The following is a 121896-nucleotide window of genomic DNA, read 5'->3' as shown; positions in this document are numbered from 1 at the left end:
TGCCCTGCCCTGCCCCCCCCGCCCCCAACGAGCGAGCCGCCGGAGGCGTGCCGGCCCCCGCCTTTCCGCGGGCGAGGGCGTCCCCCTCAGCCGTTACCGTATTTTCCGGCTACGAGGGGCGGTTCTCCCCGCCCGCCGGCTTTCCCGGCAGAGGTGACCGGGTTGAGGCCGCGGCGGCCCCGCCCCCGCATTCCATTCCCTATATGGTGGCAGAGAGGGGCGCCGCCGGCCACGCCCCCTTTTCCCACCACGCGCGCGAGGCGCGCCCGGGCTTGCGCGCGTGACATCAGCGGGAGGGGAGGGGGGAGGGGGCAGGAGCGCGCACCACCCCCCGCCCACCCCCCGCCAGCGCGCGGAACGAGCCTTCCTCGGGCCGTTCTATTTACGTTTGTGGCGCCGATTTGCATAAGGCACCGCCCCGCCCCGTTGGCGAGGCGTCCGGCACCGCCCCCGCCGCCATATAAAGGCAGAGGGGGTGTGTCCCGAGGGGGGTGGGGGGGCTCGCGGCGGCTCGCTGCCTTCCTGGAGCCGTTTATAGGGTACAGCCACTTCCGCTGTCTGCTTAGAAGCGGCGCGATCATGGCGGAGCGCGGTCAGCTCCCACCCCCCGCCAAGCGCCTCTGCTGCAGACCCGGCTATGGCTCGGGGTGCAGGCCGGGCCAGCGGGCGGGCGGCGCCGGACCCGGCAGCGGGGCGCTCTGCGCCGGACCCTCCTCCGCAGCTGCCGCCGCCGCCGCCCTGGGGCTGCTGCCGCTCGGCAAGACCCAGAGCCCCGAGTCCCTGCTGGACATCGCGGCTCGCAAGGTGGCGGAGAAGTGGCCCTTCCAGCGGGTGGAGGAGCGGTTCGAGCGGATTCCGGAGCCGGTGCAGCGCAGGATCGTCTACTGGTCCTTCCCCCGCAGCGAGAGGGAGATCTGCATGTACTCCTCCTTCAACACCGGCGCCGAGGACCCCGCCGCCGCCCCCGGGGGGGCCGCCACCGCGCCCGGCGGGGCCGCGGACGCCGCAGCTGCCGCCGACGAGAACCGCCTGCCCTTCCGCAGGGGCATCGCTCTGCTCGACGGCGGCTGCGTCGATAACGTCCTGCAAGTCGGTGAGTCACCGGCCGGGGCCGCGCTCCGGAGCCGGGCCGCCGCCAGCCGGGCAGGGCGCCGCCGGCCTCCCCCGCCGCGGGTCTCCCCGCTGCGTGTCACCCGCCTGCCGTCCGGGGAGCCGCCTCCCGCCTGCCCTCCCTCCGCGGCCCCGGCGGCCGGAGCCTCCCCGGCGGCCCCTGGCCGGGGCGGGGGGGGGCTGTCCGGCAGCGCGGGCGGGGAGTTGCCCCCTGCCCCCCGCGGCCCGGCCCGTACGAGCCCTTCGCTCCTCGGCTGTAATGCGGGCCGGGCAACTTCCTCCGCCGGTCTCCTCCCCCTCGCACCCAGGACACGGAGTAACTCCCTCGCTCCATGACACAGCCCCGGCCCCCGCCGCCGGGCGGGCCGCCCCCCGCCTGTCCCTTTAACTCCCCCTCCGCCCCCCTCCGCACCGCGCCGTGCCCGCTCCCGGTAATCCAGCCCGTGTAATCCCGCTTGGCTCTGCTCCCTCCCAGCGCCCACCCCCGGTAATCCGGGTCATCGCCTTACCCCGAGCCACAATAGCGAGGAGATGCCGCCCCCCCCCCCATCCCGGGGGGACCGCCGGTGGAAATGAATCAGCAGAAGGGCGGCCGGCGGGGAAGGGGCGGGGGGGCGGGATGCGCCGCCGTCCAAAATAAAGACATAAAAGCCGTGCGAGACCCGGCAGCGGGTGTGCGGGGGGGGGGATCCACGAACAAAGGCATTTCTAGGGCAGCGGCGGCGGCGGCGAGCCGGAGGGAGGGGGCGCGATCCGCCCCGCCTGGGGGGGTATGGGGAGGGGTTGCTTTGGGATGAGCCGCTTCGTGACAAGGAGAGGGGAAGCGCTGCTCTTCCTCCTCCTGGAACAATACCCCCCTCCTCTCCCCCCCCCCCCAAGCCCCGCCGCCTGCCGCTGCTCTTCACCCGCTGCGGGCGCCCCTGGTTAACTCCTCCCTGCCTGTGTTTCAAGGGCTGCAGAGGTGGGTACCCCCCGCTTTTGGGGGGCTGTCTGCCGGGGGCGGCTCCCCCCCCTATTCGGGGGGGGAGCCGCCCCCGGCAGACAACCCCCCACCGCCGGTGCATGATGCTCTTTGTGCGGCCCGGCCACTTTGTTCTCATTTTCATGTTTATTTGTGTCTCTTCCCCACCCCCCCACCCCCCCCAGTTTTCTGTCGCTTCCCCTCCTCCTCCCCCGAAAAGGGGAAGCCAGACAAAAGAGGCTGCTGCTCGCCTTTTGTTGGCGGCGGCGGCTGAGGGTGTGTGTGGGGGGGACGCTGGGATCCCCCCCTCCACCCTGCCCCAAAACCTGGGTCCTGCCCGCTGCGGGTTTGACTTGGCCGGCAGCTTGCAAACATGCCATCAATTTTTTTCCCGAAGGGAAGCCGTGTCCCTGCTCCTAGGCTCAGTGCCCTTCCCTTCTGCCTAGGGGGACTTCAATCTTTTTTTTTTTTTTTTAATCTAATTAACTTTCTTATAGGTTTCATCTTTTGGCTTTCTCTTTCCAAAGGTCTGAGGTGCATCTGTGGTTCCCCAGGACTGGCAAAACCAGAAGTAGGGCTTTTTTAGTTTGGTTGGCAGTGCTGAGATTTTTTTTTTTCCCTTTTGCTTGCACTTGACTCTGTTTGCAAGCAATGAGGAATGACAGGAGTGCACATAGGGAGGGTTTCTTGGCTGATTACATTTAAACCAGGAATTCACTGTGAAAATAAAGCCAAGGGGCGATAAATAAAAGATGCAATCTTCTGTAGGAGACAGACACCCAGCGTGGGCTTTGCTTCGCTTGCTTTCAGCAGTGGAATAGGCCTCAGTGAGTAGTTGTGAAAGAAAAACAAGTAACTTTTTGTATGGCTTCAAAAGGGGGGGCATTGAGTAATGTTGGCAAGGGTCAATGTGAAGAAAGAAAATATGCATAAATACAACTGAAGTGTTGACTGCTGCTTCTGGAGCCCTTAAATACATTCCAAACAAATGCTATACCTACTGCTGAAAATACATTTGCTTTGGGTTGTTTTTTTTTTTTTCCCGACCTTATGTGAGCCTCCTTTAGAAGGCTGCGCAAAAATAGTAGTGGAAACTGGTGATATGAAGCATGTCAGTTGTTTTGACAGAGGCCTTTGGCTTGTTTGGCGAGGGAGTCGTGGAGCACTTGGGTAGGCTGGGTCCTGCTGTAGGAAAGTTCTTGTGTAATTTGGGTAGGTAGCTCTGTCATTAGGGCTGGCTCTTGCCGGCAAGATATTCCTTGTGAAGCAGAAAGGTGCTACTGTTAAAGCCGATTCAACTGGAGTGACATGTTGGGCAGAGAATGGAATTGGTTCCATATAATACGGCTGAATATGTAGCATTGAGGAAAACTTAACGTTGAGTTCATGTAAGTGCATGTTTAGTGACCATATAAATGTGAACTTATGTTCTTTGCAGTATGAGTAATGGAAACTCTGTAAACGTTTGCTATTGTGCTGTAGAAAAGTGCAGTTGTTGGACAAAGTACATTTTATTACATATCAATTCTAACCGCCTTACTTGTAACCCTAAGTATTACTATAAACAGGGAATGCAGGATTTGATTTCTGAGGGAGATGCATAAATTTCAGTTCAGTGGTAGTTAAATGGAACCATTTGCTTTTGAATTTTACTTTTTTTTTTTTCAGTCTAGCCCTGAGTAAACATTCAGACAATTTTATCATGGCAACTCATTTCAAGTGGGACAATTTCAAAAACCTTGTGTCTATGCTCTGCTAAAAATCTTCATATGATCCTGCTTCGTGGCCCCCCCCTTCATCTCATGTGTGTGATGAAAAGAAAATCCTAAACAAAAGGAAGATGACACATTAGTGATACGCACAGATAATAATCTTCTTAATAATCAAGCAGTAAAGTTGTCTGCTAGCCTATTTTGAAGTTGAATGATAATGTCCTAGCATAATAATTAGCTTCACTTAATTTTGAAAGATTTTTCTCCAAAGAAGTTGGCTTCAAAATTCCATTTGCATCTAATTTATTGATGTTTTTATAGCTTTTTGATATGTTTCAATTAGACATGAAGGATTTTCTTCTTTAGTTTATTTAAAAGAAAATACAGAATGCGGGCTCCTAAGGCAAACCTTTTCAACTGCATAAAACAGAGCTTTTCTACCATACATGTTTTTCATTTATTTCAAACCAAGTATTTTTAGTAAAAATGACAGTCTAAACATGAAAGCTCTATGTGAGTAAATACAACAATCTGGAAGGAAAATTAGAAATTGACTGTGTTTCATTTGACCAAATTTGTGAAGATGCCAGGAGTGAGCAGACAGTTTTAGATGGTGAAGTGTATATTTGGTTTCTGAGGTTAGTCCTGAATTAGTATACAGTACTGTATTGTCGTCACAGCTGTGGCTGTCAAGGTTAGGAAGAGGTGTGATCCCTCAATAGCACAACCGACCTGGCGAGAGCCCTTAATGCAGCTATTCTAGGAGAAGAAAAAAACCCCTGTGCCTCTGCTAGTGTGACTCTTCTTGGTTGCGAAGAGACAGAGGCTGCCTTCGCTGTAGTGCTGTAAAGCTCGGCTTTACTGCTGTAGCTGCATCCACATTAGAAGTACTTGAAGTGGTTTTTTGATATGTCATATAAGGACTCTTAGAGTATCCTTGTCTGTCTGTAATTTGAGGTCGGTTTGTCTTTGTTGCATAGACCCTGCTTGCTCATACAGGTCTTCCTTTAAGGCGTTACAGTGCTTTCCACAGCAGCATGAGGCTTTGTAATCGCGGTAGTCATGCCTCTTAGGTATGAATGGCAAGGGAGTGAGTTGGAGGGAAGAGACTCCTAGGGAAGGAGAATCATGTAAAGAATTAATTGACTGGCACTTACCACAGCTCTAGAATTTAACGTTAATATTGTGAGCTAGAAAACTGCCTTGTCTGTGGAAGAGGGTTCAGCCGAACAGCATCATCAGCATGGAGCTGCAGACTCATTTTTCTGAAGCCCCTCGGTGATATGTGATCAGTGGGATGTAACCAAAATACTTTTTAGAGAAAAACAAAGTAAAATTTCTCAAGTGTAAAATAATGGTTGGAGCTCACTGGATATTTCTTTCGTTGATTCTTAAATGAGGCTAAAGACTTGTGATTTTTTTTCCAATTTTCTTTTAATGAGAAGTATTTATCTTCTGACTCAGAGGTTCTTTTATGATCTATTGTTACAGCTGATTATTTCTCCCCTTTTCCTTTTTTTCCTTTTTTCTTTTTGAGTAAGAGCTAAAAGTTGGTGACTGCTTTCAAAACCAGGAGAAGCCATTTTTTTTCACCAGGAAGAAGAGAAATCTTTACAAGACCATGTTAGTAACTGCTACATGTAATTCTGGTGGAATGTGTATTGTAGTTGGCAAATTTCAAATCCTTTTAATGGATGATGATTCTAGTGAATAATTTTTTGTTCTTTTTAGCCATCTTTACTCAAAATAATGTGAAATTGTGGAGCAAGTAAAACAAATGTAAGTTCTCTTCTTTCAGGGTTTAGTCGTTTGAGTGCCAACAGTATAATGTGAAACACCTTTCTGTTGATAAAAACACATCAGGTATTTTATTAGCAAGGCTGGTGCAAACATTTTTGTGCTGTGAGTTGAAATGCTCCTTTTAGCAGACATGATGATCTTCACTGATGCATGCAATATATATCTAATTGTTGATGAAACTTGCAGAACACATAGATTTAGTAAAAAATTTTTATTTAATGCAAGTAGTACTACATTCCGTGACGAAACGAAGGCTGTCGTTTGTGGAGATGCAAGCACTATGTTTTGCGTTAACTTCTCAGTGTCCTGTGATACCAAATCGTCCTGGCATATGTAGTGACCTTTTTCCAAGGGGAAAAGGTGTTAAACTCTGCCTGTTTGAGGAGGAGAAGTTTATCTGCTGACATGCCGAAGGAACAAGCATGGTTTCTTCTGCAGTCAGCCTGATGTTGGGGTTTGGTTAGGCATGTATGACTAAAACAAGTAATCCATAATTTGTTAATACAATATTGTGGTAGGGGACTAAACAAATGATGTCTGACTTTTTGCTGGACTTTTTTTGACTTAGTTCCAAGGCTACTAGAGTCTTGCGAAAAGGTCTTCATTAATTCCAGTTTCAGTTTGCTTTAAGAAATAACTACCAATATTTCCAAGTTCTAGAACAGAAACAAGTAATTTTAAAGTATTTCTTCCTGAAAGGGAGACATCTGAATGCATTCCAGTTTCCTTGTTAGATTTGGAATGCAATGCATTAATTAGGGAATGCACAAGCTATTTTCAGTGTGTGTGCTCTGATGTACTATCCTTGACCTTCAATAATTTCTTTGGAAACCCTAAAAAAAAGGGAGGGAAAAGAAGGAAAAAAGCTTTCTTTCAAGACCAGATCACTAAATGTGGAAAACTTTGTAAATCAGCTCCTACCTTTTTTCAGTCTTTCTAAAAATATCTAATCTGGATTTCAAGAGAAAGTAAGCATTTTAGAGTGATTTCAAGATACGAAAATAAAACTTTATACTATCCTTCTATGTAATTATGAATAGTAGGATAAATGTAATAGGACAGTGTCAGTACTGCTCTAGAATTTATTTAGTTTTTAAGGAGAAAATGAATTGTAAATCACTTTCCATCACAGTTTTTAAAACAAGGAATCTTCTTTTGTAGAAAATTTTTATATTGGGTTGACCTAACAAAATTTTTCATTGTTAGTTTTAGGTCAGTTTTCATGTTTCTCATGTTTCATTTTTCCTCTAAGTTCAAGGCTTTCCTCACTTCCAAGAAAACAATTTTCATTTTCAAAGCTTGCTTTCCGTTTTAGAAAGTGATTCCATCTCTGTATATGATCAGATATTTTGGTATGTAGAATTCTTGAATTTGAGCCAGTTGTCATGCCAGCAACTGATGCCTGCACATGCTCTCTCTCTCACTGTACTCTAACTTTCAGAGATGAACAATTAATTAAAAGCAAAATCTGTGTGTGAGGGTAGGCTGGAACTACTTAAAAGTCGGCATTGGACGAACTGGTTTACTTAAAAATCAGTAGCTAGTTGCTGTGTTTTGCCATATCATTTGCTTTTTTTAATGAACCTGTTAAAATTGAACCCTTGCATAAGACTCTGGTAAAGTTCTAATTTAAAAAAATATAACCTACTTCGAGTGAAAAGTGTATTGTAACATACAGCAGTTTTTACTGGTGAAGGATAAAGTATATTAGATGGCACGCTGTAAGATATGTCTGCATGGATTCAATTTTAATTTTACCTGCTGTCTAGGTAATCTAGTTATGTCAAGACAAATCGTGAAGTTTTGTAGTAGTGTAACAAAATATGAGCGCAAAGTTACAGTAGTATAAGAATGCCGCTGACATCCCTTAACTTGCTTTCTCTGGTTTTCTTTGGGGATTAGGTGGGAGAATTTACTGCATCTTTAAAAAAAAAAAACCCAAACAAAAAAACCCCCAACAACAAAAAAAGAAAAGGGGGAAAAAAAAAAAGGACCACACTATTTTAACTGACAAAAGCTATCCTAATTTATGAATATGCTGTCTGTGACAGGAACTAATTTGAAATTTTAAAAAGCTTTCATGTGCAACAAGGGTACAGATTTAATGCGAATTCTGATTGCCTGGAATGCAGTCAGCCTGACAGCATGTGAATACTTGAGTACTGTCCAACAACTGCACTTGTTGTTCTGGGCGATCTGTCTCCTTGAACTTCCAGTTTTTCCTCTCGGTTTACTATCTAAGACTACCTATGTAAAATGCTTCTCTCAGCTGGATATGTATGCAGCTCTTGACACGGCTTCATAACCTTCTGTGACCTGGATCACTAGAGATGTCGGCCAGTACTGTACACTGGTTTGCATTCTCCTTCTAGCTACATGCCAATTACCATGATTTATGTGCTGCCCTTGTGGTGCTTTACCCTGCCGTCCTCTGAGGAAGCAGCAATACGCATCCAGTCTTTGTTGCCTTGGCCTCACTATTGAAGACCAGGATGTCTAGAAAACTTGTGATGTAAGTCACTATCTTAAAATAGTTTTTTCTGACTTAATTCTGTAAATGTGCAAACAGACCAGAGGAGTGTAGCCTTCTAATAGTAACTACAGTGTAGAGAATTCCTTTGTGGTTAAGTCAGAACTGATAAAAGGCCTGCTGTAGGAGCTGAGCGGTTGTACAAAAGACTTTTTCTGGTTTGACACAATTCAGTATAGACGGAAGTGTCTCCTAATGTGGGCTTTTTACCAACACTTCATTAAACCCTCCTGAAAAATGAAAAATTGTGAAAGAGGGGAATCTTTAATAGCATTTAAAGTATATTTTAAGGTAATTGTGATGTGCACCATCATGCACTTTAAAAAGGAGAACGTAATCTTTTTTTATTATTTTTTACTCTAACCCTCTACTCCTTGTTGCAAGTGAGTGCGTTTGACAGTCTTGAAATACCTGGAAATTTTTGCTTTGGAAATGCATGGGCAATGGCTGAGAAGGTCTGACGTTAATTGGAAGGATGCAGTAAAACCTGTCAGTAAGTTTAAATTCACACTAGTAGAGCTAGCTGATCAGATAAATCAGAAGCTCATTTACTGAATTAATGTGCTAAAAATTCAGGTGACTTACCTTTTCTCCTGCTTTATTTAACAATCTGCCTGTTTACATAAGTCATCTTTCATTGTTAATTGGTGTCAGGCCTTTAATGTGGTTATGGGATCGTTGGAAAAATAAGTGGGGGAAGTAGGCATTAATATATATCTTTATTGTATCTTTTTTTTTTTTGGACAAAAGTTAATTGCATTCAAATGATTGTTTTAAAGGCAGGGAAAATCAAATGTTGCATAGCTGTATGACTTCTAAGAAATGAGACACTGTTGTATGCATGCCAAGTTTAACTGCTAACTGGTTACTGACAGCCGGTAGTAATGCAAATACAGTGCAGGAACTGTGCAGGAATTGTGCAGCTGACTACAATGTTTAATTTATACTGACTGATGAAAAAAAGAACATTCGACCACTGAGGCACTTAAAATTGGATAAACTGTTTTATAAAGTGTGAGACAAATTTACAATCTGTAATAGAGGATCAAGTTTGCATGTATTCTAATTATTTTCATATTTTTAAGCTTGTGTTAAAGGCAAGGTTTTGGATTAAAGCCTTTTACCAGCACTGCCTCTCTTGGATTTGTTTCCTTATGCTTAAAGTTTGACTCTTTCTTATTTTATACTAATGGCCTGCCTTCTCTCTGCATAGCAGTGTTCAGCTATGTGTGCAAGGCATAGTGGCAGCACAAACTCTTTTCAGCAAATCAGCTTCTAGCTTACCCTTGTCAAGAGCAGCTGGTGAGCTTTATTATTAGTATTTAATTTCTACATTCAGCTTTGATATTTTGACTGACCTAAAGTTCATAGAGCACCAGTCATATTCAGTGATTAACGATGGGATTGATAGTATGTTTATGGAAAGTATAAATAAATGCAGGTGGTGTGGTCTTCAGGGTTTCATATGCTTGGTGGTTGGTCATTTTTGCCACTTAGCTGCAGCTTTGGCTATGAAAGGATGGCAGATAAAATGTCTATGTTAAGAATTCATTAACACATACATCTACAGATAATCTTCCTGGAATCTTCTGGAAAACGTGAGTGAATCAGCGAAGTTAAGCAGAGAACCTTACAGTAAGCTATTGATTACTTGCACAGCAGTTGCCTCAATGAAGCACTTATTTTGCTTCTCCTGTTTGTGGAATACAATGCACTGCTTTGGGAGGATGAAAAGTAGTCTTAGTAAAAGACTCGTTTGCATATTTACAAAGCTGGCCTTGGTGACCACATTAAGCATGGCTTGTGCTTCTTCAAGATAATTCTGCTGAGTCTGCTGATTTTTAAAAGTTCAAGAACAGGGAAAAATCGATAGTCTAAATGAATTGTTTAATATATTAGCTAAAGAAAGGAAACCTGGAACACTTTCATTATGAAATACTGTGTAATGACCAATGACAACTGGCTGTGCTGCTGCTGTTGTACATGCAAAATGAGTCTCAGTTCCTCCATTGATTTAAGTTGTAAACTGAAACCTTGCAAACTGACTACAATTAGTGTCTTGGGGATAAAATATCAAGTCCATTATATTCTGTGTCTGGATTTAGTGTGGCTGTATTACACAGAAGCATGAAACTTCAATTTTGCTTCTTCTAGAGCAGGGGGATGAGGATGACATAAAATGTGTAGCTGTTTTTAGCTTTTTGTTATTGCAAGCCATGATACGTGACAGAGCCATCATGGAACTTTCCTGGTCAAATCTAAATGCATGAATTAATAGAGGTGACTTCAGCTAAATGTGCTACTAATGAATGGTCGGCAGTGATTAGGAATGGGACTTGATGTAACAGATGCTGTGGCAGTCTGATGGGATAAGGAAGCTGAGAATAACTTGATTAGTGCTACTTAAAAATTTTAGAAGCAGCATACCACTTAGTTTTACTGAGTTTTCAGTGATCAAACTTTACTTTGTCGTGTGTCCTGGCAGTAATTTACAGGCTTGATTTCTAGGTAGTTATGTAGATGATAAATGTAAATAACTGTTTGGTGGCAGGAGTGAAGAAGTGTTTAGGAGTAAACAAGAGTTTGGCTCATTGAATAAGATGTACTTGAAGAGAAGAGAGGTAGTAAAATGCTGAGTTGACCTTTACAGATGAGAGGCTAGGAAGAGAAGTGGGGAAATGGTGATGCCTGAGATAAGGCAGAGGTCAAAGATCTCAGTAGATCCCTGAAGAGGTGTATTTAAGAGGGATATAGTCTGAATGACGGCTCCCTCTATATGGTCTGCTTTCAACAGTGTCCTGGTTTTGGCTGGGATAGAGTTAATTTTCTTCTTAGTAGCTGGTACAGTGTGTTTTGGATTTAGTGTGAGAATGATGTTGATAACACGCTGATGTTTTAGTTGTTGCTAAGTAGCGCTTACCCTAAGTTAAGGGTTTTTCAGTTTCCCATGCTCTGCCAGCAAGCAGGTGTGCAAGAAGCTGGGAGGGAGCACAGCCAGGACAGCTGACCCGAGCTAACCAAAGGGGTATTCCATACCATGGAACATCATGCCCAGTATATAAACAGGGGGGAGTTGGCTGGGATGGGCAGATCACTGCTCAGGCATCGGTCAGCGGGCGGTGAGCAATTGCGTTGTGCATCACTTGTATTTTCTTGGGTGTTATTTCTCTCTCTGTTATGTTCCTTTTCATTACTATTATTATTATTACATTTTTATTGTTATTAGTTAGTATTATATTTTATTTTACTTTAGTTATTAAGCTGCTTATCTCAACCCATGAGTTTTACTTTTTTTTTCTGATTCGCCTCCCCATCCCATTGGGAGGGGTGAGCAGCTGTGTGGTGCTTGGTTCCTGGCTGGGGTTAAACTACAACAAATGGGTATTAGCGAAGGCATGGAAGCTGATAGATTCTTTCCTACAAAATGAAACAAAGCTTTCAGAATGGAAAGCAGGTTGGCAAACTAACTTAGCTGTCCTGTAGCTTTTGAAATTGTAAAATATGTTTAAAGGTATGAAGTGGGTGTTCTCTCACTCTCTCTTTTCAAGCTTACGTCCCAATTTCAATTTAATAAAGGAAACACGCTTTTTCAGAAAGCACTGACTTTCTATTTATTTGAAGGGTATTGGCCGGAATGTACTTTATCAGAAGTGGAAGCTGTTTCTGTTGAGTCATGGTGGAGGCTCCACCATTACAGTGGTAAAACAAAACCATTGACTTCATTTTGTAGAACTGTTTGAAACAGATTTAGTCAGAGTTAAATGTGCGTTAATAAGATCACAGACTATAACTGAGTTTCCTTTACTGTAAGCCATAGTCAAATTATGGTTTAATTCTCCTCAACAGGCAATAAATGCTTAATTCTAAAGCATTGTATATTGCAAAAAGAGGAGATGTGTTTTCTTATCTTTTTTCCCACTGTAGTGGATATTTATGCTATCCAGACTTGTGAACAACAGAGATTTGCCCCCTCTCCCCCCCCAGGCTATGTATTGTTCTGACCTGTGAATACGGGTGGGGGATGCAGTGAGGAAAGACAGGAATCTGGTGAGAAGTGATGCACAGCTTTATTAGGCACTTCTTTAGATAAAGGTAGGAAGTAGGAAGGGGAGAGAGGAAGAGAACTGTCTGAGTTGCTACAGTGGTGGTCAGAAGGACCGGAGAAGTCTTTCCTGTGATTAAGAAGCCATGTGGAAGACAAACCTGACGTTGGTAGGGGTAGAAGATAGATGGTAAAGATTGGAAACGTAGAACAAATGCGAGCGTTGTAATCTCGGTGGCTAAGAGATCCAAAGTTTTATTGGGTTTAAAAGGAAGGACTTGTATATGCACGGGGGGACAAGGAAGAGTGCTGATGTGGTCAGAAAACTGAATACTCCCAGCGTGTAGAGTAAGCTTGAAAGGAGCAAGATGGCAGTAAGATCAAAGCTGCTACTTCCTGATTACTCAAAGTGTGAAATGATAGCTAGTGAAATGTTAGACTGGATGAATGGAAAGAGATGTGAATCATGGGCATGCACTTTAGTGAATCCTGCCTGTTACGAGAGGTCCATCTTCCCCTCCCTCCTTGAATAACAAAAGGAAGTTAAGAAGTAGAGATAAAGTGTTGAGAAATGTCTCCTGAAAGGAGGAAGCAGAGGAGGATGACTGTGCAATGAGACAGTAAGCTGTGATTTTAGGAAGTAAAAGGAGAACCACAAAAGCCAGTAAAGGTCTAAAGTTCTGGGAGAGGAATCATCAACTTATAGAAGTGCTGAAAGGTAAAGGAATCTGAATCCTGAAATACATCCAGAAAAGGTCTCCACTGAGGACCTTGGTGAGAGCCATCCCAGTGTGATGCACTGCACTGGAACCAGCAACGGCCCAATGGCAGAACCACATTCCAGGCAAGGGCCTTGGCATACTCAATGACTTGGCTGTGGGAGCAAGAAGATGGTGATGTGGGACAGGTGGTGTTGTGGTAGAATACAAGCACCTCAGTTAATGCGTGAATGAGGTGGGACAGTCAGCAGCATAAGAGTGCAAAAAGAAGTCTGTGTATTAGCCTAGCACACACGTAGCTTGATTGGTAGGCACGGGAGGTTATCTGTAGCTGTGTTTTGGACCAGGCAGCCTGTGAGGGGTAGCATTGCATTCAACCTTAGTGAGGAAATGAATGTCCTGAGCCTGGGGATGGGGGAGTGTGGTGTGAGCAAATAAGACAGAAGGTCAGAGCAGATCCACCTGTAATGCAGCTGATGCTGGTTTGAAGTGCCAGAAGTAGAGTGGGAAGGGTATGTTTGCAGGGTGCGCTGGAGGTGGGACTACTGCAGAGGTAGCCTGCAATTTGATCTTCCTTCAGTAGCTGGGTACAAGTAGTGGGAGTTGCCAGCAGCACATTCAGCACAGGCTGGAGGGACCTTTGATGGGCTCGTCCCCTGCAGAGCTCAGTGCCCTTGCACCCTGCTCTCGGCACCAAGCAGCTTCTCTTCCACAGGCAAAAGCACTGCTGGGCCTTTGGTCAGTTTGCTTTCCTGCAGGCATGAATGTATTTGTCAGCAGGGGGCTGTTGTGAGGTTTGTTAGCAATATGTGCTGTAGGTGTCCAATAGCAGTGTCCAGTGTGGTGGTTACAGCTCGTTAGCCCTGACATGGGCATGCTGGTGCAGTGATACAGGGCCTCCATTAGCTTGAGCTGTGCGTTTCAGCTGTTCAGAGGCTGTTGCACTGGCCTACAAAACCTGGGCTGTGTCGTAAAGGTGGTGTGCTGACCAAAGGCTGAGACCAGTAGTCTACAGTCTTTGTAAATATGGGTTTAAAGCTAAAATACAAGCCTGATGTCTATCTTCTTTCTAAGGCTTGTAACCTTAGGTTGCCTGACAAAGATTATAAATGACGAAGGCCATAAACCTTTACTCTGAGAGAAGTTGAAACTGTATTTCCACTTACAATTTAGCAGTGTTATCACTCTTGCCCCTCCCTTTTTCGAGGGAGTGGGCACATTCCTGGTTGACCAAGCCTGCTGCCATGAGGAGAGCTGCTGATACAGCAGCACAGTGTGGTTGTGAGTGCGGGAGTCCTTCTCCAGGAGCCCGTTCCAGCAGACTTGCTCCCTCTTGTCACTCAGTGAACTCCTCCAAGGACGGACTATGAAACAGGGTTATCAAAATAAATGTTTTCCATTGTGAAATACTCTAGTCATGAATATGGTAAATGAAATAACTGACTCATTTGCTGTGCCGTGACTCATTTACTGCTCTGTGCCTCGTTGTGTAACTCTTAGAACAGAAAATGTGCATTGCTGTGCTTATAAACTTGTATTTTGGAAAGGTTTTTTTGTGATTGTCATTTGCAAACGTCACCCACTGTGAAGAGCACTGTGTGTTATTCACCCTGAAGTTACGTGGTTGCTTTAGGCTGGCTTAAATGCAGGCTGCTGTCAAAGGGACACTGCAGTTCTCAAGCTTGCAGCTTGTGCCAGGGCTTGTGGAGCTGCATGATGAGCCAGGGAGCTGGGCTGCTTATGAATTCAGGTCTTGCTGGGTGAGTTTTACCTGGTTTATTAGCCAAGAAAATGCTACTGTTCATTCAAGGGAGAGGAGATTGCAAGAGGGGGGCACTGAGGAGGGCAGGGCTTTCTGTGTCAGTCACAGTCTGGCTTAAAGTGATCATGAACACCTGGCTGGGGAAAGGAGACGACTGCTGTGCTTCGGAATTCACCTGTGGCAAAAGGCGGCCTATTTGTTCCAGAGACAGCAGCGTGGGGCCTTTCCTGAACCCAGGTTGTGTGTTGGGCCTGTATGAGTAAGCCATCTTCTACATCTTTTCATCCACAGTGGTTTTTTGTGTTACAAAACCTTGGCCAGGTGATGAGTACCCCTCCCGCACTCCACCAGTGGTTAAAAGAAAGCCAGACAAATGTTTACTTTAAGAGTACAGGAGAGGGGAAGAAAATACCTATTTACTCCAATTGTACATGTTCACATGTCTGTCTGCATAGCTGTTGCAAAAGGTGCTTTTTGCCTTCAAAGTTCATATCTTTCCTCTTCTTTTGAGATGGTGCTGAGCTTCAGCATACTTATAACACAGACTTTTGAGGCAATTTTTCTGCTTATTATGCAGTTGTTTGGTGACCAAATAATGTGTTCTGTGTTTATTTTCATTCATAGCTGTTGACTTTAGTTGCTAAAGTAAGTGTTCAGTTTTTTGTCTGGTTAGGCCTGCTGAACCAAGATAGCTAAGAATAATCTGGAGTCTCATCTTTGCTTCTTGGATTTTGATCTGTTGCCACTCAGCAGCCTCACTGGAGGCTGCAGGATCATGGTGGTATAGCAGGGACTTCAGTTGTTTTGCATGGTCTTTATTACTGGTAGTAATGCCTGAGAAGGAAATGATGGAGCATGACTTGGAGATCTCAATCTGAGTTTGTAGGGCTGGCACGTAGGGGGAAAAAACCCTTTTTGCTTGTAAACTGAGTACTTTTGATACAGACCTCACTGAGAGTCTGAAATAGCTTTGTGGGGTTCCAGTATCATTACTGCTTCCCCAAGTAGAACAGCAATTGAGCAGAATGGTGGTGCTTTTGTATAACTTGCTTAGCGTGGAAGCTAAATGACAGCTGCTCCAGTAAGTGAGGTGTATTTACTGAAATGATCTGCTATCAGGACTCACATAAAGCTGATGTGTGATCTGTTCCAGATGGGCCTAACTAATGCAGAACTAAGCTTGCCCATAACTGGTGGAGGAAAGAAGTGCATTGGTGTGGTGGGTTGACCCTGGCTGGATGCCAGGTGCCCACCAAAGCCACTTTATCACTCCCCCTCCTCAACTGGAAAGGGGAGAGAAAATAAAATGACAGGCTTGTGGGTTGAGATAAGGACAGGGAGATCACTCACCAGTTACCGTCACAGGCAAAACAGACTCGACTTGGGCGAAAAATTAATTTAATTTATTACTAGTCAAATCAGAACAGGACAATGAGAAATAAAACCAAATCTTAAAAAACACCTTCTCCTCACCCCTCCTTTCTTCCCAGGCTTAACTTTACTCTCGAATTCTCTGCCTTCTCCCCCCGAGCGGCGCAGGGGGATGGGGGTTTGGGTCAGTTCATCACACATTGTTTCTGCCGCTCCTTCCTCCTCAGGGGGAGGACTCCTCAACACGCTTCCCATGCTCCAGCGTGGGGTCCCTTCCACGGGAGACAGTCCTCCATGAACTTCTCCAACATGAGTCCTTCCCACAGGCTACAGTTCTTCACAAACTGCTCCAGCATGGGTCCCGTCCACGGGGTGCAGTCGTTCAGGAACAGACTGCTCCAGTGTGGGTCCCCCACGGGGTCACAGGTCCTGCCAGCAAACCTGCTTCAGCATGGGCTCCTCTCTCCACAGGTCCTGCCAAGACCCTGCTCCAGCGCAGGCTTCCCACCGGGTCACAGCATCCTTTGGGCATCCCCCTGCTCTGGCGTGGGGTCCTCCATGGGCTGCAGGTGGATATCTGCTCCAGCATGGACCTCCATGGGCTGCAGGGGCACAGCCTGCCTCACCATGGTCTTCACCATGGGCTGCAGGGGAATCTCTTCTCTGGCACCTGGAGCACCTCCTGCCGTTCCTTCTTCACTGACCTTGGTGTCTGTGGAGTTGTTCCTCTCACATATTCTCACTCCGCTCTCTCTGGCTGCAACTGCAACTCCCCTGTAACTTCTTTTCCCCTTCTTAAATACATTATCCCAGAGGCGCTACCACCGTTGCTGATGGGCTCGGCCTTGGCCAGCGGCGGGTCTGTCTTGGAACCCGCTGGCATTGTCTCTATCGGACACAGGGGAAGCTTCTAGCAGCTTCTCACAGAAGCCACCCCTGTCGCCACCCCGCTACCAAAACCTTGCCAGGCAAACCCAATACAATTGGAAACCCTGTTGTACACTTTGCAGTGCTGATGAGTCCGTTTTCAGGGCAGAAATGGCTTCCCTTTACCGTAAAGAGAGATTTCATGGGGCTTTATGTGGGCCTGTCTGGGAGAGGATGCTTTGGCTTTCTCAGCTGCTTGCACTGGGGGAGATTAAAGCTTATTACTGGCTCGCTTTCAACAGTAGCCTGCTTCGATGCAGAAGAATTGATCTAGGTTGCTCACTTCTAGAGCCCTCCTGCAGCTGTGCGTAGATATCTTTAAGGCATGCATGAGTGAGAGACCGGGTCCTTAAGTTTTGCAGAGTTTAAGCAGGGTACTTTACCTCTCTTGGTTGTCTCCTGCTGGAAGGGAGCCTGCATGACCTCCAACCCTAATTGAAGTGTCTAGTTCCTTCCTAACCTCTGCAGGTGGTGTTTATTGTACATGTTTATCCAGGCTCCTAAACTATTTCTTATTTGAGGAAGACGAAGTTACTTGGTCTGATATCTTTCCTGCTTTGTTGCTGCACTACTAATCAACAGAAAATTAGATGGTTCCTTTCTGGCAAATTGTGTTTTAGGCTGATCACAGGTGTTTAATGTGATACTTTTGTAAGCTGACCATGATTTCTGCAAGCCAGATTTGTTAAAGAAGTACCAGCTTGAACTCTTGTCCACTTAGGAGAATGAGGAGCAGTCAGGTATGCAAGTCCTTCAATTTTTGTACCAATTAGTGTGGTTTCACGGCTGTCTTCCTTTTAACCCCTCCACCTCTACCCCTACTTCCTCTTTGCTATTTTGAAGACAAATACAATCGGGGGAAACTGGCTGTTCAGAACAGGGTATTGAGCTATACACAGTGCTGTTGCTCACATGAAGCTAACAAATAGGAAAAAAACCAATCCCCATGGGTAATGCAAGAGGTTTAAACACAGTCAAATAAAACAAAAGTGTTCAATTTTGAAGCTTGGGTAAGTTATATTCTGCTTAAGAAGTACTATCGCAGGAAGGATGAAGGCTTATGGGACCTGCGTGGGGGAAGAGGAGAGGAGCAGTGCTTGTAAGCTTTCTTTATCTTCATGAAATTCTTAAGTTATTTCATTTGCTATGGGTGAATGTGTGTACTTTAGTTACTATACTTGCACAAATCAAAGATTGTGACAAAGATTCAGGTTAGTCTAGAAAAAGTATTTTAAGTCACATTTCATTCATAACTGAGCATCTTGTCTTTAATCAGGGGAAAACTTTTTTTGCCTCAGTGAAAAAGCATTATTTTATTGGAAAGGCACTTAAAAGATGCTTAAAAACCTGGGATTTTTGTGCACTACAGTTGAGTGAGCCTCCTCAAACCTGCCAGACTTAAAACTTATTGGGATTGATGTTTCTTAATGGAACAGACAGCTCAGAGTGGATGTTCTCAACACAGCTCTGGGGTTGAGTGAAAAACAGTCTACCACCAAAACCCAAAAGAACGTGCCTATTTCTTTGCATACACGTTTGCTCACAAGTTCAGAATTTTGCAGAACTGGTTCAGGAATCCTGACTTGCACTTGCCATCCTTGCCAAAGCCCTCCAGAAGCTTTACGTAAATACCTTCACACCAGCTGGAGGTGAGAATGCTGCCTGTGGGTGCATGGCCAGAAGCCGCTGCGTGTCAGCTGCTCGCTGTAATTTCCTCTCTTCAGACCTTTATCTTGCACCTTCCTGAAAGACAGCTGAACGCTTTCCACCAAGGGCTAAAGTCCTGTGGATTACTTTCCATTCACTGTTGGTAGACTGTCCACAGGGCAATTTCTGTGGAGCAGTGAATATGCCACCAGCTGTGCCTTTGCGTAGTTTTTGTTGCTGCAGTAGATGTGAAGTTATACGAGGTTGTTTGACCTAGTAGAGAAGTCTAAGACAACTCTTGGATTTTAAATTTTGAAGATATGAGGAAGAGGTCATACTAGGTTCAGATTACTACTACTACTAAAATTGTCCGTGTAGTTTTATCCACTTTGGTGCTATTTGAATTCAGGCCAGAGTTCCTGTCAGTTATGCTGTGCAGATGGCAGGTTTAGTTCATCTAGTAGTGTCTTTAAATGTATCCATCTTTAAAGATAAAATTGTGTGCAAACTAGGAGCTGGTACTTATGAAATTACTTTTACCTCAAATTTCTGCTAAATGCATCCTGGAAGAACTTAGAGTGTGCACAGTGATGTGATAGGCTTCCACCAAGTTGAATCTGTTACAGATTCAGGGTGCAAGTACTGGATCTGTTTTACCTCATGATACTTGGGCAGAACAACAGGCACAAAATTGGCTAGTCTGAGTCTTTAAGAGGTGCTCTTTAATGGTGTCTTCCCAAGAATGGCGCTGCACCTGGTAATGAAGCAAATAGAACATGTTTTGTACACAATGATTGAAACCTTGGCTATTGGGAGGCCTCAGAACATTGTTCACTCGAATCATGTGTATGAAACTTGCTTTTAGATAGGAGTGGCTATTCTTGACTTCGACCACTGTGAACACTTAGTAAATCGAGACATTAAAAACAGTGTGTCAGTTTTGGAAATACTGGCATCCTTAAAAGAAGGAAAAGTCTATACTGAATGATGAATTACGGTGACTATACAGGTCCACGCTGTGCTTCTCATTGAGCTTCATGATGGTTTCAGTTCATTTCTCTTCCCTCCCCCTCCCCTGTAGTAGTGACGGGAAGGAAGGACAAAGGCAAACCTGAACCCCGTGCTCTGTATTATGAATAGACAGTTGAGATTTAAACCACCTATTTGTAAGCAGAATGTGACATTGACCTCATTAGATGCAATGGTTGTGAACCTTTTGAAATCCTTCAACTCTTAATTGCTAAAAACTTGAAGTACATTCCTGATGATTGCAAACTTTTTAATATCTTTTTGCATTCTGGTTATTCTGAATACAATTTGGCACATCTTGATTAAGCCTGCTTTAATTTGATGCATACGGAGAGAGTGAACAGAACACAAAGGAGAAACTTCAGCTGAAAGTTGGAATAGCTTCACTCAGCCTGGTCACTTAGGAAAAAAAGTATTTCATCAGAAGATGGGATAAAGTATGCCTGTGCAGTATCTTGGTCATCATTTGAAGTTTATACCTGAAATAAAATATCAAACCGGGAACTGTACCATAATTGGTGGGTTATTTTAGAGAGAAAAACATAGCAGGTGAAGGGAATCTGTGACTTTTAACCAGTTCACTGAAAATTATGAAATTCTTGAGCATGCCTGCCAAGGTAGAATACCTTTTTTCTTCTGTTGACCGTGTTCAGTGTTGATATAATCTACCCTGTTAGATTTATATTGGCCCACCTAGCATTTCACTTAAAGCAGGAACAGGACCTGTAGGAAAATGTTCATTAACCCTATGTGCCAGTGATGACACTGCTGCTCCTCTTGCTAATGCTCTTGTCTTTCACATTAGCAGTTAGCAGGGGGATAGCCTATTTTTGGCACTCTGAGGTTAATTATGTTTATCATGGTGTTTACACAGACTAGTTTTGAAGGCCCATACAAAATAGGTGTGAGAGGGAGGGGGAAAAAAATCTCTCAGAATATATTGAAATGCTTATGTGTTTTGGAGACTTTCTTTCATTGTAAACACAGAAACTACTTGCCAGCTTTCATTTTCTGCCAGGGGTAATAGGTTTTCCATACATCCACAGCTGTTTATTGTGTGAACAGCTGACAAAAGCTCAGGCTTTCAGGGGTAAGGTGAGCTGGCCTCTGGGTAGAAGAAAGACCTTTCGTAGGGGAGGAAAGGCTTTCTTCTCCAGAAGCACAAGTGTAAAGGCAGCTGGCAGCATGAGTGCAAATCGGAAACTTATCTGGAAACTTAATTCCCCCAATTCTGGTGTTACTGAAGGGCAAGTATTTATTTTATTGTCTTTAAGGATGTTAATATTTAGCAAACGAAACTGTATGCTTTTGTATGCTGCTTTTTGGATTGTAAAAAATGCTGTAATGCCCAGAGAATAATTCTGTTAAAATAGAGGGGAGGAAGTGCTTGCACAAGTGGTGTGATTTGTCTTGTGGTGAGGAATGGGAGGGTCGCTGGGGTTAAACTAGATTAAGTAAACCCTGTAGGTCTTGGAGTTCTTGGGTTTTCCTGAATTCAGCATTATGTGGGAGTATTATGGAAATACTCATTCAAAATAAGCAACCCCTGATGTTTGTAAACCAGTATCTTGATGTGCTTGCTTTTGTAATGCTCCTTCCACATCCATAGTACCTCTTATTTTGCATATGTGTTATTACTTAGACAACCTTAAAGGAATGCTACTCATCTCCCCCTCAGTTTTTCTTTGTATCTAAACCATTACCACAAAGCCTTGATCTAGCTCTGTGACTGCTTTAACTCTTGAGTTGTTTATTCTGCCGTTTAACCCTGTAACTCGGGAGCAATGCTTGGAGAGAACTTTCTTAAGGAGAAATGCATGTTCTGCTTTGAAGGGTAGCCGCTGCTAACATGTGTCACTGGGTCGGAGGGCTGTGCTAGCAGAAATGAAATCAGGTGCTCCAGGCACAAAGAAGAGGAACTTGAGTGCAACAGCATGATAACAAGAAAGCAGCCCAACTGCACTGTACAGGCTAAATGACATAAAGAAAGTAAGCTCTTGCACAAATGGAGCAAGGCAGCGTTGCACAATTCAACTTGTTCATTTGCTGAGAGTAAATTGCTTTGCCTTGAAGAGCAAAACAAAAAAAGGTTTTATTACAGCCTTCATAATTGGCAAACAGATGTTTTTGTACTTTGGTTTATAAACTGTTATGAATCTACCAGTCTAAAACCAACAACAGAAACTACTTTCTTTAATTTGAAGAGCATTTCTAACATGACATGCTGCCTCTTTTAAAATGTGTGCTATTGAACACCTTGGGAAGCTTGGAGAAAAGAGGTTTAAACCTAGCTGAGTTATGTGATCTCAAACAAAATAAGATTTCTGTGTTTAACATTTCATTGTGAGCTTTAACTCATACTGAACATTGAAAATGAAAATATTTAAATTCACTAATTAGAATAAGTTACTATACTATATGAGTTGAAGTACATTTTTATCTTTAGTTCTGTGCCAGTCATAAAATCTTAAAAATACTGTAGTTCTAAGTTTCATGTCTTGCATGTAGTAGGCATTGAGCTTAGTTACAGCAGACTTGAGTGCTTAGGCTGCTTTTAGAGGATAAGAGGCGATGTGTTCATTGAACAATAGAAAACAATTTAAAATTGGTTACAGCCACCTTTTTTTCTGAGCTCTTTACATTGTTTTTAAAGCACTCTGCTTTGCAATTATTCAACTATATTGTCTGTAAAGAGCAAGAGATTGTCATATTTTAGGATTCTTTTCTTAAAGGGCATAGTGCATATTTGAAAACTGTTTAGAACAGTTCACTGACTTATGTATAGGGTTGTCAGAACACAGTGTGCTCAACACTAAATGATACAGTGAATTATACTATTCAAAATATTCTTCTGTATTAGAGATAAAGCTGAGCTGACTCTGACATAGAAAGATCATGGATGGCAATCACTCTGTTGGCCCCACCAAGCCAAAATGACCTATCTGTATTGTAGACTTGGCACTCTTTTTTTATCTTTTTTTTTTAATCTTGCTTGTGGCAAGGTCTTTGTCAGCTATTGAAGGCACCTTTTGGATTATGTAGAGCAGCATTATTGGAGCTCAAGAAGTCATTTTGTGTTCCCTTTGGCTAGATACTGGTATCGACATGTTCCCTTTCCTGTTCTTCTGGCCCCCCTCTCCAAATTTTTGTTTTGTACTGCGTTCATCTGTTGCAAATGAGTAGTGGGATGAAGTCTCTTGTCCATGACCCTCATTGCCATTGTTTTTTCTTATCTCATGTCATTTGAAAGCTTGGTTGGGTTCTTTTGTAGTTTGATACTTAGATCAGTTCTTTTACTGTATTTATTATGGCTTGTGTTTTTGAAACTTTGTATAAAAAGTCTTAAACCTTTTCCAAGGGGCATGTGCAGTTCTTGAAACATGGTTCATCCTAAAAAGAGCTGTATGCAATAAGGGTAATTAAAAGTTATAGTTTACTTTTCCTTTGCTGTTTTAGAACTTGATTGCCTCTGTAGAAAGATGGGGCTGGGTTATACTATGACATGTGCCTGCACAGTATGTCGTTGGACATTCCTGGTGCTAACGTAGCTTTGGCTACATCTGCAGTTGAAGAACATGTACTCTTGCAGTGTTGGTTGGCCTTAAATTGAGTTCACATGACTTACATGTGCTGTGAGGCATATACTGCTAATGTGGAACCTGCTGAAAGCTGATTAAGTGATTGCAGAACTTAAAGCTAGTTTTCACTGAAAACAGAAATGGTTGGAGTCAGATTTGTAGAGTACTTTATACCTAAGTCTGTGGACAAGTGTATAGCTCAACAGCAGTTATGCAGCTAATCACTTGGTGCATGTTTGTATTCGATGGCGCTAAAATGTCTTTAAAAAAAAAACCACAACAGAAACAGGTCCTCACTGGTTTCTTTCAAGAAATAACTGCTCCATGAAGAATGAGCTTTAACAAGAGATTCTTAAACAAAAACAACACTACCCCTTTTCTTTTGAGCTTTTCAAATCTTTCGGCAGGCATTAACCACTTTTGAATGTGTGTTTGCTGGCAGCTGAATTTAAGCTTTAGAATTTTTGGACAGTTATCAATATAGCTTAGGCCTATTGTTTCCTTGGGTTGTGTGGTGGTATGTGTGGGTTTTTTTTTTAGTGAGTGGCTGAGAATTGAAACTCTTTAGTCTGGATTTTTGGCAGAGTTAATCTAGGGAGAAAACTAGTTCTGTTTCTGGGATTTTGACCTCTCAGTCAAGATTGACAAATATTGATAGGCATGGTTATCTGATAGGGCAATAAATGCAAGCTCTTTAGGAATCAACTGTTTTATCTGACTTCTTCCCAAGATTTCTGTCTAGTTTAAAGCCATGGCCTGGAAGACTGGTAAGGAAGTCACTCTCAGAGTAAAAAAAGTGTTTCCTTATGTTTACGAGGAACCTCCTGTGTTTTGCTTTGTCCTGTCACAGGGCACCACTGGCAAGAGCCTGGCTCAATCTTTTTTACACTCTCCCTTCAGATATTTGTACAAATAGATGAGATCCCCCTGAGCCTTCTCTTCTCCAGGCTGAACTGTCCCAGCTCCCTCAGCCTTTTCTCCTATGTGAGGTGCTCCAGTCCCTGCATCACCTTTGTAGCCCTTTGCTGGACTCTCTCCAGTATGTCCATGCCTGTCTTGTACTGGGGAGCCCAGCACTGGGCACAGCACTCCAGGTGTGGCCTCCCCAGTGCTGAGCAGAGAGGAAGGATCACCTCCCTCGACCTGCTGGCAACACTCCTCCTGCATTCCAGGATGCCACTAGCTGCCTTTGCAGCAAAGCCTCCTGTTGAACTTGGTGTCCATGAAGACCCCCCAGGTTCTTTTCTGCAAAGCTGCTTTCCAGTTGGTTGGCCCACAACACAATACATAGCACAATACAAATACCTGGCTGCATAAACAAAATTTCTTTTATAGGCTGTTGATGGAAGAGAATGTTACATTTTCTGTGCGGCAGTGCAGATACAGCTTGCATTACTGCAGAGCTGAATGTCAGTGACCAGAGGCTTGCATAGCAGGTAATGCATCAGAACTTGATTTATTCTTGGGCATGAGAGGCTTCATGCAAAGAAGTTCTGACTAGGACAGTGGATTGTGGATCTGAGCCTGTGGTAGCTGTCTTTCTGCTGCCCATGGGATGCACTGGCATGTTAGGGTTTGGGTCTCGTTCAGTAAGCTCAGTGATAACTGTGCAGGTGCAGTTTAGCTTATAGCAAACGATGACTGGGGCTGAGAAATCTTGTGCTCCCTCCCAACGTACCTTTAAGAAACATTTTGGGTCTTTATTTCAAGCACAGTATGCATCACTTTGGGGAGGGGGGTGTTTAAAAAAAAAAAAACAAACCTCTTCAATCCCCTTAGTCCTCAAATTTACTCAACTTTTCCTTGGGAAGAGGGTAACTGTTGGAGCAGGAAGAAAAGCTATGTAAAATGGCTAGGCATGTTCTTAATCCAGGGTGCAGATACCATGGCGATAGCTGTAAACAGTGGTCATGTGTTGAAGGTTTAAAAAAATTTCTGCTCTATTTAGAAGGGCAAGTCCCACTCACTTTCTTCAAACTGTAGTTCTTGGTGGTGTAGGACTCAGTGGAAATAATTTGCTTTTTTCAGTCTGGAAGTTCAGAGTAGTTAATGGTGATTCTGGCTGAAAGTGGAATACAAATTACTTGCTTATGAGTATCCTTCCAAGCTTGTTAATGAATGAGTGCTTGCACTTGTTTGTGAGGTTGGGATTTTCTTTGTTGTTGTTGTATTGATATTTTTTCCTAATGTAAGTGAAGAGTTTAAGCGTTTTGAAGCTTCTAATTATTTTTCAACTAACAATCAAAAGAGAGCAATTTAACTTTTTCTCATTTCAGACTACCCTTAACCCCAAACAGCAGTGAAATAAAAACACTTGCTTAAAAAGCAATCACAACTCCTCATTTTCCCTGACTGTGTAATTGGAACAATTTCATTTTTAACTCTAAGAGGGAATAGTTTTCAGGCTTGAATTTGTAACACCAGCATTAACACCAATCTATTAGTGGATGGGCATTGGAATTGGTGCTGCTTTTATTTGGGAGGAGCTGCAGAATTACTTCGTGAATTGTGTATTTTCTTCTCTGTTAGAATATTATTTGCTAACCAGTGTTAGTTTGTCATAGTTGTTTCTAAGATTTGCTTGGATTTCTGCTTAGTAGAACTTGGTTGCAGGTGACCCACTGCTGCTGCTTCTCACAGATGGGTCTCTTAGGGCATGAGAGTACTAATGTAAGGTTTACCTGGATTGCCCCTCTTCCCCCCTTTTCCAGTTCCCCCAGATTATCTTGAATAGAGCAAAGCACAGGTAAAGAGGAATTGAAGATGTCTCTTGGAGAAATTTTGGTTATTGTATCTTCATACAGTAGAAAACTGCTGCAGTTTTTAATAAGTGCTTTTAATAGGAGGTCATCAGAGAGCTCTATGGTAGTTTAACCTTCTGGCTTTATTACTAGCCTCAGCTGAAATGGAAACAGTGGTGCATGTGGAGAAGGCTATCTGTCAGGATCTGTTCCTTGCCCTTTTTCCTCTCTCGATATCCCTTCCACCAACAAATGTCAAGATAGCTCTTTTTGACTCTTCCAGAAAGTAAATAAATCTTATGATGAATCTCCTACAACTAAATGATAAAAACAAAAATTATAGTTGCAAAATACATCTGAATGGCTAATTTCTGGTCAAATGGCAAAGAATGTTTTCATGTAGAGCAGAGAATGCTGTGAAAGTGAAGTAGTCTTCAAGACAATGATTATTTGTCCTTAATAAACTAAATCTATAAAAATATAATCCTTATCACAGTTATAGAAAGCAACAGGCAAGAAAAATACCTGCAAAATTACATTTGGAAAGTGAAATTATTTAATGTTCTTTTAATAGCAGATCTTTTCCTGAAAGTGGTCTAAGAGGCTCTCAGTTTCCAGTCTATGTGACTTTTCAGTGTACAGTCAGACTTATAAAATAAGCATTTTCATGCAGGTGAAGGGGTAACTAAATAGCAAGTGTGTACTGATGACTTTTTTCCCTTCCCTAAAGAAAAGTTGGGTTTTCTGTTTGCAGTTCAACTCAGGAGCTAGTTTTCAAATGGAGTGTTAGACAGTTGATCCATGCTCCCCTCTGCTCTCCCATCCATGCTGTTTGAGAAGTCATTTGTATTTGCAGAAGATGAGAAGTGTGGGAGGGATTTAAAAAGGAAAGAAGGGATTACCACATTTTTAACCAGGTTTATTTCCTAAAGCTTACATATAGGGGCTGCTGTTGTTTTTGTTGTCATTATAATGAACAACTTTAAATTCTCTTTGTTTTTTGATTACACTTGAGAAATACAGGTAGGCTGTAATTTAGATAGAAGGCTTGCGTATGGATGGAAGACTGGAAAGTAGGTGATAAAACAGAAGTAGATATAGATACCACCTTGCAGTCAAAGTTGTAGCCCTCACTCTCAGGAAAATTTGAAGTGCAGTAATGATACAGCTTTATAGATGTTTGCAGGTAATTCCTCCCAAATAAAACAAAAAGAAGGAAGTAAGAAAATCTTCTGGAAACAAGTAAGCAATGTGTCTTTGACTTTTAGCTCCAGTTTATGTGCTTGACTCGTCTCAGTAGAATTCTAATATATTGTTTCCTTTGCAAATTCTCGTGTTCTAAAACGGTCTTCCTTTGGGGTAATTTAGGCAAAATTTCCTACTCCTTCCCTTCCGCCCCCAATGGTGAAGATCTGCTTATGTCTTTGAACACTTGGTGAAAAACCTCAAGCATTTTTAGTCATTACCTCTGGATGCGTAAGAATGAAGTCATAGCCACAACCTAATTGTCACATACTCGCTTCTTGTTGGGTGTATTTATTTAAGTGGACCTAAGCTGATTTGGAATCTGTGAAGCTGTAGCCTTCCTACATACTCTTGAGGACATCTTGCAGCAGGTGGAGATAAACATGCAGGAAAAGGTCATGGTAGAGATTATATGGCTGACTCAGTGTTTTGTTTAGAATACATTGCAGAAATACTACTGTTGCTTTTAAGAGGATGTTAAAAAAATTTTAAATTCTAGAAAAAGACATGGAGTTGACCTTGAATGTAATACAGAACACTTTGTGGTAATTAAAGATAAGTTCATATATTGTGTAATGGACCACTGAAGATGTGTGACTAGGTAAAAATTTAAAATGTTTAGGATCATGCCAGGCACAGGAAAGTATCTCAAGTACAGCCAGAGGACTCATAATTACTACATTAGTGACAAGTGAGCTTTGCTTATTCACGTTCCCTCCATGCCATGAACATGTTTAGCGAAGTATTCATTTCACCAATCCCATCCCCTCTAAAATTTTGCCTTGCAATTTGTTTAAAATTATTTTAATCCAGTCATTGAAATTGGTGAGAAAATAAATGTCTGAGTACAAGGGAGTTAGAGTAAATTAGATTCTTCCAAGTAAGTCTTACTTAGGGAGAATTCAGAGTTTTACAAGTCCACAGTGAAGTGACATAGTAATGGAATTTAGGGACTGAAGAGCATGTTAATGGTTTGAATTTAAGTACCTAACCAAATGAGGCAAATGGATGCTTTCAGTCCAAAAGGCAAAGTTATTTGGGTCTAAGCAGCTTGGTTTGACAGGGCTGTTGGCACAAATACGTAGGTAGGGTTTTTGTTTTGTTTTGGGTTTTTTTGTTTTTTCCTGACAGGGAAATTGCCAACTAATAAAACTCATCTTGGCTCCTTCTGTTCGGGTCCTCTGCCTCTACAGTTCACTATCACTGTCACTGGAGAGCAGTATGACCGAGACAACATTGGCGTGTTTGGGATCTTCTTTAGAAGTTCTGCACACTTTATTCAGTTTTCTGATCTGTTTTGTCAAGATGACAGTGACAGAAGAGTTCTCAGCAGCAGAGGATGTAAGCAGGCAAACTACAGTTGGCTCTGGCTGTTTGTGCTTCAGATCCTTTTCTCAGCAATTAAGAGCGGTGGGTTGGGCTAACCTCTCTTTCCTAAAATTTTTGGAACACAAAACAGAGCTCTGTGAGGTTCAGGCTGTGGTGAGCAGATGTGCTTCTGTTTTGCCAGAGCAGAGACCCTGTCTTTTCTTGTGTCTTCAGGTTAAGACATTATTGTTTTGTCCAGAGATTAAACCATGTCTCATGAGGCAGCTATGATGAAGCCATATTTCCTTCCCAGTTCTCTCGTTCTGTGCAGGGCCAGTGAAACAACAGGCGAAACTGGCTTGCAAGTACGTCAGTAGATTCTACCTAGACCATTTCATTTGACAGAAAGGGAAGTGACATTCTTGTTCTGGCCAGCACCATCCTGGAAGGAGAAGATAATGTAACTTAGAAGTATTTTCTAGCTCAGAAGTAGTTGTTGCTGCAGCCAAATCTGTGACAGCAGTTAGTTAAATACTTTGGTTTCACCTGGAAACCATTCATGTCTTCACCTTCTACAGTAACTACTAAGGTTGTCCCTTCCATCAAAAGCCAGCTTTCTTGGAACGTGAGACATGGAGTGAATTCTCGGTAGGAGTTTTGGCATAGCTTTGGCTTACATGTTATAATTTATGCCCTTGCATGGTGACTAAGTATGGTATTGGGTCTTCAGATAAAATCTGAGGTCACTACCACCTAATTAAAAGACTTGAAAGGCTGTTCTTTGTAAAGATAATTTTTAAAAGTTGCGTTCCCTGAAGTAACAGCAATGAAATAAAAGGGTTTGAAGTAGAGAATTTTTATTATGACTTAGTCCTTGAGAAATACGGTAGTTTAGGAGCAACGAGAAGGAAATTCTGCGTAAATGTTGTTTGTATTTCATTGTTGCTATATTCTTTGTATTAAAACTTCGGAGACTTTTCTCCAACAAAGTTGGCCATTCTGAGGAAACAGGTACTCCCTGGGGACCATTTTCTTCCCTGAAGGTCTTTGGAGAAGATGACTTGCACAGGGTTGGGTTGGTTTCTACATCTCAACTTTGCAAAGCCAGTTTCTGTTGTTCTGCCTGTTGGGAAGTTTCCAGGAGGCTCCTAAGAGGTTAGGTGGCTGCTAATCTGCTTTGACCTTCACCCTCATCTTCTCAGAGACTGCCCTTTTACAAAGGCAGTCTGGATCAAACTCCCTGGGACCTCAGTACTGTTGTCATTAGCTAGGACAGTTCTTCCTGTTTTTTACATCCTATCCTTAACTTGTGGACAAAATCTTTTAATGCATCAGGATACAAATGAGCCCCGCCCTCCCCTGCCTCCCCCCCCCCCCCCCCCCTTGTTCTCTAAATAGAATTAGAGCCTGGAGGCTTTGTTACTAACTGAACATTACCGCTGTAGGCGGTGTTGTTGCTATGATGTTTAAACATCCTGCAAGCCTAGCATTTTACCAGTGTCTCAATTTTTTTTCTGTAATGGTAGCTTTTCTTGGAAAGTAAATATGATATTATCCACTTTTTTGGCATTTGTTGGGGTAGCTTTGAGTCACTAATGCCTCTTAATTTTGCCCTATAGCAGTTACACTGCAGTGTTTCAATGCACTTGGCAATCCTGTTTGTTCATTTTATGTTTTGTTTCGGCAGTACCACAGTTTTAACAACTGGCTTTTCTGTGTTGGTGCAAGGCAGGAATGTTTCCAATTTGTTTTGGTCCATTAAAATGTCAATAAGAAGAGGTGATTCCTCAGAAGAGTCTCTTTTGAACAGATAATTGGCAAGCAGCTTATGAGCTATGTTTATTTTAAGTATCTAAAGTTCCTTCTTTGTACGACGATTTCTGTTGTCCGATACATAATTGTAAGGACTGTACTGCTGGAGCATCCTAATATACTGCCATTGTATTTTTACATTCTGTTTTAACCCTATGATGATGACGACGCTCCTCCAGTTGCTAGACTTGCGGTTCTAATTAGCTGATGATGCTTCCTTGCAGATTATTGCATTTTATTGTGAACGCTATATTGTAGGTAGAAAATACAAGAAGGTTTGTAGTTTGAACTAGAACAGCTCTCTAAGGGCTGGCAGATACCATAGTATCAGCTCCAGCATGTTGTGTAAGCAGGGTTTGTGCCACTTCTTGTAGGGGCTGGACATTTCAAGAAAACAGATTTAACCCTTGCTAGAGGTTTGCAAAACTGTTCTGAAAGAGAGTAACTAGCAATATATACCCTGAACCATGTCATAATGAAACACAGGTTGGAACTTAGTCTCTTTTACTTGAAATTGCATGGGGTACAGTTTTGTGTATTCAGGGTGCTTGTGAAAGTTTCATACTGCTTTGTGAGTGTTTACGCTCTGGTGGCTTGTTAGCTAAAGTAGTGGTGAGAATAAAGAAAGTTCAGGGGCTGATGTTTTCGTGTCAGTTCAGCAACTTAACTGACATGTAGGTTCTGGGATTTTTTTACAATTTGAAAGTGCAATGGAGAGAGAACAAATGGTGCTGGTGTGTGTTTACCTACTGTCTTTGTGTGGAAGCCGTTGCATTTTTGGTTTAGTCAGTTTTACTTTGAAATTTACTTTTTAAACTAGTAAAAACCTCTTAAAATGGTTCCTAAGATGGGTTAAATGTTTGCAAGTACATTCTACCATGTGCTGTGGCCAGTGGGCGAACTCAATGCATACTTAAGTATGATTTAGGCTGTGGTTTCACATAATTTCTTGCAATGTCAGTATGAGCTGGAGTCGCTCTCAGCTGCTTCTTTCTGTTCTTGCCCTATTCCTTTACCTGTGCCAGCAGAAGTGGGGTTTTTGTTTTGTGTGTGGCCTGGTGTAGTGATGTGGGTCAGGGAACTTACCCAGTGAAAGATGGTTTATTTTCTTCTCCTAGCTGGGTCCATTCCTTGATTCAGTTCAGGACGTAAGACCACAGAGAGGAGTTTTGGTGAAACTTGAGGGGACAGAGTAGGGGGCAAAAATGAGTGTTAGTGGCTGGTGCTGTCTTCTGCGGCTTCTGCTGCTTCCCTAATGCTAAAAGTAACACAGATGACGTCATGCCTGTAGGTATGTTAGCCTGAGGTGCTATGGATTTCCCAATCCTAATCATAAACCATTAATGGAATACTTTATTACCTTCTTTGTTCTAATCTGTGCTTATGCTAAGGCAGCTAATCTTTGTCCAAGGAGGAGTGGGGAGTCCCCTTTGTATCTGGTTTATCTAGTTTCTCCTAGCCAGCTCTTAAATTACATTAGGCCTGGCTGCTGAAGAAGTTTTTCCAAAAAACAAGATGGAAGGAGGAAACAGTAACCATCCCCTGCCACCCAAAACTAAGAGGAGGAAAAAAAATACCTGACAGCAAAGTGTCCCTTTCCCCCAGGTGACTCTTTCAGGGATTTGTTTTATCTGATGTAGTTCTGCATGTAAAAAAGACCATGCAACAGCCTCAGTGGGCAAGCTTCTTCCTACTCCTGTCTTTTGCTGGTTGAAAACAAGGAATGTATGCTGCCCTGCTTCCTGAAATAGATCCAGATTGGCTGAGAAAATGGAAGGAGAGTTGTTCCCTCTGCAGCATCTGTCATTCCTTAGGTCTTTGCTGTAGAGTTCACGAAATAGCCTGATGCTCAAAGCTTCATTGATACACTGCAATGCAAGGTAGTAACAGCTGCTTGAAATCGCTTGGTATCTGTGCGCTTAACTATCCATTGCAGTACAAACTGTAAAGGTAGGTAAGGTACAAGTTAAGGTCATTTGAATCTCCCTTTTTTAGGCCTCTTACAAATGAAATATGGGTTTGTAGAGATGACCACGAACAAGATCTTTTGAAAGTGCAGAGCTCACAGGAGAAAACCATGTCTTAGTCTGCATAAATGAAATGTAAGAGTTCAGTTTGTTCTTAAATAGAGCTTGTGAAGAGTTGCCAACTTTGAAAAGGGTGCAGTTTAGCACTGGAGTTTGTCTTTAAAAATAGTTGCAAGGCTACTAATTTATATTTAACTGCAATAAAAATAAAGATGCTTATTGGTTATAAGAGCCACCTTAGCTTTTCTCTTGAAATGGAAATTTTAACTGTATGATCTTTATGCTGAATTGTCCTTTTGCTTCCCTTCACTTCCTTGTTCATGTGTTAGAGAAGTTTTTCCTCTCTGGATTTTCTTTTGTACTATTAACGTTTAGAAGCTTTTTATAATCATACTTATGCACCTTACAAAGAATGAATGATTTGTTTAGAGTTTATAAAGTCATCATCTTCTGCTGATTTGGTAGAGGAGATGTCTGTAGATGACTGAAGGATTTCTTCAGAGCTTGTGTACACTGCCACCCCAGTACTTCCCCATCACCTCTGCCCTTACCCACCTGAACTCTACTGCACAGTGTTTATTATTTTGTCTTGTTTGTGCTAGATGATCTGTAAACTCATGTTACCAGTCAGTCCTGGCTCTGAAAAGTTTATTCTTAAATTATGATGCAAAAGGGTGTAGCAAAAAAAATGGGAAGGGGAAGAGTGAATGAGAACAAAGATGTGAACGTGTGGTTTCACAGGCTAAATAGGTACATAATTACAGTGTTGCGTAGTTGTCAACTGAAGTGTTCAAAAATCATGATTAACTTCTGAAATCAAAAGGCTTAAAAAATAATAATAAACCCTAGGAGATAATTTTGAAATTCCATAGTTATTTGCCTCTTATAATGCTTTAGGAGTGTGCAGTTTTCAAAGTGTCAGCTAAAGCAGCTAAAAAGAGAAGCTTAAAAACAATCCGAAGGCCAAAAAGCAGACACAAATAAAACTTTACTGTTTTAAATGAGAGAAGCCCAATGGCAAGTAGAAAACCCTGAGAAATTTAAGAATGGGATTATTCTAGGAAAACTTTTGAAGATAGCAGGAGCTGCCTGTGCTAGTATCGAGATGTTCAGCTTTTTCAAATGGTAAGCTAGTAGTGAAAAACAAACATGGTGACACTAAATGGTGCTAGGATCATAACAGCATGTAGACAATCAGTCATTTTCCTGCTTTCAAATCCCCGAGAGGAGCCAGAAACAGCAAACGATGTGGTTGGCTTCTGTGCTGCTGACCTTTTTTCTTTTGAGGACTACTGAGATAATTGTGATGGTGATACAATAAAAACCACCCAAAGGACATCGTTCTCAATGAGGGCGCTACCTGGAATCGCCCTGAGGAAGTGTTAGAAACATGGCATAAAGTTAAATCTAAATTTAAAATGTCTGTCCACTTAACTACATCTGAAGGTAATGGTTAATTTCAATTTTGTAACACTCAGTAGTATCTAAAAAGGAGATATAATAAATGTTTCTCAACTTGTGTTTTCTCAACAAAGGTGATTTAGGGCCATTACTGGAACAGAAGAAACAGGGGAGGCTCATGGGGAGCTATTTTTAATAGTTCATGCAAGTACCACAAATGAAAACCTTAAACTAGGAAGGTGGAAGCTCAATAACTGAAATCCCTTTTAATGCTGCTTTCAGCTACCCAGTGGAACATTTTAGTCCGTTTGTGGAATTGGCATTGTTAGGAGTATTTCAGGAAGATTAATGTCTTTATAACTCTGTGAATCGTACACTGCAATGATAGAATAGATCAGATATAGCAACAGATCCTTTCCAACTCAATTACCTATTAAATGTAAAAGAAACAGAGCTTGCATGTTTAAAGCAGAGACCAAATTTGTAAGTGTCAAGACAACTAAAAGTTATGGCCCCCACAGCAAGTATTAAGTCATCTCCTAGTGTGCTTGAGTTTTTTGTGTTGCTGTATATGGTGATAAAATCTTGCCTTAAAATATGTATATTGTGGCGGTTATAGTAGCTATGGGGAACTTTTATTCAAATAAGCGCCCTCATGCTTTGAAGGCATTGAACTGATTCATTCCGTGCATTTAGGTACTGGTGTCAGTTACGCATTCAGATAAAATGCTTTTACTTGTAGTTAACGCTTCAATGTGTCTAGCTTGCCACCACATGCAATCTGTGCAAGATTTGTAAAACTTAATGTGAAAGGAGTTGTAGAAATGTTAGGTATTTGTTAGTATTTGAAATCCCTTATCCTAACAGTTAAAATTGTATGTGCCACGTGTTGCAGTCTTACAACATTGTAAAGCTTAAGCTCTGCAGAGTCTTGACGACTGGAGCTTCTACACTTCCTAATGTAGTGGTTACAGAAGACTGGAAAAGGGACTTTTCTTGAAACTGTACTTTAGACTGGATAGGTGGCATGGAGGGAGTGTGAGGGAAGAGACATCCTTTCTTTTCTCGCATCCTACCTGCTCATTCAATTTAGGAGCACAGGTTGATACTATGATCTCTCTTTCAAATTAAAATGTAGTGTGAAAAAATTATGGTTCAGAAGTCAAAGCTTTTGTTTTACTTTAACCTTCCCTGAGCAATGTCCTGTTCTGAGGAATGCTACATGAGATGGCTGTCTTCCTGGTTTGTTTTCTTTTTTAAGTGGGAAACTTTAAAAATCACAACTTGTTTTCTGATTAAAAACATGAACATCCATTTTAGGAAATCTAGTTTGTCATTTAAAAAAAGGTAACTGTAAACTTATGAGTCCTTGCCAACAATGTACTTGCTCCTCTTCAGGAAGTACGTAGATTTTCTTTTCTTTGGACTTGGGTCATCTGACATGGTTACAGGAATATGATTACTTGTGTTGTAAATGGTAGTGGGGATCTGGAAACAGCTGATCAAAACTAAGTCTGTAAAATGCTTTCCTGCTTTTTCTAAAGAATTTTTTGTGACGGAGTTGCACATTACCAGCAATCTACTTGCTAGCTGAATTAAAAATTATCTCTAATTTTACTATGACATTTCTCAGATTGATTCAGGTTTGCAATATCTGTAATGCTATGGTACTGAGGTGATGCTGACAGTCAAAATAAAAGAATTTTATACAAATATTTCTTAGGGTGATCCCTATTTTAAAATGAGTGCCCCTTGCTGGGTGAGGCAGTGTGTACTGGGTTAGATGTTCACCTAAAAGAGCAAAAACTCTGTATGTTCTGGAAAAGTATTTTTGTATGGCACGTGCTCAGAAAACCAAAGTTAAACTCGATAGTGTAGAATAGGGATCTGCGATGAGAGAACGTTACCAAATGGCAGACTGTGAGTATGCTTTCTCTGGGAATTTGTTGCATGGTGTTCTTGGCACTGGTACTTGACGGTGTTAAACTAGTTTGATCTATTGTGTTTAACTTCACTCTTAAAAACTTCTTTTGAAAAAGAGGTTCAGGGATGGTGAAGCTTTCTTTGATGCTTGTCGTTATCGGTATTAGTTGCAAAACTGGTGTGCGTTTGGAGGGGGACAGTTTGAGCAGCGGTAGTCCGGTAGCTGTAATGGAGCTACAGTCTGGGTGCAGAAGTCTAAAAACGGGTCATTGTCTTCAGAGAGTCCCAAAACAGCGTGGGTGGGGTGGTGGGAAGGAGTTTACTATGCTGCGCTGTCTTCACAGCTTTACAATAGGAACTGTGTGGTCTCACAAGTAGTAGGGCTCTGTGAATGAAATGTGGAAACTAAGGTTACGTGACCGTCAGAAAGCTTCCTTCATTTTCTTCAGATTTGTAGAGATTATTGGAAATCATTTGCATAGCAGATGTAGCAGGCTGTTACCACAGCTATACTTAGCCTCCTCCCCACCTCTGGTTTTCCATCTGCTTGTTTTGAGTGCTTTCTTAACTCAGACAGCCAGCTCAGCGTGACAAGGGCCACATCTTCCTGTGTTCACCCTGGGCCCTGAACCCAGCTGTAGTGCAGTACCAATGGCAGTCTGCCTGTTTAGCTGCTTGTATGGATCAATATGCGTGACCAGTGGCACTTTCAGGATTCGGATGTGAGTATCATATACAAAAACCTGATTAAAATCAGAGCTGCTGTAAATACGTCTCTATGTCTGACTGTCAACACACGGGTAGTTGGGTAGAACCAGAGGAAATTAAGGTGATCTGGCTGTGAATATTACTGCACAGTTTGCATCCGCTTTGTGGTACTTGGGGTGAGTTCCTCTCTTTCCGACGCACAGGTCTGAGGAAACGTGACAGCAGCTCCCTGGTCGCTGCAGCCTCTCCGTTTGTTTCCCGGTGTTTCTGTCCGAGGGTCGCCGGCCGGCGAGAAGGCGCCGCAGCCCTAAACACCATTTCGGGGTGCTGGGGGGGGGGGCTGCGGGTGAATAAGGGGTTAAAGGTGGAAGGGGCCGAGGCATTATGCAAGCTGTTAAGTAAAAAGGAAGTGCATTACAAAATGCTGAGCTCAGTAGTCTGGCTCCCGGCCAAGCCTTTGCTTGCTTCGCTACAGCTGAGGGCTTTGTAAGCTTCCCACCAGTGGGTTTGTCGGCACTGTTGAGGAATGCTGCTGCCGCCGCCGCCAGCTGACGTCAGGGCGGGCGGTTCAGCTGAGGGCCAGGCGGGCTGGCGGCGGCGGCGGGGGGGGGGACGCGGGCCTCCTCTGCCCGCCGCGCCTCCGAACGCCCTCATCTCCCCAAAATGCCCGCTTCTCCCCGTGCCCCTTGCCCCGTCGGGGACCTGCGGCCTCCCCGCCGCTTCCGTCCCCTTCTTTGTCTCGCTCTGTCAGACCGGAGCCCACGGTATAAAGGCGAAGTTGCTGTTTAACTGAAAAAATAAGCGTCCCCCCCGCGCAACAGCGCAAGTTCTGGTTTTGTATTTCGTTTTCAGTGCGGCAGATGAGCCTGTGAAGAGGGCGCAAAAAATCGGCTTTAGCTTTCAAGGTTTTTCAGGGTTGGAGGATTTTGGGAGGCTGTGTGTGTCTTCCATCAGAGCTCCCTCCCCTGCCCATCCCGTGGGGTAACAGAAGCACCGTAGCAATAAGGACACCACGGTGCCATCACAGCCCCTTTTTTCTTAAGTTAGGGGAAAACTTCTGTAGAAAAGTATTTTGAGGGTGGCAAGGTGTTAAGCTTTCAGTTAAAAATGAATAAAATTAGCCTGTCTTTTTTTTTTTTTTATTTGATTGCCTTCTGGGTGATGTTCTCTTCAGCTCTATAATCAGATTCAGTGTGGATCTATGGTTCTGGATTATTGTGAAACAAATACAAAAAATGATCGTGTTTGGAAAATATGCAGTCTGCGGAAGAGTGACAGAAAGTGTGTTTCACTATCAGCCTTACTGGCAATATAGGTAAATGGAGCATTACTTAAATGTTTCTTTTTTTTTAAAGGATTTTGGGAGAACTGTTGATTGCAGAGGCTTCTGGGCTGCCCGGATACTTGCTAAGCAGGTCCAGGCAGCTGCTTTGAAGTTGTTCCCTTGGCTTTTTTAATTCAGTTTTTTTGGGGCTGCCTTTCCTCCTATAACCAGTCTTCTTGCTTCTAGTCTTCACTAGTAAATCTGCAGAATTTCTGGGACAGTGTTTCTCATCACAGGTCTCTAGTCAGTGTGCACTCGTCACTAAGTATTGTATAAAACAGTCTAATCCTGTTGTAAATTAGAGATGCAGGTTGCAGGACTCCATTTGGAGTTGAAATATAAAAACATGATGGAACCAATTTACTGATATTCCTACGAAGGAGAGAGGAAGTGGGAAAAAACCTCAAGAGAAGCCCATTTCTCTTTGCCCTCCCACTTCCTGTCCTGTGAATGATACTGCAGATGTAGGAGGCATCAGTGTAGTTACCTGTTCCTAATAATAAAGAAGACAAAATGAGAGAACAGTCAGCATACTGAAGATAAATTCTGAAACTGTTAAAAAGAAAAACTTGTTTGTGCAAGGCAGGTCTAGTTCATGAAATTCATTGTCAGATGGTATTGGGGCCAAGTCTTAAGTGGAGCCAAAAAAGACCAGATGTACTAGTATGGAAAACACCTTTAAAATTTGTTTGAGACATAACCTAGTCAGTGGTTGGGGCTTTAGGAGTCAGAAGAAGTAAATTTGTTCTGTACTACTGAGGTGCTGCATGACTCTGGGTGAGTCACTCAGCTTGTGTGTGTTGCTTTCTCCACTGTCCTTTTCCTGTCTTGTCTGTTGGAGATTATTATTAAATTTCATGACTGCTGCTGGACAGTGCATACCAGAGCAGTGCCTCAAGTTCTGTCTGGAGCATCCGGACAGTAGTGTGACTACGAGGAAGCCTCTGGGTTGCCTCTGTGAATCAGACTAGTTTTACACCTCTCATTCCAGCGAGCACAATCTGGGATTTCCTCTTGAGCTATAAAATGACTAAGTCTAGTTAAATGCAGCATAGACCATATAAAACAGGAGTTTGGAGCTTCCAAGCTTCCTAAATATTGCTGTGTATTGAATAGAAATTGCGTATACTGGGTTTGAGCCATGAGAGACGAAGTTCTGCATTTCTGCAAAGAACTTTGCACCACATAAAGCTTAACATATTGCTTGCTTCTGAAATTCACTGTCAGAGGTTTAATTTGATGTGTGGAGATGGATTAAACTTCAAGGTTGTGGATTTTACTAAAATGTCTATGTAAGCGTGCATTTTTTTTTTTTGTTTAAATCTGTGAATTAACATGGCAGAAGCAATCTTGGTTGTGTAGTTGGTTTTCATTGGTGTTATGGTAGATAGTGTTCCTCGTATTTGCTGTTTCACTTCTCTTTTTTGGAGCCTGGTTTTTCAAGGTGCAGTGCTCCTTGCTTTTGTACCTCGAAGTCCTTCATCATCCTGACTCATAATGAAAGAAACCTAGAAGCAGTGCGGGGGGAGAGACAGAGAGGCTCTTCCCCTGTAAACTGAAGGGAAACGTACCCAGTAATGTATCCACTAAGAAATCCTGTGCAGCATAGCATTTACTGTAATTTTGAAAAGAACCGAAGTATAGAGCAGTGCTGCAGTACTGGTACCCAAATGGCACGTTTTTTTCCCTTTGTACTTTACCGGCTGATGGTCCTGGCTTGTACAGGTCTTGTCCATCTGTACTGATTCAGTATTAGCAATTCAGTACAATGTCAGTGTAAGCGTGCAGGAACAAAACACAAAAATGCTTCTAAAAAAGCTAAAACAGTGTAGTAGCAACCCCTTTGCAATTACAGGTGTTGTGTCCCTCTGTTAGTGGGCAGAGTAATAGTCAAAGAGATCAAACTCCTAATAAATGCCATGTGTGTACTCGCCGCTTTCCCTGGTGATCCTCCTTTCCCTGACAGAGTATTAAGTGCCATGTTGGTTTTTTTCCTGTATCAGTTATTTGGGCAGAAGGGTACTTGGGCTAAATTTGCGTCCTTGTCTTGTTTTAATAACTAAAGAAATTTGAAACACAACATGTCCTTGCCTCACTTCTTTTCTAGAGGCATTAACTAAAAGGCAACTTCACATACTGCTTCTACAGAAACTAGTTTAGCAAGGGCTGTGATTAAGACACCACTTTTTCTTCCCTTCCTTTCCCCCACTAGGTCTATCTTTGGGGACTGCCCATCTGGTGAACTCCTGCAGCCAGAGAGCTGAGAACAGAGCACTCTCGCAGCTGGTGGATAAATTAGGAATAATAAATTAGGCAGCTATTTGATTAGGTAAAAAAATAACACTCAACAGAACTAGTTTCCTGAGTGTTATGAATAGCCAAAAATAATTTGTTTTTAAGTGCAGCAAAAGGCATTTCTAGTGATTCTGAGTAGCACTCTTTGCAGAAGATGAAAGTGAAAGTTTACCAGGTGTCTCCCCCCCCCCCCCCCTTTTTAATGTGCCATGACACAAAAATAGCTTTGTTTTGCAGCTGTTTCTTAATTTTCGTGGACTGGGGATGGAAATGCCCCAAATGCCCCTCTAGCTTTAAAAAGGCTGAGGTTTTTTGTTGTTTGTTTTTCTTTCTCTCTCTCCTCTCTGGTTTGGTGAATCAGGAGAATGAAAATCTCTCTTGCTTGATGCTTGCCTTGATGGGATTTGGACATGGTAGGGGTAACAAATAAACAACCTTTCTGTCCCATCCCATTTGCTGCATATCACTTCCTTTTCCATCTCTACTTCCCCAGACACTTGGCAGCTTTCACTTCAAGTCTGTCTGCCCAGCATCCCATATTGTCCCTACAGCAGGGTGTGAGCCATAGTGACAGTGTAATTGGTGCCCTTTGCCAGGAGGTCCTGGGGGGCTGCAGGAGTCTCAGCTGAGCAGCAGTGAGGAGGAACCGAATGTTAATGTCTTGGGAACCCACACCAAATGCAGTGTGCGGCTCAGAGAGCTCTTCTGCAAAGCGTAGACTTGACTGTGGGTGGCTGGCTTGACCGTCATAACAGTTATTTAAATTTTTCTCTTAATGCTTGTAATAACTGTATCCACAGGGGACTGTAGCTAAATGAGCGAATGGAGCCTTTTCTTAAACTTTGTTAAAATGTCTTTTCAGTCCCCATAGGAAGCATTTTGTTAACGTTGAACTTTTGTGTCTTTTTGATTTGAACCTTGATTTGAATCTTGTGTCTTTTTAATTTAAATTCTGATTTGACAGTATTCCACTCTTTTACCTTATTCTGCATTTTATTAACCTTAGTATGTAAATGGCACAGCTCATTGTGCTGAGTATATCTTTCGTCTGCATACCGAAAGCAAGACACCAGTTGGCGTGGTTTGGATGTGGCTGCCCTGTGCTAGTAGGAGGCGCAGAGTTAGGAAAAGCTGGATCCTGCTCAGTTAGAATTTGGTTAAAGAGATTTTGCATCCTCTTTGTTGTTAACTGCTTCTGATGGCTCAAGTATGGATGATGATTTTCCATGAAACATGGTATAACGTTGTTCTAGCCTCGAAATGTATTACAGAGCTCTTCTGTACTAGCTGAGAAATTCTTGTTACATAGTGTGGTATTTATGTCACAGATACTGTAATAGTATGTTGAGATCCAGTGTCATCTGCATTTCTCAGCGTTTTGCGATTCGTATCTGTAGGAGCAGACTGGAAGAGTACAGGCTTGGTTTCGGCTGACTTAATGAAATGTTGGAAACTTTTTCTCTTAAAGAGCATACTTTGAAATAGCTTCGAAGTGACAGTTGCTGCACAGATCCTTATAATCGACATGTTGTTGTAAAGCTAACTGAAATTAAGAAATAATAAGGACAAGGATTCGCAAGTTTTGACATACTTGCTCCTGCCTGTCAGAAATTACATGGTGGTTTTAATAAGTTTAAAAACTTATTAGCTGCAAATTTGATAATGTAAAAGTACAGTATCTGGCTTTTCGTGCTGATAATGGCACACTCTAAAAGAATAATTCCTTTGTGTTCGGAACTAACTTCTGTGGGTAACTCTGCACTAATACTCTTTCTTTTCCATGCATTGATGTTTCAACAAATAACAATTACAGGAAAGTGACAAAACAACATTTTTATAAGCAGATTTATGCAGGTTGGGTTTTTTCTTTGCTCACTGCTCTTGTCCTTTTTTGGCATAAAGCAGTGAGATACTTTTCACATCGACAGGTGGAAACATGAAGAAAATTTTGACTTCGCTTGCCTGTGTAAGGATCTGCTGTCTGAAATTTTTTGCTGCCTTCAAAACAACAGCTGTTTTTGTACTAGCAATTTACAATTGTATTTCCTATGAACTAGTGCCTAGCAACATCTAGGCAGTGCTTTTGCTGCTACAGACTACTCTGTCACGGAGTGTATACTATGTAGCTGATTTTTAGGTGAGCAGCATCTGTTTAAGATACCGTGAAGAGTTTCTGTGAGTCTTGCTCTGGCTGGAGGTGAATTATTACATTTGGTAATAGATACTTGAGCTGTTGGGGATGGTGAGTCTGAAATGGTTCTGACTGTGAAAGAGCAGAGAGGAGGTTCTTCTTTTTGGCGGAAAGGTTTGGATGGTTCTTAAGTTTTTACAGTGAATGTGGCTTGTTCTCCATAAATACAAACTTCCTATTGAATGGAGCATTAAAAACCAATCCCAGGTGAATTCTGGGTGATTCTTTTTGGCAAGCAGGGATGTTTCCCAGGGAGGTTGCCAATATAAACATCTTGTGTGCGCGCTACCTTGGGCTCCTCCTGCTGCCCCACCTCTCTGAAACAACTTAGTTGGCACTGGCTTTGCCAGCTGCTGTTGTGCAGGCTACTGGACTTGAGCTGGTGGTGCTATTGTTTGGGAATTACTACCTAAAATTAGAGTCTCCTTAGCCAGCAAGACCTCCATGTGGCAGGGCACATTATCAGCAGTTTGTCTTCCTGCTTCCATCTACTGGGAGGAGGAAATGAATGCAACACAGCTGAACAGATTTTGGAGAGCTGGAGAAAGCAAATGACCAGGTATGAGCTTTTGCTCAAACTGTACCTGTTTGGAATAATTTGAGTTCAGCTTGATTGTTTCTGAAGAATATTTGCAGGTTTGCGAATGTTTTGGAAGCTTGTAAGGTTTTCACAGAAAAGCAGTTCTTAGTTTAGCTGATGCTACTTGTGAAGAGTTGATGAAAACCACAGGTGCTCTCAGAGGTGGGGAGTGGAAGGCCTAGTGTTAGAGAACCTGGTCCCAAATACTTACAGTTACCTAGTTTAAAAGCAAATAGGCTTTGTTTATTTCTTTTAAAAACCCCAACACTTATAAATAATTGTATTTGTGTTAGGAGTAGAGACGTGGTTTATTAAAATCAGGACTAGCAAGATGAGCAGTATTGTGTTAATGATTGCAAGTCAGTGCAAAGCATGCTTGGAAGCTGTTACTGTTTTCACACTGTGAGTATTGGAGCTTGTCTATGTGGAGGGGAGGGAGAAAGCTGTATATGATATTTCTTCAGTAATTAAACAGTATTTTTGTTTGACACCATTTCAACTACGTGCTTAATTTGTGAGGTTTAATTAAGATATAGTCAGCTTGCGCTGACGTGGACATAAAATCAATGCCTAGTTTGCCTGAGGAAAAGGCTCTTTTTCCTTTTGGGTCTGGCTATGTCTTTCTCTTCTTTTTTTTTTTTAAGGAAAAATCATTAGCAATTCAGAGAGCAGAAGCAAATAGCCATTTTTAAAATTCATGTCCTCAAATGTTAATTTGATGCTTTGAGGCATAAATGACCTTTCTAACCAGCCCAAACTTGTCAAACAAAGGAACGATAGAAACAAGCTGCTTTGTTCTAATACAACAGGCTGCTTTTCAGGGAGAATTTCAAAACAATTCTGCCTCCCTCTTCTCAACAACATTAAATTAAACTTTGGCCTGTGCTACATTTGAATTTAGATGTGTATACATCATTGGAGAGATGGTGATGGAATCTAGACAACCTGTGCAAATTGAACCATAGACTTCAGCTCCTGAAGCCCAGGGCAAATGAACAATGCTTTCATCCATAGCTGCCCCAGCTGGTATTACTTAGCACTGGAAAAGCAGTTACGTGTGGGTCAGAAGCTGAGGGGAGGATTAAAAGGGGATTTCTTCTTGTCACAAAACTGAAGAGTGGGGGGGAAAGGGAGAAGGAGAGAAATAAAACCATCACCACTTCTTGAAACATTTATTTAAGTGTTTAGATTGCTGTAGACACCTTGGAGGTCAGATTTGAAAACTAAATATAAATCTTTTTCTAGCTCCTAGGGATTTCAGTGAGACTGGAACTGTGTGTAAGTATATACTGTACAAACAGGAAAAACAGTGTATTAGTGCCAACTCTTTGTCATTATCACATGAACCAGATAAAAGAAACACATAAAAGGTTAGGGTGGAAGATATAAGGCAATATCAAAAAAGAATGCATTACCTTTTATAAAGACATATTCTTTTTTCCTACCTCTTTCCAAAAAGAAGTTAAACTAAATTTGATGCTTGAATACCATTCTTTGCTGCCAGCTGTGCTTGTAGCATCTGAAATAAATCTCTTGAAACAGTGACATGTTTCTGAAGCAAGCACCACAGTAGTAAACTTTTTCTCTAGGCTATAAGTAGAGTTAGAGTAGTAATCTGATGTTGCCGTTCTTGTACCTTGTCTAGTTTTGTCTTATCTATATTTTTTGTCTTTGCTCACTCATTGATCTGCATCCAAAAAAAGGAATATCTAACTCTTGAATTTGTTCAAACTTTAGAAATTGAAAGACATCCTTTAATTGTTCACTATTTTTTTCCATTACTTACTTGTTCAGAGATTTGCCTGGTATGTTCTGCTGTATAACCTGTATTGGCTTTCTCTAAAGCACAACCCTGCCGTAAGTTTCCTAGCTGGATGGGAGGAGGCAGCACTGGTCGCTTTCAAATACTCAGCAGCTGAACAGTATCATAAAATCTCAGGATCATGTTATTACTGTTCATTAATATTTGGTTACTTGAATCTTTTGTGTTAGGGTTTATTTTATCTTAGGAATGAAGAACGCAGTATGTTATGAAAATATTTGAGGAAAGCTAGTGTGGTTCCTTCAGCTTTTCTTTTTAGATGATCTTCTCAAAGCTGTTTCGTATAAAATGGGAAGAAGAGAAAACACTTACCTTCTTGGTTTCTCTCTGTGGCCTAGTAGATGGTTCATATATAACCCTTAATGGTAACTTCTCTGACACTTCAGGATCCATTCATGAACGTATTTTACTTTGATGGACTCCCTGATTTCCATGTGTATTGCATGATTTTCTAACGTAATTGTGTGGGGTTGGGTTTTTTGATTGCTTATGGATCAAATGTGTATACATTTTGTTTTTAAAATTTTCTTTTTGTTTTGATCCCTAGCAAAAGGAAGCTGCTCTTATAGCCTGAAATCTTGTGTAAAGCACTGAAGTCAGCTCAGGCTAAAACTTGGCCAGGTGCTGTACCTGTGTCAGTCATGGTGGACTAGAACATAGTGCTTCTTACAGGGACTGGGGTTATCTGACTCCAGAGAGAGGAGAAACAAAATTAAAAGCCAAATTATTGCTTCTAAAAATACTGCATTCTTTCTAAAACATTCTTTCTAAAACACATGAACAAACTGTAGGACACAAAATTCTGCTCTCTGGATGAGAACAGAGACCCTTCTTTTCTACTGTAGTGTCTGCAAAATCAACCTGTTCTGGACTGTAAAGCGCTTTATCAGTCTGCACTCTTCACTCAGATCTAGGAGCAAGCTGTGACTGCCACAAGGAATGCATATGCATGTACCAAACTCATACAGAGTGGCTGGTGGAAAACTTGGGCCAACAGCACATAGCTCGACATATTGACATAAGTACGAACAACGCTTGTTAATTATCCCATAGCTTATTAAGTTTGCAGTTGATTCTGGTAGTTGATCCAAATTGCTGTCAGACTGTATTTTCTTGCACACAAACACATGTGCTTTTGCTTTAAATTGGTACAACTATTTCATTTCTAGTTGTACATATTTTAAGCAACTATTAATTCTTTTATATTTGGTTATTTGAGTACTGAAATGAATAAGTATCTGGATGGAGCTGTAGGCAAGGTTTTAAGCACAGCAGAACTTTAAAAAAATCCTCTGCTATAATTACACTATCACTGGCTTTTATCTAGTCAAAGTTGATCTGCTCTTTGAGGCCGCAGCCTCTTTTTAAAGATTGGAATTCCTGTGTATGTTGTACATCTATAAGATATCCACACAGTAAGCTGCTGAAAATGCTTCTTCATCTGTTTGGCCTTGAGTGTGTTTTGTGCTGCCATGACAACTCGGTCACAAAGAGCCTTGGGTTTGTGGTTTCCAGGCTTGATTAATACAACGTACTGTAATTAGGAATAGGAAAAACCCCCACAGGCTCTTTTCCAATTTAAATATTCCCGCTGCTCCTAAGACTTCCCCAGCTTTCATTGTGCATTGTTTCAGATTAGTCATAATTGAAATATTTATTTTGTTTAGTGTGGCCCAGACACTGGGAAGAGTCCCTGGAATTTATCAGAGCTTTCAGCCTCTGAACAGCTTGGTTTTGGGGTCTCTGAGAGGGTTGTATGATTTGATATGCACCCTAAGAATGACCTGGGATGCTAGTATAACAGCATTTCTGTGTCGTACTTTTATAGCACCAGTGCTTATCCAGAAGAGAATCGCAGATGATACAAGCAAGACTACTTATTTTGCTCTTGACACATTCTTCAGTCACTGTTACTTCTTTCCTGTGCCAGTGTAGATAGGAAATGAGTTGAAGAACATCAAAACACTAAAATGGGAAAGAAAGCAAAACACAAAGCTACATATATTTAATTTTTCTAGGTACAGTGGTAACTAGCTTGACAAAATAGTTTTAGAGTTTTCCATTTTTTTAATGTGAATTGTAACTTAACCAAATGGCATTACTTAAATTTTTTTACTACAGCTGCTGTAGAAATGTGTGCACAGCTACTGTTTTCGTAAACAAAGCCTAGTAGCCAGATGGCAGTAATATTTAAAAAGTTGAGCGATATGGTTTGGGAAGCATCCAACTGGAATATGCTGTGCTTTGCCTAGGTACCTTAGATTTAGTACACAGTGGAAGACTTTAAATGTGTTATCACTGCAGTGGCTTGAAAGAACAAAAAGACTATTATGTAGAATACAAATAATGCTTATTAAACTTACAGTTGATTTTTTTTTTCTGATAGATGATCCAGATTGCTGTCAGACTGTATTTACTTACACATAAACAGATGTGCTCCTGCTCTAAATCAGGATAACTATTCCAAACCTAGTTATGCATATTAAACAACTGTTAAATACTAGGTTTCAAATAATTTCTGGTTTCATGAAGGCTTGATTTCTCTAATAGGTCCTTTCCTCACCCCTACTGCATTCCATCCTCCTACTTGAAAGGTTCAAACTTGGTACATTTGGCAAGCTGCTGTATGACTGGAGAACTGCTGTTCAGGGAGGAAGGAAAATAGTTTTCTTGCAGGGTATGGATGCCCAGAGTACTCTGCTCTTTTTTATATTTTTAATCTGTTGGGTAGTTGTTTACCATGGTGCATTAAAATAGTCAGCTTAGTGGTTTTGCCTAGTTTCTAAAAGTAGCCTATAGACTAGGCTGGAAGATTCTTAGCATCAACTTAGCCACCGTCAAATATATTAGGAGATAACAAATCGGATCCAGCTCTTGGTGACACAGCTATGGGAAAATATGATCCTCGAGCTATTAAGTGGCAAAATAACCTTTTCTAAGACATGAAGTAAGTATCATCAATAAATGGTGGCAGACTTCTTTCTCTATTAAAAAATGGGGTAGGCCTTCCTGTAAGGCTGCCTGCCTCTTCCCCTCTCTCCCCCTCCTTTTGATGTGGGGAAAAGTGCATTGTGAAACAGTTGAAGCAAACAAGCCGGACACCCCCCACCTCCTCCCCCATCCTGTCTAGACTGCCTGTTTCTCATGCACTGCTCTTCCTTGGAGCAGACATTACTCACAGGTTGTGCTGCTTGCTCCTCCGTGAGCAGCAGCGTGGGCTCTTTTCCTCTCTTTGTCTGGAGTTCACCTGCTGTTGTTAGACATCCTCCTCACCTGAGGGGGTCAGTTTACCCTGCAAGCTTTTTACATACAAACTTCTGCTTTTCAGAGTGCTACAGAGTGCTTTTCACCAGTGCTGCTGGCAACTGCAGCCTGACTCCCCTCTGGGGCTGGGAGAGGCCGGGTGTCGCACGGGCTTTCCTCCAGGATAGCAGTCAGCCTTGCCGTGGCTTAGCCCACTTCCATCGCGCCGTGCCTTCACTGCCTTTCCTCAACACGACCCTGTGCAATCTATAATAAAGGGAGAAATAGACTCCCCCCCACACCCAGTGCAGATGATTTTGTGGATTATGAATATAAATAATACTCTAGTGCTGCAAACATTGGCAAACTGCCTCTGGTGTGTTGGAAGCCTTTTCTCTGCCCTTTGAAGTGGTGATGGAGTGGGTCAGTGGTGTGCAGCATCCAAGTGTTGGACTGAGTGGCTTCCTTACAGCAGAGCCTTTGGAGTCGTGGGGAAAACAAAGCAAAACAAACTTAGGTCGATGGAGGCACAGATACTTAGTGAGATTAGTCATTTTCTGTCTCTTCAGTACCCTTAAAGAATAGTAAGGAGGGAAGTTTCCTCTGCTTTCAAGAAGAGGGTTTTCTTACTGGAGAACTCCAGGCCAGGAGCTCTGAATCCAAACAAAAGTTGTTCTCTTTTTTTATTACGGCTTTCTTCCTTGCTTTACAGGTAATTAAGCAAGAAAAAAAAAATGGTTACGTAGTTTGTTTTCACTAAGTTTTACTCCTGATTTCAATATTAACTCTGAAAGAATAACTACAAGTAGTATTTGTTTTGGGCTGGTCAGATTGTAGAACATCTTTGAAGTAATTATTCCTTCTCTTACTAAACCACCATTTCATTACAGCAATAGATACTACAAATGTCCTCAGAAACACTTGTTTGACTATAAAAATGAGTTCATAGAAAAATTCCCTGTCCAAATGTGGTAAACAATAAGGTTGCAGGGACAGCTAGATTAAAAACAAAATCCCTGAAACTCATCTGAAATAGAAATAATGCTTGTGGCTTTTCCACAAAGTGTTAATTTATTTGGAAGACAGACTGAAGAGAAAATACAAAGGTTACTTCTCTTAATATCCTGGACAACTGGACGATTTATTTTTTCTGTTTCGCTCTTTCCAGAAATGAAGTATTAGCCTGCTTTAAAAGATGGTTTCTTCAGCTGTCTTTTGTTTTTCATGGTCTAGAAGATTTGGAATTTGCATTGCCCTCTCATGCAAAAAGCAAACATCACCTTTCAAAACAAAATGTGTGAACTGTGACATACTCTTAAAAAGAAAATAAGTTTTTTTTTTTTCTGACCAGTTTTATCTCTGGCAGGAATATTTTAAAAGCATATTAAATTTGCAAAACCAGAATATAACAGTTCCATTTTCTACTTCATGAATTTTATGTAGATGAATAAAAAAATAAAAATATAGTAGCCTTTTTTAGAAGAGTCTTAGTTCTGCTTCATGATTTTGGTATTCAGATTGTTTATTTTCATGTGGACTACAAGGGGGTTGTCTTTGTGAAATATGCCTGTGGTGGAAGAAATAGATTTTGTTTGTTTGTTCTGAATCTGGCATAATTAATTTGAGAAAAGACTCTGCTCGCCCTCATATGCTTCATGATTTCAGTAGTTGTGATGGTCCTTCCTCACTGACAGGGTCACCATTGCCTCATCTTGAGAGGTATTGATGTGTTGTTTGAATAGCTTACTGCTTTAAAAAGAGAAACTTTGTATATTCCCATAACAGCACAAAAAAAAAGATTAAAATATTCTTCTTGTTGCTTTATAGAATGTCTTAAGCAGATCCAAAACAGAGAAGACGAACTGACAATTTTCCTGTTGTTCTGATTGCATGCAAACTGTGTGCGAGTGCATATGTGTGTAAGGGGTGGGATGTTGGTCTCTCCTTCTGCAGTTCCTCCCTAGTACAGTCTTCTCATCATCTGCAGTCCATACCCTGATCAGCGATGCATAGCAGGCAGCAACCTACTTCAGCCTGCTGATTTCTCTAAGCTGTCAGGCAATGTGTGTGATGCTCTGCTTTACAAAATTCTCAGGGCAGTGTGTGGGTTGCACATCAGAGCAGCCTACATGTGCGTGTTGGGTGAGCAGAAAGGCCCAGTCCACTGGACTCCTTTGGTCCTCAGGAACAAGGCTTGTGTACTGTGTAAAGAAAGGAGGGATAGGAAAGCCTTGGGCATCCTTTCATATCAAAACAATGGGCTATTTGACTATCACATGCTCATAGCAGATAAGACTAGATTGAGGCTCTGTCTGGCCAACAAGGGCTGTCTCTGCCACTTCTTTCTCATTTGTAGATCTGTTTGTAGCTTGGAACAAGGAGAATGGAGCAGTTGGGATTTTGTTCTTGACATCCTAAAGCAGCCTGTGGGGGTACTTCAATGTTGTCATAGCCCCCAAATCTTCCTAACATCAAAATGACCGGAAAACTAATTCTAGAGCAAATGTCTGCCTGCATAATCCTGAGCGTCTAGTTGAGATAAAGCTTGTTTTAGCTAAGTATATTGGAAACTCCTTTGCCTTGCATTACATTCGCCCTCCAACAGAGAGCAGATTCTCACTTGCTCCAAAGCAGGTTTAAAGTAGTATTTCCCAGGGGGCATCACTTCAGTAATGCAGAGTAGATTCATTACCTTTACTTGGGCTGCTTTGGAAGTACGTAATTCAAGTCAAAATCTGAGCTGGGAATCATACATGCTAGTGCTCACTGCCTTCTAGACTAAATGGCCAATCATTTTCCTGCCTGGAATAACCATGTTCATAATCAGTTTTCCCTGAGTTAAGTGTAGGGAGGATTGGTGACACTGTCTTAAGACATTTGGCATAGGAGCATATTGAAGTCTTTCCTGAAGGACATGAAACATCTTACATGTGCTGGTTCAACACTAGACTCCCAAACCCTTGATTTCTTTCCTCTGAGGTAGTTTGCTATTGTGAACAAAATGATTAATAACTGTATGTAATAGAATTTAATATTACTGATTTGAGTGTCCTCTAGTAGAATAAAATCTGTTGCAAAGGCCACTGCTCTAATACAAGTATTCACATTTCCAGTGGCAAGAGTAGCCTGGAGTAGGTTTCCCACCAGTTGTTGAGATACAATTCCCTTTCCACTTCCCTTCATGTCAAAACACTGTAGAACTATAGACTGGGGGGTGAGACCCAGGAAATAAACTAAATAATATTAGCAGTTGCAGGCCAGAAGCTTGTCATGTTTGGTTATCTCACCCTGAGTCCTGGGGTTTTTTGGTCTATAATAGTCTATCAGCTGCTCATTTGGGGCTGTGTTACAAAGAACACCAGGGAGAAAGCCTAATAAGAAGTACAATATTTTTCAAAGGGAATAATGCTACTTAAGAATACATAATATCTGAACAAACAGGCAATGAACAGCATATAATTCTGCACATTATGCAGCGGCATTGAATATACATATTAGTAAGGTAGCAGATGCTGTAGTTGTGAAATTGCCATGTAAAGTATCAGTCTTTAGCAGCAGGGTGCTGCTCCATGTGAGACTCCTTCACATGTAATGAATAGCTAATTTCAGCTCTATAGTCCATGAGAGACCGGAGGGGATCGGGGAGGGATAGAGCGTTCCAGCAACCAAAACCAGCAGGATGTGCTGAGATGTGCTTTTAATGGAGCAACATTTCTGAGCTCTTGGGGGTAAATTCATAAAGAGGGATGCTCATCTGTTACTTTGTATTCAAACTGAGGAATTATTGCTGCAAACTGACAAGCAGGCATGTGAAGTGCTCCTTGTAGGTATGAGATGGTGATAGGCTTTGGTGCCTGTTCTCAGGTGGTGGATGTCTTGTTTTTTACTTTTTTTTGTGCAACCAACGGATGAAATAAAAACAAGCAAAAGCATACATGAGAATTAGCACTGGAAAGGTGAGCAATGTTTTCCCTCATCCGCCTTTCAGAGCATGTGAGGACGCTTGTTGAGCCAATTAATGTATGTCACAGATTGGAAGATTCAGCTAGCAACTGAATCTGGCACTCACGCATCTCATGGGCATTGTCTTGCGAGAGCTGAGAACTAGGAGTTTTCTTGCTGAGAAACAGGGTTTTCTTGCTGAATAAGTGGGAGCCAACAAGCTTTGGGTATTCCAGGTTCATTTCTGATATTATTCTGTGTTTTTAAAGTATTTTGAAAATAGTTGGTCTGATGTTCAAATATTTATGTAGGAAAGTGACCCCATTTAACCTTAAAACATCATCATTGCTTGTTAGGACCAAGCTGGATCTGTGAATCTGAACTTCTAAGACTTACTTGGAGAATTTAAGAAGGGCAGGAGGTATATGGAGATCTGTCACACTCTCATCCAGAGATTCAGACTACAGAGAGGAAAGGCAGATTTCTAAGGAAATGGCTGATAATGTTTGCAGCTCCTGATAAACTGTCTCACTCCTTATCAGAGGAGGAAGCCTCCTGTTTGACTAAACAGGAAAAAACAGATGTAGGCAATAGTAGTCCTTGCTACATAGTCTAATCTACCATGGTATAGTGAATGATCTATTTAAACCATTTCTCAAGAGATAAAAATAACCTAAATCACAGTCAACCTTCTGGAAGCATGATGCTAGTTAAACAGTTCTTTTCTTTCCCATGTGACTGAAGAGGGTATGGATGGATTTTTTTGGGATGTCATTTTAGTTTTAAAAAGTGGACAACTCTGGCGTAGTAACCAGCTGCTTGCTTCAAATTACTCTGCTGAGGGAGAGCAGGGGAGAATTGCTGAAAGGGATGGGGATGTTGTTACAGGGGACAAGACTGAGAGCATTCTTTGTAGATACTTTAAATTGCTTCTGAACTGTTTAAAGTGTAAAGAAAATAAATCAATAGCCTTCTATGTAAGGGGCCTGACTTTGAAGTATTTTAGTTTATTTTGATGAGACCTGGGATATTGACAGTGTCAAAAGTTAAAGGCCTAGTTTTCAGTTTACGATTCTGCATTGTCGTAACAGAAACTAGATACAGCATTTAACTCTGTTCTGTTTCTGCCTTTCTTATTGTGATATAGAGAACTACTTCAAATACTAGCAGGTCTCTCAATCTGAGTATCTTGGGCAACACTGAAAACTAATTCATGTGTAATCTTGTCTGTCTTGCTGTTTAAGTGCACTGTGACAACACAACCTTAGGTAGGTGACAATAGTATGATGTAATAGTCCAGTATGTCACTGAATTTAATCTTAATTTAATCTAAGGCAGAAAACAAGCTTTAATCATTAGTAACAGTATCAACAACTGATGTTAGAGGCATGATTCCTGTTCAGCTTTCTGCCAGCAAAGGGCACCTTCTGTCTTTACCTGCATCTGTTTCAGAGGTCACATAAACATCTGTTTTTTCCTCAGGAACTTGGAATGGTCTTCCTTTTTTTTTTTTTTCCCCTCCCAGTTATGTTTATGTAGGTTGTGATAAAAGTTAAGAGCACAGACAGAGAACCTTTTCATATCGCAAAAGGTAGACCTGTGGGCATGAGACCTGCATCAAAAAGGAGATCTAGTACCAGTACAAGACCAACATCTGGTTTGAGATAAGTAAAATTGACAAACAAACTTGAGTTACAAAATTAGTTAGCAATGTACTTAGTCTTGTGGGTTGGGTTTCATGTTCATCAGCAAGTCTAACCCTTGACTATTTTGGTAGGCAACCAAAGCTAACAAAACGAGGCATTAATCACACTTCCACAAGCACACCACCTACCAGCTTATCACAAGTGCTAATAGTTGTAGTATAGATAGGTTATCAGAAGCTGAAGCCCAAAAATAAATGACAAGAGAATGCAGGGATCTGGAAGGGAGAGAGTTAATTCATCATTGCATGAAAGCAGCTTGTTGCTTGGCTCACTGGTAGGTAGAGAGACTTGCCATCCTTGAGGTTTTTGTCTTCTGTCTCCTTGTTTTTGTGTCTCCCGGCAGTGTACTGTAAAAGTGAAATAAATGACGGTGGCTTTGTAATTGTTTCCTTTTCCTCTGTCAAAAGGTTGTCATAAGGTGTTCCTCGGCTTGTCAGTGAAAGTTAGAAATGTTGTATGTTACTAGATGTGCTTTTTGCTGGGGTCCTCAATCTAATAGCTTATGTACTATAAAACCTGGTCTGGAGGCCAAACCACAGCATGCTGAATTCCGGTAACTTGCTTAATAAATCTAAATGACAAATTAGATTGTCTTTAGCAGTATAATTTGTCCTCCTTCCTTAGATTGTTTGTTTTCTTTAATTTATCCTGGAAGTTTTGCTTCCTTGATTGTGCAGTTCTGTTTTTTCCTTCTTTCCCCCTGCCTTTCCAAACTTTTCACTATCTCTGTCTGTACTGTTGTCTGTAAAGTTTTGATTTTGTGGGTGTGAGGCATGAATTTAAAAAAAAAAAATCTCATGTTGCATTTTATTGTTCAACCCTATGCATGTTAATAGAGGCTTGGATAACATGTTATGTACTAACTTAGTATCTAGAACCTGGTTAACAGTCAGAATAACTGTAGCTTGTTAAACATCTGGGTGCCGCAGGTTAGAGGTAGATATTCCTAAGAATTTCTTGGCTCTGGCAAGGTATAATGGTATGCCTTGCTCATTCAAGGAGAATTAGTGTGTGGCTTTGGAGGAAGGGGTGGGCTCCTAAATTACCTCTTTAAGAAAATTTCGTATTAATCTTACCTGCATTGTTTGAGGACCAGCCGTGTGCTCTGAATATGCTAGCACTGGCTTAGTCGGTGCATCAGGCTCCCCCACCTGCACACACCTACCCTTACTTATTCCAAGTGCTTGCTGTGCACGCAGTTCCCAGAAATCAGAGATGCCAAGAAATAAGGGCCTGGGAACATACATAATTTTTTTTGTTTGAATTAACAGATACTTGTATTTTATAAACATAAAAAGATATGTGAGCAACTTGCACTCAAAATTGCCTGTGCCTTTGGAAATCCATTTTTCTTACATGAACCCTATTCATTCTGCATCCCATGTCTGGAAAGAGGTGGTGCATGTCTATATGGAGGAGTACAAGTATGGCAAGTCTTACCAGCCAGTTTTGACGATGGGGTGCACTAGCCATGACTACTGTATATTGATTTGATTTCATCGAGTCATAATTGGAACAGTAAGAAGTGAATTAGGACCTAGCAACAGTATGGAAAAACTGTGCACCACAAGAACCTGATTTCATACAATGAGTCCACTTGTTGTGTGGGTTTAGGCTGTGTGCCAGTGTTATCAAGGATATTCTGATGTATACTATAAGTGACCTTTGCATGACCTTTTTTTAAACACTTTTATTGTTATTACAATAGTTCCTTGGTATTCCAGTCTGCATTCGGGGCTCCACTGTGGTTGGCCCTGGACAGCTAGAAAAAAAGATGCTTCCCCCGATGCTGGCTTCAGCCATGCGGGGGTGACTCACTTGTGATGGTGGTTTTTAGACTTTCATCCTGGAACTCTTTCAACAGTATGGTTTTAGTGGCTTTTTCTCTGCTGCTTTGTCAGGAAATACTATGTCGTACTTCATTATTTTTGCTGGAATCCCTTGTAATGCTCTGGTGACCAGAGGAAGTTGCTGAAAACATTTATCTTGTAAAATTTACTGTCCAAAATGAACTGAGCCCCTCCTTAAGTCCTATGTAGTGACTGTTGTTTCTACACTTAAAAACCTCTTTTTACTTCCACTTTGATTATGAATAAAACAGGAGTTCAGTGAACATCCTGACTCTTGCAGTAATACACAAACATTTGTTAAAAAATTAAAGCAATAAAAACATTTTGTAAATGCTAAGAATTAAGTCTTTGTGAAGATTTAGTATACAAGTGGAAGAATAGAATCATGGCCATAAAGAAAGGGTCTCCCCTACTTTCTGGGAGTTTTAATGCCATTTTTCGTTTGGCACAAGTGCAGCATTGATCACCTCTACCCCCCCCCCCCTTCCCCTTTTTAAACAAAAGAAAATTATTTGTTCCACAACTACTAATGGAAATGGGAGTGGCAGTTTCCTCTTTTAGGCCAAGTATAACATTTCCTGATGGAAGGCCAGTATAGTTTCAAAATTATATTGGCTTGCACTTTTGCATAGTTTAATCTTGAACTGTTTGATTGCAATCTTGAATTACTCAATCAGTTAAATGTTTTGTGTTGTTGGAATGGCCTAAATACCTTTTACTGCAGGATGCCTGTGTTTCAGACATCCTGTGCTGGATTTTCCCAAACTGTAAGTATGGCTGTGGAAATCCAGACACACTCTTTTCAGGAAATAGTCGTTTTCTAATCTTTTTAAAATCTCTTCCCAAGTTTATATCAGTGATTGCTGTTGTCTTCCTTTTTAGGATTTTATCCACTTACCATTAAAAAATACAGTGGGAGTTTCATCAAGCCCTTATCAAGAGGATGAGAAAGCAGTTTTTCCTGATGATAAAGCAGTGTTATGAGTCAAGCAGGATGTCATTTTTAAAGGTTTTTCCTTCTTGCTTTTACCCATCTTCTGATGAAGCTCTGTGCTGTTCTGGCCTGTGTTAGCTGAATTCAGTTTGTCTTTGAAAAGTCATGTAGACAACTGCTGCTAATCATACTTTATTTGTAAAAGCTGAGCAATGTTGGAGCCTTACGGAGGCACTGTACAAATTAAGTCAAAGATGAACCCTAATTTACAGTGAAGTTGATACAGCCTGTGTGACATAAGCAAAGGACATGTGGTAGCAGCAATGAAGAGTGTGAAAAGAGCAGAGATGTGGTTGGAATGGCAGAGGGAAATTTTGAAACAAAAAAATTTGGTTAGACTGGGTTCTTCCTCTCCCTCCCCTAAAAAAGCAGGTCTTGCTGGAGGTTTTCTTCAGTCTCAGATGGTTTAACTTCTGTTAACTTCCTTTTGGTGGAGATGGATGATTCTTAGTTGAAGGTGAGCCTTTAACTGTAGACATGTAATACAGAAAATTTCTCCTTTTAGCAATAAGAATCTAAATAGTAACTTTAAAAAATGACCATATTATATCTGACAGGCAAGGCATCTTCTAAGTTGCTTAAAACAACTGATAGTCTCTAAATATTTACTTTCATGAATGTAAGAGCAGCCTATTTCTTGTTGTAGTGCTTTAAGGATATTTTAATGAAAGCAGGAGGTTTAATCTGAGTTTGTTTGGTTTTGTTGCTCTTCCTCATTTGTGGTCACTTTCCTATTTGTGATATTTGTACTTGTGCTGTAGCAAGTAAGCATAATTTCTCCCCGCAAATGTGATACGAAAACTAAGTAGCAGTAAAAGCTGAAATGGCATCACCTTGGGAGATAGATACGCTGGGCTATGGGATGAATCTCTGCTGCCTGCTTCCTGCAGGAGGGATGCTAGCTTCTGCTCACCATATTAGAGCAAATTCCTCCTCGAAAGCCAGCAACAAGTGTCTTTGCACTGATCCTCTGAAGACTGGTAATCATGACTCCTTGTTCTTGGGCACCCTCAGCATGTTCCCAGGATGCAGATCCTTGCAGACTGTTTGCACATCCTGCTGTCTCAGTCTGTTCCCTTTGCAAAAAAAACAAGGGCCTGTGAAGTTCACGAGCAGAGTGAAGGTTTGTTTGTCAAAATTTAAATATAGATTAGTAATCTGTCTTAACCTCTTGTTTCCAGCCTTTGTTATGGCTGAATGTAAACTTGAGCCCGATACTGGCCTACATTTATATTCTATTACAATTAACCTATAAACATTTTAGTGTACATTAGCTGGATGGTCTGGGCAGCATCGTTAGTTGAAAGCTCAATTACTTTGGAGTAGCTCCACTTCTAGCAACTTTCTTGAGTATTAATTACCCTTTTTTTCCTTACCCTTTGTTTTGAATTTACTTCCAGTTTCTCTTCGGCACCAGTGTAGTTTTGATGACTCCCACTTCACACTTTTGCTGCAGTGAGCTGCTGTATGATGGATCCAGCCAGTTTCCCTCAGCTAAGATAGCCTATTAAGTCTCCCTCAAAAGTTTGAGGCTTACTATATTCCATGCGTCATAAATCGTAAGATGTTAATTTGCCCACATTCTGCAAAGCTTATGATGTCTTTGGCATTCTTGATTTTTTTTAATAGCTGTCACATGATCTCTGTGGGGTATATTATTAGAAAAATTGTCATATAAATAAATCTCCTGTGTGCTGGTGTCTCACAGTAGGCTGTACTTTTCTACCCATCAGCTTCAGGGTTTCCAGGCTTACAGTGAGATTTCTTTTTTATTTTGTTTACTGGTTCTCTTAGGATTTGTTGTACCGAGAGGAGCTGTTAAAACTCTTAGCATAGAGGAACAAAGTTTGTTTTAAACTGCATGCCCTTTAAAAAAAAAAAACAAAAACCCCAAAAAAACCAACAAAACCAACAAAAAGTCTTGGATTGTATACCTGATAGAGGGTGGCCTGCAGCCATGGATTGCTAGCCTTCTTGACCTAGCAGGAGTCAGTCAGCATTCACACTTGTAGTGAATGCTTGGCACTATGTTAAGCCTTTAATTGAAGAGACTTTGCTGCTGCTCTGCTTCTGCTTTGTAAGCCGTAAGCGTTGTTTGCCATAGCATCCTAGATCACAATTTGAGCATCACTGTGCTGGAGGTAGAGTTCTATGTTACTGCTGTCCAGAAGACATTTTTTTAACATCTCTCTTATTTACACCAAGATTTTGCTGCTTTTGCTTTGCCCACAAAGCTAATGCTATGAACACCTAAAATGGGGTTGATTATATCCATATTAAATAAGTTGGAGTGCAGACGACTTTCAGGTTTTGGAGACACGTGATCTGAGGCTGTGGGCAGTGCTGGTGAGAACGTCATTCTGTAGTTTGTATGGGATTCCTGTGGGGTGGGTTGCAAGTTGTTTAACCACAGGGATAGCAGTGAAACTTTGAGGGACCCTTGAGGCCATGTTCATGGGGTGCATGTTTTGTTCGATGCCCCCACCTCCAGACAACATGAGCTGCTGTAGTCTGCATCTGTCTTAAAACAGTTCAGATCTTGGCTGTTGGGCAGCGGAAGGCATTTTACTGTGTTGTTTGCTGTTTGAACAGCCTTTCCTTCTCTTTAGGGAAGAGTAGTCTGGATGGATGTATCCCATCCACAGTCATCCATGACCACTGCTTGGACCATAATGATAAGCGGCTGCTTTTGAGCAGCAGAGATGTGATCAAGCTTGGCTTGAGGGGTTGGTGGATGCCTTTGTCTAATGAATGTAATTAGTTGAACAGTTCTCAGACTTGAAGGTTTGGGCTGCTGAAGGAAGTTCTGGAAGCTTGTGTGGTTTTTTTTTTTTTTAAATGCAGCTGTTGAATTCAGTGTTGGGACAAATAAATCTTGCTGTTCAAGTCACTAGTGCTGTCACTGTTACAGCATGCATGTTCTTGGATGTGTGCCAGCAATAGTGAACTTTTAAGTTGCTAGTGGAGTGTGTGCATGGAGTTATTTAATGCTACTTCCACTCTCTTGCTTGCAAAATACCGAAATACCAAATACTGCCTATTGTTTTTATGAAAGGGAGTCATGGAATCTGAGCGGTTGTTTGTGATGGGTCCTCAGTTAGTGTTTGGGTGCGGTGGTAACACCAATTTTATTCTAGGTGGCAGTGCTCTCAAAACATAAGCTCTTCTATACCCTGTGCATTCATTACATACAGTAAACATCTTATGTGCTGCTCTTGTTAATTAATAATTTTTTTCCCCACTCCTCATTACCTTTGTACCGGCATGTTTAAGGTACTATGGGTAACTATTTTCCATTTTAAATCAATGTTTTCTCTGGTTTATAAATAGGCTGTTAACATTAGCTTCAGGCTGACTGGTGGCATGCAAAGTTTTGACTTCATAATAATTTCAAAGTGTGGTGTTGATCTGTTTTTAGAGTGTTCCAAAGTTCAGACAGAAATGAATGTAGGATACTACTTTGCCATCTTAAAGGAAAACCACTTCTTAAAAGACAAAATTTGAATGAGGTAAACATGGTTTAGACTTTTGCTTGTCTTGGGGAAAAAAAATGCAACCACTGATCTAAGTTGTGAAAAAATAGCTAATGGGCATAGTTGGAAACTACTTCCCATAAGCATTTCTTGTTGTTGTTGTTTGGTAGGCAAGATGAAGCAGAGGTGTTTTTCACTTTACACAGTGATTATGTGTTTGCCAAGTAATGTAGTAGACTGAATAAATCTTAGCTGGTAGGCCTGCAAGTTAACTGAAATGACTGCTAAAGAGAGAGAGTATGATTCTGATTACCAACGTAAAGTTATGTAGGGGGAGGTTATCTGCGTAGGTCTTGCATGCTGAACAAGCTCTTCCATTTTTTTTCTCTGTAAGTAACCTCATCTGCTGGTCTCTTCTGTGAATGTAAAACAGCTCATACGTTTTCCTGACTAGGAGTATATATACATGCTTCTTGTAAACTACTTGGAAAAAGGGTCAGTGGATCAATATTAAGGAACACATCCATTTTCCAAATACAATTGGTAGCATATTTCCTAATTTTAGGATAACGTATGTGTAGTGAATGACGCGTGCATGGTGTTCTCAAAAGGTACATGGCAGAAAGCTATTTAAAAGCACAGTTTTTTAAGCTTTAGGGTATTTCTGTAATCCAGTTCTGACATTTTTATATTTTCTGTAAAGGATAAACAATACCCTGTGGTGATGTATGGTTGCATTTCAATCAAAGCTTTTAATTGCTAGTGTGAACTTAGAGTGATTTTTTTTTTAACCACTGTAATTCTTGACAGTACAGATGTATTTTTTAATATATGCAATGCAGGTTTGAGTTTAATACATTTTGTTAAAGTACTATAACTGTACGTTCATAAGAATAGCCTGCTGCTTTTTAAGCTGGTAATGTGTTTGTTTTGTTGTCACATTATTGGTATTTTTGAATAGGCAGCTAAAAAGTTTATTGAGAAAAAACTTTCTCAGATAAAATTCACTCTGTAATAGCTTGCTGTATTGTTAACTGAATCACAAATGAATGTGGCTCCCCTTGAATGAGAGGTTTTTTTCTTCAATTTCTTTTTTTTCCCCCTGTGTCTATAGGAACATCTTAGAATTTGAATTCTAAATTACTGAGAGAAAAGAAACCAATGGTCTAAAATTTTGGATTGAATTACTGTTTATAGTTAATTTTAAAGTTGTATTGTACTCATTTTATCTCCTTGAACCACATCACCATATAATCTCAACGTAATTCCCCCCCTCCCGCATTTTGCATGGCTTGTTGTTCTGATAGTTTTTGTTTATTTTGGTCTATATCTTTCTAAAATGCATCTTTGGACTTGGGTATATTGAGGAAGATGCTTTATAACACCAGGTGACAGTAGAAATCAATTAAGCTTGTGAGATGTCATTGATGATGCTTATTTAGTGCCGTAACTGCTGCTTATCCCATTGGATTAGTGGAACTCACTATTTCAAAATTTGTTTTTGACTTGAGTAGCTAAAAGCCGACTTGCTGCTGCTTCTCCTCATGCCACTGTCATTTCTCCTCTTTAGTGCCTTACAGTTTGAAGTTTCTTTTGTTTTATTCTAAAGTATTTTTTTTTACAAGTATGTATACTTGTGCTGGTAAATACTACATTGTGGTAATATGAATTTTCATTTATCAGGCAGCTTTACAGTCCCAGAATGTTTTTTTGTTAATGGATCAGATGCTGTCAAACAGATTTTGGCAAAAATTGCTTTGTAAAATTCACTGACTTCTTAGTGCTTTCCTCCTGATGGCAGTTTGGCACTATCTCCTTCCAAAAGTACGGCAGTTGAAAATGGTACTTTTTGGCTGTTAAATAATTTTTATGGTGTGTTTGAAGTGAGTGTTCAACAGAAGCAAAATAACTTTGTAAAAGAGCTTCATTTGATACATTGTCTTAATGCTCCAACTGCTTTTCTAAATGCATTTTTGCAGAATGTAAAGACTCTGCGCGTTGAAAATGTCAGCAGAGCTTGAATTACTGGTCACATGCTGGTTTGAAAACAGTAAAACATTTCGAACTGCAGCAGCTGAAGGGAAAAGGTGAAACAAGCCTGCTCTATAAATAGCTTCTGTAGTGAACATAGCTTTTCTGCCTGCAACTCTTTTGTTGTCTTTAGATAATAATGAACAAGCTTTTTAGTTTAAAAGTGAAACATTAGTGTTCTTGGGGTTTTTTGGAATGGATAAATATTTCCAGCAAAGGTTTGTAACTTTGACTAAAAGAGGAATTTTCCCTTTGAAAGGAAATACCTATTTGGAGTGAGGGCTTGCAGCTTTTAGCTGAAGAGACTTTTTCTGCTCCTTTGGATCTGTTAGTGAAATGTCATTATCTTTGAGGCCCTGTGCAGGTGATTCCTTTTGCCTTCTTCCAGGAGCATGTAATATCTCTCTTCTTGGCAGGCAATAAATTACTGCTGGTGAAAGCTTTCTAGCAAAGCACAGTGCATCAGGTTTTTACCTGCTACCAACTTTTCATACTTTATTTGGAGAATATTAGATGGTTAGGTTAAAAAAGATTAAGGCTATGTCCGCAGGAGGGAAACAGCCCTCCCTGTTGAGTACTCTGTGGTGTTGTGGGCAGTGGAGAAGGTGGCATTTGATGTCTGGTACGTTAAATTATAACAGCCCTACCAGGGCTTCTGAGCTGAAATTTCCTGAACTGTTTTCTCTGGTGTGTTGAAACCTATTTAAAGGTCGTATTTACTATCAACAATTTCTTTCTTTAAAAGCACAAACAGAAAAAGAGGAGGAAAATAGTGTTTCATAATTACCAGGCATAGTTAATACAGAGCTTCTACATTTTAGTCTACAAGGGCAGCTGATGTTTTTGTTTAAACCCTCTGTAATTTAAGAAGGGTATGTTAGGTAACTTGTCTGTATTAGTGCTGTCATACGTGTGTTTAAATGTTGCTGCTTGTAACATGAATTCTCAAAAAATCTCAGTGGAGAGGGATGGGGAGCTGTGAGCTGAGTTTGTGTCTGAGCAGTGTGCGGATTTAAAGGCAGGCCTGCTGTTAACTCTAAATATTTCTGGAGACATTAATCTTTCCAGGAAGATTTTAACTTTTTTGAATGCTTGAATTATATACTGACAAATTAAAAGTGATAATATTGTTGGAGTAGCTGGTTGGGCTTTTTTTTAAATTGGTTTAATAGAAAATCTTTCATTGGATTCATTTAATAGAAAATCATTCTTTTTCTGTTGGCATTAATAGGAGTTCAGATACTTACTGAGAATAGGAAGGAGCGGGATCAGGCCCTCTCAGTGTTCAAGTGTTAGGCTTTTCCTCAGCTCGTAGATGAAAGACAGTTTTATGTATGCTTCATAGGAAAGTGGTATTAAAAAGAAAAATCTCCCATGCAGTTTCTTTGGGACCACCAATCCAACTTTCTTTTACTGGGAATTAACCTGAAATAAATAGAGCTGGCTAAGTTTCAATAAAGCATCTCTTTTTGAGAGAAGGCACTTACAGGAGCATGCCGTGACTACTTAAAAACCAAAGGGAAAGGCAGAGGGAGGAGCTCGTGATGTGAGGGGCAATTCCACTCCCCTTCTCTGTGCAAGTGTTGAGTGGAGACAAGAGCAAGAATACCGCGTACACCTGGGTTTGTTTGTCCACCCCCTTCCTCTCTGTGCACTTTACAGCTTACTGCCTCTTCAACCTCAACTCTTAACTACTTTAACTAGTACTACTTTAACTGGTAAACATCTTCTTGCAAAGTTGAGGTTAGTGTGTGCATATGACCTCCTTCAGCGTAGAGTTATCAGAGTACTGCAGTTGAATGTAATCCAAACAGTGATGCTGACTGCACAACCTACTCTGAAATGTACAGTGTAAAGAAATGGGAAAATTGAGAGATTTTCCTGTTTGTTTCCTGTAACTTGAAGAGCTTTTTTAAAACAATTGGAGATACAACATTTTGGACTAGAACTATGTGTATATTTCTTTTTTTCCCACCTAATTTTCATGTAATACAGCTTCCTACAATACACTTTTCTGGTATTTCAAGAGTACTAAATCAGTTTTGGACTTTGAGGGAGTGTGGGTTTATATTATTTTCATTATAAATAGTTAATGTATGACACCTTCCTTGTGTCCATCCCAGATTTTATATGCACTGTCTGTTCAAGTTTAATACTGGTACAGCACATGAAATTTAGTTGTATTGCCCTGTATCTGTGCCTCTGATTTAATGCTTGGCTTAAGCCAAAATCTATGTCATGCTTATGTAAAATCCAGAAGAAACCCCCAGATTCTGCTATACAGTGACAACATATTGAGAGCCAAACCTGGGCCTTCATGTTGGGCAAACAGAGGTGGGTTTAGGTCTGATCTTCAGAGTTTGAGACCTTGGTTCAACAGGGTGCTGTGTCAACTAGTGGCATCTTTGCTGAAGCAAACATCTTTCTTATGGTGTGCCATACCTTCTTACAATACAAGAAAACCTAGCTCTCTTGCGTTGTGCTTTATTATGCTGAATGGAAAACAGGACCATAATGCAGACTTCTGAAACAGTGTGCACATGTCTCATGCTGCATTATAAATCTGATATCCTGTGTATTGGTAACTGCAGCAGTTTCCATCTCCAACGAGCTACACAAACATAGCTGTGCTACTGGATTGCTTGGGTGAAGGTGAGCTTTAACATGAGCTCAGTCGTGGGAGAGGTGAAAGCAAAGAGGTTAAGTGACTTGTGTCAGTGAGTCAGTGGCAGAGTTGAGACTAGGACCTGGGTTCATGCCACTAGAGTGCACTACTTCCCTCTTACTTATTGAGAGATGGTTAAATTTGCTGGTAGGTGCTGCAGGCTCCCTGGTGTTGGGTTTGGAAAATTGCTGCCAACTTGCTGAGGTACTGGGAGTTTCACATTGGTCTTAATTGGATGCAGCTCTACTTCTGCAGCTATCATTTACCAAATAAATGTTTTTCCTACTATTAAACTTTATGAATATTGTGATGGAGTGGCAAAGAGGGCTCGTAAACTAGCTTTTTGCTCCCCTTTTGATTTTACTGGAGATGAAAAGGGTACGTATGAAAGAAAGGGTTAATAATATTTGTAATTAAAGCAAGTTCTTTAAGGCATATCATTTATCAGAAATAGATGATGACTTTTACTTTATTAATGAAAGGTTATTGATAATGAGATATAGTACTTATATTATTAAGTTCTCTTTTTTTCCCTGCACAGGTTTCCACTTGAGTGGCACAGTGACAGAGCCTGCAATGCAATCGGAGCCAGAAACTGTTTGCAATGTAGCTATCAGCTTTGATCGTTGCAAGATTACCTCAGTGACCTGTAGCTGTGGAAACAAGGACATATTTTACTGTGCCCACGTTGTGGCACTCTCTTTATACCGGATCCGCAAGCCAGATCAGGTCAAACTGCATCTTCCCATTTCAGAGACACTCTTTCAAATGAACAGAGACCAACTACAAAAATTTGTACAGTATTTGATCACAGTGCACCACACAGAAGTTTTGCCAACTGCTCAAAAATTAGCAGATGAAATTCTTTCTCAGAATTCAGAAATCAATCAAGTCCATGGTGAGTTTGATACTTGTTCTTTTGCTTCATTCCCTCTTTGGTTTTGAGCTTTTTTGTGGCATTCAGGAGTGTGACCTGCTGAGGTCCCTTCCAACCTGAATTATTCTGTGATTCTATGGTGTTTACTAAAGAGGATTCTGTTACTGAACCTTCGCTTTAAGATGTTTAGAAAGCAATTCTTTTTGGAAAAGAGAGAAGAATTCATAAGCAATGAGCTTGATGTCTCCAGCGCTGTTAATATGTGGCCTGATTTGCTTCACGCTTGTATTTTCCAGCTATGGAAAACTAAGTAGTGGTGTTCTTTGTATGGCCACATTGCTTGAAGAAGCTATCTTACCAACGGCATCTTTTTGTTATTTCGTTCTTTTTGAACTAATCTTCTGCATTTTGATTGTGTAATTTTGTTTTAATGGCAAAGCATAAAAGCAAGTGGGTGTTACTGTTTTTTTCATTCATTAAATATACTTTTATTATCCTTTGGGATTTGGTTTCTGTACGAAGTCAGGAGAAATATAAAACCTGTATTTCAATGCCTTTTTCCTCTTAGTGCTGCAACAGCCTACAGCATCAGCAAAGGTCTTGCTCTTTCCTGCTCTTTCTGCTGCACGTGGTTTTAATGGCTTTCAGTTTCTTGTACTGAACATCTTATGTTTGTTAAAGGGTGCTGGGTGTGACTTGAGGCTTCTGAGGTAGCTTTTCTATGGACCCTGCTGAACTGAAAGCAGGTAATTGTGGGTTTGAGCTGACCCGGCTAGTTTAGAGTCCTGTGTTCCTGTAAGGTCACCTGATAGAAATGTCCTCTAAGGTGACCAGAGCTGTAAGCGTAAGGGCAGCTTAGAGGGGAAGAATAAGTTATATAAATATCTAAAAATATCTTTCTTGTCTGTTTGTTCACTGACACGAACAGTTCTTCTGTGTTAGATATTTAAGAGGGATGACCACTATTCCAAAGAATTTGCAATACAAACGCAACCAAGCTGCTTAATATTAGAGAAAGAAAAACACACGTTTGTTAGATACAGTGTAGGCAGAACAAAAGAAGGAAGTCTTTCCAGTAACAGGACTCATCTGCAGCCTAGCCGTTCCGCTTAGGGTGCGGTGACCCTGGCAGGCCCAGGCAGGTGGTGGTGCAAGAAGGTGAGTTTCAGGAACAGTGCTCTTTTTTGGCTTTGGGGGCTAAGGGGATGTGGCCAGAGGCAAGGTGGTTGCTCTAGTTGTTGTGGAACCTAATGAGAAGGTGATTGTCAGAGCTGCCTAGTGATGGTGGAAAGAAAGGGAAACTAAAGCAGATGCAGGACATTAAGCAATAGAGGCAGATGCTGAGAAGTTGTAAGCTGAAGGCTTGTATTGCATGAGAGTTGGTGATAGCCTGAACACAAGGAATTAAGGGGAAAGAAGAATTATGGTGAGTATGAGTGGCACAGAAGATTCAAAGTCACAGGTGATTAGAAAAGGGGAAGGCAGGGGTGGGAAAGGAAGAACAGATGATGGCTATATATGACTGTATCAGCTATACTATGGCTAATATAAGAGAAGTGACAAGCTGTTGCAGAGAGTGCTTAAACTTGTTCAGCATTAAGTCTGTAATTATACTAGTCATATGTGTGTTGGTCTTTGTCAGCTATCTTCTTATTGTCAAAATATCTCATACTCATTAGTATTTAAAGTATTTTTGGAGAGATGTTTAATGTTTATATCACAGCCCAAATAGCAAAAAGAATAGGAAACAAAAAACTAAGCTGATGATCAATTATGAAATTTCACAATGAATTTGGGTAGTCGGTAGCTTAAAAATACTGACAAAACTAAAATATTTCTTACACGTGTTGCTGTTTTCCTGGTAAATGAGATTGCAGTATGTCTTTATTGACTGTTGGTATTTCTTAATAAAATACCAAAAACTGAAGTAGAAAATCCAGGCAGTGTAAGAAAATAAACTGCTGTTACCAAAGAAAGCTGGGTTACAAAAGAGGATCTATAGTCTCCTGCTTTTCCTCTCAGACTCTGATAAAACCAAGGTCTGATTTTTTTTTTTGTATGTTTACAATGCTAAAAAATTATAGAATTCTTTTAAGGAAAAAGTTCCTCTGATTAAGTAGCAAGTAAGCTTTCCTCTGGGATTCATACTGTAATTCTGTTATTTTGATCTTTAATCAAATTTCTTAAATTAAAAATAATAAAGTTAACCAAAAGAAATCTATGAAAAACAACCAAAAGAAATCTATCTCTGGTTCTAATAGCATAGGCTGGTGAACATAAGATCACCATTCACTCTGTCATGTCTCCTGTGCCGCAGATGTTCAGTTTGTAATACAAAACTGTCTTGTAGACCTGGCTTGCTTTGAACAGTTTAACCTAACTAAACTAGTGTTTGAAGAGGAATTATATTGAGCACTGCTTGAAGGCACGGTAAGTAAGAGGAAAAACTTACAAAAACTTGCTTGTAAAAGTAAGAGGAGACCTGGCACAGAAACACCAGAAATGGCTTTGATCAAAGGGAAGTCCTGAATCTGGAGTTGGATGAGGAAATTCTTTGCAATGTTACCTAGAGGTGTTTTAATTTCAGGGTAGTTTTATATAAAACTTCAATTTTTTTTTTTTCCTCTCGTGGTGGCTGAACTAGTTCTAGTTTTCACATATTTCCAGTGATAGGCAAAATAAATCAGCTCTTGAATACTATTTATTTGTACATAAGAATGATCCGGGACTTTGAAGAGCTCTGACCACAGCAGTCTTGTTGACTTGCTTATGAGCTGGCTAGGCAGATGGAACAACTCTGCAGCACTTGCCTTTCACAAAAGGTGAATTGGATAATTGTTCATTTGCTCAAAATTCTGTCTTGTGCAGCATTCGGTGACTGGCTTTGGCCACCTTCCTTGTGAAGAAGGTTACTGGGGGAAACTAGTGAAGTGACTTACACTGACGTGGGTTTTGAAATGACAAATCCTTTTGAGTTTTTTGGTGGATACAAATGGTGCAATATCCTTTCTTGCTTCATGACTGAGCCTCACTGCAGGAAGAAATAAGAGGATGTTAGAAGCGCAGGAATATGTTGTCTGTTCACTAACTTCTTCAGGAGAGCCAAATGATTTATTGGGAATCCTCTTCTGTATTTGCCATGCTAATTTCCACTTGCTGGTGATTATATTACAAGCGGGTTTTGCATGTTTTTAGAGCACAAAAGCATGTCTTACATTTGAGATTTGTTGTGTTCTGATCTTCTCATGTGACACTGCTATAGCTGTACATGTTCCTGATGATTTCAAAACTGGAGATGTGTGGTCTAATATTGTGTAGCGAAGACAACTGTAGCTATTCATACTGATACCCTGACATCTGCGCTTCATAACTGTTGGTTTCACATTGGGTTTCAATTTGGGGATGCTGACTCAGGAAGCTGGATGTAAATTTGGATCCTGCTTAGCTGAGGCTTTTTTCCTCCCTGTTAATTTTTGTACCATTGTAGCAGAGGCAGCTGGCAGGTGTGTAAGGCTAGGAAGAGAACAGTCAGGATGACAGATTATCAGCCAGGTTTGTCATCTTGGATCTGTCTTTTCTTAGGTATGAAGATTTTACTTAAATTGGTTGGAAGGTCAAACTACATTCCTGAGAATTTGAGAGGAAGCAGGAAAGTAACTGCAAGATGGGGGTGGGGGGAGGTCTGTTCCCATATTAATCTCACATTAGCATTGATTTGTTACTATATGCATAGTGAAAAAGGGTCTGCCTTTTACTGGTGTAAGGACAGCCTAGCAAACCAATTTCATTTTTACCTTTTAAGCTCTACTGTTTCTTTCCTGAGTGTTTAGTGCTGCTGTTGCAATCTCTGCTCTGAGAAGAACTGTATGGATTTCTCCAGACTTTCACCCGTTCTCCCATTATCTGACTCACAATGAGTCACTCGCCAGTACAAAACCACATGCAGATGAACTCAAATTTAAGAGGGAGGACCTGGGAGAAGGCAGTTTAAGTACATTTGTCTTCTCAGAAGCAGAGGTACCTGGGTAGTTGTTTCTGTATTTGTCCAGGCAGATCTAGGTACATCCTCTGCAAACATAAATCTGTAATATGTATTAGGAGTGCCAGTGGAGGCATTCAAGAAGGAAACATCTATCAAAAAAATTGCTTTAAAAGAAAATTTCAGAATATCTAGTGCTGTTCCTATATATTGTAAGTTCCAAAGGGCAATCCGGAGGTACAGGTGAATGTGTGTTAATATGAACTTAGTGTATTTAAATGAAATCATGGGGATTTTAGTGGAAAATTGTAGGGTAGGATAGGGCTGAACAACAGAATACAATGTATTGCTGACCTAGTAGGAAAGGGAACATTTAATGTTAAACAAGATACATTATTAAAAAAATGATGGAATCTTTCATATGGCCCTGCTTAAAGTGGCAAAATTGATTGAGAGACTAATTGCAAAAGAAGGATGTAGGAAATGGCAGGTGAGTTTCCTTTCAAGAAGGATTAAAGTGCTCCAGTACTTAGTATGAGAGTTGTTTAGTGAATCAGATTTGGAAAGGAAGTAACAGCAAGACTAGCCAAAACTAGAGAAATTTGAGAAACCCAAGTAGAAGTAACTAAGTAGCACAATGTAAAATAAAAGATGGATAGCTGCAAAATAACGTGAAAAAAGTAATTTATGCAATTTGTATTTTTAGGGAAGGGTTTTTCAGATATATTAAACATTAAAATAAAACTTGTTATACAGAAAATAAGTAGTGAGACTTTGTTTTGAGACTTGGAAGGTGAAAATAAATGAAAATAATGCATGCTAGCTTGTACTGATAAGGAAGTTCTTTTATCTGCCGCATACAACTAGACTTTGAAACTTACTGCTATATAATGTTTGTGAGACCTGGATTTTAGCAGGAGAGGTTAGATATTGTCAGCAGATAAGTTTATGCATTTTGCTGTATGTGCAGATGGAAGGGAAAGAATTTTTTGGAAGTTAAAAAGTTGTTGGGGGTTTATTAACTTTCCTCAGCAACTTGGAGTAGCCTGTCGTGTCTTTGTATTATCTGTTGTTAGCCCTGGCTGCTTCACGGGAGTTGCTGTTTTTCTTTGATGCTGTGTGCTGCTGAAATATTCCACCCAAGAGTTCTGAAATTAAGTACAAGACGAAGTGACTTATGTCTAAACTTTGAATCATTTGGGGAATCACAGGCATAATAATGTTTTTGAGTCATTAATTTTATGATCTTTGGTTTTATGTAATTGTTTAGAATAATTCTGAGCACACTAAATTTAGAAAATTAATTACTATTCTGTTGTGAGTCAGTGTGTAGCAATATTGGTTTCTAGCTGGACCATTCAATCTTTGCATAGTACTCAGTAAGTCATGCTTTTTATTTGTAATCATTTTTCCATATCTTCTCCTTAATGCTGCCATGTGATGACATTTAATAAAATTTTAACTGATCTACAGTTATTTGTATACTTAAATTAATAAGATTTTTATAAAACAAAGTTCAAAAAAGTTTCAGTATGGCTATGAGTGAGTAATTTGGCATGGTTTCATCTGAAGATTAAAACAACACTTCTGATACTTTAGAAATAAGGATCAGGGAAGCAGTTTGCCTTAAAGACTACTTTCTGTTTTAACCGAATTTCACTGTTGATCTGCACCTGAGTAGTTTGCAATATAGGCAAATCTTCGCCTATTTTAGTCAATGCTCCTTGCTTTGTTTCTACCTACTTTTCGAGGTTAAGTTCTCCGTATACAACACCAGTTCTTGAATGTGGTTGCTCGTTTTGAAAGGAGTTGTTCTTAAAATTGCTATATAAATGATCAAAGTGTTTATTTTTTTAAATGCTTCTGCTTCTTAGAACTTGGGAGTTGATTATATTTAAGATGTAACCTGTTATGGCCATAAATAAAAAGGCTGTTAACTCTGTTTTCAAATTTTATTTGGATGTTCAGTGTTAAAAACAGTTGTGCACAATATTCCTGCTTTGATTGCTAAGATTGCAATTTAGTAATTTTGGTGAAAGAGCATGGTTAAGTATGTATGGTTGTATCTATATTACTCAGTGTAAATACTTTATTTATTATATTTAACTAAGTACATGATGTAATACCTATTTCAAAGACCAGTCACGACAGAAGTTAAAAAAGCCAGAGGTTGGAGGGAGGGAGATTAATATGTTAGTGTCTATAAACTGACACAATTTAATTACAGGTTTTAATATTTAGTATAATTATACAGTGCTTTTCACTTTCACAGTCCAAATGTGAACTAATTTATCCTCATGACACCCCTCTAAAGCATGTAAGTAATACTTATCCCCACTTTACAAGTGCGGAACAGGATTTAGTCTTGGTACCAAACTGCGCTGCAGAGATTAAATTCAGGACTGCCCATGTTCCTCTCTGCAGCCAAACCATCCATCTGCTGAAGCCTCATGGTGCCCATTCAGCACCGTGCTGCACCCCGAGTGAAGCCACCACCTTTGGGCTGAACCTTCAGCTCTGCCTGGTGTTGAGCGTCAGCCTTCTTGCCGGCTATTGCTAGGGCTTCATCTCGCCGCTCCTAAGGCAGCTCCCTCCTGTTTCTTGTTCAGATAGGGGTTTTTTTATGCCTACTCACCCAGTCCCATGTCTTCAGAAGAAAAGTGGCAGTGTAGAAATCCCATCCGTTGCCCAAGAGTGATCTGTGTTTGAGTGGGAGAAGAAACAGGCTAAATCAATGAGTGTTCACCTAACTGTAAGTGAACGTAGTGATCTTGAAAAACGCCTGCTTGAGAGCCATTGAGATGGTTGTATCTCAACCCCAAAATAAGAGTGATGTGGGCAGTGGAAGCTGAGGCTTCCCCAGTGGCACCACTAGGATGCCTGGCTGCTGCCATGGTGGGAAGGTGGTTTGCACTCATGCCTGATCAGACATGCCATCTCCATGCCTTGTTAGTCTGTGGCTATTGCTGAAGAGTTCCAATGGTGTTGAAAGATCAGTGAATTACAACTGTAGCTGGTGCTGGCTACATGTGTACTGAAATTTCCATCCTGATTAAAAATTTTGATCATACTGAGTGTAGCCTATGTAAGCTCTTGTAAGGAAAAATTGCTCTGAGTTGGACATATCTGTAGTACTGTGCCGAACAGCATCGTAGAGCTCAGACCCTCGGCTTGGTGTCTTCAGCTTTTACAGTCTTCTAGCCTACTGGCATGAAAATACCACTGGTGTAAGTATAGTGATGCTGAGCCCCTGGGGAAGGTATATTTGGGATTGTGCTGGGAGAAGAGGCATTGGCGGGGGCAGTGCTGCTGGTCCGGGGCAGCGGGCGCCCTTGTTCCTGTAAAGGAACCTGTTGCTAAAGAATCTGCAGTAGCTGTGTTGAAATTTAACCTTTTAGCACAAACTGACCGATGAGCTTTTGATAAAATGTAAACAATTACGGAAGGGATTTTGGTTTTTTCCCTAAATAGGGAAGCTTAGCTGAGGAATCTTGGGCTATTTTTAATTCAATTTAAAAGCAGCCATACAAAGATTGTTTAAAGATAAATCTCCATTGAAGTGAGGGATAAATATAAGTGTATTTTGTATATGGATGCTTTTATATAGTTCCTTTTCACAAGTGTTTTCTCTGTTTTAGAGCAATGAAATATTTAAACTATTTGCAAGGTGATACTGCAAACCTGGGTCTATGCAACAGCTGCACTGCTTGTTCTTGTGTGGCTCCATTTCCCTTTTTATCTTGTTCTTTGCAACTGACGACTTATCAGTATGTGTTTTGTGTAGCTGACTGAATTGAAAGCCCCTTAAAACTAACATACTAAAGATGGAAGCACTCACAGAAGAGATTTTTCATTCCTTGGTTTTTGTACTGTCTTGGGCTTGATTCCTGTCTTCTGAGAAACTGTTGTGGTTCCTGTGGAAGGCAGGAGAGTTCATTCACATCTTCAAAGACACAATATCTTATTAATCTAAATATATACGTGTGTGTGTGTATATATATGTACAGCAGTGCAGTGTTCCCAGCTGTAGGATCTGAAGTTGAAGGCAGTTTAGGAAGTTGCTGAGCTGGAAGATTTTTTTTTACTCTCTCAGCAACTAGTAGACAAGACATCCCTCTGACCATTTAAATCTCCAGTTGCATTTTCATTGAATAAAGATCCCAGCATTCCCTGTGACCACTTAAAAGCTTCACCTACATGGCAGAGCTGCAATTGTGAAATGAAGGCTTGAATCAATAGAATCAATGTTTAATTCCTATACATCTAAAGAGTGGTAGCTATCTTTGCTTTTCAAGTTCTCAGGACTTCTTTGAAAAAGCAAGTTTTTACAAATCTGACTGTAATTCTCCTTCCCTGACAGTATCCTTTTTTTTTTTGGCTACAGAAGTAACATAACATGGACTCGGATTTAAAAGTGATAGATTGTGTAACGTGATTCAATTTCTAACATCTTCTCAAAACCTAACGGAGATGAGATTACACAGTTGTGACAAGCCCAAAATCAAAATGTCAAGTTAACTTGAGTCTTGGGCACACTTAAAATACCTTAGATCTGGTATAGTGATGCACTACCTTGAGTTGTTTCCCTGACGGTCTAGATAAGTGCTTTTCAGTTTGAATACCTTTTAAAAAATATCCAGTGGAGATGCAGGCTTCTTCAGAAAAATACAGATTGCTAGATGGTGCAAGAACTTGTTTTAGTTAATTTTGTCAGCCTTTAGAAGAGGCCACTGGTGGAAAATCACTGATCTCAACTGCAAAATTTGAATTAGAGCAGCCTGTGGCCAAAGGACTGCCTGATGTAAATCTAGTCACTTCAGTTCACACTACGCTAATTCAGGTAGAGTTGCTCTGAATTAACTCTGTGCTGATGACGTTGCCTATGTAAAAATGCTCCTTTGGAAGCACCACAGTCTTACACAGCTGTAACTCTTATTTATGATGGAAATGCCTTTAGTGCTTTAAGACTTTGGATTTGTTTGGGGATTTTTTTTACTCTTTGTTTAGCTTTGCAGAGCCATCACAGCTCAGAGGCACCGAGGTGATGATTTTCCTCATGTTCATCAATAGCAGCGCTCACTAGCAGTCACTTAAACCTGAGCAAGATTGCTGAAGGTACAGGAATTACACAGGTGTTTTGGGGAGAGTGGTTTTAACATCACAGTTGTAGAAATACTATGCAAAGTCTAATTTTCCTTGTAAAAGCATTCTAGTGTAGCTGCTGAGATGGGAGGAAAAACTCACCTTGATTTTAATGTTTTGCTATAAAATATTATTTATTTAAATACCTTTTCATAGGCTGTAATTTCTAAGTGCTTAAGACTACTGAGGAGAAATTTAAGTCAATTTTAAAGAATGTTTAGATTAAAGCCAAGACATCCAAAACAGGACAAAACACAGATCCCAAAACCTGCAGTAGTCCTCTCTCCTGGACCCCCATGAACCTCCCTTCTTTATATAGAGCATAATGGTTTCTTTTCTTGCTGTTTGCAGGTGCTCCTGACCCAACAGCGGGTGCTAGCATAGATGATGAAAACTGCTGGCATTTGGATGAGGAACAGGTCCAAGAACAAGTTAAACTCTTCCTCTCCCAGGGTGGATACCATGGATCAGGGAAGCAGCTCAATTTGCTTTTTGCAAAGGTGTGTTGAGTGTTTTAAACCTCCCCCTTTTTTCTTTCCCCCATTCCCCAAGCCAGTCTGTACTTGTTCACGTCTTACTCAGTCCTGTTGTTCTAAAACAAGACAAAGCCTTGGGAACACAATGGCAACTTAATAGTGGGTTGTACAGCAATGGACTACAATCTGATGTGTCTTGAGATCAGTGTAAGGATATAAAGTAACATTTCAGCCGTCTGCAGCTTTGCTATTCTCTTCCTTCCCACCCCCAAAATGTTGGAGAAACCTGTAGAAATTAGTCTTGCAGCAGTTTGCATAATACACCTGTGGATTACTTGTGGAAGAAGTCTTTGAAGAATTGCAATGGGATACTGAAACCAAAAATTGTTAAAATTGGGAAGGCAGACTATTTTTTCTACTTAAAAATTTCACATCACATATATAAATTACATTTCTTATTTAACAGAGGTGGAATATTTAACACTGCAGCATGTTGTCTGTACTGTGATTTCTTTGTTTTTTCAAGTTTGTATTAAAAGACTTGTTTCCTAGGTGCGAGAGATGCTAAAGATGAGAGATTCAAATGGAGCTCGCATGTTGACGTTGATAACAGAACAGTTCATGGCTGACCCTCGTCTGTCGCTTTGGAGACAACAAGGAACTGCAATGACTGACAAGTATAGGCAGCTCTGGGATGAACTGGGTAAATGCACAGGCTTCAAAATCATTTAGGTGTTCATATGTATAATGAAGAAACAATTACATAGTTGGGGTGGAGAGAAACTTTACTGTGGTACTAGGTAAAGCAGGTTAGAGTTTTCTGCAGTTTTGCTGGTTCAGTTAAGGTTGGGTGAAATTGAATTTCTGATCTACAGCATGAGACAATTGCATTTGGAGGAGAGGAAGCATGGTATGAAACAAGTACAATTGCAACAGGTTGTAAGTACCTGAGGATCTAAAAAGAATAAAGCAAAAAGCGGAAACATAGCTACACAACTGAGGGTAAGTATATAAGCCACTAGTGCTAAACTGGAAAGGTTAAGGAAGAAATTGATTCACAACTAGAGAGAAATAGAAGGCAAAAAGAGAAGATTCATTAAGAGTATGAGAAGAGAGCAACAAAGGAAAGTAGAAGTCCATTACTGAGCAGGAAAGGAGATCAAATGACAGAGGGCTAAAACAATTAACACTGCTTTACAGGAAAGGTCAGTTGTGACTAGATACACGACTTAGTTGTACAACAGAGAGAGGAACTCAGGTTGAAATGGGAAAGGAATATTTAAACTGTTAAGGTTTGAGGACACTTACTCTGAAGTGTTCCAGAAACTCGCTAATATGGTTTTGAACTACTGCTTCAGAAGTTCTCAAAATCTATAGGAATTTGTGGTAGGGAGGGGAAGTTCTGTGGTAGGGAGGGGAAATACAAAACAACTGGAACGTAAATGTCACCAGTATTTTAAAGATGGGTAAGTGAGTGGAAAGAATACTAAGTAAGCACAAGCATTGCTTTCCTAGGCATAAGGTACTGGAACAAACTACTAACCAGTTGGTGTGTAAGCGTGTAGAAGATAAAAGTGATAAAAGACAGCCTGAATTATTTAAAATAGTGTTAAATCTAATTTGTTTCTCTAAAAGATAATTCACTGAGTGTATATCTTAGCTGTAGTAGGGTTTTGGATGCTGTCTTGGAGACTTTCTCAAACCAAGCTGAAGACACACAGACATAATGAAGACATTATGTAAACACTGCAGAGAAGAGAGCCAAAGACCATAATGCTCTTGATATATTTTAAAGGTCCAAAATCAAGCTAAATGACATCAAATCCAAGTAAGAATAACGTGGTCCATTTAGAAAGGAAGCATCAAAAGCAAAACTTAAGTTTTCCACTGTTAAAGGTTAAAGATGACCATGATTGATTGCATGTTGACTGGTGGGGCTAAGACTGACTATAACCTGTTTAGCATACATTACGTTCACTCTAAATGAAGCATTAGGCTAATAAAGCACTAGCTATCTAATTGAGATTATAGACTTCTCTGGTGGAAAGCCTTAACATCAGAGCGGGCAAAGCTCTGTCAGAGAGAGTGTAGATGTCACTACTTGTCTTCAAGTGTAACAACCCTTTTAGTATGTCATGTTTATGATGCATTGGCTTGTTGGAGAATAACAGTTTTTGCCAAGCAGGGCACGTGCTTAGCTGGACATGTACGCAGTAAAATTGTATCCCACCATACTGAAAACTGGAGGGTCTCATGCTTCATTGCTTATGTGGGTTGAGCTGGTAGGTGGTGGGAGAGGCAGAAACGTGTTCTCCATCTGTTACCTGTAGCAGTCTTACCACATGCTGCCAATAAACATAAAAGGTTTTGTTAAATTTTCTTAGTGGCTCCTCTTCTTGTTTCATCAGTTTCATATTAACGTCATTTTCTTGACAGCACCTGTCTGAAGGTAGAGGAGTTGGAATCTCTCTGCCTGCAGCATCAAATAAGCAATATTTTAGATTAATTGAATTGATTAGTTTACCTCTGTTTAATCAGAATTACAGGTGCCGCTCCCAAAAAGCCACAGTGCAACTTCCAGCCTCACCACTACCTCAGCTACTGTATTTGCAGTCTGAGGCAGACCCTGTTGTTTCAGTCCTGAACTGCTCTGCTGCCTCTAACAGTATCAAAATATGTTGATTGTGTACCATGGTTTCAATTGCAAATAAATTTCAATTACTTCAGGTATGCGGTAGGCTAAGGGTAGAACTTAACTTGGTTCTTCCACCTCCAGCTTGTGTTTATGTTGCTAAACTCTCCCTTCCCCACACCAGTAGGATTCCTTTCACTGGTGCTTAGCAAGCTCCCTCAAAATTACTGTTAATTGGATGAATCTCTCCAGCTTGACTCCTACGTTTTGTGAAAGTTACAAGCTGCTGCCATGTTTTTGCTAGGATTTCACTTTGAGTTTCACTTAAATAAAACACATCCCTTTTTCCAGGTGAAAAGTGCATCTCTAAAAAAAAAAAGTGAATGTGCAAAAGTTGAAGGACATTTTAAGGGAGACCGGAGTTACAATAGCAAGCTGCAGAAGGGAGAGCAGGATGGCCCTGGCAACATGATCTGTGCCAGCAGTGGCAGAGAACTCAGACATGGGGTTTGAGGGTTGATGTTATCATGATGTTCTAAAATAATGTTGGCTTCCTGTCTTGTCATCTCCTAGAATGTCAGAGAACTAATATATCAATAAAGGGAGTGAGACAGGCCTTGGCGTACTAAACTTTTTGTATTATCTCTTTGGAGTAATCTGGGAGTGGCATATATCTATGTCTTTAAAAAAAAAATGTTTTCTCTCTGATCTCATTTATTTCATGGTAGGTAGCAATTTAACATTGTAGTTACGGAGAATTTTAGGACATAAAAAGTATCTAAGTAGAGACTCTGCTTAATAAAGGCTTGCTTGCTTGCCCTGATATGTTGCCTGACAACTGCTAGGCATATGGCCACTTTATCAGTTCCATCTTCGCATAGGTTTTTAAGCATACTTAAATAACTTCAGCTTTGCCCCTTGACTGGGTCACTTGAGCCTTTCATTAGAACTTAACTGATGCTTCCTGCCTGGCATTGGCAAGGGTACTGGAAGGACACACTGGGCTTTGGTCAGAGTTCCTGCTGAAGTTTATGGTAAATTGTTGACTTCAGTAGAAGTCAGATTGGGTTTGAATGTTTGAAGGTGCAGATTTAAAAAAACCAAAAACAACAAACAAAACAAAGCCAAAAAAACCCTACCCAAATCCAGAAATACTTCACATCTAAGTATGAACATGGTGATTTTCTAATACGAAGTCCTAATTCCGTAAGCAATTTATGATTCAAAAGCCTCAAGTTAACAAAAAAGCCTTACATATAACTAGCTAGCTGTCCTCCTCAGGAAGAAGAATATAATAATTATGCTCAGCAGATTCACCTGTTGTACATCAAAGAATGGTTTGAGCGAAATGCTATTTATGTAACTCCAAAGGTATTGGAAAGATCAAGATTACAGGTCAAAGCTATAAGGCTTGCTCATGTACTTCTCACGCTAGACGAGCTATAAGGCTTGCTCGTATACTTCTCATACTAGAAGAATTTAGCTGCAACTTCAGTGATACACTGGTGAACACTTCCAGCTTGCCACAGTAATACATGAATGCGCTTTCCAGAGATTAGAGCGGAGTTGGAATTCTTCATGTTGTTGCTGTTTAAATTGTGTCTCAGTAGGTAAATTTCACATGCTGATCTTTAGGTGTTTAACTCGTAATGACCATGGTTGAAGACTTCAGTATATCAGAATGATTAATTATCTGAAGCCCATTGGTTTGCATTTTTAATTAAATTGCATTGGTAAAATGGGGAGATATGGAAATGCACAGTAAATATCTGCTGATGCCTGTTGAGCTGAGATCTCTGATTTGAAGAAAAGGTCAGTTAACCTTCTTTGTAGTCTAGAGGGAAAAAATGGACCATGCAATCTTACTCCAGCAGTAATTCATTAATATTCATCCATGAACAATTAAGTAAAAGTTGCTTGTTCTCTACAAAAGTGAAAAGATTTCCTTAAAAAAACAGGAAAATTTGACTTTGTGCCCCAGCACATGGATCATGATGGCTGCGAGGCTCTGCTTTGGAATTAAATGTTGAGCACTGCCAGATGCCAGACATCAGGAAGAGGCTGAATTTTGTCGGCAAATGGGATCTGCAAGTTAATTGGTGTTTTCTGCAGGCTTCTGGCTGTGAAATGAAATTGGAAGCCCTTTAGCCACATGGATAATACAGGACCTGAATACAAATGTCACATGTCACCATCAGGGCCCACTGTGAAACAATAGTGTTCCCACTCGAACACTGCACCATTACAGATCATTTAAATATGGGGATTACATTTAAACTAAAAGCCCCATTTGCCTTTTACTGCAATTTAAATGTCCTCTTAGCAAAAGCTAAGTGACAAATTAAATGAAAAAAGTGCCCACATTTTTAAAGCTGTAATGCAAAACAACCTTTTATTGCTTCTCATGTGCCACGAATGAATCATTATACTTGTCAACCCTAAACCAAGCCATAATTGGAGCAGCTACTGTTATCAAAGCAGGGCTGCTCTTGTGACAGCTTAATAAAGCTGAAACTGTTAAATTAAATCCCAGATGCTTAATCTGATGAAAGCAGTCAAGTAGAAGAATCTAAGACAAGTATCTACTGCTTGGTGGAGTGATGGAGCCCAACAGCTTGTCAACACGTAGATTACAGGATCAGATTTTTTTTGTGAACTACCATTTTCAGTATCTTTATATCCTCTTGCTTGCCTTCATGGTGAAGAAACTTCACATAATTTGCATGTTTCAAAACAAACATTTCTAGTAGATTTCCTCCATTTTGATATTTAAGAACTGTTTAAGGGGAAGGAGAGCTGTTTTTTTTAAGTCAAGGATTAGTTTCTTGTGGAATAAAAATGATGGCTGTGTCATGGGGAAGAGGGTGTCTCTAAAGAGCTCTTGCAAGACAGGGCAGTCGATAAAATTGGCGAATGTGTTCTGGGTTTGCATTATGCTGATCCTGGTCTCTGTCGGTCATCTTATTTTATGATGTTGAGGAGAACTTAAGAGGTATTCTGTAATTCCAGCTGGGTAGTCTCCACATTTTAATGCATAAGCTTCTCCTGTCTACCTCAACCACTTGTTGGTGTCTAAAGTTTTTAAGTGTAGGAACCTCTCAACTATATTGCCATGAGCCTCATTCATGGGATGAAGCTTTCCTGGGTGACATCCTTAGAATCCTTTCTGTTATGCGTGCTAAATGGGTTGTTGTCATAAAGGTATTTCCTGAGCAGACTAACATGTCTTTGCCTTAGTGGTTCTAGTAGTCTTAGTAGTTTTTCACTAGCGCTTTGCCCTGTTGTGGGCTGCTTTTTAAATGTTGGAACAGCCTGATGGTCTACCTTGAGTTCACATTTGCTGACATTTTGGCCACTTTATGGACTAGAGTGATACATTTTTGTGTTAAAATTTAAAACTAAAATATCATTTTACAAAGTCAGGTCATGTAGAGAAATAGTACAATATATTTCGTCAAGTATCATGCCTAAATTTCTATTAGTAACACTTCGCTCCTCATCTAAAACTTAATTCTAAATGTTGAGTTTAGGCAAGGAATCATTATAGATTAATTAAGAGAGATTTAATTACCATTTTGCCATGAGCAAACTAATGATTGAGTGTTAAATAATGCTTTTTTTTCTCTTTGGAAACCACTCTGAATTTTTCTGATAAAAGTTTATATTCATCTCTAGAAAATACCACGTTAGATTCTTTTAACTTTAACTAAATGAAGCTATTCTCCATCTATATTTTTATCTTGGTGATTCCTTCCAATTGCAATTAGAGACACAAACTTGTATGAATGGGACATGCCAGCTGTTCTAAACAGATTATCTCTGCTTAGTACTTAAGTGGAGGGAAAAAAAGGACAAAAGCAGCTAGGTTTGTTGCCAGTATGCCCCTAGAGAAATTCCTTCCTGATGCCAGATTTGATGACTACTTCAGGGCTGCCATGAAAAACAATCACTAAAGTTAAGCATTCATTAGTGTTTGTGCTCTAATATGATTTTTCTGGAGCTGAATACTTCATGCAATCCCTTTTTAGGATCACCTGTGCATTAGAAACATTCACTTTTCCCCATATTTTAAGGTATTTAAAAAATGGTACAGCAAGGCTCTAAATTTCAAACTTGAATGCCAAGCTTGTATCCATATTTTCATGATTTCTTTGCGTATCCCAAGTTCTAATTGCATCATGTTCTGCTGTAAAGCTAAGGAGAGTACCAGTGCCCTGCGCCTCTAGAAAATAAAGTTGACTTCAAATTTGTAAGTTTAGATTAATTAGTTGCACATGGTACATTTCTGGCCTTGAAGTGAAAGCTGTAGGAAGACCTATGTTTCAAAGGAGGTGGGATGCACCATGCTTTGCACTATTTCCCTTAGTCTTTCATCGTGGGACTTCTAGGTAGAGTGGTATCTTACACATATTTGTGCCTTCAACTGTATCATATCCAGTAGGCCGTCTTTACTTAATTGATAATCCTTCTCTTACTTTCGTTTTGTTTAGTCTTAGCTGCCATCGTGTTGTTGCCATACAGTTATAAAACACATGTGCCTTCAGTTCATGCACTTCATGTTACACTGCTCTTTCACAGAATAAGCTGTTAATATATGTCAGTGTATTTGAATGATTTGTGCTATTGGAGGCACTAGATTAACAGTACTTATGAGTTAGCATCACAAGACAGTTTTGCTGCTATAAGGCCTGAGTTAGGGCTGACAACTTAAAGAAATTGCTGTCATGGCCCTGGAGTGTCTCGGTTGTTGCTGTCACCTTCATTTCCCCAGTGAATGAAGCCAGGCTGCAGTTCTGCTAAGATGGGTTCTGTCCATCTTCTCTGAGGATGATTTCCTTCCTCCTTCATTATTGGCATGTGCTGTAATGGTGTTTGAAATGAGAGTATATGAGGCCAGAGTATGACAGTAAGTGGGAGCTATTTTCAAAGAGGGTATTCTTTCCTGTGGCATTTATCAGATTTGAGGAATAATGGTGAAAGTAATTAACTTCAGTCTGTAAGCATAGCTTGAGGGGCTTATTTTTAATGCCGTACAGAAAGTTTGGGTTTCCATTTAGTTCAGTTGGATGGCAAGTACTTTTACAGCAGGAGTCAAATTTCTTGAAGTACCCACATTAAAACAGTTTTTGAAGTTTTTATTCCCAGACCATTGAACTAATTTACTTACGAATGTCCTAAAAATTGTTCTGTATTGGAGCTGGTACAAAACTAACTGTGGCCCTAACTGTAGAATCGTGACCGCCAAGATTAAGGGCGGAGTTTTACTATGAGCCCAAGCTGGTACTTGGCATTATTTTTTTTCCTTCCTCTCACTCTTTATTTTTAATACTTCAGTAACATTAAGCTGCCATTTAATTTTCCAGTACCACTTCTAGTAAATACCAGAGCTAGAGAGAAGTAATAGGTTTATAGAGAGGGATTAATGAATCTTCACTGATTTCTCTGAGCTTTACTGTGGTCCAGCAATCTAGCCTTGTGATATTTTCCAGTTTTCTGTCTTGAATGGATACTGGAAAAAAAAAATGTAAAATTGGAAAAGTAATTTAAAGTGAGAGGTGCAAGAATCTCAGTCTGCTCGGGTCTGTCAAAGCAAGACCAAGGAAATCCTTCCTAATTTAAGATACCTATGTAGACTGAAAAATGGACAGGGAAGATACTTCTGCCAAGCAAACAAAAGGTAGCTGAAAATTGTAATTGGAGCTGGACAAGTTTAACTAGAAAACTAGAAATAAGCTTAGAATTTTGAGTTGTGGTAGCCAGGCAGTAGATCAACTAACCAGGAGCTGTGCTAGATTCTTGTATTAGAAGTCTTAATTGAAGTATGCTGTTTTTCTAAAAACTCAACAATCACTTTTGGACTGGAAGACGAAAGCAGCGCAGGGAATCTTAGAGTAGGAAGGAATTCAGACTGGACAATCAGAATGTGTTCTTCTGGCCAGTTACAGTGGGTTATTCACATTCTGTGAGCATAGTTGTGGCAACCATACTTTTTTCTGAACTTCCTACTATGCAAGGGAGTGTTTGCAGTTGCTCCACTTCTTTAAAAAAATGAAAGCCATTTTCATCCCTTTCTTTTATCAATATCTTGTTTTGTTTGACAAACTTCTCAAACTTTCCAGTTTTGCATCTTTCTAAAAAAATTAACTGTGATAAGAATTCATTCATCTCAATGATAAATTTAAATAGAGGTAGGTTAGTGTATTTATAGTTAGTAGTCACATCAGCTTTTCTTCTGAAAATTGTCAAAGTCTCTGAAAATAGACTGTGACTGCTGAGAATGTACTACCAGTTAAAATATTTGATAAAATACCTGATCTCTATTTTGGGCAGGAGCACACTTTGTGTTCACCAGCTGTAAATATTGGCAACTACTTAAAATTGTGAAGAATCCTATTAATATACTCATAAAGGAGTATTTTTGTACTATTTGTGCTAGTATTAGCAATGCTTTTACCTTCAATTGATTGTTTGTGAACAAATGAATGGTTTTGTGAATATTAGGGAAGTTAATCAGTGAGATTAATTTGCACGTGCTTTATACTTTCCTGTAGCTTTTTAGACTAATAACTTGTGCCTTGCTACAGTGGTTAGGTTATAGGGTACTATAGGTGCATAGAGGGGCATCTAATGACAGATCCTAAGTGCTATCATAGGGAGATTGTAGTCTTAGGCCATGATACTGTAAACTGCACCTTTCAAGCAAATTTCTGTACTTACATGAAACCCTTTGGTCAAATAGCAGAGTGTCTGCGAAGATGCAGCAGTTTTTAAAACAAACTCAAAAAGGCATAATCCAGAACAACGGGCTCATGCAAAATGACAGAAGTGCTTGATTAGTTCCTTTTTCCATTGTGTTAAAAGTTGAAAACATAGGAAGACGAGAGCAGGAGTTTTTCATTACTTGACACACAGAGATCAGAGCATGTAGTTGATGATAGCTTAGAATAGAATCTCAGTATGTAAATACTCGTTTCCTTTCAGCCAAATACATGTGTGCCTTTAACCCTTGGAGCAGCAGTATGCAGCAAGAGAGAAAGGGAAACTTAAGGAATTAGGCATTTTTTTGGTCCCTGGGTTACACCTCCACTCCCTCTAATGCACATTTGGAGTTTAGTGTGCAGAAGGGCAATGATTCCCTCTTGCCATCAGTGCTGCAGGTAATCTATTGCATTAATCAGCCAGCTAGTGTGAAATGCATGGGGAGTGATTATACTATCATACACAATGCAATCAGCATGAAGCACTTGTCAAGACCAATACATCAAAGTTTAATTCAGTAATAGGATGAATTAGAGCAAAATGAAACATTCTGTTCTCCAAGAAACACAGCACCCATAGAAAGCATTTTTTCTGAAGGCTGCATAGAGAAACCAGAATGCATTAAGGAATTGTTTTTATGAATAAAATTGCAACTTGGATCCAACTGAATGCTGAGAATACTTTTCCTTGGGGTTCTTATCAAGGAGAGAACAGCACTGAAGTGCTTTGCGTATCTTCACTATTCCGTAAGAGCAACGGTTTAATTGGAGTGTTCTCCGGTGGGACTTCGGATTATGCTTTGTTCTAATGGAGATCTCTCCGTGCCTGGAGGAGGGAGGTGGCTTTGCCAGTCATTCTGAAGGCACTTGTCCTTCTTGTTGAGAAGCAGTAAATACCATACACTATCTGTGATGTTTCCAAGTGGCTGTCCCAGTGAAAGTGCATATGTGTTTAAAAACCAGGTGTAAAGCCCTTTGAAATCCTGTGCTGACACTTCTGCTTTAAAGGGGTCATAGGTTCTGTCTCCTAGTATTGTTTCTATTCTGGCACTTCCAATGCTGGAAAACGATGCTTTTGTAATAGAATTGATAAGGCTCAAATGGGGCACAGTGGCAAGTGCACGGCAATTGCTGAAGCTGATTTGTCTGTTGCACAACAGGAATGATCTTGGTTACCTGGCTCCGTTTTCTTTGAAATGATCAAATGCTACTAACCTGGTAGCTTATGGGTTTTTATTTTTTAAGAAAGAGATGTGCATTAATGGGAAGGGCAAAGAAGTGTCACAGTAGGTGTGCATCTGTTTCTTGCATATTTTAATTTTGCAAATGAATCGGTTGATCTTAAGTATATTAAATGTAACATTCCAAAGCAAAGGCCAAGTCTCAGCCATTGATTACACAGGGTATTGTAAATGAGGAAATGCTGACCCAAGCTTAGCTACACAGCAGCCCTGACAAGGTAGCATAATATTTCTAGGAAAGGCAGATTTCTTGGGAAGACTGAAATCAAACAGTCAGAGTTGTACACTGGATCTTCAATCATGGTCAGTGTCCTAGCCCCCCACTAAAACTGTTTCCATCACCACCTTCCCATTTACTGGGGCAAGAGTAAAATATAATGGGATTTATGAAAAGTGAGCAATGCTTAATCTCTTGGGAGAGTCTGTATACATTCCTTGCACTTCCTTTGGCTTCATGAATACATGCATACACAGGATGTGTAATTATTACATCTACTTTTACAGTGACTGAATACTTCTTAATGTTTTTCAGTTTGCATGTTTAAATCCTAATCAGTGTAAAGGCATGCTGTCCCTTTCTCCCTCATTAATTCAAAGGTATGGATGTCTACTGAGAAACACAAAAGTACTGATGTTCCCTTGTACATACAAGAAAGGCGTGCATTGTGTAAAGCAGTAATGTGACTTTTGTGGTGTGAGGCACACTAAAGATGAATGACAGCCGTGCATTTTCAAAGGAGGGCTGTCTGAACCAAAGGTCTGTTTTGGCAAAGTTGGCTTTTTCCAGGTCAAGAGGATTAGTGCTGAACCAAAATAGGCAATTCCTCACTGCGATATGACAGTTCTAATATTCGTTCCCTTATGAAATTAATATCAAATTGCAGTCACAGCTTATTTTCCAGTTATCTTCTGGGGGGAAAATTTGTGTATATTGGGTTGTGATCATTTTGCCCCTGTGCTGTGAGTAGTTTTGTATTGGAAGGATGTAGGTCACAGTCAAGGGATCCAAATCAGAACTTTACTTTTGGTTTAGTAGCATGTAGTTTGGCGGGGAAGACGTGTCAGCCTGCTGAGAACCAGTATGAAAAGATACCTGGTGCCTGGGGAAAGGGAGACAGGAAGAAGAGAGCAAGCTGTGTTAGAGAGAAAAACAGAGTATGTAAACACAAACACATTCTCTTTTTTTATTTATATAATGAGACATTTGTTCATGTTGCAAGTGGCATTGGTGACATCATTAAATCTAGTCAAACAGGTAAACTTGAGAACGCTGGGAATGTATTTTGGGAAACTTCTTTTGAGTATAGACTGTTGCCAACAGCAGTTTCCAGGCTGAAGTCACTGGAAATGGATTTAGATACCTTCCCCACAAATTACAAGTAGTAGCTGCCCTTCATTTTTCTGTAAGCCTTATCTGTAGTAACAGATAAGCGTGATTAGCAGTTTCCCCATATGGGAGCCATTAGGCAGAAAATAGAGAATCTTGTTTGGGGCCAGTGTAAGCCTTCAGGTTGGTGGTGACATTTAAGGGCCAGCTCAGGGGGGCTTCCACTGAGCTACATCAGAGTGAAACAGGATGAATATCCTCCAGGCTCCTTCCAGTTGGCATGTGGTAAAAATCTGGGCACAACTGAACATTTTCCTCAGACTTTTCAGCGCTAGGAGCAGGACAGGAACCACTGAATTGAAACAGCCAGAATGGAGCAGATGTCAGGGGAGGGGGAAGGCGCTTAGGAAGCAGGAGGAGGAAGAAATATGAATACAGGCAAACATACACACGCTAGGGGAAAAAAAAAAAAAAAAGAATCACACACAAAAAAAACCCCAACCAAAAAACGTAGAAATCCAAATAGGCTGAAGAGTGTGGGGTCATTGGCATTATGCATCCGTCTCCCAGATGGTAGCCTTTGTAGCACTACTGGAGCTGAGCCTGAGGCTCTTTCTGTTCCCTTGTCTTCTTGTGGGGGAGTTTTGTCTCACACTCCTCTTCCTGCAGGGAATCAGGCAGCCGTGAAAGCTGGGTGAGATCTCAAATGTGCATGAAGCTCGCCCTGAAGTCACTGGGAGCAGGGTGCAGTTGGGCTCTATTGAAATTTTAAGTGGTTTGTGTGGGGTTTATTAGAAATACACTTGTCCTTGTGCTTCATTTGCATAAAAATAGCCTGCGTGTCTGAGACAATCGCTGCTAACAATGTAGTTATGCTTGACATAGTTTCCCTCTTTAAACCAAAGAAGTTTTTAAAGGATTTTGGTACTTCAGGTTATCTCTTCCCTCTCTTGCCTCTTAAATGTACTGCATGCATAGCGGAGCTTCTGAAGAAGGCGAGTGAATTCCTTTGCCTCTAGTGGTGTTTCTGAGACGTGGAAAAAGAAAAGGCCACTCATTTTGTAGGGGCATGTTGTAATCAGTAGTGTGTATTCTGCCTTGCCGGGTGACTGAAATATGTACCAAATGCGGTTAAGGTATTCCACTTTGCTTTTGCTTCAGTCTGAAAACACTGGGAATCTGGATACATAGTATTAAATTGGCTTTTTTTTTTTTGTTAGATGCTGAGAGGTACAGTGTCTCCTTAGTGCCCTCAAGTGATACTTGATTTTGAAAATAAATAAGCAAGCCCAAGTTAACTATTCTCCAAGGCTTTCCAATATGCCCCATCTTCTGTTTTGTTTTGCAGATTGCAAGAAATATAGTCATTCTGTTCTGGGCAGTGCTGAATGCATTGATGCTTAATAATAAGAACCAGTTTTAATTTGACTCTGGAGAGTGAAGCTTGTTGACAAGTGTGTCTAAAGAAAGTCGTATGATCTGATTTTAAAAGAAGTTTTTAAAAATAGTATTGGCCTTATTCATTCCCCTGGCAAGTTTCAGACACTTTAAAAAAAAAAAAAAAACAAAACCCAAAACACTTACTGTACTGTATTTAACTACTGTGCAGTAATAATCTGCAGTAGTGTAGTGTCTCTGTGGTGTTCTGCACTGTACCATATCATACTTTGTTGTGGTTTTCAGATTTCTTTGATATTACTTCCCCATTCCATGTTAGTCCGAATAGCAGGGGACTTGCAACCTTAAGGATCAAGCTGTGTTTCCACTGGCTCCTGTGCTGTGGCATACCGACATGCGAGTTACTTTAGGAATGAATGTAATGTGATGGCCTGTGCTCTGGGTATCCATTTTGCATTCTTAGTTAGCAAAAGAATACTTGAATGTGAGAATTTTATTATCCTAGAAGAACCAGCTGCTTTTTTATTCTTTTTTTTTTTCAGCCTGTCATGAAGATTGCATAGTTTAAGCATATTCTCTAAATATCATGTAGTGTGTAAGGCACGTTCTTAATGAGCAAATGAACTGTTGCTAAACAGTACTTTCAGATGTCTTCATGCTTCTGTCAAAGTTCATGCTGATGAAGAGACAGCTGATTTAGAGAAAAATCTTTCCATTTGAAAATTGTTGCTAGAGACCCTGATGTATTTATGCCTGCCCTGCTATATAGTCTCAAGGAGCAGGTTCCAAAGTGATGGTATGTGTGAAGTGTCAGCGCAAATTAGCTTTCCCTTCGAGCTCCGTAAACAGAAAATGTAACACAAATTTTCTAGTGTAACCAAATTACTGACGTAATTGCAAGCAAAAATATCTTATTCCTATTAGACTGCACAAAACCAGCGTTTACTGGATCTCGGAGACCTAGATGTGTTTGGGAATGAGTTATACAATCAGCAGTACTTCTGCTGGGTTCTGAGTGTGGAAATACATGTTTACAAAATATGTGTCTTACTAATGCACTTTGGTTCCTGTAATGTGAAGCTGGAAGATACATAGTTCTTTTTCGAAGAGAACAACATTCGCTTCTGGTACAAAAATTAGAAGAAAAACTTGGGTAATTTCCTCCTGTAACTTTATGTGAATTCTTGTCTGCTTTTGACTGAGCCATACATTGTGAACTCTGGATTTTCTGATATGAAAGACCTCTTAATGCTTTTTAATTGAGAAAGTTGGCTTGGTACCATCTTTCAGCTGCTTCAGGTGGGCCACGCCAGCTCCAAGATCCTGCATCGGGAATTCAGTCTGCGTGGTGTTAGGCATAGCTGGGAAGCGAGCAGTGTAGCCTTTGAGGGGAGAAAAAGTGTTATAGTATAGAAGTTTGCAATTAGTCGTTGGCTGCTGCATTTTTAATAGAAAACATAATTTAGCAATTTTTTTAAAATCAGGTGCTCTGTGGATGTGTATAGTCTTAAATCCCCACTGCAAGTTGGAGCAGAAGGCCAGTTGGCTAAAACAGCTGAAAAAATGGAACAGTGTGGATGTTTGTCCCTGGGAAGATGGAAACCATGGAAACGAGCTGCCCAATTTAACCAATGCTTTGCCTCAGGGTGCAAATGCTAACCAAGGTGAGCCTAAACGTATGCACTGACTGCAACATATAATATAACCTCTATCTTATATACTCTAGCCTTGCAGAATTCAGCACTCTTTCCTGGGACAAGTAACTTTCTTGTTGAGAATTGACCAGCCAAAATTATTCTCACTAATGCTATCCTTGCAGAAAGGATATATAGGTGGGTTTTTTTGTGCTGGGGCTGCAACGTTTTCAAAGCAAGTATCTGTGTTTAGTTAGGTCTTCTAACTTTTCACTTCGTGCTTCTAAATACGTGTTGCATGAAAACTGGATGTCCTTGAAGTATGTCATGTAAAAGCCTGTTGCTTCTTTGCTTGACTATAATCTTGTATTCCTTCTGGTGTTGGGGTTTTTATTTTGTTTGCAGTTACAAAGCCTTTGATACCTATTTAAAGAGAGACCTGTTGCAACTGCATTAAACTTGAGTGTGTGAGAAACTAAAGCAGCTATCTGTGGGATGTGCTCTGTATGTGCAGTCTGCATTGCCAGGTGTGTGGGAGGTGCAGAGGCAACACTGCTGTCTTGGAGGAGGTGTCTCTTCTTACTCGATATCATGCTTTCTAATCTAAAATGTGATTATCAAATCTGACAGAAGCCTTGTCCAGTCCTCTTCAAGCAAAGATGGCTACTTTGCTAATAACTGGGGAAGATGCAGAATACTCATCTGGGAAAAACCCCTCATAATCCTCAAAACCCTCAGTATTTTGATACGTATTTCATATAATTATGATAAAATTACGATAAAGTGCTTGGGAGGTGGCAGATTTGGACTTAGGTGGGTTTTTCCTTGTTTCTTTTTCTTGGAAGATTACCTCTGAAAGAAATAGACTTGGTTCATTTTGAAGTTCATTCAGCATATAACTCCTTACAGAGATGTTTTGCTTTCTGTATCTCGTGATGTTCAGCCCAACCTGAGCAGGCTAGTGGTAACTCTGGCACGGCATCTCAACATTCATAGACATAGTGCCATGTTGACAGAGCGATTTTGCCATAGGAAGATGTCCCATAAGGATTATGTCAGTCCCATGGCCTCAGTACCTCACTTTCTTTACAGTATCTGTGTATGTTTATGACAAAAAAAATTACACAAGTGCTCAAAGTTAATATCACTTCTCAAAGAACAACTAAAAAAGTCTGTCATGTGATGTTTATCTGTCCCTCATCCTGGCAGCTCTGGGAAGCTGGGGATGCTTGAGCAGCTGTGTGCCATATACTTTCTAGTTTGTTTTTAGGGGAGTTCTGTACATGCTGTTGAATGTCCTTCATCTCTAGCTGTTCCCTCTGCAAAGTCTTGTTTAGCATCAGCCATCCTGGTTTGTAGATCTCTCTCTGTCTGAGTGCAAAGTGAATGGCACACACTTTGTCTGAGCTGTTGGGTAGTAATAGGATGTGAAATGTCATCTGCGGGCTGCTCGTTGCAGAGGGGGGCAAGGCAGGCTGCCATCGGTTGGGAGCTGGTGAATAGGCAGAAGACAAGAATACTGTGAATGACTGATTCACATATGAATGAGTAAAGGCTGATGCAGCTTTCTGAACTTGTGAAAATGACAGATTCATCGAACAGGCCACATCGGACGGTGTTCACTCGAGCCATTGAGGCGTGCGATCTGCACTGGCAGGACAGCCACTTACAGCACATTATCAGCAGTGACCTATACACCAACTACTGTTACCATGACGACACTGAAAACTTGCTCTTTGACTCTCACGGGTGGCCCCTCTGGCATGGTAAGTGGCTAAACCGGAAAGATGTTTCCATGACTTGCTGCTTTGTTCATTTTCTATGGCATTATTTTGGGGGGGATGGTGGGGAGATGAATGAAAAGCCTGGCAAAAAGAACAGAGACTCCCTTGAAATGCTGGCTCAGAAGTAGTCCTTTAAGTCTCTCTTGCATAGTTTTAAAAACAACAACAACAACAAAAAAAACCCAAACAAAAAAGCCCTTTTGAGTAACCTAGCAAAACAGGCCATTGCAGACATGGAAGCCTTGCTATTCCTCAATTATTTTCTCCGTTTTAGAACATGTTCCTACAGCCTGTGCAAGGGTGGACGCGTTACGATCTCATGGATACCCACGAGAAGCACTGAGGCTAGCAATAGCTATTGTTAATACACTAAGAAGGCAGCAGCAGAAACAGCTGGAAATGTTCCGGGCTCAGAAGAAAGGTAAATGTGGGGAAAAGAGAAGGGCAAAGGACGTGCAAGGTGACAGTAACACTGGACTGGAACTTTGCATGAGAAAACCGGTTTTGAAACTAAAGCAAAAGAGGTGACTTGAACTCTTCGGTCCAAACAATTATAGTGGTAATGTCACATTCTGGACGTTAGATGTTTTCTGTAAGCTGGGTTGTGAGCTGTGCAGGGCAAGGGCTCTGTTCTGCCTTCTGCAATATGTCTGGCATGATGGGGCCTTTATCCCAATCAGGGGTTTTGGTTACACAGTGAAAATACTCATGGTGTGTTATTTACAGGCTTTTAAACAGCGCTTTGCATTTGGCATGTCAGGTGTTTAAAATAATTTTTTTCTCTGACGCATAATTTAGCTGAACTAAGTATTTCTGAGGTGTAAGCCTAAAGTTGACATTGAGGGTAACAATGAGGCAAAGTCTGCACTACAAAATTTCATCAAATTTGGCAGTTTGTTCCAAAAGTCTCTTATAATGCTTAAAATTTTATTGTTTCTGAATAGAGGTGGATTGCCTTTTTGTGGTTTTTGAAACACTGTTTTTTATAAAATGTTCTGTGGTGTTCCTCTGAGCACTACCTCTGGTTTTTTTGAAGGAATGTTCTCCTTCAGATACAGTTTCTATACCATGTGATCCTTGCTACCCAAATAATCCTGCACTGAACTTTGTTGTTAGTTTGAAGAGGCAGTGGAAGAAGGGGATGGCTTTATGGTTAAAGAATCCATGTGGAAAAACTGGAATTACTTTTTCGGCTGCTACAAGAATCCCTTAATTCAAATTTTGTTTTAGATCTTCGTTGCTACTCTTGACTATATGTATCCTCATGCTTTGCAGGCAAAAATACCAGTGTGAAGACATATGTGTAAATTTTTCAAGTGTGTGTTTTCCCAGAAATGAGCATTTAGAAGACAAGGTAGACACCTGACTGAAAAAAAATTAGCTGGCAGTTCCTATGTGCCTCCATTTTTTTTTTTTTTTTCATGATACCTGAGGAAGAAGGGTTTTTTGAGCACTATTGTGGATCCTAGATTTGAACAAAACTTAAAAGCACTTTGTGTTATTACTTAGGAGAATTTGCTAAGTCTTTTTATCATGTAATGTATCTTTCCTTAACAAGTGTTCCCTTAAAAGCTTTGCAGCTTTTCTGGCTTCTCAGACTGGGGGGATGAGAAGGGAGGGGCCTATGTCAGTGTGTGTGCATATGTGTGTACGTACCACTGGCAAGGTATGAAGGGTTTGCTGCAAGTGTGCTGGTCGTAGTATAGCTCCTTTTCATTCCCAGTTGGTAATGCAGTATCTAGACGTTCAATACTTCTGTTAGGTTCCTTTACCTGTGAGCAGTTTCTATAGCTGTCAACCGATACAGTGCTATTATAAGTAAATGCGATCTATCCTGCCCCTAAACAATTAAGTTTGTAATTTCTATGTTGTCACTCACCGCTTTTTTTATTTTTGTCCCTCTTATGTGTGGAATTGTTAAAAAACACTCAATACCACAAAATGTGCTGGTCTTCTCTATAAGCAGATGAATTCTACAGCTACAGCCCAACTTTAGGTTTTAATTCAGCAAACACCACGTGCTTCTACTTAGCTTTTTATTCGTGTTACTGATCTGACATCCGTGGAACCACGTGCATGATTTAAAGTTAAATGTGTATATGACTGGAGGACTGAAGCCATTGTTTGGCATGACACAAGTGAAGCTCATAAGCAGGCACAATAGCATAAAGAGACCATAAGTGAGTCAGTAAGAAGTCACTGTGTTTAATCCTTTTCGGTAATATTACTTGCTTCTGCCTGTCGTCTTTAGTACATGCTATTTGTTAGTAAGACAATTATTTACTTGTTTGTTTTTCATACTACTTATCAGTGAATTCTTTAAAAAAAACCCACCTTCCTGACAGTGTGACTGTGTTTCATTTTGTGGCCCCACACATTAAGTAGGCAAGAACCAGGACTTAAAAGCTCTGTGATAATACATATGGTTACTCAGAAAGACGGCACTTCATGAACAAGAGAGAGCAGAGGCAGGTACAAGTTAGTGTGTAACAGGCAGAGAAACAGAGTATCCACAATGGCTTATCTAAAGTTCTTAAATGGTCACCTATAATGTGTCTGATCTCTCATAGTTCAGTTGTGTGTATGTGTCTAGGAGGAAAAAAGTTGAGAGCTGGAGTCAAAGGGAGGCTGTTGCCATAAGACCCTTAGTAAAAAAAAAAAAGAGATTTGGAGGATCTCTAACATCTGTTAGCACAACCACACTTCCTTCAATTCACTGTGCTAAACAATTTTTTCATGTTCTAACCGAATGATGGGTGAGGGCTACAAAACAAAGTATCCGTGAAGGTATTTGTTGACTGAAATTTAGAATGGCAAAAAATACACTTGATCCACTTCAAGGACAATTTTTTCTTGTATACCTCATTTAAACATTTTATTGGGTTTTTTTAAAGCAGCTGTCATCCTGAGTTTATTACTTCAATAAATATTTAGATGCAGCATAAGCTTATATTTTATTTATGAAATTGGAACATTTTTTAGAATATTTTCATTTATTTTAGTGCTTTCAGATTAACTTAAAATGTAAAAATGGTACTGTATGTTTTTGAGTGAGGAAACTGTTGTGAATATGTTACCAAAAAAAGTCTTTGCTGTAATTTTTCAGTAGATATTTTCAGAAGAGTTACTGATATCGAGTAAGAGATTTCAAAAGACACTGCAGTTGAAATTTTTGACCCATAATACCCTTTGCTAGTGCTCAAAATGTTTGGCCTTCGTTCTTTTTCTTTTTTCCTTTTTTAACATACTCAAAGGGCAATGAATTCACACTGAAAGGTACTTTTTTCTTCTTCTAAGCAGAAGCTACTGGAAATACTTTGAATTCTGTACTGAAAGCATTTTAATCAGTTTACTTTTATAATTTTTTTGAGGGGCTAACATGTGCTCTTTTTCCCTCCCTCCTTCCTCCATCTTTTCTGTCACAGAACTTCTTCACAGAGGAGTAACCTCAATAACGAATCTTGAAGGTTGGGTGGGACACCCTTTGGACCCCATTGGCACCCTCTTCAGTAGCCTGATGGAAGCCTGCAGGGTGGATGATGAGAGCTTCCATGGATTCTCAGACTTCATGGGTAAGACCAAGTAAAGGGAGCAATCTTCTATATGTCTTCATTTACTGGAGGCATTTTTCTATCTTGCCTTTCTGAATCAGCTTCAAAGCCAGTGTTTTTATAGTATAAGAACTCACATTTGCATTCCTTAAGAAAACACAAGGGAGAGAAAATGTTTGAAGTAAAATGTGAAAGCACTTAAAAAATTACCAGTTGCTCATTCTTGAAGACAATTCCGTATTTCACACTTGAAATAAAACCGAGTAAGACTTTATAGCAGCAGCCCTCTCCACATACATTGCTCTGTCCTCTTTCTGAGAAATTGCAGGAAATCACAGGATCGTGGAATTGTTGAAGTTGGAAGGCACCTCTGGAGATCATCTAGTCCACCTGCTCTGCTCAGAGCAGGGTCACCTAGAGCAGGTTGCCCCAGGACTGTGTCCAGTTAGGTTTTTAGTAACTCCGAGAACGAACACTGTACAACCTCTCTGCGCAACCTCTTGCAGTGTTCAACCACCCTCACAGTAAAAAAGTGTTTTCTTATGCTCAGTTGGAATTTCCTGTATTTCAGTTTGTGCCCATTGCCTCTTGTCCTGTCACAGGATACCACTGAGAAGAGTCTGGCACTGTCTTCTTTACATTCTCCCATCAGATATTTATACATTTTGGTAAGATCCTCCTGAGCCTTCTCTTTTCCAGGCTGAATAATCCCACCTGTCTCGCTCTCATTATGTGAGAGATGCTGCAGTCCTTTAATCATCTTTGTGGCCTTGCACTGGATCTGCTCCAGCATGTCCAGGTACTGGGCAGCCCGCAACTGGACATGGCACTCCAGGTGTGGGCTCACCAGTGCTGAGCAGAGGGAAAGGATCACCTCCCTCGACCTGCTGGCAACACTCCTCCTCATGCAGCCCAGGATGTTATTGGACTTCTTAGCTACAAGTGTACATAATACTTCAAATTGATGACAAAACACTGAAAATTGATCACATACATGGTCTATAAATGATTTGAATTGGAAAGTGGTGTTGCAGTATCGATACATGATTCAGGGTAGGATGTGTGCACCCATTTTAATTTCAGTATTTGCTTCCCAGGAGCTTAACTGATTAATTCCTTGTTCTCAGTCTCTTTCCACCTCTGCGGTAGCTTCTTATCACCACCTGTGTGGACAGAAACTGGATTCATCCCTCTACCTGCAGCTCTTTTATATGCACATCCGCAATCTTCTTGGGGCTTTGCCTCAAAACTCCCAGATGGGATGTTTTAAAGTTGTGGAGTTCCCAGGCCTATTGTATTTGCACAATCCTAATAGCTTCAACCAAAATCTATGCAGATGTATAAGCACCTTTCCCTTCCTCTTACACATCAAGGCTTTAAGGAGATACAGAAATGGGTGGGGAAAAAAAACTGAAATGGATCTTCCGATTTTGGCCTCATTAACACAAAGCTGGAGAAACTACCTTTCTCTAAATTGTGCCGTTTAAAAATAAAAACTTTTATTTTTACTTGAGTGGGTTATTTAAAACCTAATTGTTTTGTGTATTTCTGCCATGTGGAATTGGATGGGATATTTTAGATTGGATCATTGGATTTTGAGATTGCAGAAGTAATTTAAATCATTAAAAAAAGTAATACTAACAGAGGAAGCATTTGTGTATGTGGCATTGTAGGCGGATTATGGGTTGGAATGATTTGCTGATGTGTTTTTCTTTCTGTGTCACCCCTTACAGAGAACATGGGGCAATGCAAATCTCTGGAGTACCAGCACCTGCCTGCACACAAGTTCTTAGAAGAAGGGGAATCTTATTTAACACTGGCTGTGGAAGTAGCATTGATAGGGCTGGGACAGCAACGAATAATGCCAGATGGCTTGTATGCACAAGAGAAGGTTTGTCGAAATGAGGAGCAGCTCATTTCTAAGCTACAGGAAATTGAATTGGATGATACTCTGGTGAAGATTTTTCGAAAACAAGCAGTCTTCCTATTAGAAGGTAGCTCAATATAGATGCTAACTGCTTCTTTAAACTGTCTTCACTTGCACAAGCACACAGAACTAGTATTCCTGTGGAAACTGCCTTACATACTTCAGATGTTTTTTTGGTGCAGAACTCCAGCAAAATTTTGTTTTCAATCTCTTATGAAAATCGAACATACTTCAGATATCAGATGACTGTAGAGATAAGGCATCTATTGACCTATAGATTTTTGTTTTAATTTTGATTACATTTTGTTCTTTACATTTATTGCTTGTCATAATCTCAGTATCCTGATTATACATCCCAGTCTCACAATTAAATAATATAGACATCGGTTATCATCAGCAGTTCTTAGGTAGCAAAATTCTAAGTGTTCCTTGTGTCCTGAAAAAGGGACTGGCAGCTTTGTAAATGTATGAAGATTTTTACCTGTGTTCCCAAGTGAAGAGCTCAGAAAATTCACTTAGAATTGCTGCGACAGAAATGTAACATTTTATTTGTAGCAGTTAGGAAAATGGCTTGCCTTTGAAGTTTGTATCATATGTGAAAATTGAAATAAGTGGTCAAATATTGAGGCTTAAGGCCTGGTCTTGTGACTAAATTTTTGACCAAGACAAACAATTTGTGTTTGGAAATTAGCCAGTGTGTTGCAATAAAATCTATACAAAAAAGTGCATACTTTTGCCTTAGCTTTTAAAAAGGCTTAACATGTAGCACTTAAGCCCCATGTTCAGAGAGTAGTCTCATGGGTTCTTAGGTTGTCTTTCTGGTTTTTGGTTTTTTAAATGGAAGAAGAAACTTTAGAGGAACCAGTTAGCCAAAGGCACAGTCCAAGTTTTGAGTGCTTGCTCAAGGGATGGTGGGGAGTGTGGTACTGCTCTAGGTAAGTTGTGAAGACTGTTACACAGCAGTCAGGTTTTGCTTTCTTTCTGTAAGACGTTTGTCTTTTAAAACTTCCTCTTTAACGGAAGAGGTGCAGTATGTTGTTTAGGGTTCTCAGCTTTGAGTTGCTGTTTTTGCCCAGATCCTTAAAGACTTTGGTACCTACTGATGGTGCCATTTGAAACTGCAGAGAAGCTGTACCATGAGGAGTGTTTCCATTATGGTGCGGCTGTACTGCTACTTTATGGCCTTTTGACAAGAACAGCTGCTTGCTGGATCAGCTGTTAACCACCACAGAGGGATCCTATGGATTATAAAATCAATTTGCTGCATCTCTTTACTGGTAAGGACGCTTTATGAGGAAAAGGCAGGATTTCTCTAAAGTGTTCTCTGATAATTCTAGTTTACTACTTTGATCACTGAAACTCTTTTAATGTTTTCTTAGAGTAGTAAACAAGTGATCATAGCAGGAAATCTGCTGATATAACTACCTACAAAATTGCTGTGGTGAGCAGTGTACAACGATGGTCTTGCATTACTGTGTGCTGAGAAATCTGGCTTTCTTGCAATAGCTTCAGTTTACTCGAGGTTAGGCAGAAACTGCCAGCTCACATGGACGAAAAAGTGTGCAGTGATTTAAGATGCTAATCGTATCAATTGTGGTTTTTATAGTTAAAGTCCTGTAAATAATAATAAAGAAAGCTTAATCCAATATTAAGCTGATTTCTGTGCTGTTAATGCAGATTAATGCATGCTGTATGTAGCGACAATCTGAGCGCGTGGGAAAGCAGAATGTAAGACTGTTTTGCAAGAACTGTTCTAATTTTTTGCTTGACTGCTAAGTTAATGGCAGAATTTATTTTCATATAAATGCTTTGTCATGTATTCTTTGCGTCCTAACTGAGTTTCTGACTGGACCACCAACTGGCAAACATACATGAAATGGCTTCTTTTATTGAAGCAATGCCAGCTAGTTTTGAATGGCTTTCAACTTCATTTTAAATGATTGAGACACCCTGTCACCTACTAAATCTTCATTGACATTTCCTTTGTAATCAGCCCCAGTCTTCAGAAATGCCCACTTATGGAGCTCAGAATTTTTTCAGGCCTAGTGATTTTTATCTTTGCGTGTTGTGCTAAGGCACAAGTCAGAAAAACATTGCTGAAACAGCGTGGCTGTTTCTCCTCATCTTCTCTCCTTGTCTGCTTCAGTGTAGAGTTGGCCATGTTAGTTTGAACTGCTGCTGGAAGCAATTTAAATGACACATGTGACTGCATCAAAGAAGTGTGCTCACACGGTCATTCATCCATGCATCCAAGTGTGGTGGGTTGGAGTCTCTAGTTGAAGTAGTAGTAGTAACTTCTAGGACTGCTGGCTGCTATCTGTGCAATAATAATCCAATAATACTTAATGTAAAATTCTTATTCTGTATGTTGCAACATTTAATGCCTGAACCTCTAGTCGCTGAAGTCAAACTGTTTGACACAGTTTTCCTCTTAGCAGGAATAACAGTCTTAAGGTTGCAGGAAAAATGTAGAAATGGCATTCATATGCACCATGAACATTCAGAACTCAGCAAGGAAATAGTTGCATTTAACTTTTTTGTTGTTGTCAATCCTAATGCTGCTGTTATGACATTGAAATGCTACGCTGGCTGCACTGAGTGTGAGCAAAATCCATTGCACCAAGAATGGGGATGGTTTTCCCACAGCAAATAGATTTTTAAGATCATGTGGCTATAATGAACTAACAAAACCAGCTTTGGTGCAAGATCTGACCTAGTCTTCTCTGGAGACTAAGTCCAGACCAAAGGATTGTTTAAATGTCTAATGTCAGGTGAGACATAGGGATCAGGTGCTGCTGTGGTGATTGGTCGTGTAACTCAATTAGATATGTGTTTTTCCACTGTAACCACTCTTTTTTTTTTTTTTTTTTTTCCTTCTTCTGGTGGATTTGTGATAAAGCAGTCATACACCAACACAGTGCATAGGGATTCATGTGCACAGTGTAACTACGTGGAGGCAAAGCTAGGTTTATCACTTTCTACTTTTGCATACCATAGGCTTGCTGAATGAGCCCCATGGAGCACTGGAACCATTCTGTCATTTGTGTGCGCACTGGTAGTGTGCTTAGTACTGTACAATTTGCAGTCTGTCTTGATGTCTCAAAGAATATATGGTATTTAATATACTTGTAATACATTGTATATATGTGATATATCTGTAATATATTTCACAGAAAATAGCAATATAACCTTATGTTTTGTACAGCAAACTCTGTCTCTGAATGCCAATTTTAACTGAAGGTATAGTGAATGTTTTTAAAGGTCCAGAAGTTGGATTTTAGTAGTATGTAAAGACTGATGTTCTCTTTCTCTTTCCCGCAGCTGGACCGTATAGTGGTTTAGGCGAAGTCATCCATCGAGAGAGTGTTCCAATGCACACATTTGCCAAGTATCTCTTCACCTCTCTCCTACCTCATGATGCTGAATTGGCATACAAAACTGCACTGAGAGCCATGCGGTACGTATTCACGAGTCGTCTAGAAAGAGCACAAGTAGTGGTTGGGAAAAGGGGAGAAAGCTTGGTAATCAAGATCTGGTCTCTTTTTCTAAAAGAAGCATTCTTCCCTTTAAGGAGAAATTATTTTGGTTCTGTCATATGTAAAAGCAATTGGTGTCTGTAGTAACTACAGTATAGTCATTTATAATTGTACATTTAGTGTTTATCTACAACTGTAATACAGCATTCTCTGTTACAAATCCTTCTAGAATCCCACTCTTGGGGCACATGGTTTTGTGTTAATCAACAACAGCTTTAGCACATGCGTTCTCTCACCCATGTGGTTGTGTGTGTGTGTGATGGTTTTGGCGAGGAAAGAGGCATCTCACCAGCAGTCTCAGGATCATCTGCTGCTTAGCCTGTTCGGTAGGACTGTTTGTTCCGCTGGCCTTCTTTATAAATTAACTCTCAATGGTAGATTTGAAACCATATGGTGTGGTCTGAGCCAGTACTTTTTTCTTGTGCTTCATAATGAAGCGGTCTTGCCCACTTCTGGGTGAACGTTGGGATTTAAATGGAGTATGTCATATGACAACAAAATGTCTGACTTGCTTCCCATTTGTCTTCAGTAATCAGGAAAAAGATGTTTCTCAAGGAGCACTCAGTGTGTGCTGGCTTTATCTCAAGGCCAGCCAGGTTGGTAGTGGTAGCTAAGAAAAGTCTTCTGAAGGAAGTTTCAAGGGCCTAAATGATCAGCAATAAGTCTGTTGCCCACATACAATGCAGGGAAGAAACTGGTCCCATCTGAATTGTCTGGTCACTGTCAAGAACCTTGTAGTTGATGGTTGACAAAGAATAACCACAACTGAATACTGAGAGCAATCAAGTCCCAGATTTAAAAAAAAAAAGGGAGGGGGGGAGGTTGGGTTTTCCTGGTCATTATTATCAAGAATTGATTGCACAGTGATTGAAGGACACACTATCCACTAAAGTAGTATTTAGGTTCATCAGACAGGTTGTGTCGTAGTGGTTTGGAGGTGTGTATTCTGGAGCTAGTTTCTCCAAAAAGCTAAATGGGGAGAAAATAATTCTGTGTTCAAAGGACTGAACAGGAGAGCATGCATAAGAACAAAACATAGCTACTATCAGATCAGGCCAAAGGTGTGCTTAGCCTGTTTTTTTTTTTTTTTGCCTCCAAGACTGTCTAGTAATGGATGTTAAGGAAAGAGTCTAAGAAATATGTAGAGTGACCTTGCATACTTGCTGCTTATGATTAGCATGGTAGGAAATAGATTGAGAAGACAAAAGTGCATTACTGATGAACCATTGAGAACATTCAGACATATGATCAGAAAGCTGTCTGGGCCATCTAAGTACACCCCTCTTCTTTTATCGCAAGTTAAGTGGATCAGTAACGCTGGTAATATCAGATCAGCAAGGCAGAACAAAATGTGATGAGTGGGGTCTTTTGTTTTGTTGCTTTGGTGTTTTGTTTTGTTTTTTAGAAAAAAGGTCAATTTTATAAAGTAGACTTGTGGCCTTGTATTTATTGTCAGTTACTACCTTAAAGTGTTTCTCAGAGATTGTTTGCGTGGACTTTTCCTCCTTAAACTAAACTACTGGAACCATGCTGAAAGGCTGGAATAGACATCCATCAGCAGCTTTGCACAGTGCACTGAACGCTTTAGTGAACGTGACGGCAGCATGCCATTCCTTTTGAACAAGGATTTGGACTTTCCCCAGAAACCAATCATAACTGAAAACTTCCTTTCTCAACTGGAAAACCAAGACAGACACTGAAAGATCCAAATGATGAAATCTCCAGTTAGTCATGGGTAGCTCCAGCCATCTTTTGGTATGAAACTGTCATCTCAGCCAAAGAAGTTACTTTTCAAACAGACCAGTGTAAGAAAGAGTTGTCTGTTCATTTCCATCTGGTGAAATCACAGCAGACATCAGTGTAATCGGGGCTGTTCTCCATAGCCCTTTTGTCATCACTTTATAAGGCAGATGAGACTTCAGCCCTAGACAATAATCAGTCTTTCTGTATTTTGTTATTTGGTGCTCTTCAGAAATGTGGACTGCTCTCTTGAACTGTGGTGATGGCAGATTTAGACACTTTCTATTCCATGTCTGTCTACATTCCTCAGCACTTCTCAAATTCTCCTGAAGAAGGTTGGTTACTCTTTCCACTCTCACCAAAGCAATAGTTCAGTGTATAAGGGACTCCCAATACAAACCAAATGAACAAATAGCTTAATACTGCCTTGAGGGGGGAAGAAGTAAGCAAACAGGAAGATTGAATGTCTGTCTCATGGTGGTGAGGCTGAATGGATCAGAAGAGGAAAACTTGAGCATCTTTTCTTCTATGGCAGGGAGGAAATGGCTGTGGCAAGGACAAAAAATCTCATGTGGAAATTAGTGAAGGTGCCGCATAGAAATCTGTGCGGTTGCTCATGCTTTTAGAAGAGGAGCGTAATTCTTTCTTCACTTCAACATTTATTAAAGAAGTTAACTTGCCAAGACTCCAGCTAGTTGCTCTCCAGACATAAGTGTTTAGTGTCAGTCTACACACAAGTCTACATGGGTCAATGATCCATGATGGCAGCTCTGGAGTATTTTACCTCTCTGTATTCAAAATCATCTGTTGCTGTTTCATTTTTTTGAATCCTGTTTTAGTGTGTGGAACCCTCAGTATGAAGTCAATGGAAGCTGAAACCCTAAAGCCTTTCATGCATATATCTCAGGTCTGCAAGGACAGGGTTGTGCTATCCTTGATGGTCACTTCTATCTACAGTTCTCTGCTTGCAGCACTGAAACATGTGGAGCGGAGCCTTGGAGAATGTGGATCTGCAGTGACCTAGTTGACTGCTCACTTGGAATCTGAACTTGAATGTTTGGCTTAGTTTGGCTGATCCCTTGTTAAGCCTGAATTTCACCCAGGCTTTAGGAGCCAGACTTTAATGGTGATGTTTAATCACAAGGTAGCTTTGCTGAAACCTAGCTAAATAATTGATGTTTGAAAGGAGAAAAAAAAAAAAGTGAAGAATGCTAAATCTGCTTGTGCTTGTTCTGATGTTCCCTAATCTTGCCAAAGTTGCATGAAAGCCACCAATTCACAACAGCATTTCTTTTCACAGCAAAAGAACACAGAAGCTGGCAATGAAATTCAAAGTGACAAAAGATTTCCCCAAAACAGCCTCTTTCTTTCATGCTCTTTGTCTATTTAGTATTATTCATAACCTAATAATCCCTTTTTGCATTAGGTAGTTGGGATTTTTACTGTTTATTGAAACAATCTAATAATGCATCTCTCCTCCTGCCCTCTCTCTATGCTTGGAAAAAATCGGCTGAAGAGTTTATTTGTATTTTATTTTTATGTATATAAAGAAGTGTCTCAGTGGTACTAGGGGAGAGATTTGACTCGATACAAAACAAAAGGGAAGCCTTTTCTTTTTTCATATTAGCATGCACATACATGAGTCTGAAAATGTTAATATAACCTGCTGATAGTTACTTATGTGATGTGTTGTATTTATATGTGCCTGCTAGATATCCTCCCGTATATTCAAAAGTACCTTTCTCAAGGAATTCTTAAAGATAGTCTGATACGCTTCAGGAACCTACAGAAAACGGATGGAACTTAAAGCTATCTTACTGTGAAAAAAAGACATGCATTGCAGTTACTTAAAGAACTTAGGTATTTATTCAAGTACAAGAAATTGTAACTTACGTTTAGATGAGTTTATTCTGTAAGAACTATTCTATCACAGAAAATCACAGTGCATTGGATTTTCAATATTCAGTAGTTGCGATTTTACTGACAAAAGAGATCCAATTTCCTTTGTCCTCCCAGATGACTTCCTGCTAGAAAATCACTTGCATGTGAAAGCTGGTAGAAACAGAACTCAGATGTTAACACTGATCAAATTTTCTTCTGGACATTGTCGTATTACTACCGTTTGATGTCTCATTAACCATTCACGTCCTGAAACTATGCTTAATTGTATTGAATAAAAATGCCTGTTTTTGTTAACTCCTACTTCTTGCATTGGCATTTATGTAGTATCTAGCGTGCTGGTTGTATCTAGTGTATTGTAAGGGCCATCAGTTGAGTCTCTGATGTGGACCATCACTTGTGTTGTAGTAGCCAACAACACACACATTAATTTGAATTTTCTAGGTATGAATTCTCCTTGGTGGATAAGGCTGCTGTAGATTGACACATACCCAAAGAAATTTTTGCTTCAGGATTAGAAAATGGAGTCTGAAAAGTAACTTTAAAGGAAACTTCCTCTGTGACTGCTATTTGGGACCCTAACGTCAGATTATGGTACCTTATAAAACGTCGGTAGGCTAAAGTTTAAGGACTTTAAAAAGTAGTCATAGTTGAACAGTAAAATGTCCTTTTTGGACATAAATTCATGTCTGAATTTATTGCAAGGTCAAAATCCAAATGACTTGTTGAATTTTCCTCTCCCTTACTTTAAGGATTTCTAAGTGAAGAAGTATGTTCCGAATATTGAAAAATATTTACATGTTCTCAGTACAGTGGAGAACTATTCCACTTTCCTTCCTAAGGGCTATGGTTCAAAGACTGAAACAGAGCAGGGAGAAAAGCTTCAGTTCTATGCATGATGCAGAAAGTCTCTGCTGCCTTGGCTAATGAGTGGCTTAATTGTCCTGTGAATTCCTGCAGATGCCCACTGATGTAGGCAAGTTTGGCAAATGAACTTTTAAGATTCCCTGAGAAGAGAGGTTGTTTTCCAATCTCTTTTTTTATAACCAAAAAGGCACATTTCATAAACAAGGTCAAGTGTTCTTGCAGCTTTAGGTTTGTTCATGAGTAACCTAATGTAATGATTTAATGAAAGAGGATTTCTTCCTTATTTCAGGTTGCTAGTATTGGAATCTACAGCTCCTTCAGGAGACATGTCTCGCCCGCACCACATTGCATCAGTTGTTCCAAACCGGTATCCCCGCTGGTTCACCCTAAGTCACATAGAATCCCAGCAGTGTGAGCTGGCATCGACCATGCTAACAGCAGCCAAAGGTACATTCTTGTCAGTTATGTACTCAACTAAATGTGTGCTTTTAATATTGCATGGAGTAAACAGATTATAAAACTTGTGTTTAGGAATCCAAATTGCAGTCTGACAGGAGCTTGAAATGGGTACAACAAACTGAACTGGCTTAAACCTGTCACTTAATTTTCTAGCACAGTAGTTAAGCTAGCTAGATGGTAGCCAGATGAGCTTGACTTGAGGTTAATGAGACAGCTTTTTGTTCTTCTGACACACGGCATAGACTGTGAGACCCAGGAGTGGACAGATCACTTCTAAAATTCACAAATCAGGATGACTTTTGGCCATGTGCTGCACTAACACCATCAGGCACTAGAGGAGTTTGTGCTGTCTTGTATCTTTCATTCATATGTGATTTAATTATGGAAAGTTTCTAAAAACAGAATGTGTGTAACTGAAACATCATACTATTGCATGGCAACGGCAGGCTTAATTATAATGCATCTCTGGACGTTTTGGGAGCTTGTTCCATTTTGGTGATTCTGTTTACACCTTGCAGGTGATGTTCGGAGGCTGGAAACAGTGTTAGAATCCATCCAGAAAAATATCCACTCCTCATCACACATCTTCAAACTTGCCCAGGATGCATTTAAAATAGCCACACTCATGGACAGCTTGCCAGACATCACTCTTCTGAAAGTTTCTCTGGAGTTGGGCCTTCAGGTATTTCCCTTGTTCATTATTATTACAGTAGAAGAAAGGTATTTGATCCAGTGTTGGTGGGTATAGTTTTTAAACACTGAGGACCATATCCTCTTTGGGCTCTGTCTGGAGTTTTTAGATTCTGTTTTCTGATACAAAGCTCAATGGACTGGTAGACACAGACCAAGCCCCCTTGTGCCATTCAGGTGGAAGAGAGCTGGGAGCAGCTGGCTGCAGGGCACTCTTCTGTTCAGGGGTGAGAGAGGACCAGTGCAATAGGTTCAGCAGTATATGTAGGACTGGCTAGAAAGCAAAATTATTCTGCTTGCCAGAAATGCACTATATTTTCTGCATAGCCTTGAGGGGCTTCTTACCATTTGTTCCCATCCTTTCCCCTAAGTGAGATTTGGTAGGTGCTTGTTGAATTACTAGAGAAAGCCAAGGTCAACCATAATGACCTGTTTCTAAGGCAGAATGTGCTAACAGCAGCCCTCTCACTTCATTCATCAAAATCCTGTACTCCACAAGCTGTGGGACGGTCAGATGCATCAGACTCAGCTTGAGGTGTACAAGAACCTCCGATCAGTTTTCAGGCTCTTAGGAGAGACTTTGCAAGCTAGAAGGAGACAGCCAAGTTTTAGGTATCTGGAGTAATATTGCCTGACACTGATGCATCTTGGAGTTTACACAGTTCATTTCAACAAAAATAAATCTCTTCATCCCTCTTCAGGGAGTTCTTCAAAAAAACCGTGCAAAGATCAGAAAACCATTTATTACTTTGCTTCAGTAAACAAAGCTCCAAAGACTTCTGGGGAAAGGATATTATCCCAGTTGCTTCTCATGCCAAAGAAAGGTACTATTTGCCTATTCTAGACATTTAGAAGCGAAAGTCTTTAATCAGAAAGCTGAGATTCTGTATGCTTTGCTAGCCTTTCATATTCTCAAGGTTGCTGTGGAAATCTGCTGCTTTTTTCACATCTTGGTATGTTTCTGCCTTAAATGTTTGTTTACTTGAGAGAGAGAAGGATCCTTACGATTTGACCTGTGTGTCACCTCAAGCATTCACCAATATCATTCAGTGGTACCAGCACACTTTGGATATCACGGTATTCATGGATACCCCTCTGCGGTTGATGGTGTCGTCAGAATGTCTTCAGTGAGCTCTAGTGAAAGAAATATCATGAACCCATACTTTCTCCTCGGTCCCAGGGTTTGGAACAAACTGGTGTAGAACTTGTCCACTGTTCTGTCCCAAGCTTACAAAGGTGTTTTAAGAATCTTAAAGGCGGTTTGCTCTCCAGAAGGAAGATGCATAGCAATTTTCTGGTAGTAACTCACAGCTGTGTAGATTTCTACAGTGACATTTTTCCTGCAAAAACCTTAGTGTCAGCACTGTCTCTAGTGGCCTACAGATGCTTCCACCTTCCCTGCCCCCCTGACTTAATGGCAATTGGATTGTCTGTATTCACTGTCTAGTATCTGACTACTTATGACATTTATGTGCCCTAGAAAACTTTCTCCCCTCATGTGGTAAATTAAACAGCAGTGTCCTCACAGGTATACTATTCCGCCTCAGCTGCAGCAATGACAAGTTGGCCTGGTTGGCCTGAGGAGATGATACAACAATTTCACAACTCTGTCACTGATCTCTGTGACAGAAAAGCCTCTTATGTTGTTCTAGATTTGGGAGTAATATATAGACTCCTGGGTTCCTTCTCTCTGTTTACAAAGGCAGCATGTGTTATGTGACTCAGCAGAGGGAAGGCCTTTAAACTGGCTATGGTAAGAGGTCATCAGCATGGCCAAATGGGCATGGGGCATCTCAGGTGTATTCTGTCCTTCAGAACCTTACTGGCACAGGCGCTGTAAGATCTGCAGGCTCAGGAGGGGCTTCTCTTCCTCTGTTTGCCTGTTGTATGCTACATCAGTGCAAGTATTACCTCAAACATGCAAACAGGTACTGCTGGCAGAACTGCTGAGCAAGTTAGTGCAGGTGATCACTTGGTATGTATTTGGCAAGTGGTATCCTTCCCCCCAAACTGGTGAATGAATAAGTAAATAAACCTCCTTCCAGTGTACATGACAAACAGGTTTCGCATTGGTGCGGGAGCTAATGGTTGGTTGGCCATGTCTTGTATCTTTTATGGGTGGTGAGATCTTCTGTTCCTCGATAAGAAATTCTTACAAAGATCCATCAAGACAAAGCCAGGGTTATTCTGTGTGGAAAAGAGCTTGGCTTTCAGATAACCTACGTAATTCCCAGGGGCCTCTCGTCATTTTCAGACTTCCTGACTTGTTGAGAAGCTCTCTTCAATTGGTAGCACAGATCTTGGACAGATGTGGAACTCCCTTTTAGGAAAAGGTAGCTCAAGAATGTAATGAGCAGAAGTGAAATAGTTCTTTGGCTACATGTGCTGCAGTATAAATTAACTTCACTGATGTCCTTGGTCAGGACATCAATACATGCTGTATTTGAAATCCTTGGGTTTTTAATCGTCAGTAAAGGGCCCCTCTCTTGCTGTTCTCAGCTTGTCAGTTGAATCAAATGAAAGGAACCTAATTCCAGATAGTGCATCAAGAAACTTTTCCATGTCAAGAAACTAGGTATGGTGTTGTTTTTTGCTCTTGAGTTAGGACTGTCTACACTGGAACTATTGTTATGCCCACTACATGTGCTGAAGGCTCTTGTGACTGCTGATCCTTTTACAGACCACCACAGTGAGGGAAGTCATCAGAGAAGAGTTTCAGAGAAGTCGTCATTCACAACAGTGTTTTTTGGTTTTTTTTTTTTTTACCTCCTTCTGTCCCTCACCAGTAGCAGAATTCAGTCCATAACCCTGTATTTTCTCTTGGATTCACTCTACTTGGGGGAAGCTGAAAATTCATCACGGATAGTGGAAGAGTTAGCCTTCAATTTGTGTGTGCAGCAATACAGGAAGTCACCTAGACTCCTTCCCTTTGATGGACAGAATGGGGCAGGTAATTGCACTCCAAAGCATTTTGACTTGGGGTTGCCTGTTTTTCTTCCAGAAAGACTTCAAGCAAAGGCTGGTTCCATGATTTACCTTAGCCGTGTTTTCATATTTTAAAATGTGTTGGGTTGCTCCTTACAGATCAGCTTGCTTTCTTTCAAGATGCTATTCTCCAGTCTAACACTTAGATTACTGTTGAGTTAAAATGATACCACAATGTCTGAGGCCAACAAAGCTGGCCTTATCCTGTAACTTTGGGTGATGTACAACCAGTCACCAGGTTCTCAAGGTGGGAATGTTTGGAGGCCAGCTTGGAAACGCTCATGGTTGCTTATAACCAGACTTCTTAAAGGTTGTCTGTGCTCCTCAGCAATCTTTCAGTCTTCTTCATTATTCTGTCTACAGCATAGGAGTAAAGGAGGTGGCAGGAGTAACAAATATGACAGAGGGATGCCCTTTGAAGTCACCTTAGGACTGGGGGGTATGTGGGTTGAGAAACCTCTTACAAATGCTTCTGACTCCAAGCTGTTTTGTGACTGCATTGTTGAGTTTAGTATGTAAAGATCATCACTGAGAGCTCTGATTGACCTATTACGCTCTTTATTTAATTGCTACAAATAGTAATACCATAGTATGATCACTGATATTGTAAGGGGAAGACTACTTGCTTTCTTCTTCTAGGTATCTGTGGGGTCTGTCCAGGTAGCTGAAGCAAGCTTTACATGCAATTTCCATGCAGTGTTTGTTTTACTGAATAAACATATTTGCCCATGTTTTGAGAAACAACATAGGCAATAACTGTAAGTGATGTAAAATATCAGCACTACAATCAAAGCTTAAAGTCTTTTTTCTAGGATTCTGATGGTTTTACGATGGAACTTCTTTGCAGGGACTCCTTGTTCAGAGAGAGAAATCATCACTGTGGACTTCTTAATAATACCTGGATATATCTGGAATTGTATATATATCTTTGCAGAATAAGCAGCCAGTCAAATCACAGTACACTGAAGTCAATGAAAAGAAATGCAGATGAGGGAAAAATTAAAGGGGTTAGTTTGCTCAGCAAGAGTTGACATCCACTTTAAAGACTACTGTGCATACAGGGAGGAGACATGATATAATTTAATTTGAGTAATTGCTAATTGATTGGGCTTTTTTTGTTGTTTGGGGTGGGCTTTTTTGTGGGGTGTTTTTTTTCTTCCCCACGGATAAAACAGTGTCTCCTCTAGCCTTGAAGGATCTGCATTGGAATTACTTTCTGCATGCTATTCTAAGATAGCTGAGCAATATTTTTCAGGTCTTTTGACATATCAGCTAAGTGGAGAGGGCAAGAAGCTGCCATTTTGAACCTTGGTGTATTTGAGTAATTTAAAATCCCTAATTGTTGGGGTATTGCCTTGATTTGCAATAGGATTAATTTGTATTTTGTTTGTGTTGTTTTAATAGGTGATGCGGATGACTCTGTCAACACTGAATTGGCGACGGCGGGAAATGGTGAGGTGGTTGGTAACATGTGCAACAGAAGTAGGTATGTTCTGAGATGCTTCTCTTGTCAGCTAATCTCAGAGGGCTTGATCTTGCTTGTCAACACCTAGGTCCTGCAAATATCTCCCACTTGCTGTGCATCTATAAAATTCCTTTGGTGAGAAGACATTATGGCAATGATGAGTGGTTTTTTTAGGCACAGTGAGACACTTTAACCAAGTGAGACAACAGTTGAGTAATGCAGTGTGACTTCTTTCCCTGCAAGGTGGGGGTGTGCATAACCTATGAGAAATACCCCAAATTTCCCCTTGGCCCCTCCATGATGGGTTTGGGTTTGAGGCTGCAGTAGAGAAAAGGCTCGTGGTTATGGGCTGTTACATTGTGCTACAGCTTTGCGTGCTCTGAAAGGCAAGTGAGAGAGCTATCTGGTCAGCTGTGGGAAGAAGAACCAGAAAACAGGTGAATGAAATGCTGAGGATGCCTCCTACTGTGTGGCAGACAGGAGCTCATGAAGGGGTTCTCATTGTTAGAGGTTTTTTTAAGCCCCTGGGTAAGTCCAAGCTTAGAGTGTAATGCATCTTTGTTATGTGGCTATGACGTTATGCAGCCTCTGGTCTGCACTGTAAAGCAAACCAAATACCAATGCACCCATTGTTAACCATGTAAGGTTAAAATAAGGTGGGAGCAGAACCAGCCTTATACTTAGAGGACAGCAGTGGGAGAATAGTGCACTCAGCAGGACATTCTGTTCATTTCTGGGCTTGGCCATAGATTTCTTGTGTGTCTTGATGAGGCATCCCTTAGCTTCTGTATTCCAGTTTGCCATCTGCAAGATGAGGATACAGAACCTGAAGTGAAGATGAGCGCATTAAAAACTGTGTAGTTGTTAAAAAAAAAAAAAAAAATCAGCAGCAGCTGTGGTAGTGGGGACAATATAAGTACTTATGATAAGGGAGCAGTTTTAATTGTCACTAAAGGTATTTCTGGAAAGCATGTTTCCCTACTGTATTTATTCCTTTTTCACATGTCTGAGTTGGATTGTATTGCATAGATGCTTCTTGAGTTTCAGAACTTCAGAGGATTGCTGCTGCTTATTCTCTGGATTCGTTTATTCTTTGCTTTATGCTTAACTGGGAAATTAATGTTGTCAGTAGCATGGGAAAATACAGCTTGCCTTTGTATGTCCTCTGCCAGAAAGTGGTTTGTGTTTGCAAATTTTCGTGCAATGCTCTTGTTTTATTGCTTTTATATCTTTGCTAAGATAATTATTGCTGAGGCTATCTTACAGATATTAGTGCCTGGGTATTATTTTGTGCAATTGCATATTGGCAAATAAAATGCTGGTTTTAATACTGCTTTAAATGAGTTTACATATTCTAATAGAAGTATCCCATAAAGAACCTATAATATCATGCAAAGTACTCTTGAGAGTTAATCAAGTTGGTAAAGCAAGGAATCTGTTTATTTAAATGAAGATCTGGTATTCTCTCGCTGTGCTGAATTGTTGCACATGAATGAAGGGGTGCATGGGAAGCATCAGAGTCCTACAGAGAAAATGAGGACCTCTGGGTGTGGTTTAGGTGGGCTCACAGATGTCTGTAAACTGCCTCTGGCAATAATAAGGCACTCTAGTTGGCTATAAGGTTCAATTTATGGAACCCATTAGTCACTGTTTCCCCCTTCCTCCCCCTGCCAAACACACACACGCCAGGAATAAAGTGATACTAAGGAAAATACCTATTTCAGATAATATCCAGTAGTTCATACTGCTCAGAGTATTTCCCTAATAAGGATCTTGATGTTCAGGTGAATATGAATTTGATACAAGATGTATCTGAAAAGCCTGTTGGGAGGAAGTCGAGGTTAGGATTTATTCTTTTTTTTTTTTTTTAAGATGTGCTTAGTGTTTTCTGTTAAGATGTGCCATAGTGTTCTGTTAAGAAAGCCATTTAGCATGCTTTCATGTTCTTTTGTGCATGCGCTGTGCCTTGAGATGCACAGTGAGAAAAGAAGTTAAAATTGCCGTTTAAAAGTGTTCAGTGTGAGGGCTGCTTTTGAGTGATGTGATAAGACCAAATGAGCCAGAACTAGTTATCCAAATTGTCTTAAATAACAAGTAAAACAGCTCAGTTGTCACACCAGGAGATTAAAGCTTATCTCGCAGGCTTTTTTTTGTTCTCTGCATTTTGGTGATTGCTACAGAGTTTGCACAGTAGCCTTTGTTTTAACGTCCTTTTCCAGCTATGCTATCTGCATTAGCCCTTCTTGCTGAAGCGCATCCCCTTGGATGTACTGGCAACCTCTTAGACTTTGCTGCAAATGTAATCTCTTGCTGAACATCTATATCTGCTAAGTTTTATCAGTTGTGGCTAATCCTTTCTTTCTCTCTGCAGGTGTTTATGCACTGGATAGTATCATGCAAAACTGGTTTACACTTTTCACTCCAACAGAAGCCACTAGTATTGTTGCTACAACAGTGATGTCCAACAGCACCATTGTCCGTCTGCATCTGGACTGCCATCAGCAGGAGAAGTTGGCTGGCAGTGCTAGGACGCTTGCTCTACAGTGTGCCATGAAGGATCCTCAAAACTGTGCCCTCTCTGCACTGACTTTATGTGAAAAGGATCACATAGCTTTTGAGACCGCTTACCAAATCGTTCTAGATGCTGCTACAACCGGCATGAGCTACTCGCAGCTTTTTACTATAGCACGATACATGGAGCACCGTGGTTACCCCATGCGGGCCTACAAGCTGGCCACTTTGGCCATGACACATCTCAACCTGAGTTACAATCAGGACACACACCCTGCCATTAATGACGTTCTGTGGGCATGTGCGCTCAGCCACTCCCTTGGGAAAAATGAGCTAGCAGCTATAATACCTCTGGTGGTCAAAAGTGTCAAATGTGCAACAGTACTGTCAGACATTTTGCGTAGGTGTACTTTGACCACTCCTGGCATGGTGGGACTTCATGGAAGGAGGAACTCTGGTAAGCTCATGTCACTGGACAAAGCCCCTTTACGGCAACTATTGGATGCCACGATCGGAGCCTACATTAATACGACTCATTCACGTCTCACTCACATCAGCCCGCGACACTATAGTGAGTTTATAGAGTTCCTCAGCAAGGCCCGAGAGACCTTCTTAATGGCTCATGATGGTCACATCCAGTTTACACAGTTTATTGATAACCTAAAACAAATCTACAAAGGCAAAAAGAAACTGATGATGCTGGTTCGTGAGCGGTTTGGTTGACGAAAATGTGTGAATGGGGGGGCTGGGGGGTGGGAGGGGTTGGTTTGTTTTTACTTGAGCCTGCCTTTGTATCCTTTTTAACTTAAAGAAACAGAGCCACACCGGTATTATATGTGTATAGTTATATTGAGTTTGCAAACTAAACTGTCATGTTGTGAAAGTTTGTGTGTTTAATTATTTTTTTTCCTTTTTTCTGTTTTGTATGAGAGAGAGGTTAAAAAAGGTTTGGTTTACACTGAGTATATGTTGTCAAGTGGCAAAAGCCCACATCGCTCTCCTGTTCTTTCTGTATACGTTCACAGCCTCAAAAACAAACATATATTGCAATGGCTTTAAAAACCAAACAAAACACCTCCATCCTGTGATAAGTACCTCGAATGGATTCAGCTTTACTCCTTTGTAACTCATCCTTACATTTCAGCGTATTTAAACAAACCAACAAGTGAAATACTAATAGTTAAAAGGCTGACCACGTGGCTTTGCAGTGCTGTTCATCCAGAAGCATGGCACACAATGCTTGTGCATGTGGAAACTTAGCGACTGTCAACATACATTCTCAGGGATTTATCAAAAAAATTAAAAAAAGAATGAGAGCATTTATTGTACTGTATATATATTATAGTATATGTCTGAATATTGAAAAATATAACATTAACTAATTTATAAAAAAATCTATGTAATGCAAAATACTTGAAGCTGCAGTAGCTTGGTTTTAAACAAAAAAGAAAACCTATCAGAAGGACTAAAGTGCGCCTTGCTTCAGGGTTGGCTCAGGTGGTGAACTATATGCTGGGCATCTATGCAGAGCCACCTTTTGGATTGCATGGTTGGACTGATACCTATTGGGGAAATTTTATATATATATATTTATACAACCCGTGTATACATATATATGTATACACACATACACACATGCTTGTAACAGGCACTATAGTAAAGAGGGACAACAAAAAATACACAGCCAGAGCAGCAAGCCTTAGCATTAAGAATACAGTATGCCAGAATTGGGGTTTGTGCCTCCTAGCCTAGAAGACTTAAAGAAATATCCTTTTTGACACAAAACGCAAAATGTTTTCCAAAATGATTGACATGATACATTACGCCTTTGCAGTGAGCTAATAATAAGCTAACCTTTGTGCACAAATAACATATATATATTATATATATATATTCTGCATAGGTATTTTGACTTTGTGCAGGACAGAAAGTTGTGTAGGTATGACTGTTCTACTTTTCAGTTTGTTTTTTTAATATATTTTATTTTCTCTAGAATTACTCAAACAAAAGCAGCCTTCTATCTTGCCTTGTCTTAATGCTTTAAAATAACCAAACTGGAGATCTAACTACCAAACTGTTCATTATATTATTAAATACCAACTTTGGTTACAGTATAGTGTCTTTACTTTAGCTGATGGTTCTGTATCCTTGTGCTTTTTAAAGCAGTTTTTATGTTTTGGTGCAAAAGTTGTCCAGTGTCTCTTGTTCCCTTCATTAGAGAACATGATAGAGGTATGTTTGTAGGTATTTTTGTTTAGAAAAACTATTTCATGCTCTCCATTTTATTTATTATAATAGGTAAAAAGGTTGTACTTCATCACCCATGTAAACATGCTCATGAAGTTGAAAGTAATTAAGATTTGATACACTGATATCAATTTATTTATGTAACTAAATCACTGTTTTATAAACTTGTTAATGATCAACAATTTTTTTGTTTTGATTAAAATTAGTTTTTTGAAAGTTGATTCTGCCTCCTTTATGGTGTCTGTTACTGGAGTTGAATTGTGTACAGATAGTTCATAGATCTTAAATGCCCAGCTTGCAACTTTGGTGCATTATGCTGGTAACCAATATTACAACCGAGCCCAGGAAAGAAATGTTTTGTTCCTCAAACATATGCTGAGGAATGGCAGTGTTCACAGTTGCTGGTGCAAGACCACCTGGTGCATCGGAGGAGAGACCAGATGCTGCCTGTGATTGAAGATGTGTGGTCTATACAATGAACAGTAAGCCTTGACATATTGCCCTGGTAGGATGGTAGCGTGTGGGGGGATTTGGGTGACCATGAGAGTTAAGATGTGCTGCGAACATATATGAGGACAGATCTTGCTGTTCTTGGATTGGCTTTTCTAAAGTATTTTGTGTATTTTGAGCCATGCAGCTCACTCCACCCAGCATGGAGTTCTTGCTCCCCAGCTGACAGCCAACATTTGTGGGTTTTTGGAGCCCTTCCTCTGTAGGAGTTGTGTGAGTTTTCCAGCCCTCAGTGAAGAACGGGATACGGCATGGTTGAAAATTGAAGAGGAAATTTCTGCTTTACTAACATCTTTATCGTCTTAGGAATGTTACGTGATGTCATAGTTGACTACGTGAGCTGAACACCTTCACTGTTTTTTTAGTATCTTCAGCTGAAAAGAGAATTAGCATGCAGCAAGCAAACTATCAGAGGTGCCAGTGTAACCGTAAATTCTGACTGTGAGGCTTGTGTCAGTGGAAGATTGTACAACTTGTTGTGTAAAACATGAGTCTTTATTAAGCCTTGCTAACAGCTGAGTTGTCCTGACCTAATAGTACTAACCTTCTGTAGCTTCTGCGAATTCTGTCCCTTCCAAGTATTGAATCCTCGTTATGTTTTTGCTTCGTTACTTTGTCCCGGATTAATTTTCTGCTACCGACAGTAAGGAACAAGAGGGATACTCCATTCTGTAATAGGGTTTTCATGTTGGTTGTTTTTTTTACCTCTTACAGATAATTCACTATTAGTGATATTATGGATTATGTAGATTGCAAAACTGAAGCAAAACTGATTGCAAAAATTTGAAGATCAGGCTTTAGAATTAAATGCAGTCCTGATGGCTGCCACTTGCTTTTGATGAGCACAATGGCTTATTCTTCTTTCAGAACTGATGGAAGTTTATTTGGCTTGTTTTTGTGACTGAGTAAATTCTCTGCTGTGTCTGCAGTGGTGCTGCGCAGTGCAGTTCACACTGTGTTAAAAGCCCTCAAGGACCAACAGCGGCTTGGCTGATCTCTCTAGCAAACATGTCTAGATATGTACTGCTCTTGTTTTGTGGAGGTAGGAAGAACCCAAGAATGGGATTCCATGAAAAAAAGCCTGAGGGCCCTTTTGGTGAAAACTGATCAAATATTTCTATAATTTCTAAAACTACATGTTGCAATTAATTCTGAATCATAAGGAAGCCTAGTCAAAATACAATGTCTCTAATTCCTTATCTTCTCTTCAGAGCCATATATTTGAGATATACAACTGAACACAAGTGCTGTTGTTGTCTCTACGTGTTTGAGTGCTTTTCAATACTCCTTTAAATGAGAACTTTTTTTAAATCCAGGATTGCTATTCAGTAGTGAAGGGAAGTGAGCATAGCCATGTCATAGGCTACCGTTGAATCTTCATTCTTTTGGTGAGTTAAGTGAAATCCTGAAAGATGTGATATTATTTCTGTATTATGAGAATGTCTTGCAGCCCAAGAAACTGACTTTTGTCCTTAAGTTTGTTTTCAGATTTCCTTTATTGATTCTGCCAGAACAAAAACCAGAGAGATTTTCCTTACCCAAATTACGTTACCTTCATTTAGCTTTTTAGTGTTTCAACACTTACTTCATTTCCACATCCAGTTTCCCCATTAGAGAAAACTGCACAACTTTTCAGCATGAAAAAGAGGAGGAAAGGTACATATGGGAGATTTGGACTTCAAGGTGCAACTGAAATCAAGACCGCTTCCCTCGGAGTACTTCATGTCTTATCCTCAAAACCTTCTGTTTTTAATGCTATGGCAGTGGAGCTAAACCTGGATTGCATGTACATGACAAGGAATTTATTAGATTGTTTGAGAGAAATTGCAGGTAATATTCTGAGGCTAGAGCTGCAACAAGAAGACTGGGGCTGTATTTCACTGTGGTTGTCTACTAGAACAGATGGAGCTCTTTCAAGATGGTGCATCTGCTAATAGGTGCAATCAGTGCTTTGGAGGACCAATGGACAGTTCTTGCAGTACAGATGAAATTCTGGAGGACTTTTTTTTTTTTTTTTTTTTTTTTTTACACTATCAAAAAGTAAAATCGGCTTCCTAGTGTGTTAAGGATAGAAGATACTGAGTGCTTTGCATTAGTACTGATTTCTCTTCTATAGAAACCCCATATTCCATCATTCTCTTTGTATATCCATACAAAGTTGCCTGCTGCAAGCTTTCAAAAGTCTCTGTGAAAGTCACTTTTCAATAATGCTTTAGTGTTCTGTCAAATTAGTTTGAGCCACAATTTTCTTTCAGGTTTGTCTAGTAGCAATTAAGTTTTTCATATAAGTGGGAATAAGTAACATAAGTGCATCAAAACTGGGGTGCTGCTTACATAGAGGGGTAAAATTTGCTTTCCGAGTTGTGCCAATTTAGATTTGTAGTTCCATAGAGTGGATTTGCACTAGAAGTAAATTTATTTCACTGAGATGCTTTCAATTTGATTAAAATACAGATTTTTACTGAAAAATCATCCAGCCTTCCATTTCTGCTTTAAAAACAAAAGTCCTGATAATTCATCTACTTTTAGTGCAGGATATAATTTGGAAAAATAGCAATATAGCTGATACCTGTACAGAATTGGGAAGTATGATACCCTCAGGTATTCTCTTGCTCTGCAGTTCTGGCTAGAGATGAGTGTTCATAGGCAAACATTTTCCATCTTTTTAAGTGCTTGTCCCCTTGAAAGTATACTTTTTGCAACGGTAAGTGGGGAAGCAAGGAGCACAAACCACAAAGTGTTATGTCCAACCCTTGCCTCGTGACAACACAATGGGTAGTATAGACGGGTATTACAGCATGTTACAAACTACACTAAATATGAGATGAAAAGCTTTAAGATTCGTAATTGGAGAGTCGTCAAAGTGTCAGTGATAGCTGTACTTGAGAGAAGAGGTTGCTAGGATTTGCCTCCCCTGTAGGAGTGTACACTCCATACTGGACATGGGAAGACAAGAGTCTTACATCCGCTAACACCCTGGGCTGTCAGCATCAAGTAGCACCTAGCTGTCAGCTGAAATGTTTGTGATCCATCCTTACAGGTAGTATTGGTATCCCTAAAGTTAGTAAAAGTAGAGCATCATATGCTCTGAGAAAAAGAACCTGCCTTAAAAAGAAAATTACATCAGCTGCTATATTTGCAGACATCTGCAAGGTCATAGGATCAAAGATTTCTATTAACATGTATTGGCTACAAAGCACAAGTTATTTCTAAAACCAACCTCTACGGATCTCTATAGCTCTTGTTGTAGAGAGCAATTATGACTAGAACTACCACAATCATCAACTGCCCCAGGAGCCAGCCAGTGAGTAGCCTTTTACTGAGTTTTGTATCAACTGCATTTCATTGTTACAACTTTACTTTTCTTCCTCTTTAGCCTTTGTCTTTTTGTATATGTAATTTCAAGAGCTTTGTATTTAGAAAAATGTTTACCTGGAAGATGATGTGCTTGTGGTCTGATGATGGAAAGTGAGCAATGGAGCTATTGCTTGGTAACCATGGTCCATGGTGTTGGAAGTATCTGTGGAGTAGTGAATGAGAAGGGTCAGCTGTTAGTCATGCTTACTGTAGGGGCCGGTGAGCTGAGACCTAAGGCAGCAGGCACAGCTGGCATGCAGAACCAGCACTGTCTGCCTTTCTGTCACTCTGACCTTGGAGTTGCTTGTATGACCACAGAGAAGTCTTGGTTTGGCGTCTCAGTAATCAAAGGCAAATCATCGTTCATAGAAGTACTCTGGAAAGTCGAAAAATGGATGAGGGTGATTAAGGACAGAGCTAAATATTCCTCTGGTGAAGGTGCTGGAATTACATCAAGGCTAATCTTGGCAGACGCTTTTGGGAAGCCTGGTAGTTATAAGAACAACAGTGGTGAGAGAAGTAGTGCCAAATTCTGCACGGTCAGTGGGTAGGAAAAATCATTTGGGGTTTGTGGCCTCCAATTCCAGATAACCTGAATCTCGTTAAATGGCACAATGACTATTTGTAATGCTTTCTTTATCGCCTAGCTTTTCCAATGCACAGGGAAACTCATCTCTTATCAGATGCATTACAAATGGTATCACTGAAGCCCTCTGTCCCCCCTGAAAACAAGACGTCTGGGACAAAGGTTGGCCTTGCTTGGGCCATCTTGTCTACATGTTAAGAAGCCCTTAGCAGCACAACCAAACCAATTCAGGAGGCTAAGGTTGCAACAGGGAAAATTGCATGAAAAGCTTTCCCAGCAAGATCCTATTTGTACAATGCTTAACAGCAGTTGTTCACTTAAATGAGTGGAAATGGTGGTTTCTGAAGAAAACGTGATTTCTTTTGTGCCTCTATTTGACACTTTAAACATACTTAGTGGATCAGTATGGTAACTAAAAATATCCCAAAATCAACACCGGAGTGGAAGACATGATTGTCCTGTTAACTTGTTGCTGAAAGGAACAAATGTCCTCGAAGAAGAATCTCTTCATAGTCATGCTCTGGCTGCCTCACGGTCAAGACAGAGCTGTGAAAGGCAGCTCTTACTGACAGCGCTGTGGCAACGATCACCCCTCTCTGGCTGGTTTTGATGGGAGAGAGGGTAAGGAGGTATTTTTGGAAGGTGTTTTGTCTCCTGAGTTTAAAAGCCTGTTTTCCCTAGCCACCTGATGGCTGATTTCCAGGTATGGTGTGGATGCAGCAGCAACCTCAGGAAGACTCTGCCCAGTTACTCAGGATGTCTTTGCTCCACCACCCCTCTGTGTGAATACAAATGTCTAACTGAACGCATACTTTGTTCTCCAGCACACTGCAATTTTTACATCCTTGAGAAGGCTGTCTCCACTCCTGTCATGCTGCAAGGTCTGGGGACTTTTGGTTTTGAAAGCTGAGCTTCTCCAACCGTTCTCAAGAATCCAGGGTCTAAATTAAAAACACCAAATGCTACAAGACTTTTGATACTCTGTTGTAAACAGTATTGCTTGGCTGCTACTTAGTCATTTAGGAGGTCTTTCATATACTATGTCTAAATCATATAATGGGCAACTGAGAAGCCTAATAGGCACGTTGGGAAATTTTACTGTGAGTTGATACCTAAATACTGAAAAAGAAACTTCAGCATTGCCTTATGGAGAGGTGATTGTAGAGGGAGACTGTAGTCAGACTTTTCAAGCTGCTCTGAACCCCTCAGTCTTTTAAGGGAAGGTTATTCCATATGAGAAAGACTAACTGTTGCACAATGGCTTTGGTTTCACAGCCTGCATTTTCCCAGCTGTCACTGTATTCTCCATCTGGAACAATCCAGGACTTTTTCAATACCTCAGCAATTCTCTTTTTCCATTTCACCACTTGCAAGGTGTATATAGGTGGTATACTATGTTCCTCATGCTGGGCTGCATTACCTTAATGTAGCAAACAGGGTTTGGCCAGATCTGGTTTGGTTTTGTCTGGAAACCTTGAGCCTTACACTGGTCAGTTCATGCCTCTCAGAGACAATTAGGGACTATATATGCTGTTCTCAGTTGAGGAAGAAGTGACCATGACTCATGAGGAAGTGATACGATGCTATTCAGAGTTTGATGTCACTCATTTTGTGAGTGTATTGACTTCCTTACACAGGAAATGAAGGCCATAAAAGCCAGAAGCTAACAAGAAGCAATTTTTTTGTAAAAGGCAAAGATTTTCCAACATTTGGTCTTTCATTGGAAAGAATCAAATCAGGAAAATAGTAATTACTGACAAGAGTTTAGAGCACACCACTAAGCGTATACACTGCCAAGGCACAAGCTCTCCACTCCTAGAAAAGTCCAGACAAACCAGAGAGGATGATT

At 40.5% G+C, this 121896-nt stretch overlaps 1 protein-coding gene across 3 annotated transcripts; it reads left to right on the top strand.

Moving 5' to 3' along the window:
- The first annotated feature begins 579 nt into the window (after nt 1–579).
- On the top strand, nt 580–114077 carry ZSWIM6 (zinc finger SWIM-type containing 6). Of its 3 annotated transcripts, XM_050913398.1 has the most exons (15): nt 580–1093; nt 65011–65367; nt 74819–74967; nt 75496–75646; nt 89784–89963; nt 91523–91699; nt 91992–92138; nt 95143–95299; nt 96556–96562; nt 97031–97262; nt 100517–100652; nt 105527–105684; nt 106215–106378; nt 110776–110857; nt 113208–114077. In XM_050913398.1, the coding sequence occupies exons 1-15, from the start codon at nt 580–582 to the stop codon at nt 114068–114070; spliced, it is 3474 nt and encodes a 1157-aa protein (XP_050769355.1). In that variant the 3' UTR covers nt 114071–114077. The 3 variants fall into 3 exon arrangements, with proteins under 3 accessions (XP_050769355.1, XP_050769353.1, XP_050769356.1); XM_050913396.1 differs by lacking the exon at nt 96556–96562 and having other exon boundaries at nt 95143–95289; nt 97002–97262; XM_050913399.1 differs by lacking the exons at nt 91523–91699; nt 91992–92138; nt 96556–96562 and adding an exon at nt 96584–96606 and having other exon boundaries at nt 89784–89945; nt 95143–95262; nt 97004–97262.
- The last annotated feature ends 7819 nt before the right edge of the window (nt 114078–121896 follow it).

The sequence above is a fragment of the Gymnogyps californianus genome, chromosome Z (assembly GCF_018139145.2).
Source record: "Gymnogyps californianus isolate 813 chromosome Z, ASM1813914v2, whole genome shotgun sequence".
NCBI classification, from domain to species: domain Eukaryota; kingdom Metazoa; phylum Chordata; class Aves; order Accipitriformes; family Cathartidae; genus Gymnogyps; species Gymnogyps californianus.
Note: the sequence above shows the minus strand (reverse complement) of the source record. Positions and strands in the feature narration are given on the sequence as shown.

What these genes read in the sequence shown, in the direction of transcription:
- ZSWIM6 (XM_050913396.1), top strand. Translation starts at nt 580, where the DNA reads ATGGCGGAGCGCGGTCAGCTCCCACCCCCCGCCAAGCGCCTCTGCTGC. An exon ending in TGGATTCTCAGACTTCATGG is followed by an intron (nt 95,290 to 97,001) that starts GTAAGACCAAGT and finishes CACCCCTTACAG; the next exon opens with AGAACATGGGGCAATGCAAA. An exon ending in AACATGTGCAACAGAAGTAG is followed by an intron (nt 110,858 to 113,207) that starts GTATGTTCTGAG and finishes TTCTCTCTGCAG; the next exon opens with GTGTTTATGCACTGGATAGT.